The sequence below is a fragment of the Gymnoscopelus braueri genome (genome assembly GCF_963280865.1).
Source record: "Gymnoscopelus braueri genome assembly, chromosome: 9".
NCBI classification, from domain to species: domain Eukaryota; kingdom Metazoa; phylum Chordata; class Actinopteri; order Myctophiformes; family Myctophidae; genus Gymnoscopelus; species Gymnoscopelus braueri.
This window is the reverse complement of record NC_137610.1, coordinates 18,731,423-18,875,601: the sequence shown is the minus strand read 5'-3', so window position 1 is coordinate 18,875,601 and position 144,179 is coordinate 18,731,423. Positions and strand designations below refer to the sequence as shown.

Sequence of the window (144,179 nt, the reverse complement as noted above, 5' to 3'; positions counted from 1 at the left end):
AGAGTGATTACGTTTCAACCTCTATTTGAGTATATACTTTGACACGATCTCTGAAACAACTGGTAGCTGTGAACAGGGATTGTGTGTGGGTGTATTGAGATGTTCAGCGTACTTTTCGCTGTGATGGGTGACCAAACTATGTTATGTTATGTGTTGTTTTGAATTTATATTGTTATAATTTTTTTCTTCACTTATTTTTCTCTGTTTGTTGTTTGGTGTTTGAATAACTTGAGTCATGGTATGCAATGCTCAATTGTCCACTTGTTGGGGTAGGATTCAAAGCCATTCAAACAGTCAGGATTCAAACGTGCCCATAACTCATAAACATCACTTCTCGCAGTCACAAGAGCACTTCCACTTCTCAGTCCTCATCCATCTATCTGCAGCATTTGATACAGTAAACCACCAACTTCTCCTGGACACGCCTTCTGACCTTGGTATCACTGGGACGGCACTCAAGTGGTCCTCCTCCTACCTGACTGGTCAGACCTACCAGGTTTCATGGAAAGGTTTGTAATCGGCACCCTCTTGACCAGAGTCACCTAGGGGTCTGTACATGGCCCCCTTCTTTTTCCCCTTTACATCAGATCCCTTGGCTCTGTCATCTATGCTCACAAACTGTCCATATGCCGATGACACTTAACAGTTTTTCTTCTTCCCTCCCTCTACCACACAAGTTGACGAGCGCAACACTGCATGCCTGGCTGACATCTCACAGTGGATGTCTTCTCACCACCTCAAGCTCAACACAGACGAGACTGATCTTCTCTTGTTCCCCGAAAAGTTGTTCCCCCTAAGGGCAGGTACACACTGTAGGACTTTTGAAGTGGTCGGGGAGTCATCTGATCACACAAGATCACACTACACTCTCTATACTCTCTATCTTGAAATCGGCTGTCATATATCGTTGTGGTTTTCACACTATAATTGATCTCCGACAAGGGATCACACACTGTAGGATAGTTCACTAGGATGCGATCCAGAACCGATACATACATTTGTTTTTATTGAAATTCATTTTAACCAACCGTCTCACGAAAACGTGCAAGGCTCCTGTGATATATGCGAGAGACCGAGACAGGACGCTATTGATTGACATTAAATAATTCACAATTTCTCTGTATGTCTCTCTCTCTCTCTCTCTCAATGAAAAAAACAAGTCAACCAGCTTAAAAGTGCGCAGTGCAACTCAGAAACAGTGTTGCCATGTCCGCTTATAATAATGTATATTATTTTTCTGTAGAGTTGCTTGTAAATATTGATAGTTTTTTTTTGGCTTATTCCTAAAGTGTAGTTGCTTATTTAGCCTTGTTTCCTAATGTTGTTTAGACATTGCAGACCCCCCCCCCCCCCTTCTGAAAATATGTTATGCCATAGACCCCCATACAAGATTTGTGTGGATTTGGAAAATATTCCACAACTTTCCATTTTTTTCAAGATCTTTCTTTGAAAATAGCTGCGCCGCGTTGTGAGCTTGTAGATCGGCTATTTTCAAATATCCAATGTATTTGTATATAGGTTTAAAGTGCTCATGTGGCCTAGTCGCTTTTGTTGGGCCAGGTTTTATAAACCTGGTTGTTTTTTTGCCTTAATATATTTAAGCACAATATATTTAAGCACTTTTTTTTCTTCCATGGAATGCTCCATGTGCAAAAAAACATAGAAAGCCCATATGCTGTATTAGAGCGGTGGTGCACTTCAACCATTAATGTTTTATGGACTGCGAATGCAACCCTGTCCAGCTGAACACGGGAGTTGTCGGTGCACTGAAAGCTGTGGAGAACCCAGAGCACCCGAAAGCTGTGATACTTCATCTTTCACCATCATGCAGGATAAGGAAAAGCACTCTTGGGTTCACTGTGGTATTACTAGGTTCAGCTCTTCTGCACTCTGTTTGAAATATCGTCTAGTTGACATCTCCTGTTGGTCCTTCCCCTGCAGCCAAAAAGGCAGGGCTCGTTAGCTGTAATTAACAACATCACGCCTCCCAGCAAAGTGCTTTGTGCCGGGGCCACACACATGTCACCCATGTGCATGCACATGTGCGTGCACACACGCCACAAAATCCCGATTGCTAATGCTAATTTAATTTAGGTATCTTGCAGTGCAGAATCTGCACACTGTGCAGGCTGTGTGACATGCAGGCCTTACGTAATGCTTGCTGGTTATGAAAGGTCTGTGAATATTATAGCCCCTCTGAGGTTTGGACGACGTTCCTCTGCTGTAGCAGAGGGTCAGAATGGTGGCTTACTGGCTTTAGAGACAGATAGCGCAATAGAAGATCATCTGATTGTCTGTGCATGCACGTGGCTACCCACAATTCCATCTAGGAGTACACTGTAGAATCCTGAGTGTTCATTTAACTCGGAGTGTACAAATGCAACCAAATGGACCCGTACGGGCACATTTTGTAGTACACTCTCAGCATTACATTAACACATTGCATAGTGTGTAATGTTTTTATTGTGTGGCTGTGCATGTGCATGTGCATGTGCATGTGCATGTGCATGTGCATGTGCATGTGCATGTGCATGTGCATGTGCATGTGCATGTGCATGTGCATGTGCATGTGCATGTGCGTGTGTGTGTGTGTGCATGCAGGGTTCAACTTTGCTGTTGAAGTGAAAGAAGCTGAGAAATGTCAGTAATATGATTAGCACTGTATCACAAAAAAAATCTATTCTATAACTGATTCACCAGCATACTGTAGTTACTGTATTTGTACACAATGAAAGAAGATCAATTAAATATTCTTCCTCTGAACATATTATTATGATTTATTATTATTATTATTATGTAAATGACATTACAAGTTCAGCTAAATCCAAACTACTCTGTGGAAAATAATTATATCTTTATCAAAGAATTGATTTGAGTTCTGCAACACTAAATCCATGTTAATTTGTATACAGAGTTATGGGTTTTACACAACGTTTTTATCACCCTACTGTGACATGTGAGAAGGTCCACGATGTGGTGCTTACAAAGTAAAATTCTCAGTGTTCATTTATCCATTTGTAACAGAGTGTAAAAATGGAACCAAAATGAATCTCAGGGCCTTATCTTCCACCCAGTGCAATGATGCTTAGCAAGCTTGTAGATCAGACATTTTTGGTGCAGCTCTAGCAGCAGGCGCACAACCAAGTATAAATTAAGTATAAGAATGTCTCTCCACTCCGTGTGCGATAAATACTCAAATAGCCTACCTCTCATAACGTAAGAATTTCGTGAATCCATTCCATAGCCTCCTTGTGTCATTCTTTATCTGTCTCTGTAGTTCTCCACATCAATATCCATTTGGAGTTACTTACAAGGGTGCACGCCACAGAACGCACTGGCATTGGTATTCTATAATACCCTAACTGAGAATGAGCATGTGAATATTAAGTTGATATGTCAATCACAGATGTCTGTTGGACATGAGACATTAGGCTACAGTGAGTGTATGACCGTAGTAACGGCCATGCACTACGTTTGGAGAACGCTCCTTTCAATTTGATGTTTGGGTAAGCAAAGATCTTTTGTGTCCCCCACATCTCCTGATATCATTATATCACATTATTAATGCTGCTCCCATGACAAATTAGGCGCTAACACATTGTGCCCACATAATGCGCCTTGTAAATAGCTAATTTACCGTGGACACACCCCCAAGGCGCAAGTTAAGACCATGCACCATGGTGCAAAGTTCTGCCGTTAAAATGTGGCCCTCAGAGCTAAATGAACACTGAGGATTTTACTATGTTCTATTGTTGCAGTGGGGTGGGATTGAATAACCTCCAGTAGGATTCGGGCCTGTGCAGCCAGTAACAGACACAAAGGGCCTGATAGCAGGAGGTTAGAGTAAACGGATCATTACAATAAGCATCAACTCACACCCAATAAACTGTTATAATGAGCTGGGATCTGCTTAAACCAGACAGCTACCGTACTGTACACACAAGCAGGGTCAAATAAACACACACACACACACACACACACACACACACACACACACACACACACACACACACACACACACACACACACACACACACACACACACACACACACACACACACACACACACACACACACACACACACACACACACGCACACACACACAACCTAACCGTCGCCAACAAAAACTTCGCCCACACACAAAAACACACAGAGTGGACTGCTACATATCTCTCAAGCAGGCTCAGAAATCTCCTTGGTAGCAGATATGCCATAAAATCCAAAAGCAAAAAATCTCTGGCATCTGATTTTGAAAAGGGCCTTAGGGGAGTCTCCGCTTTCTCCTGGATACATAAACAATGGAGGTTTAAAGCCTAAATGCCTTTAACAGTCCAGCTACCGCCTGGCCAAAACGAGGGCTGTTTTCCTCCCAAAGCTGTGTTCATAAGCCCATTCTATAGCCGACGTGATGCCTGAAGTAAAATACGACTCCTAAAAATTGTGAAAAAACAAAATCCAGGAGCAATTGAATACCAACATGTGGGTTTAACCGACTAAAACCGGGAAAGCATCTGTGTCATTTTATATATATATATATATATATATATAGCAATATACGTTTTTCAGAAAACTCTTAGGATCTAGAACGGTGGTTCAGAACAGTAGTTCTCAAAAAATAGCTGATTATATGAGCTTGTACATCTGCTATTTTAGAAAAATCTTGAAATGTTTAGAATAACTTTTAACACAAATCTTCTCTTCTGGGAGTCCCTGGCACAAAACATTTTCATATGGGGGGGGGTCTGCGACCAAATACATATCATTTCTGGGGGGTCCTTGGCACGAAAAAGTTCGAGAACTACTGATTTAGAAGGCCTTTGTAGAATCGTCCTCAGGTCTTAATGGGTTAAAAAAAATGGGAATTTGGGATTGTGGCTGATTTGAGGAGCACGTATCACTCCAAGAGAGAGACTTGAAATTACAGGGAGGAGGAAAACAAAGGTTACACACATAAAATGATTGTTGACAGGATAAGCTAAATAAAGAATGAGGAGAGAAAATGAAATAGACAATTCGCTGAGGCAAGGGTGAGGGAGGAAGGACAATGTCATGCTCCTCTGACAGTTCCCAGATGGAGAAAAAAAAGACAACACAAACCCTTGTTAAATTTGTTTACATCTTTCAAGTAACTCATTGTATTTAACAAGGCCAAGAAACACTCTGAAATGGAGAGAAAACTGAGCTTTGTTTTATATTGTTTTATGAACGAGCATTTCCCCCAGTGCACACCAGCGAGAGTGCATGTGCACGAGCTGTTTATTGGAAGCGACAGCTCATAGTGTCTGTGTATGTTGTGCATGCACGTGTGGGTGTCTGTATTTGTTTGCGTGCACGTGCGAGCACACAGGTGTACATTTTAAATGCGGGTGTGATTTGTTAATGTATGTGCATGTACAGAATATGTGCATGTGTACGCGTGTGGCCGTGTGCGTGCGCATGTGCGTGTGTGCCTTGCATGCGTGTATGCATTGTGTGTGTTTACACAGCTGGAAGTAGAGTGGAATGGCTTCACCTGGCACTGGTTCCTGGGGAGGTTGCTGTGATCCCACCAAGAGGCAGACAGGCTCTGGCACCCTCTCCAGAAAACAAGAGGACCTCACTTACCCAAATATCCCTGCATTAGAGCTCAAACAGCAGGCCAAATCCCTACAAAACCCCTGCTGAATTTACTTAGAGGGCAAATGGTTCCCCTCTCTAAACTCCTGATAGCTGATTGCTCTGGCAGCATCCAGGTGGATCTGTTGAGTGGCCCCCAGCCCAGTTTCCACTCCATTCAACTTTCCACTCAGACCGAGACTTGCCTCTGCAACGCCCTCGCTATACTCTCTCTCTCTCTCTCTCTCTCTCTCCCTCCTGCAGCCACCCCACCCTCGCACATCCTACTCCGCAGCCAAAGTCAGTCTCATGCCAGATTTAATATAAACCGCATATCAGTAGGTGTTTATCTAAGTATCCCAGTCAGTCAGTCAGCCTGTCTCTCCTTGCTTCTCTCTCCTTCTCTCTTTCTTTTTCCTCTCTCTCCCTCTTCCCTATGTTCTTGCCCTGTGACTACATTCTGCGGTCAACGTGTTTCCCTGCGGCAGCTGCCCCTGAAAACTTCCTGTTGGATGCGGCTCTTTGCGGAAGTGATGTCATGCTGAGCGCACGGTCATGGCAGAGATTTAAAGAACGGACTCGACAGGCCCCTTGGTTGGTTCATCCATCTGTCTAATGGCTCTATCGCTCATGGCCAGAGCTGTGGGATAAAAGGGCCAGCCCCGGCCAGGTCCAGCATTACACCATCAAATCCCCCAGACCTCTTCAGCAGCACCACGGTAAGCCTGCTCTGCATGCATGCCTGTCTCGCTTCCAGGAAAACAGCAAGGCCTTAATGGCCCTACCGTGACACCGAATGCTGGGGATTGACAAGCCTCTGGGGCTCACTCAGCTCTCTAAACCAAGGCCTTTTCACGTGACACACACACGCTTTGGACCTGCACGCATGCACGCAATCAACCCTGTATGCTGTGTATACAAACATCCCCGACACGCATGCATGCACCTACAGGCCGCATACACTCGCTCACGCAAACTCACAAACACAAGTGGCACTCACACACACAACGTAGTTCATTCGGGTTTGAAGCCAAGCGTACTGCTCCTTAACCCATTCGATCCGGGAACGCATCTGTGTCATTTTAGATTTTAGCCATTATTTTATACTTTGGCTATTCAAAAATAGCAGATATACAAGCTTATAGCGCGGCACCGAGTGCTGTGCTATGAGCTTGTAGATCTGCAAAAAAAAAAAGGATCTGGAAAATGTGTGCAAATCTTTGAATATACAGTATATATTTTTTAAGCAAACATTTGTAACTCAAATCTTTGCTTCTGGGGGTCCCTGGAACTAAATATTTTGAGATGGGGGTCGGCGGCCAAATACATATCATTTTGGGGGTCCTTGACATGAAAACGTTTGAAAACCACTGATATTATAGCAACATACGGTTTTCAGAAGACATTTGTAGATGCTTTACCGGATTGAATGGGTTAATCCCCTGGACACTGTCCTCCAATCACAGGATGACTGTAGGGAGATCAGAGCCAATTAGCTTTGTGGGTGAACAGGGAAGGCGGGACGGCTAAGGCCCAACAGGGCCTGTAATCTGGATCAAAGCACATGGAAACGTAGTATGTTCCTGTTTCATTAGCCCGCCTAGCCCTCCTCCACGGGTTAGCAGGCCTAATTGAGCGACTCTGAAAGCAGATCACCGGCTGCTCACTTATCGCCTGTGTGCTGTCCAGACCAATAAAAGTCAGATTCATACATAAACAGGCTGGCGAAGCCTTCGGGGGAAAACCAGTGGCAAAGTTCGTAGAGTGGAGCGCTCTCCCATGTAATTAAAGCAGAGAGACCCCCCCTATATACACACACACACACAAATTAAAATCACTGCATCAGATTCACACTGGTAGCATGCACCATTTTATTTTATTTTCGATTTCAACTTGTTTATATGATATATTATAGTAGTAGTGTATATTTGTTTGTCAAATGTTTCGATGAATTGAGTACAAAGGACCCCAATGGAAACAAGCCATAGTGCTTTCTTGGGTTTAAAATTCTCTTGACAGATCTTGTATTGAACTGTACTTCCATGTACTTGTCTTTGAATCAGAATCAGAATTTATTGTCACAGCTTTATTGTCACATCACAGGTTTACAGAAGTAAAAAAGTGGGTAAAATTCGTTTTCGTGCATAGTTCCCATCGTATCGTTATTTCCATAGAAATAAGAAAGGGAAGAAGAATAGGGGGGGGCAAGAGGAAAAGGAGATCACACAAGAGAACAAAAAAAAAAAAAGATCTACATATTGTCACAAGATATAAAGGTGTGTGAGCATAGGAGCAGATGTATACTACTGTGCATGATATACTTATGAACATTAGTTAAGGTGCTAGAAAAAACACACAATGAAAAAGACAAAAGTCAGTGCGTTGTACATGGGATTAAGGTGGGAAATGTTAGTGCGTGTCGACAGCATAATCCACATAAAGTAGACTGACACTGGTATAATCCGCAAGTAGGTCCATGAGGAAGAGCAAAGAAAAAAGTCAAGTCACTTGTCCCTGGTATAATCCACAGGTTCTGGGTTCCTGGTTCTGTGTGAACCGTCGCAACCCGACGGCTGCCGACCCAGCCCGCTGGGCCCCGTCGGGCTCGGGCTGAAATCTTAAGCTCAAACGTTCGAGGTCTGGTGAGCAGAGACTGTCCAAGACTTTAACATCTTTGCAGACTGTTAACCCATTTAGACCTGAGGCCGATCCTAAAAACGCCTTCTAAATCCTGACCTAAGTATTCTGAAAAACTTCAGATTTGAATTCAAAAGTTTCCAAAAATATATATATATATTGCTCTATATATATATATATATATATATATATATATATATATATATATATATATATATATATAGAAACAGCTAATGTTACAAAAATGGGTTTCCGGATTGAAAGGTATAACAACGAAAAGGGGTTCCCGATCTAAATGGGTTAATAAGTATTCAATCAATCAAACCACGGGAGGTGGGGACTTTAGGATAAACAGTCTGTACTGTAACCATAACCTGACAGAGAAAAAGAGAGAGGGGCCAGAGTTGCTAAGGAAATATAATACTAATAATACTAATAATACTAATAATACTACTAATAATAGTATGATAATAATTTGGTCTCCACCTCCTTTGGGGTATTTCTGTCACTGTATATTTGCACATGTGTGAAATTTGTCCTCTACATTTACCCACCCTAACTATTAGTAGCAGTAGCCACTCTTATTAGGTTGATCTTTAACTCTTGAGAGCGTAAAATGAGACCAAATGGACCCATACTTTTACGCTCTCAAGAGTAAAATTATTGTTAAACATCTGCATTACTTAATTAAAGAACTGTTATTTTGATCAACGTTTGCCTGTCATCTCTCCTATGGTACCAACATCAATACAGCATGGAATTGTGGACAAAATCCTATCCAACAATAACAAAATATTCTAAGTCTTGGGTCTGAGAGGCTAAATCTCTTACTAACTTAATTGTTAGTCAATTAACCACTTACTCTAAGCCCTATTTCATACTTTGTCATACATGCAGTGCAAATAGTTGATCTACAAGCTCACACACTTTGTCAGCTTGTAGATCGGCTATTTTAGATCATTTTGAAAGATTTTGCCTAAAATGACATGGCCAAAATTGGGACGCCAGTTTGAAAGTGGTTGCTGTAAAGGGAAGTGTGGTTCATAACTGTGTGAGAAAATCAAAACATGTCAGCACTTAAGTGCAGCTTGAGTGAGACATTGCCAATAACCAAGACCGTTATGAGGCCATTTACCAGGACGTACAGCATTGTACTGCTCAGTAGCAATAAAATAATATTGACCTCATCCATTAGTGTTGTCAGTGCAAAATAGACATCAAAGTCTGTTTGTGTTTTAAACGGGGCTTTAATACCTTGGATGAGCCCATCGAGATCAAATTCCATTTACAATCACAAATATTTATGCGTATCCCCTGGATGGACTTTATGCAACTCAACGGATGCCTCCCGCTGAGGAGCCTGAACATCACAGTTATCTGGAGAAAAGATAAAGGGATACTGCTTGTAGCGGTCATTGAACACGTGGAGGATTTTTTGCCATCAGAGATGAAAATGATAAACAACGACCTATTTATGAGTGTGGAAACAGTAGTGATTTATAACAAGGCTGCGCGAGTGTGATCATTATTTCCCCCCATTGTCAAATAAACGGTGCTTGCGTTGTTAACATCTCTGGCTCCTGGCCAATCCGCAGACCAGACAGAGCTAAGATGAGACCAGAATCCCAGCCAGCCAGTCCTCATTGGCCGCCATAGGCAGCAGCATCTCTTAGCTTGGCTCTGTGAACGGATCCATCCCTCACTCTTAGGGGATTAAGGTGGGAAATGTTAGTGCGTGTCGACCGCATAATCCACATAAAGTAGACTGACACTGGTATAATCTGCAAGTAGGTCCATGAGGAAGAGCAAAGAAAAAAGTCAAGTCACTTGTCCCTGGTATAATCCACAGGTAGGTTCAAGGAAGAGAAAAGGTCCGAGACCAGCCTGACAGCACCGCATGTCATCAGGCTGCTGAACAAGGCTCATGCCTTGTTCAGCAGTCTGACAGCAGCCAGGTGAAAAGAGTTGTTCAAGAGCCTGGTAGTGCTGCTCTTGATACTGCGGTAGGCCCCCTTGCCCGGCCGTGGTCGTTGTAGGGGTTTGAACAGTTTGGGTGGTGCTTGTCCTTGATGATGCGCTGGGCTGTGACTACACATTGCTTTTTGAACAGTTCCTGGAGCGCGGGGAGATCGCCTCCCATTATGCGCTCTGCCGATCGCACTACTCGCTGTAGGCTTATCCTTTCTCGGGCCGTACAGTTTCCATAACAGGCCGTAACATAGCCTTAAACTGAGCTGTTGTAGTACAATACAGCCTAAGGATGCAGTGTCCTACTCCGAACTTCTTCAGGCGGCTGAGCCAGTACAGTCTCTGCTGAGCCTTTTTCCTCACGTGTGTGGTGTGTGTCTCCCATTTGAGCTCCTCCTCGATGTGTACTCTGAGGAACTTGAACTAGCTGACCCTTTCCACTGCAGCGCCATCGATGAGGATGGGCACATGATCTCTCCGCGGCCTCCTGAAGTCCACGATCAGCTCCGTGGTCTTGTCGACGTTAAGGGCGAGGTAGTTCTCCCGGCACCAGAGTGCCAGTGAGTTGATCTCATCTCTATAGTCAGACTCGTCATTGTTGACGATTTGACCTATCACTGTTGTGTCGTCTGCGTACTTTATGATGGTGTTGGAGTCATGTATGGCTGTGCAGTCATACGTGTACAGGGAGTAGAGGAGAGGGCTCAGAACGCATCCCTGGGGCGCTCCAGTGTTGAGGGTCAGGGGGTCAGATGTGATGTTAAAGCTTTGCGCACGTCGCCCTCTGAGATGGTTAGAGGGGTCTCCTCTGCTGGTGCTGCTGATGGCCCCGCTTGGCTGCCGCGGTTTGAGCTGGTCTCGAACCGGCCGTAGTACATACGTGTTCAGTTCATTGGGGAGGGAGGCAGGCAGGTTCACTTCACTTCTGGTTTTTGCTTTGCCGTCTGTCAAGGCGTGTACCGCCTGCCACGTGCCCCTGATGTCGCCACTGCTGAATTGGTCTTCCATCTTTGCACTGACTAATCTTTCAAAAAACACAGAATATTTATCCCCAGTATGATCGATTCCCTGATGGTTGCTAATCACGGAGGGTTTCACTGTGCTTCCGTCTGTTTGCTTGTTATACCCAGTTGAAAATAGCATGTTTCGCCAAAAATACATAGTAAAACACAGGAGCCGAGATACAGAATATTTCCCAAATACTTTAACCAGAAAGTGAATGGAGCAGTAAATCTTTGGATCGCGTTATCTCCTGGTTCTGTGTGAACCGTCGCAACCCGACGGCTGCCGACCCAGCCCGCTGGGTCCCGTCAGGCTCGGGCTGAAATCTTAAGCTCTAACGGCAGGCTATCATCAAACGTTCGAGGTCTGGTGAGCAGAGACTGTCCGAGACTTTAACATCTTTGCAGACTGTTAACCCATTTAGACCTGAGGCCGATCCTAAAAACGCCTTCTAAATCCTGACCTAAGTATTCGGTCGATTCGATTTGAATTCAAAAGTTTCCAAAAATATATATATATATTGCTATATATATATATATATATATATATATATATATATATATATATATATATATATATATATATATAGAGAAACAGCTAATGTTACAAAAATGGGTTTCCGGATTGAAAGGTATAACAACGAAAAGGGGTTCCCGATCTAAATGGGTTAATAAGTATTCAATCAATCAAACCACGGGTGGTGGGGACTTTAGGATAAACAGTCTGTACTGTAACCATAACCTGACAGAGAAAAAGAGAGAGGGGTCAGAGTTGCTAAGGAAATATAATACTAATAATACTAATAATAATAATAGTATGATAATAATTTGGTCTCCACCTCCTTTGGGGTATTTTTGTCACTGTATATTTGCACATGTGTGAAATTTGTCCTTGTACATTTACCCATCCTAACTATTAGTAGCAGTAGCCACTCTTATTAGGTTGATCTTTAACTCTTGAGAGCGTAAAATGAGACCAAATGGACCCGTACTTTTACGCTCTCAAGAGTAAAATTATTGTTAAACATCTGCATTACTTAATTAAAGAACTGTTATTTTGATCAACGTTTGCCTGTCATCTCTCCTATGGTACCAACATCAATACAGCATGGAATTGTGGACAAAATCTTATCCAACAATAACAAAATATTCTAAGTCTTGGGTCTGAGAGTCTAAATCTCATCAAATGGTGGTCCCTGGCTCAAATGCCGAATAAGTAATGGACCTTGACATGAAAAGGGTTGAAAACCATTTAGGGATGGATAGAGAGAAACAGAAAAGTAAAACAAGCACAGTATGTATGTCGATCCTCAATGATACACTTGCATTGTGTTCACAACTGTAAATGTTAATTGTTAGTCAATTAACCACTTACTCTAAGCCCTATTTCATACTTTGTCATACATGCAGTGCAAATAGTTGATCTACAAGCTCACACACTTTGTCAGCTTGTAGATCGGCTATTTCAGATCATTTTGAAAGATTTTGCCTATAATGACATGGCCAAAATTGGGACGCCAGTTTGAAAGTGGTTGATGTAAAGGGAAGTGTGGTTCATAACTGTGTGAGAAAATCAAAACATGTCAGCACTTAAGTGCAGCTTGAGTGAGACATTGCCAATAACCAAGACCGTTATGAGGCCATTTACCAGGACGTACAGCATTGTACTGCTCAGTAGCAATAAAATAATATTGACCTGATCCATTAGTGGTGTCAGTGCAAAATAGACATCAAAGTCTGTTTGTGTTTTAAACAGGGCTTTAATACCTTGGATGAGCCCATCGAGATCAAATTCCATTTACAATCACAAATATTTATGCGTATCCCCTGGATGGACTTTATGCAACTCAACGGATGCCTCCCCAATAACTAAGACCGTTATGAGGCCATTTACCAGGACGTACAGCATTGTACTGCTCAGTAGCAATAAAATAATATTGACCTCATCCATTAGTGTTGTCAGTGCAAAATAGACATCAAAGTCTGTTTGTGTTTTAAACGGGGCTTTAATACCTTGGATGAGCCCATCGAGATTTCCATTTACAATCACAAATATTTATGCGTATCCCCTGGATGGACTTCACGCAACTCAACGGATGCCTCCCGCTGAGGAGCCTGAACATCACAGTTAGCTGGAGAAAAGATAAAGGGATATTTTGCCTTCAGAGATGAAAATGATAAACAACGACCTATTTATGAGTGTGGAAACAGTAGTGATTAATAACAAGGCTGCGCGAGGGTGATCATTATTTCCCCCATTGTCAAATAAACGGTGCTTGCGTCGTTAACATCTCTGCAGCCAAAGTTCATAATTCCTCCAGTCCGCCACTCTGACAGAACTCAATTTGAGAACTAGAAAAAGTGCTCCTCGGAGCACAGGTCTCCGCCAGGTCAGGTACGTTATTGTGGCCTCCTGGTGGCGCTATAATAGGCCAATGTGAAAAGGGTGCCATTTGTTCAAGGGCTTTTCACTGCAATCGGACACTGCATTCATGATTTGAGGCATTTTGTTCCAAAAATATGTTTGCAGAATTAGACCTGCTGGTGGCGCTATAACAGGCCAATGTGAAAAGGGTGGCATTTCTTCGTCGGCCTAATAGAAATGTGCGTGTGAAATTTCACGGAAATCGCAAGCTGCGTTCATGATTTGAGGCATTTTGTTCAAAACGGAACAATCCTGCAAACTTTGGAAGCCAATCTTAGGCAATCAGGATGGAATATGGGAAATTGGATAAATCCGTGTTGATCACATGACTATAGAGATACTGTGTACCGATTTGTGTGATGTTTGGACAAAATCTGTAGGAGTAGTATCAATAAATGTGTTTTGCACATATCGGCCTCCTGGTGGCGCTATAAACGGCCAATCTGAAAAATTTGGGCCAGAGGTTCTGAGTTGGCATCCAGGGAGTGTGCATGCACAGTTTCGCAGCGGCCGGGCCAACGGTGCCAGAGATTAGCTGCTAACGGACGGACAGGACGGACGGACGGACGGACGGACGGACGGACGGACGGACGGACGGACGGACGGACGGACGGACGGACGGACGGACGGACGGACGGACGGACGGACAGTGGGTAAAACATACTCTCTTGCCATGCCTTTTGGCCTGGCGGAGACAATAAAGTACTCTTTATCATTCTGATAGATTAGTCCTCTCTCTGGTGTATACTTTTCGTTCTTTTTTCTTTTTTTACAGTTCCTGTAAAAAGAAAGAAAAAAGAAAGAAATCCGCCTGTTTGCCATTGAATAAAGCTGAAGAGGTGGATGCAGTCTTTTCCATAATCCAAAGACAAGTGACTCTGAAAATGACTATCCCCAGTTAAGGACATGTACTGGTTACTTCACATGAATCCCAGCCAGCCAGTCCTCATTGGCCGCCATAGGCAGCAGCATCTCTTAGCTTGGCTCTGTGAACGGATCCATCCCTCACTCCCCAGGCTCTGAGCCAACGTACGTAGTGGCCTATATTAAATCGCCTAAGGTTAATACCATTCATTACACATTAGATGAACCCATACATAAACCTCACTTATCACCGTATCCACTCACAGATCAGCTAAGATTAACAGCCATCATCGGCCCACCCTAAGATGGCAGGTCTGCATGGCGCAGATGTTGAAGGATTGTTTGATGTTACATAGAGCCACTGATATGTTACTCTCCCTATACACACCCTCTGTGAAAAAAAGGTTTACTGTATGTCAGCAACTCCAAAATATATAGTCATTAAACTAGACATGCCCAATGTCCAATATTTTGCCCAAGAAACCTCAACCGAGTAGATATTTTTATATTTAGATAGGATTTAGTACAGAATGACATAACTACACCACGGCTGCACAGAATAAACCCTGCAGGCAAAAAAAATAATTAAACTCATTCCAGAAAGTGATGAAACACACAGTTTTTGGTCTACTTCATTGCAATTAAATCAAATCCAAGGAGTCATTTTGAGATAACATGCTACTTGAAAAGCGAGAGTTATTTACCCAAGGCCAATAACCATGTTGCGTGTCAGGCCTTGGCCCTCAGTATGAAAAGTCTGGGCGCTTTAGTTATGATTAGAAATATCAAACCGAATGAAATAACATTTTAAATGAAATTGGCCTCAGTTTGTTGGTAATGGGGGGTGGGGGTGGGGTGGCTGTAAGAGCTCTTCTCAGTTTGAGAACCCCTGTTGTAAAAAAGTGCACAAAACAACACTTGCGATTGCGACGAAGGGCTTTGATAATTGGCAGATCTCAAGGCACGTTGTATATCCACAAACACCTGTACACACACCACATCAACCATACAAGAACCGTGGCAAGTGCCTGCAGCATAGAAGAGGGTAAACAGGAGCGCACGTGCCTGAACGTATACTCTGGGAAACATCCTTCAACTCATCACACACACACACGCACACGCACGCACACGCACACGCACACACACACACACACACACACACACACACACACACACACACACACACACACACACACACGTACTGTATAAAACACAGACCCACACATTTCCAGGCCCTGTGCAGTTCTGTTATGCTAGGCAAAGAATTGAGTGCTGAGGATGAGGATGTGTGTGAAAGTTCGGGCCTGCTCGGAAGCCCCTATGCCTGCAGCCTTGGAACGCACACATGGAACATGTAATTGAATGAGAAACGGCCTCGTGCAGGATCAAGACATTTCTCTGGCACCGCAACAAAAGCACGGGGTCGGCATGGTCCTTAGCGTTTCGCTGCGTTCATTCTGTTTGCCGCGATTGTTTTATTTGGTAAGGCCCTCTGCGCGCTCGCTCGTTCTACATCCTCCGTGCGCCAAGGCATGCGTAATGTCATGAACTTGTATTGTTCAATAGTTCAAAAAAAGAAGGGAAAAAAAGGACAGAAATATTAAATCAGATCTAATAGAGAGGATGGAAAATATTGCTGTGTCCAGGGGAGAGATGGAGAGAGGAATTGAGAAAGACTGGCTGGCTGGTCGGCTATGCTGCTCCCTCTCAAATGCGCTCGGTCTTCTGCCAAGACGGACGAGTGCTGGGCTCCTGGTCTCACACACGACGTCTCCTTAGCTGCTACTTAGCTTCTCACCATGAACCCTACTTAGCTTCTCACCAAGCACCCTCGCCCTAACATTGTCACCCAACACTATCTCTGGCAGTCACACTTATATAAAACAGGCTTGGCTCAGGGAATGATTCCAAGGCATGCATGCACCTCGGTATCAGAGCATGAGAACAGTTAGTTACAGTACACACACACACACACGCACACGCACACTCACACCAAACATGATGACTTGGTAATGTGTGCGCCAGGCAAAGGGTTGACACCCCTCAACAGTGATTTACAAGCCATGGCCACAAAGAAACAAACCATATGTGTCAACAGGCTCTTAGTTTTACTTGCGTTTTAGCAAGCTGCCTGCCACAATCAACCCAACTACATTCTCCCTACTCCCTGGGAACATTTTAATGATCTCTGAAAGGACATGAAAAGGCCGCCAATAGTCTTATTTGGAACTAGCAGAGCATGAGAATCTATTTGTCAAAGATTCATGCCTGTTTTTTTTTTAAATATATTTTTGGGGCTTTTTCTTCCTTTATTGATAGGAAGTAGACTGACAGGAAATGGGGAGAGAGAAGCAGGATGACACACAGCAAAGGTCATCGGGATCGGGAGTCGAACCCGCGACACGCTGTCAGGCCCAGACGGTTACGCCAACCGTCCGGGCCAGATTCATGCCTGTTTAATGAGTTTCACCAAGACGCTCTGAGACACCTTTATCAATAGGTTGAATTCTAGAAGTGGGTAATTTATTATGGCAAATGTCTCAGCCTTTTACAATGAGATGAAAACATATATCTAAATGGAAAGTGAACTCTCTGAAAGAACAAGTACGTAAATCATGATAAGCTGCAACCAGCTCTCGGTAGGCGTTTCAACAGTCCAACTGACAGACTGACTGAGTGGCTTATACTACTGTACTGCAGCTGTGTGGGGGCAGCTAATAGGTACATGAATTTAACAGTTGTCAATAACAACTGAAATATACAGTACAGTATGTACAATAATAGGTTAATGGGTGAAAACTATTCTCATAAGCAACAGTTGAAAAGTACAGTAGGTATTTCAGTTTAAATAATGTTGTCACAGATGTAGATTCACAGGATGTGTACTAAAGAAAAACATGAACAAGAACTGTGGAGTGACATGAAATGAATGGGGCTTTCCATTCATTTCTCTTAAATGTTACTTGGCTCTCAAAGGAACTGCAGATCATTATCATTTAGAATAGATCATGTGTCATATTTCCTCTGATAAAAGTTGCTGATTTTATAGATTTCTAGGCGGAACATCTGTGTACAAGAGACATCACGTTCATTTTCATTTTCAAGTATTCAAAACCGGTGAGAAGCCAACATACTGTAATGTACCTAAACCTTAAAAGCATGTCCTGGCTTAAATAGCTTTTCTGGTTTGGCCATTAAAAACACTTTTCCCTCTATTTCACATCCTACTTTCTCACACACATGCTGTAGCCACACACATGGCAGATCATCAATGTGCTTCCCCAGGTTCGGACCACACTTGAATAAAATGATTATTATTGAGAATGAAGAGTTAGGAAAAGACGGTGAGGTTGAAGAGGATCGTAGGCAAAGGAGTTGGCTGGGTTTGGCTTGGAGTTCTGGGATGTTGGACTCAAGAGTGCTGCATGTGTGGCAATCACCCTTAATCACCCTTAAGACCACTGGTTTTAATCACATACGATATAAGACAAGCCGCGTGATTCATACTGTAGGAGAGGACTGGCAATGAAACTGGCAACCTAGTGCTCATATTCTCTCTCCTTCTGTCTCCCTTTCTCTATCTCGCTGCCATGAGCACATGCTCACACACACATGATGTATGTCATAATAAAACATACACCAGCACAGATGAACAACAGACTGCTGCCTCGGCAACAGGCTTAGGAACCAGCAACATAAAGTAATAGTTGCACCGGTTGGCTCTATCTCAACTATGAGCGAAACCTTTTATACATGGGATTAAGATGTGTGTACACAACCTCGAATGTTCCCCCCCTCCATACACTGCAGCTACAGAGAGGGTTGAGTTTCAGTTTTGTGCCTTATAAATCACTGTCACATGCACAGGCGATGAGTGAACAGGAGCCATGATGGAACTCCAATCCCACTTCAATCAGCCCCAAGGACTTTGCATAGACCGGGCTCAGATGTACTGTATCTGGACGATCCCAGTCCTCTTGTTGCTGAAATCATGTTCCTAATTAGCTCTAAATCCAGCCTTATTCTTATACTGTTACAGTATCTAGCTGAGTGAACAGCCCTTTGTGTACCCTTGTTTTCTGTGACCCCACCTACATCAAGAAAACAACTTCCAAGACCTAACGTACTGACCCATAAGTCTTTAACGCTGCCTCATTGCACCACTGATAAGCAACTATTTCTTTTATGTTAGCAAACTTAATTGCAAACACATTTGAGCATGTAGTTCTGCAAGGCTCAGAGCTGCCAATCGATAAGGTGGGAAACAAACCTGTTCTATCTGCACACAACAGCAGCTTCAGGCTATTCTGATGGCACATGGCAGGGACCAGTTGTTTAAAGATTTGGGACAGATAATTCATGCTGAATGTGATAAGCTCCAACTCTATTCACCCTCACTCAGGTCAAAGACTTACAGTACAGTACAGGCTACTCAGGGGTTTACTTTAATTTGGGTTCATCAGAGCATGCAGGTATAAAATCCCACAGAGAAGGTGATTAATAGAAGTTTTATCATTAAAGCATACAGTGTAGTCCTCATCCATGAAACCATTTAATCCCTCAAAACCTGTACCATGTTCATTCCTGGCTATCACTTTATCTCAAAACCCTCATCTTTTAGCAGATGAGATCAGACCAACGCGTCCACAAACACAACTCTCTCTACCAAGAGTACAAAGTCAGTTCAGATGAGTGCACAAATAAAATATGAATTTTGTGACATGTTTGTTCAGTCCTGTTTCCACACGGTGCCAATGGTGCTCCTTTGTTCGAGCTCCCCTTCAATATTCTGTAAGCCAGCCAAACAAATCTGAGCATACAATGTATCCTCCAGCACCGTTCTTGTCGTGTTTGATCAGTGCACAAATTGGCAAGGTGTCCCGTGTCAAAACAAATATCTAAAATAATCCTCTGTTGATATATTACGCATTCAGCCAAGGAGCAAGCAGCGTCCGCTAACCAGAGGACGCGGACTCATTCATATGGTGTACTGTTCTGTTGTTTGTGTGTACAGTGCATGTGCAGGAATGGAAGCGTCTTTACCGGACCTTAAATCAAGATCATACTCGGATCCAAACCAACGTTTCTCCTTCACCCAGGGGCTGTGACGGCTGTGCGAGAGCCAAATCTCTCCTCTCAAAAAAGGGAACGCGGCAGAAGTCAGTGCAGAAACACACAAACACCAACAACAGCCACACCACAGCACAGCCTATCATATATCCCTCTGCCAGCAGAACCAGAGAGGCCAGGAACTAGCTGTACGCAAAACCCCCAGAAAACCCACAAGTCCCCAGGGAGTGAATGAGTGCAAATCCAGACAGAAATGACACCACACTTTCCCCACCTGATGGGAGCTCAAACATATGTCAAATTAATCATAAATAATAATAACAACTGAGCTACGGCAATAAAACACTGTGTGCTACTTTATAAACCATCGTAAAAACAGGAAAATGCGGCCCAGAGCTGCTGTACTGCTACCTACAGACAAAAGGTTACGCTGTGGACTCACACAGTCCACACTTGCGCTCCAAGTCACTTAATTTTTAGAGAGAGCGGCGCGGTGTGCTTTTACGTTTCCTGCTACACCCAGACAGACACTCTCCTCCAAGTGTGGCCCCTATTCAATGCCCTCTGCTCCCACTGCCCGTCGTCCCCCTTTGGCCATTTGCTGGCCACTGGACACGCTGAATCACCCCACACCAGCCCTAGCACTGCTCGTCATGAGCCGAAATATGAAATGAAAAAGAATGAAATGAAAAGTCTCAGCGGAGCTCCTTTTTCGCTGCAACCCTATCTGCCAAAGGAGTTAGATTTAGGAGCAGGGCTGTCTAGAATAACATATAAAAGCCCCCATGAAGCAAGAATGCCTGATGTTATTTTACCTCCCAGGAGGTGCATTCGTTGGAAAGTGGAGGAGACCAGGGAGTGGTCTTCTCTCGATCACCACTTCTGACCGGCTCACACGGCATCCTGCAGCAGGGACAGCGGCCTCTGAGAATGGATGAGAAGGCGAGTGGAGCAGAATGTGTCTCTAGAGAGACCTAAAGGCCAATGGTTTGGTGGTGGCTGGTGTTGGATTTAGGGCCAGCGTTAACAGTGTGCCTCATGTCTCAAACAATACTCTTGAGTTATGCTGCATTGTTTGAGTTTAGAGCATGTGGTTGATGACAGTTCTAGTGCACACTGTGAGCAAACTCCACCGAGGGGAATCTCCTTGTGTTTGCTTCTTTAAATCTCTGACTAGAGCCTGATCAGCCATTTTACTTTTTGGATGACACCAGTATCTGCAATCATGCAGCAGATGTGTAGTTTACAAAACAATTCTAAAATTGTGTAGGTCACAATTTGAGGTATGAGGTTTTTTACATTCTGAATGGTTTAAATAACGTTTTTAAATTTTAAGATATTTTCACTCATTTTCAAATATTGCTAAAATAGCAGATCCAGGTCCCTATTTTCAGGGCGCAACTTAACACTGTGTCTTAACTTGCACCGTGGGGCTGTGTGCCAGCGCTATTTTGCTATCTTACCACAGTGAAAGACGTTAAAAAAATGTATTGCGCATAGCACTGTTCACAAAGATAGGGCCCAGTACATGCTTGCGTTATGGTAAAATCAGCAATAGTAGCAATAACGGTTATTGGAAAACAAAAGGTATACATATATGCATCAATTACACTTATCTTTGTACATTAATGCAAGAAACATTGTGCAACTACTTGGGATTTTTGCAGATTGAATGCAGGTTTCATTTAATTTAGTTTGGTTGTTTACAGTATGTCCTTGTCCTTTGGTGTGCCTTGGGCACAAATAATTGGAAAACCACTGAACTAACAGAGTTGTAAGATGATGTGATATGATATGATGTTGTTCATTAACTGTCCTGTTTGGTACTGCCTGGAACAGATTTATTGTCTTCTTGCTTTGTTAGCAATGTCCTCGTTTTATTTAGCTCTCTGTAGTTTTACTTCTTCTTCTTACTGTTCTGTGATAAAATAAGTAAATAATTTCCCCAATTTTGTGATCACCAGTACAGTAATAGGAACAATAATAGGACTATTGCCTGCTTTATTAATATAAAACATTTTATTGCACCCCAAGCTCTGCTCAATGTAATAAAACTGTTTGTTTCATTTACACCCCAAAGCGTTTGGAAAACAGTACCAAATGCTCTGAGAGTGGATATTTCAAGTTTCATACTATTTCACATCCTTCATTAAGGTGGTCCGTGAAAACGTATTACAAATAGATGATAACCATGTCTGGTGACTCCATTGATTAAGTTGAATGCAAAACATTTCTCTAAGGTATGATTATAATTAATACACAAGGAATGCGAGCACAACTAACTCGATTCAATATATTAATATTATCTTACTGGGCACAGTCTAGAAGAGTTACTTTACAATAACAGAGAATACCCGCACTCATGGAACTGTCCTTAAGGCACTTTTATTTATGAGTTAGCATAAGTTGGCTTGGTACACTGCAGACCAAACAACGTAGGCGTTTCAGCATCAAGCCTTCGGCTTCACAGCACACAACGCTATTGAAGGCTTCACGATTGGCAATGCCATGCCAATTGGCAATGGCATGGTACACTGCACACCAAACAACGTAGGCATTTCGGCGTGAAACCTTCAATAGCGTTGTGTGCTGTGAAGCCGAAGGCTTGATGCTGAAACGCCTACGTTGTTTGGTCTGCAGTGTACCAAGCCAACTTATGCTAACTCATAAATAAAAGTGCCTTAAGGACAGTTCCATGAGTGCTGGTATTCTCCGTTATGATTATAATTAATCCCATGAACCACCAAATTACACGGAATATTGTTAAAGAACTGGCCATCACTGTCCATGGTTCTCCGAAAGAACTCCTACCTGCTTTTCACAGGGGAGACGAAATATACAAACAAATATACAAAGTTTGAGTTCCTCCTGTTTACCCTGTAGTGCAAACACCAAATAAACCTGTCTGGAACATACAAGTGAGCACTGGAGCATGTAAAGCAAATTATGCACATAATGTAATGACACAAAGTGGCTGAAAACTGCACACACACATGCGCGCGCACACGCACCCGCACCCACACTTGCACCCACACTTGCTTTTTATATGCCTTTACTTTTCTTTGTAAATAGACTAAGGTCTATTTGTTCTTGCTATTTGTTTGGAAAGCACTTTGGGTCAGCTGCTGTTGTTTTTAATAAAATTGACTTGACTTGACTTGACTTGACACACACACACACACACACACACACACACACACACACACACACACACACACACACACACACACACACACACACACACACACACACACACACACACACACACACACACACACACACACACACACACACACACACACACACACACACACACACACACACACAATAAGAGTACAGCCAAACTTAGATCTGAGGGGAGTCTGTTCAGCATTGCTAGTCAGATCCATTACCTATAAAAGCATATCACCAATCAACCGACATCATTGTGATTGCATTATGAGCACCAGGCTACGAGAAGCCAAGGAACATGTTGGAAAGCTACAATAAAAGTACAAGACTGGGGGAACTGCTGTCAGGACATAGCAGCCTTCATTTCACACCCGTCCTATTTGACTTTGACGAGGTTGGTTACGTGCCATTCATGGCATAATTTATATTCTTTCCGTATTGTGCAATAAATTCGGGGACAGTTGAAACAGAAAATCTCCATTTCCAGGATCAACGGCCAATGACAACATGAGCCCAGCCATATGGACCCGGCCTGCCATTGAGGAAAGGGGGGTGAGGGGCTGGGGCTCAGTAATGAAAGAGAGTAGCAAAACAACATTCTCAAGCTATGCTAATTAGCATACTTTCACATGGGCTGGAATGCTATGGTATAGCAACCCCTTCTCCCCCCCTTTTCGGGGAGCGGAGGGCCTTGATCCTGTGGACGTTTACTGGGTCAAGGGGACCTTGATGTGGATGAAAGCAAGGTAGAGAGCCTCCAGTGTGGACACAGAGCGGGGGGATGGAGTGTTTCTGGTGGCTGGAGGGTTGGTATTTGGATACAGTGGGAGATGTCAGTCAGGGACTTGATATTTTGGATGCATAAGGGGGATAGGAGCGAGGGGCAAGGGTCTTTGGCGAATCTTTCTGTCGTTCAGGGGCCTCCGCTGTCAGATAGCTGTCACTCCCCATGCGTGGCGAGGGGGGGGGGCGGTACTGGAGCGGCAGGGGGGCAGCAAGGGGCGAGGTGCGGTACAAAGCAGAGCCCTGTCTCTGCAGGGATGGCCACGGTGGCGTGGGATTGATGGGGTGGTGATGAGAGACTGAGATGTCGGGGAAACAGACACCCATTCAGAGTGGGACCAGTAAGAGAGGCCTACTGGGGAACCCTGGGGCCCATCATCACCTCTCTCCGCCCAGGGCTGGGTTGGGTGGCTGGGAGGATGCAGGAACAGAGTTGGTGGGCGGGGGGCAGTCCAATGGGGCTCCAACACGTCACCCCACTGTGGGTTTATTATCATTTGAACAAACTCGGAGTTACTATACTACGACTCAGTAGTTTCTCTGTGACGGCTATTTGAATAAGAACTTCACTGTCACTGTGAGTGTTTATGTGTACGTGTGTGTTATCTGTGTGTCAGACTAGTAGGTTATGGAAATAATTGAAAGGAAAAATAAACCAAACCTAGTTTGTGGGATTGTGGGCTCCAAAACCTGGCCTCCCAGATAATGCTGGATGCCAGGACAGTGAAATATGACACTGACAAGTTCCAGTCAGCTAAGGTCATTCCAGGTATTCAGATGGGAGACCAGAGATAAAGATTTACATGAGGGCTATGGTAGCATGGTGGAGGCACGTCCCCGTATTACTTCAATAGATGTTTCCAATGTTGTTTATAAATCCTTATCCTACTATTAGCAAAGCACTAATTAAGATTTACCTTTAAGCTTTTACACGTTAATCTGTCCATCAGTGGTCCAGTATTCAACTAACATAGCTCTGTTTGAATGTGTATATACAACTCTGTTTACGTACAAGATATACATGATTATATAAGTGGCTGTGTATGTATGCATGTATGTATGCATGTGTATGTTTCTCTGAAGGTGCCCTCTGATTCAGTGGAGGGGTGAGGTGTTTTTCATCCACAGCGGTCTCCACTGGCCTCTGTACCGCAGACAGACGGAGTGACGGATGAATCGGCCATTGTTTGGGGTGCGTGTGGCAAACGCGTCGAGGGACAGCGTAACCAGAGACAGACCCTCTCCACATCCCCACCAGGGAGCTAAGCCAGAGAAACCTTAGTCACGTTCAAATAAATTCTTTCCTGTCCAAATTGACACCCTTCCGTTGCCATGGTGTGGCTTTGGTTCAGTTTACAGTAATTTGGAGTCTGGGTGGCATGGGGGAATGTGGTGGGGGACAGGGGCTTAAGGTACACTTAAGATGACTTACGGGCTCAAATTATGGGGTGGGTTTTCCACTACTTATCACTTTTCACAGATATAGCAGAGATTTACCTGCTGCTGGCGTGAAGCGAATAATTGTTTTAAATGAGTTGAGCGTAAATTATCATCAAAGCCATATTCGGTCTCTGCTACAATTTAGGTCTCTTCCCCCTTCTTGCTGCCACAAAGGCTTTACTATTCATTGCGTCTTTCAAGATAATTATTGATAAAACGGTATTTTTGGGGGGGATCTTCATCTCACATGTGTTGGTTAAGAGACCTGTGGGCAAGATTGTATTCTTTATGACAAGGCAACCTAGAGGTGAGCGTAGTTGAGCAGTGTGGCTGTGTTTCAGCTCGTTTGTTTTGGCGTGTTCAGCACCTTCTGGTGGACATCTTGCCGTTCAGAGTGACAATACACAGAGACAAACAGACAGCTTTATTACAATGCTTTACAATAGGCCCGACTTAACAACCACAGTATTCCATGCCATCACATACGGTACCTCTTAGTTGGACTAAAGGGGCATAAAATTAACAATTTTAAGCTAGGGTTAACTGGAGGTTCGAACTCACTGTGAGACTTTGTTTCTTATCCAAAAACCGAGCAGGCCCCATCCAGAGCTCCCCTGAAGCAGAGCGAACCCCAATACAAACCAATGCATCTGCTCTTGATAAAAAGACAATAATCAGCCTCGCCGCAGTGAAAAGATCCAGTGTATAATGTTGTATAGCATTGAATCAGGTATAGCCGCAGACCCCCCACAGGTGCCATGAACTCTTACATGCCCGCAAACAATAACGCCAACTGACATGTGGCTGGGTCCATTTCAAGCAATGACATACCCATATGTGGACCACTCTTCATTTTAAACAAGGAAGATCTAATAAACCCCCGTCCACATGAGGAAGACAGACACATGGTGTTGATAAGAGATGCAACACTCTCCATGAAAAGGTAATCAAATCACAGCACAGAGAAATTAAATACACACATTTGGATACTCTCTCTCTCTCTCACACACTCTCTCTCTCTCTCTCTCTCTCTCTCTTTCATTCTCTCTCCCTCCCTTTCTTCCACACTTTTCACCTTTCATGTCACGATCTCAATTGTCAGCGCTGTTTCCGAATTCCTGTCTTAATGTAAAAACCTGCATTGGGCTTGGAGAGAAAGCAAGTCTGGAATACAGCTCTTATTTCAGGCTGCACCCCTCTTTCCTGCTAAGGTCTGATAGGGCAAGCAGGGAGGGCGTCAAAGCCTAGTTCATATTTTTGACATTAGTTTGAAAATCTATTATTTTCACAGAGCGATGAAATATAAATTAGCCTTAAGGAGCCGGCCAAAGCGGTAGGCCTTTTGGACCGAACCCATTCCCGTGTTGGAACACAGACAGTGAGATTCATCCTGTTTAGCAAAGGTGGTTGGCGAGCATCTCTCCAAAATAGCCACTTTTAAAAGAAGTAGTTCAGTAACCAATCGGGGCATGGCCATTTGGCGCAAATGGTCATTTGGAGAGTGTAGCCTTCAGAGAGGGCCGGTTTCTTGGCCCTCGGAAGTGCTGATTGCAGTATTGTCAAGAACTGTGGTATGGCATCTTACAGCATTCTGGAGAACCACTAATACGATCACTTCACTCCCTTGGGTCCTCAGCAGTATACCCGTCAAGTGTAATGTCGATCGGATGAATGATTCTCAAGCATGCAAAGGACAGACATACATACAGACAGAGATTCTGTGAATTTACACATAGGTAAATGAATGAGGCCACATGGTGCGATCCTTTTTCCGTTACACATTAGAGACAGAGAGATTAAAGCAGTCCGATTTGAGATTGACAAATCCCACCACCGCTCTACAGCGAGGGAACAAATAGAGGCCAGCTATGGTTCAGCGTGCCGCTAACCTCAAACTGTTTCCATGGAAAGGTCTGTGTTCTCTGGAAGCTGTTCCCGATGGAACGGCTCACCAAAGAATGGCTTGTTACAGCTGAGAAACCATACTCTGTATGAGCCACACCGTCCGCCATCTCCGACTGCGGACGACTGAACGTGTCTGCGAAGGGGACCGCTGGGGCTAACATCCATTATAATGAGCGGCAAGGCCAAATAGCGGTGTTTATAAAAGAGGCCTATTATCATTATTACCACTGCACATTTCCATATGTAGCCGCCCCGGCCATGACCACTCGCAATGTGATTATTACAATAAATCCTCACTAAAACAGGACGCAGGGCAGTATAGGGCTTCTTTATGGGCCCCCCGTCTGCTTTCCAGGGGCCGATCGGCACGCCGAATAAATGATCAAATTAATGTGCAGTGAAAGGCAAGGCCGGGACAGTTAATCTCAGAATTTGAGAGACGAGGAGAAGAAAATAAAATACATCTCAGGTCAATAAAATGCAAAAGTAATGACGTGTAAAGTTCACTGTATGTCTGTGGAACAATAAGGCTGTGTGGTGTGAGAGAACAAGGCTGGGATGAACTCTAAATACTGGAACATGCCGTTAAGATTGGATGACTCTGACCTATGCAAGGAGCTTGAAATACACAGGACTGGCTGGCTGGCTTGGGAGATGGAGCGCTGAGAGAATAAGGCTGTTGTTTTTGTGACTGCACTCTTGGAGGGGGTTGGTGGGGGTAGGGTATGATCCTAACACGTGTGGAAACTTGTTTTTTTCATCTGAAACTCACACTCGTTCAGCGTCTCTCTTTATATAACTTCACGCGTGAATGTACAGTAAGTTATACACATCGAGATCCAGGTGGAACCACCCAATAGAGAGATTCCATGCCCATTTCCAGGTAACAACGCTAAATCAACTGAGGATGAAATCTATGCATATCCTACTATATAATTGGAGTAACCTCTGTCTGTCTGTCTGTCCTGGTGTCTTGGGTCGACCGGGTATGGGCTAGTAATAATAATCTATACAAATATACACACACCCAAGATGTTTAACCACTTCCTACCTGGCGCCCCTATTTTGGGGATGTCATTATAGGCAAAAATTGTCAAAAGATTAAAAAAATTGTAAATCATTTTCAAGAATTTGTAAGAAAGTCCTAATTTTAAAAAAAAAGTTAAATTAGCCAAATACGTATGTCAAAAGTATGTATGGCTTATGTGTTTAAAAGTTGGCTAAGTGAAAGCTAAATCAACCGAAAGTTCTTCAAGTGAGCAAAACAAGTGATCACATATGGATACTGCAATCTCTCTCACTAGTTTGGGCCAATAACATTTGTTTAAACTTCCTCCATGCTGACATGCAGCAGACATAAATCTCACCCTATCACTCTCTGTCTTATGTGTTTTTAAATTAAACTAATTTCTTTGACTGCTGGAGTAGAGTAGAGGCAACACCTGCTCGGGTGTGGTGAGGTCAGAGGGAAGTTAACCTATATATAGGCCATTTAAGCAGCAGACGTAACCCAAGCAGTTTCAACAGATCAAAAGAATACTTAACACTGCTTTGGAGAAGATTTATATCTCTTGTGGTGTGCTACCCAAACCACTCCACAGGACTCAACCAAAAATGGCACGGAGTGTGTGAGGAGCGAGCTTTGAGCGGATTTACATTTTTGCACACGGTTTCAGTTAATGACAATGTGTGTATCGTTTTGTACCTTGAGCCACTGCCCAAGTCTTTAGTGACGGCTGATGGGAGCCAAGGCCTGGCTCCAGCCACTCCATGTAGGATTTGGCTCTGTTTATCCAGCCCTGATGGAGCCCAGATGGTCTTCCTCTGACTCTTCCTCTCCTCTCCAACTCACTGAGTCTGGACCACTGATCCCAGGGACCAGAATAGGCCAGACTGTGTCAGGCCGATCATCTTTTGACAGGCGAGGAGGAGCATCGATCATCCTTAACTGGACATATCGAGACACTGAGAAGCAGTAGAGAAATGGCTGAAAAGAGGTTTGTGAACCCTAGAGTCCATATTCTAGGGCGAACGCGTTGGAACGCGATGTGAGCTTGTAGATAATTTATTTTTGGTCAAGATATTTGGTGTAGAGTGGAAAAAGGGAGGGGACCTAGTATAGACCCCTGGGGGACTCGGGTCAACAAAGTACATTTTGATTTGATTAATGTGAAGAAAACCGACTGCAAGAAGTGAGTAAGACAGCAAGGCAGCGGAAGAGTTAGAAAGCATGAGGTTGTCTTCATCCTCAAGAATGTGCATCCCACCACAGTCCCAGTAATCATTCAATCATAATTACATAATTACATAATTGTAATGTAATACATAATTACATGACAGTCATTGACCATATCAATCACTGATAGAGAAAATATATAGCACCACAGTGTGTTGTCAATCCCTACACTCAACGGTGTCATTCTTTTTTTTTACGGCTGTGTGCATAACTTCTCTAAGGGCCACATTTCTTACTTTGCTCATAGAGGTGAGCCTCAGAGAGAAGCCAGGCTATCCTCTTCCCCTTAGGGAAGGCAGGGGGGCTTGAGGGAAAAACAAACCCCTGGGCATGCTGCATAGATGGGCTGCAGCCCCCTTTTACTCTATGGAAAACAACCCCTAACCCCTCAGAGTAATAGCTTCCATATGCAGAGCCCCTACACTCCAAACAAGACTGTAATAACAACACAGAAAGGGATCCGTGTTATTGTGTCGCATGTCATAATCTTCAAAGGTCGACACTTCAGCTTATGTGAGAGATGCTCCTGTGATGACCGCTAAGGCCCTAATGTCAGGACTGTTTACGTACATCACTGGAGGGCCCTAATCATCTCTAGTATGACGTTCACATGTGCATGTGTGCGTGCACACACACACACACACACACACACACACACACACACACACACACACACACACACACACACACACACACACACACACACACACACACACACACACACACACACACACACACACACACACACACACACACACACACACACGTACACACACACAGAGCACAGCATGCAATATATTCACATTTGTAAGCCATCACCTCTTACACACACTCACTCACGCATGCACGCACGCACGCACGCTCACACACACAAGCAGGAATTTCCTTTAGGGAAGTGCCATCACTTTCCTATAAACAGGCTGGCAACCCAACAACCTCCCCTCTTCATAGCAACTGTCAACAACCTTTTAACAAATACAAAAAGCGTTTTATTTGACACAGCTTCGACATAATTGAAAAACATCCAAATCAAATGAAAACATGTCCAGTGTGTGATAGTACAAGCCTAGATTTTCCGCTCAACCTATTATTTTGCCACAGGGCATTAGCTGAAGTCAATGTTACCACTTTATTGATACCAGAGATGGAGCACACGTTCACAAATGTGTTCACGCACCATTGATGGATACACACAGTGGAGACTGTGCAAGAGTACGTGCATACAAAGAGAGAGAGTTCACCGGGGACACAAAAAATAGATTAGATTTCAAAATCAAACTATGTCGGCCTTGAAACCTGAGATCGCTGGTCATGGTCTGCGCACTGTCTGGAGGGAAACGTGTGTGCGGGGTTAAACACCTACAAAAATGCACATGCAGATGTGCTCTATTAAATATCACTGATTGCACTCTTATTCTTTCCCAACAAGTGGGCCCTCAGGACACCTAACTGTGTAGTCCCATTAACCCAAAGTCGACATCGCCTGTGAGTCTCAGTTACATTGACCACAGCAGCGAAGATCACGCTGACAGTAATCCAGATTACATTGGCCTGAGCCAGGCTGAAGACATACTGTAAACATTTTCAATGTACATGAGTAGCTTGTCAGCACGGCCATTGTCTAATTTTCAGTTCAGGCCTTGGACAGGGCCATTGAATCCACTTTGTGAGCTGACAGCATCGATGTGCTTGTTTTATTTCTAAAAGGCAAAAGTTGAAGGTTTGGGCGTAACTTGGGCCTTCGTTCACTCGTTGCACAGAGCCGAGGATGAGTCTAGCCTAGTCTGGATCTGTAATAAACACTCGGATCAGAGACTGAGAAACATCATTAATTGCATTCACATGGTTTGCGAGACAGTGCCTATGTGTGTGTGGGTATGCATGTGCCTGTGCGTGTACAGTACGCGTGCATATGTGCATGCAAGTTTGTGTTTATGTGACTCCCAATTGTTTTTAGTTTTTAGTTTTTTAAATGAGCATGTCGTTAAAATGGTGACTGTTTTTTGACATGTTATGTTTCAAAAAGCAAACCAATCCAAGTCTTTGATGAGAACCCTGCTGACTTTGCTTGAATGCTGTCACCCTGCTGGGTCATTGCTGGGTCATTACTTGTCTCCCTTTGCCTCGATGTCGGAGTATTAGGAAAGGCCATCCTTTCGTCAAAGAATGGCATTGTGACCTTGCCAAGGGGTTGTATCAAATACGGCTTATTGTTGTTGTTATGTTTGACTAGATAATAACAATAGATAGTTTGTTGTTGTTTTTTGACACCAAATTATCCATCTCTCATGATGTCACTATGGTAGACTGCAGTCCACTGTTCAGCCAAAACCACATCAGTGACAGTGCAACACAGCTAATGGAGTCGGCCTGGCCCCTCCTTTAACCCCCCCCATATCTTCGCCAGCTGCCTCCCTCACCAGTCACAAAGCCAAAGTGACAGCCTTAAGCACGAGGCTTGTCCAAGACCAGGGGAGGGAGGGAACAAAACCAATAACCTCAAATCAAACGGTATTTCACAGTTTAACGAGACAAGTGGACATTTATGTGATCCAGCCCATAAGCCAGCTGGAGAAAGGAATCGAGTGGTGCCGAGCTAAAGTGACACTTTCCATGAGTCCCCACCGTTACTTAAAGCCCCATGTATCTGCACGTGCCGGAGCCCGTTACCCAGTCATCGGCTGGGCCGCATCAGCGATACATGCCTCTGCCCAGGTCTGGATATGCATGATGCGTATCCAATCCTGAGGTTTGCCCAGTAAGAGGCAAATGAGCCCCTTGCACACACATTCATTCCCCTCACACCTCTCTGTCCTTCATCATGCATTTCTCTTTGCACCGCACCCTTCCTCTCTTTTTTTATTTCGCTCTCCCCTTCAGTCATTTATTTTCTTCATCCATCCCAATTCACTCGCTCCCTGACTCTGCTTCATGTAATGCCATGAATCTGTTCACCTGCTGAGGGAAAAGTGGGCCTGCCCAGAGCTGTTACCACAATGCACTCAACTAAGACTCTGTTATTCCACTCCATCTGAGGAATTCATAAAGACAGCAGAACCCCATTGCTCTCCCTCTCTCTCTATTTTTCTCTACTCATATTCCTCATATCCTTAATTCAGTAATATATCGATGCTAAACTGTACACGTTGGAATAGATTCTGTTTATATTTTGACTGATGTGAATCTACTCTGGCTGATCTGTCTGGGATCCAAAGAGGAAATAAGTCGTCGTAGTGTGCATGGTTGTTTAGTTAGTACCGTGGAGGTCATGAAAGAAGTGACTTGCCTCGCTGTGGAATGAGAGGGCTCGTGTCCAGGTGTGCTCCTCTTTCTCCAAGGGCAACTACAGTACATCATTGTCATTCTCTAAGATAACAATGGAATGATCGGATCTTCCTGAGCCACCAACCTGACTCTGAATTCCATTGGGGGAATAGAGTGGGTATTGTTCACTTCATAAACTCTGAAAAAAATACAGCAGACCAGTGGTTTTCTAACTTTTTCATGTCACAGCCCCCCAAATTTACTCTCATTAGGCCAAGGTCACCCATTTCAAATGATCCTGTCCTGGGGACACGAATATGAAATCTTTCAATTAAAGTCATTGTAGCCTACTGCAGGGGTTCCCAAAGTTGGGGTCGTGGGAGACTGACGGTGGGGTCGCGAAATTATTTTGGGTCATAAAAAAATAAATTAAAAAAAACTTCTTTTTTTTCCTTTTTTTTTACTTTAAATTCAACAGAATGGATGAAATACAATCTAAAAATGATTACAAATGGAACATTTTACCATTATAATACATTACAAATGCGCACCGAACGTGCAAGTTTATGTGTATAAATGACCTCCAGATTTAGGTGGGGTCGCGAGTCAATTTCCGCATTATTTTGGGGTCGCGGGCTGAAAAGTTTGGGAACCCCCCCATGGCCTACTGTACGTGAGAAATAGGTTCAGTGGCAGTTAAGATGTTTCATTATGTTATGTTGTTAGAATAATCACTCATGAATTATTTTATAATAATTCCAAGTGAATTTATATAATTATATAGTGAAATTAAAGTACTACTCCTTTGGCTGGGGACCCCCTGGAACCTACCCAGAGGAGCCCTGGTGTTCCCCGGACCGGACTTTGTAAAGCACTGCAGTAGAATTTCCTACCCTCTGCCCTTCTCCTACATTTTGGCCTCAAAAGGCCATAATAACAAAAAGTCTCTAGCTAATGTTTACTCACTCTCCCCTTGCTTGTTTAAGACCTGCTCTCCCACTGTCCATCTCTCTGTCTTCCACCAATGTCTGCCCCCAGGCTTCTTTCTTTCCTTCTCCTCTGACATAACAACAACTGTGAGTGGTTTAGCACACCCCAGTCAAGTTCAAGCAACACCCCGGCCTCACTGGTGACCCTCACAGCAGCTGCTAATGTGAGTTCTTTAACACACACAGCCAGGGGTCAAAGATGCACTGACCGCCCAACCCAGAACCAACCAACCACATGCATGCGTGCACGCACACATATAATAAAAATAACAATTTCTGAAGAGCAAGAATTTCCTTTAGGGTGCCATCACTTTCCTGTAAACAGGCTGGCAACACAACAACCTCCCCTCTTCATAGCAACTGTCAACAACCTTTTAACAGATACATCATCATCTGTTGGTCCAGGATTGAAGGTTATTTATAGCATTTGATCGCAGACAGGTGATTCTCATGAAATGACAACCATGGCCAAAGAGCTGAGGCATTGCACCACATGGTAGGGCAAAACAGCAGACAGTCATGGACAAATCCCACATCCACCTTCTTTTGAAAATATACACTACTAAAATATACCCTCTGGGTTTCTGACGGGTCGCATGAGGTCTGCCGAGGCCCAGATGTTAATGCGAAAGGGGACTGCTTTTGTACCCAACTGAGATCCCGTTCTAAAAGCAGCTGAGATGGGGACCATGGACGGAAAAACTGAGTGCATAGGGGCGTGGCACCCGTCCAGACCTTCTGATGTGTGTGAATCAGTGGAGCTTGAATCTCAAAATGGAGTTCAACAAGTTCGAACACAAATGAAGACGGATTAGCCTTATTGCGAACATACCATTGCGTCTTTACGGTGATCATGTGCACTCATGAGAGCACGATACACTGCAATACCTCTTTCGTCGACTGTAATGGCACTGACTTCATGGGTATGAAATCAGCAATATCCAGTGGACTGGTGGTAGATTTCCGTGGTATGTTTTCAAAAGGAGGTCACGTCACGTCTCAAATAAATGAATTAGAAGTTTTATGAAACGATGTCAAGAGTTGAAAGAGCAATCTAGGTCTCCTCAGAAACAACAGAGGCCCTCTTAGATTGACGTGTGATGACAAGCTGCGTAGTTATGAATACATTGGAAAGATTGATCGTTTCACTGAAAGACTGATCGTTTCACTGCATTGCTGTAACCCTCTTATTGGGAGTACAGAAACACGTTTTACTCGTCACTGTGGAGTGCAGCTCAATCTGGATTCTGTCTGTCCGTGTCTGGTGCCTCTGGCGCCGTTTCGTGAGGCCGAAGGTTCCACCTTGACCTGCTGAGAGTTGCAGCCCTGGTTTGAACTGAAGCACCGCTGCACAGCCAGTACAATCCAGACACCTGCCAACACAAGCCTCAACATCTGCCAATACAAGCCAACCGATTTCCCTTGAGAGTCTGCTTTGGAAATTGTGACAATGGACTGAATTTTATAGACAATAGGAGAACTGTGGTTGAGTGAACAATGGGATAAGAATGTTATGGGATTGCATTGTGCACAAAGATATAGAGATATCCCACTGCAGCGGTGTGTTAGAGACCTGGATGGAGGCATTGCTTTTGAAAGAAAGAGGACGGACCACAGCCACAGCAGCTCAGGAGCCTCAGCGTGAGCGTATGAAGTGCAGGGTCATCTACAGTAACATTCTGGAAATATCAAGATGTCCGTCCGCAACGGCCCACACACCTAGCACGTGCACACTTGAAAACACACACACACACGTGCACACACACACACGCGCACACACACACGCTCGCGCACACACACACACACACACAAGATATAAGAAATAACATTCGCTTAGTTGACAGATTATTGTCAAAGTACAGGAAAAACGGTGCCCGCTGGCCTACCGGTCCAGGTACATACCACATACGCTGGTAATCTAGCTTAACAGCGTGTCGCGGGTTCGACTCCAGATCTCGACGACCTTTGCTGTGTGTCACCCCCCCCCCCATCTCTCTCCCCATTTCCTGTCAGCCTACTGTCCTGTCAAATAAAGGTATAAAAGCCCCCAAAAAAATCTTTAAAAAAAAGTACAGGAAAAACATTTTCAAGTTTGCATTCCACATACAAACACAAAATTTAAGAGGATTTTCCTTTACCTTGACAATCAGTCAAGGTAAAGGAAAATCCTCTTAAATTTGCGTTCGGCCCAGTCACCGGTCCTAGGCTACAATATAGCCTGACAGCAGGTTCGAGTCCCGATACCGACAGCCTTTGCTGCATGTCACTCCCCATCTCTCTATCCCCATTTCCTGTCCTCCTGTCCTATCAATAATAAAGGCATAAAAAGTCCAAAAATAAATCCCCCCCCATAAAAACAGTTTGCATTCCATATTTTTTTTACATGGGGTCTATTAAAGCATCTGAAGTAGGTTCTTGATCGGGTCCCGAAAAACATGAAACCATAATGACAATATGCATGCAGTGAGATATGGTCAAAGTCAAATAGCGTGTAATAATTTCCATCATCAGCCTGACAAGATGAAGCATACTTGCAATAGTCTACGTGTAGGGTCCATTAAATCGCATTTATTAAGTTCTGCCTAGCGTGTGTGCATGCGTGCATGCGTGCATGCGTGCGTGCGTGCGTGTGTATATATATTTTCTGTCTGGCAACATTGAATATTATAGAGACTTTACACAAAAACTTTCCTTTACCTTTCATTTTCCAATCATAAAGTCTTCACAATACCTCACAGGTTTAGTGACTATTAAACCATTCAAGGTAATAAGGCCAACAAAAGTCTCTCTGAATAGTCAGGCTGTTGACGGTGACAGTCAGGATGATGGTGGAGAATGAAAAGATTCTAAAACATTCTGACAGTGAGAATATAGTGAAACCCGCCGGGCGCCTTGAGGGCTGCAAGAGCTGATAACTCAGCATTAATCGCTGTCATAAAGCCATGGGTAAATTCTTATTCAGGAAAATTGTTACTGATTCCTACAACACTCCTCATCTCATCATGCATGCCATTCATTCTCTGACTCGACCATAACAAATCAAATCAAAACGATCCCCTTAATCACTTTACTCTGACTAAATACCTGTAATCACTGTCTGTCTATCTGTCACCCAAAGGAGCAGAGTTAAGAGCTAAAGACACATTGACAAAAGAGAGCTTGACAATGACGGGCTGATGATTCAGTCCTGCCATCACCTCCAACGTCAAGGGCCCCCGGCCACCCCCTCCAACCCCTACCCCCACCACAGATAGTACTCTGTGGTGCTGGAGAGATTTTCCTGTATTCAGTGCAGTTACAGGTAGCAGAGTGCATTACACTGCACGTGGCTTATGATTAATCTTCTTATTTGCTCTGCAGTGTTCATACAGAAATAAAAAACCTTTAAACGCACCTTGTGGTCATCTTGTAATGATGTCCCGAGTCGCTTTAATGAATTAATCCAAGTCAGGGAAATCCTCCCAAGTAAATCATATACACACCAAGCCAGCACACAATATATGCTGGATGTCTACCCCTTGTGGACAAAGACAGTATTGCTAACTGAGTTTGCCAGGCCAAGACATAAGTATCAATGTATAGAGCTATATTGTAATGAACATACACAGCTCTCAGATTTAAACTAATGCTGAGGATTTCCCTGTGTATAGAATAGTGTCTATATACGACGTGGTGGATCCATATCCCACTTCTATCCCTTTGCTGTTTTTCACTGCAAGGCAAGCCCACGTGTCAAGAGAGATCTCCATTAACTTGGGAGATAAACCTGTGGCTTTACTGCTATGCAATGAAATATGATGGGAGAGCAGCTGAAGCTGCCAATTCCATGCCCTGTGGAGCCTCGTGCATGCAGAGCCGCAATGTGCTGCCTCTGATACGCAATGAACCTGTTAACCTGATGCTATAGAGGGCTCTGTCACCGCAGCGGACAGACTCACGGCTGTCTGCTCCATGTCTGAGCATGACTTTCTCACCTCTGTCTGTCTCTGTCTCTCTCTCTCTCTCTCTCTCTCTCTCTCTCTACCACTCACATGCAGTACATACAGTGCATTAGACGCATGCGTACACACAAATAACCTCCATCGACTTTGTTGTTCTCCCCCTTGCTTTTCCCTATCAGACAACGTAGGGTCACCGTGTGCATGCTCTGCCAAGGGCACAAGCAGGCGGAGGGGACAGGAAGGGAGAATTCTCTGGAACTGATCCTGAACTCCGATAGGTCTCTCCACTGCAACGGTGAAGCGTGCGGTTGCCCAGGAGTACGAATGGAGGAAGAGAAGGATCACATCCTAGGGCTGAATACAGTGTACTGAAATATATATGCTAGAGGTCTGCAGTTGTTAGTAATGGCCTTTGGTCCCGTTGGCTTCGCGGTTGTACCCTGATATTGATCTTGGAGCCAATGCTGGAGCACCAAGGCACTGTGGTAAAATCTTGGCCCTAGGACAGTGAATCACTTAAGCATTGTCTGTTGGCCCTTTCTCCCTCTGACAGGATGTATTTAGGAACCCACAGGTAGACTGACACCGAGATTTACTTTAATTTGAGGTTGTGGTTTAATTTCCTTTTCTTGCTGCACAAGTTAGACAGTTAACAGGTAAACAAAGATCATTCTGTCTGTGGACTGCAATCCCCCCCAAAAAAGACATATAGATGAGACATTCATATTGGGAATGAGGAGAATTGGCCTGTATTGTCATGAGAAAATAATTAAGATAATGTTTGCATGCGTACACACAGGCCTGCGTGCATGTGAGAGTGTGTATGTGATCATCCTCCCTATGACTGAGTAATCATACTTGTCATCCAACGCCAATCGTGTGAAGGGATTTTCTTGGCTTCCCAGGAGAGCTGGCCCCAGTCAAGGCTTTGTTGACAACTAAATGCCAAGTAGAAAAAGACGCACAAGAAACACATCAATAACTGAATAACAATTATCATCGCAATCATCCCCACTTTGCTCTGTAATAGCAAAGCACGTGAGCAGCCTCACACGCCCCGACCACACAAGGCCCTGCAAGAGAAATGGGATCTGGGGATCTCAGCGCAAATCAAAACCTCCCATCTAAATGGGAAGGCCTCAGAGCCCTGTCCTATCTGCCTTCAAAACCAGTATGATTCATTACCTCTGCTGTGGATGTTATTGTTGGCTGTGGGAACGGTTCCTCTCTTAACCAGAACAGTGGAGATAGCTGCCTTTGTTCTGCCTGACATCTATTAGCATCGTTTGTGTTGATCGTCCTGTAAGAGTTTGAGCAGGGGGAGACTTCCTGTTCCCGGTTTGTAGTGAAAGTGGTTTCCCTCAGGCCTATTGGGGCTGAACTGCCCCCACCAGACACCCTCCCATACACACAAACACGCACGCTCAGGTACTGCAGAATGGCCCCTCCTGTCAGTCATTTTAACTGACCCAGCCTCTCATATCACCACAACCACAGTCGTCTGTGATTGTCAGTCAGAAGCTCTATAAAGCCTGGCGTTTATCCCGTCTAGACAGAGCGGGGGGGACTTGACTGGCAGCCGCGGGCATCAGAGTGGTGTATCGCACTCTGGTTAACCGCATGCGAGTGCTCCACTGTCATTTAAGGACAATAAATCAGCCCCTCTCCCATAAACAGCTTATCAAAGTCGGCACATTAAGGAACCCATTTGAAGAGCGGTCCCAAGACACGTTTCAAAGCACGATGAGCTCGCAAAGGGAATTCGCTCGTGATCTAGCTCATTACCTCACTTGATTCTCCGGGGGTAATTTCCAGGGTAATAAATCATCCAAGCCGAAGTTATAGGCATACCATCTGGGGGTTGTTGTTACTATGCATGGCAGAGTGTTGCCTTTCAATACTGTTTTTGATTCCCAGCTTGGTGGATAGGGTTGGACTGTCTGGGAGCTGAAGAAGACAGGGCGATGCACTGTATTAACCCTGCGCTGCTCCGCGCAAAAGCAAATATTACACCAGGTTGAACAGAGCCGATATGTCACTCAGTTATCTGGGCAAATAAGAATGATTTGCGCTGTGGGCACAGGTTTCCTCTGTTCAAAAAAACCAATTGCCCCCTTTGGTAGGCCAGGCTTTGACAGAGACATTCTGTGCTGTGCTATCCCTCTCTCTTCAGTGTTTCCAGATGAAACCTCACTCAGACCCTCAATTTAACATGGCTCACTGTGATGCCTGGAAAAACTGATGCCACCACACATGTTATCATATTAATTACCACAGTGTATTTTCACTCACCAAGAAGAGACAGCGAGAGTGAAATAAGGAATCACAAAAATGAGAACTCACTCTAACCAGAGGAATTTGTTTATGCAGAGGAGGGAAGAGGCAAGAGAAGATGTAGAACAGCCTTGAACTATAAGGGAGTATTTTCAAAACAACAACTGTATAAGCTACATGAGAAAAAGATTTACGCAGCTGTTAAAAGCTGGTTAACACACATGCACACTTTTAGGGTTCAATGTGAGCGAAGCTAAATGTGGATAAAGGCACCACTGCACTGAAAATTCAGAGTGTTCATTTAACACGGAACAGTGTAAATATTGACCAGTAAGGGTCAACTCTCCGAGTTAAATTAACACTCTGAATTTTGCAGAGCAAGGGAGGAAATATTCCCTCTGCACTCACTGCCCCGACACGTCCGTCCAAACAGTGGGGCTGCCGCCGCTGCTGGGTTGTACTGACAGGGTCTGTCCCGTCTAAAGGCCCTCGACTGGAACCACTGCCATATCACTGGGAGGAAGTGGATGTGTTATTGTTATGACCTCAAAGGATTTGGGTGGTCCACACACACACACACACACGCACGCACGCACACACACGCACGCACGCACGCACACACACACAGGCAGGCAAGCGCACACACCAAGAAAGGAGTCAAACACAGTCGACAGACATACAAGCATTATGCAGGATACACACATAAAAATGTGTGTGTATACAAAACACACATCTACTATCTATAAAGTTCAAAGTTATGTGTGTGTGTCCGTCTGTCTATCTGTGGCGGTCGGGCGGATTGTGTCCACATATGGACGCAGCTGCCCGACGTCAGTGCATATCAGCGTTATGGACAAGCCTGGTGCACAGCCCATATATGGTCAATATCCCAATCATCAGCGTAAATCGGCATTGTTAGGCAACTGTTGATGTCAGACCACAGCTTGATCAGCGAGAGAGAGAGAGAAAGAGAGTGAGAGAAAGAGAGAGAGAGAGAGGGAGGGAGGGAGGAAGAGGGGGACAGAAAGGGGCAATGGTTTGTTTGGTTGTTGGGCAACGATTTCCGTTGTGTGTGACATTAGACCAGAGCTTGATCAGCGAGAGAGATGGAGAGAAAGAAAGAGATAGGGAGGGGGGAGAGGGAGGGAGCCTGAGGGGGAGAGCGGAGTCGTGTGTGATGTCAGACCTGAGGTTTATCAGAGGGAGAGACGGAGACGGACACAGAGAGAGAGGGAGAGGGATGTGGGAGAGATGGATAGTGAGCAAGGGGGAGAGGGAACTATTTCACCCACGCTATAACCTGGCCAATGCTACCAAAATCTGAACACGCCGATCCATGCTTCACAATTTAACATTAAACCCGGCAACCTCAGGCAAGCTGCTTGTACTCGTACTGTAAGACAAATAATAACACTCATATGACTCCCCTAAACATCTGCCATTTCTTCCTCACATATGAAAGCACTCAAATCTCTGCATACTGACCTATTTCAGTAATGCATTCACCCAAACTTTCATAAACAAAAGTTAGCCTATGGCATGCACATTTCCAGACAAACAAACAACTTGATTACCATGGAAACACTTTTACAGTACATAGGCAAACATGTCTAGTGGTGGTGACTCACTTTTAGCACAAACACCACCCAAGACTTATACTTTAGTACAGTATGTACAGTATGTATAAACCAGCAAATACTCACACTCACACTCACACACACACACACACACACACACACACACACACACACACACACACACACACACACACAGAGTATACTTTAAACAGCAGTCAGTCAGAGGCTGTTCTGCGCCTGTAGGCTGATGCTGGCAGAGATCCACAACGTGGGCTAGAGTGCAACACAGACCTGTCCAAACGACAGGAATGTCCAACCCCACCCAAGATAAGCAGGTTGGAGCTAATCTCCGCACAAAAGACACAGAGCCCAGAAACACTAGGACAACTAATCTAAGAAAACTGTGAGGGAGCTGGTCTTCACAGATCTGGGTTCAGCCTCAGGTCAGCTCTTTCTTTAAGGCTCAGTCCTGAGACTGGGCCCCGTTTAGGTTGTCTGTGCTGTCCTGAACCATCAGCAGCCTGATCAATATTGTGTGCAGTGAGTGGCATTTCAGTGATGCACTCGGGGTGTTCCCAGAACTTCCCACTGCTTGGTCTAAAATACAATCCGTCGACATCCGCTGGAGAGAAAAAAATGTGGTATCCAGTTACCAACAGGAGTGTAAAACCTGATTTATACTCGGTCGCTTGCTGAAAACAACACTCGAGTAGGCAGGATGTGACCCTACACAGACAGACAGGAAAACACTCTCCTACACTCAAGACAGACTGACTGAGACACGTTCATATTAACTTAAACACACTTCTGCACCAGCCCTGTACTCTCACTGTCATGCGCATGGACACATGCAAGCATGAGTGCATGTATGCGCGCGCACACACACACACACACACACACACACACACACACACACACACACACACACACACACACACACACACACACACACACACACACACACACACACACACACACACACACACACACACACACACACACACACACACACACACACACAGGGGCAATCAGAGGGTGGATGTCAGCCTCCAGACAGGAATTGCTCCTAGCATTGGTAATGCAGCTCGTAAATCACTGGGCACGTTGTGGTAATGATCCATTGAGGAGGAGAGCTGAACCTCTGAAACACAGTGCCCCCTTTCAAAGGCCCACAACACACCGGAGATTCAGCTCTAATGGCTCTACCTCCTGTCCAGCAGCACTATCACTAACACAATTACCACAGCGCTCCGCTGCGACACGCTCACAGCCTCTATATGAGATGTCCCCACTACAGCAACAGGCGTGACCCTGGCCGCGCCACGGTAGGAGACTGCGCTTCTTAACTTTGTTGCAAGTGGCTGTTGAAGAGGCATTTAACCATTAAACCTATGATTTTGGGGAGTTCTGTTGTTTACACTTTGCTCTAAACTGTTACAGGCACACGACACGGCAGCAGAGATCCTGAAGGTGAAGGGAGAACTAACCCGGTGGGCGATCTCGAACCTGGAGTTAATTTTCATCCTATTTCCTCCATGTCAATTTCATCAATTATGTATTTACCTGTTGCATATATGTCGACATATCTCCTTTTCAAAAGATACAAAGGAGAGTTAAGAACACTTCCTACCTGGTTGCAATTTAGGGCCTTAGGGCTAATTACAACTTGAGCATATAAACAGCTCACTGAGACGCAATCATAAAAGCTGATGCAAAGATGACCCCTCAACAAGGGATCATTTACCTACAAGAGCCACAATCAGCCATCCAAATACTCTCACTTTATTGCAAAACAGAGACAACATGAGCACACACATGCCAAGAAGACAACACACAACAGGCCTTTCATAATTTTCAGAATCATTATCATCATCATAATTAATATACAGTATATAATTAATACAATAATCAGCGTAAATAACAAAAAAGACAATGTGGTTGTACTTTATATGAAGTTACAAAATCTGATGATTGAACGGCTATTTAATAAGAAAATAAACCTAGCATTCACAGAATTAATTATCATTAGTAATTGATTATTTTCAGACTGCTTGCAAATCCAGTCTGACATCACCACCACTATAGGACTGCCCCCTAGTGGCTGGGCCCAGCATCACAGACCACCAGTGTTTATACATGACCAGCTGCAGATCTGTCCTGTTCCATCCCACTGGCTCATCAGGCCAGCAGTTGCTGCTGTCTAGGGCTTTCTGTGCCTAGAGAGAGTCAGTAGAGCTCTGTATGGAGTTGCATTGACTGGGTATAAATCCATATCTCACAGTAGCTGTTTCTCAGTTTAACTTGATCCCTCACAGAACAGAACCGACTCACACCAGACTGACATAAACCTGAAGTATGTGTGTGTGTGTGTGTGTGTGTGTGTGTGTGTGTGTGTGTGTGTGTGTGTGTGTGTGTGTGTGTGTGTGTGTGTGTGTGTGTGTGTGTGTGTGTGTGTGTGGGGGGGGGGGGGGGGGGGGGGTCTTACAAGACATCTATGTGTGTGGTTGTAATACCCACTTGTAATACCCACTCATAGTCATAGGTTTAGTAATTCACTCATGCTCATACCTGCACTTAAAAGTCTGAGGCACGAGTCGCTGTCCCCTGTGCTGTTGATCTCAGCTGATTGGAAACACCTTCCTATCAGGGGAAAGAGAACAAAAAACTGTCATCAGTCACACCCCATCAGTGAATGTATTGCACATCACTGGCTTACTAAACTCACTACGGGTCTGAGTTAGATATGTGTTGAAGTGGAGAGTGGTGCAGCTGGAGGCCACACCCAGACATTTGAATGACAGCCAAACACACACAGCTGGAGGGCACCCAGGAAATGCCCTGCAAATTCTTAGAAGAGCCCCATAAAGCAACTCTCCCAAACCCAATGCCGCCTCCCAATCCAAGAAACTGCTATAGTAACAGCAGCGCTTCAGTGAGGTTGCTTTTTAAAAACTGTTTACAATAATGCAATGCAGACAGCACAAAATACCAATCCATTAGACCAGTGATACAAGAGCAACCAAGCCCATCCATTTCACAGAGAAGTGATGCAGGGTTCATTATGTTAGGATCATCATGAAGACAAATGGGAGGATATTGTGCGGCTATGCAAGTACAAACAGTAAGTAATGAATTAGTATGACTTAAGGGTTCACCAACAATATCAGGTACCAGCATGTAAAGATTTGGAATCCCAGAGAAAAGGATGTCAGCTCTAGCAGCATCAAACTATCTAAAGAGCTCCACTGATGAGTTTACGGATGAACCTGTCGGTTTACCCTGACAGTGCCCACTTTTTACCACGGGTGTGGGGAGCAAGGGGCGTGTCTGCATTTTTTATTTATTTTGTTCGTTTATTTTATGACAATAATTTTATCTGGCAGAGTGATAAAAAGCTAAAAGCAATTTAACAGATGCAAGCACTTTGCAGCTCATTAAATAAGTAACATTGCTAACTAAGAGCAGACTCCAATAATAAAAGACAGTAGGATTCAGAGAACTGCAGTGAGTGAAGCTGGCAGCGCAGTGACAGACAGAGACGTTATTTGTGAGAATGCTTGTGGTAATGAGAGCTCACAAGGTTCTTTGAATCAGCCTGAGGTTAAAGTACATAAAAGGCATTCTCTCCTCTTAGCCTCCAGCGTAGAGTGATATATTAATGGAAACACTGACATTGACTCATATTACAGAAAAACTAAGGCCCCAAATCTTAATTCCAGCTGAAGTTATCCCAGTTGGACGGGGGTATTCCAGAATTTATTGGAGTTGAGAAGTCATAAACAAAAATAACCTAAGTACAAATCCTCTTTAATATTTCAAGGATAAAGCCGTATCTCAGCCACTCAGCGTAAGCCTACATGGCTGAAGCTTGTGGAATTGTAATTACAGTAGCGCAGGGTGTTGTACAGGAGGACTTCACAGACACTGCACTCATCATGTCAGAGTGACAAGCAGGTCACACAAGTAGCATTTCTTTGGCCAATTGACTTTGAGTTAAAGTCAAAAAGCTAAAGGTCAAAAGTTGCCAGAGTCAAGTCCATGGCACCAGCAGTTTTTCTTTGATTTACTGTTTGGAATAGGTGTCCAAGCGATTCAGCCATTACAAAGTATATAAATACATATATAAATACAAAGTATACATACAACATTTATAAATACGTAAACAAATACAAGAAACAGTAAATACATAATATGATTCATACAAATGATCAGGCAAGTATGTGTTCTAAAAATTATACTTTGTATGTAAAGACATTGCATATACAAGTAATGATTTATGCTTGATAAAGATTTGTTGTTTCTTACAGTTTTCCATTTTTATAAAGCTGGGCTCACAACTCTTCTTGCATGCTTCGAAAGTTTAGTCAACAAACACGTTCAATGTTTCGATCCTGCTCTGAAGTTCTTCAGGTCCGAGCACGATCGAAATGTGATTGATTGATTGATTGATTGAATACTTTATTGGCATGTTTGTTAACAGTACAGGTAATACAGCCAAATGTTATGCTAAAAGGATATCACAAATGTTTCCATTGTGGTCCATTGTACTCAATTCATCAGTAATGCATATATATATATATATATATATATATATATATATATATATATATATATATATATATATATATATATATATATATATATATATATATATATACATATATACATTTGTGTGTGTGTATGTGTATGTGTATATATATATATATACATACACAAACAAACAATACAAATCAGCATGGCAGCACGTACGTGTGTTTGAGTAGAGTTTAGAGCCCTCCTTTATAAATTGAACTTCGGTATTTAACAGTTTGGCTAGGCACCAAGGAACAGGGTATATGTGCATAAAATCTGTAACAAAATAGAAAGTGAAAGTGGTCAGATGGGTGGGCCGCGAACACTTTCACACAAGATTTTCAAGTGGGCCCTGATCCGGAAAAAGTTGAGAACCACCTGTCTAGACTCTGGATGATTAAAATTCTCCTACTACGGAAGGGAGAAGAACTCGTATGTGTGTATCAACAATGCAGAAATAATTTAGCAAGAAATCAGCATATCAGCATAACATCGATAGCATGCCAAATGTACATGGGGGGAGGGCGGGGTCGGGGGGGGGGGGGGGGAGGGGGGTTAAGGCCTTAGACAACCCAGAGGGTAAGGAAAGCTACAATGGCATAATACAACTGCCACATGTGGAACGCATTGTGGGCAATTACAGTACAGTAGTTGAGTTACTTATACAAGCTATGCAATATGTACACAAGCAAAGCCACACAGCTCTGAGAGAGGGGGAAATGATTCTGGATGCTGGTTAGATAATGAAGAGTGTGTAAGCCTTATGGGCCCATTTAGTTCCATTTGCACACTCTTCTGAGTTAAATTAGCACTGAGGATTTTACTGTGAGGTGAGAGGAGCATCTGTGTGCCGACGGGCGGCCTCATCAACTTGGGTCCCACATGGTTGTGATTACTAACAGGTGGACAGGACAAAGGGGTGACTTTTACAGTGGTTTCAACTGTTCATTAAGAGGCCTGTTATTGAGACCACGGCTAATGGCGGCGAATGAGCACAGTGACGTAGTTCAATGTGTGTGTGTGTGGTAGACACTTTGAAATCTACTGGCATTATTTAGCTCGCTCAAACAGAGGTAAAAGTCTAAACATTTATAATGTAAGAGTGTGTTTTTTAGACCAAATATTCAATAGTAATCCATGAATGGTAGCTTGCAACATGTTAGTGAATTGAAACAGACAGTCAGACAGTTTGTTTAGAGCCTTTGTGGTCTTGCCTTCTCAATATTCAAGGAGGCAAATCGGTCTTCCCACCGCCGACAATCGGATCACTGAAAATGTCCAAATTTATAGTGACACGTCTACTGCACATACCACAATATGAGTGCTATTATCCGCGACCTTTATTTGGGGAGAGATCTAAAGCGTTATCTGGTTTCGTTCAACGGTTGGCGTGGAGGTGGCTTGGCGACTGTTGCGTGTGTAACATTGGAAAGATGAGATGTTCAAGGTCCACAGGGGCTCTCTCTCTCTTTCTCTACAGGGTCAGCGGGCTGCACTCTGACCCCACCGAGAGAGACACTGTATGTGAACACACCACTGAGACTGCCGGTGATGATGCTGTGCGGCCTCTTTAACACGGTACCACAGCAGCTGAGAAATGCAGACCGAAAACCACTGCCAAACAGAAACACTGGGTAACGCAACTCCATCCCAAACACTTGGTTCTTATCAACTCCTTGTTAATATTGTGCTTTGTGCTACGCTAAACTGTGGTTGAACACCCAGAAACGGTCCAGAGAGGGAGACCGGGAATGGAGGCCTCCCACTATGTGGGTCTTTTCACACCCAGAAGAAAAAACCCAAATGCCTTTAGTCTGTCTGTGAGATAGGGTGATGGTGTTCACACGCTCGTCTCTGCTGGCTCTGTAATCGTAGATTGTTGTTATCGGAGAAGAGAGCTGCTCTCTCTTGAAAAAGGCCAGTTGTTTCTTCAGAAGTGCGACCAAAAGTATGTGATATTCCCAAGGTTAAATATGTAACCCGACGAAATAGTCACAGGCAAAACAAAATACAGAGCCAACAAATGTTCTGAACGACTGGAGGAGAACAAAAAAAGCCTACACCAAAGATATTACTGGAAGCAATGAGTGTAGATTTTAGCCTTGGTATAAAATCTTTCCACAAACCCTTATTATGCTAAGAGGAGAAAAAAGACGGGCATTAAAACATGCCAATAATCATATGGATGGATATTAATTCTGTAGATCTATCTCGTTATCCACCGATACTTTTTTGTTTGTTTAAAAGATTGGGCCTACTCAGCTCTCCTGGGCAGAGACTTTTCAATCAAGATGTGGAATTTCATTCAACTGTCTCACTGTCAGGACTATATTTGGACAAATATGTCCAAACAAGATGCCACAAGTCAAAATATGATGATTCAAATCATCTCCCCAGTGGGTCTCTTCCCTTCCCTCTCCTTAAAAGACTGGGCTCTCCTTCACCACTGACGCCTCTGGTTTCCCACCACCAGGATGGCTGGCCTGACGAGAAGTGCTTCCCTGCCTGCCACCACTGTCAAATTTGATCCGTCTGCCGAGCGGTTTGTCTGTCATTTGATCACAACACATGCCGCTCTCAGTGGAAAATGGCGGCAGGAGTGTTTTGCTGTTTCGTGAAAGCCCACAGCTGTTTCCCTCATCTCTCTTATGTTTTCCCCAACACAGATCACTGGATGTAGACTCCACCTGGGGTAGAGCTGACAGCCAAAATCTCGGCTTCGCTTATTACCTACATATCCAACATATCCTGTCTGTAAGAACTTTCACCTGGAGGGCCTAGCTGAATCCACTCAGACGCTGTCATCCCATCAGAGACATTATACTGTATGCATACACTGCTTGACATTTTCACTTGGGGCCACAATAAACAACTGAGGTAAGCAGTGCGCCTGCAAAATGGCAAAAAAAAACACTCGCCTTTCCCAGAAACTACAAAAATGATATACACTTTTAATGGGAAACACATACATACAGTATATTCTATACTTGTGGTCTGTGATTGTGTGTGTGTGTGTGTGTGTGTGTGTGTGTGTGTGTGTGTGTGTGTGTGTGTGTGTGTGTGTGTGTGTGTGTGTGTGTGCGTGCGTGTGTGTGTGTCTGCCTGTCTGTGTGTTTGCCATTATACCATTTGTATGAATTACCGCGAGAGTGGTATATGCTTAAATACACATGTGGTGTTCCAGCTCGGAAGACTGTGTCCAACTCGCATGAGTTTTACATACATTGTATACAGTACGTATATCCCCTGTGCAGCTCTTTCCTTGGTGGATGCCAGATGCACGATGGCAGGGCTGGATACAATATTCCCTCATCAGCATCATGCAAGCCTACAGATGGGTGTGCCCCGATCCCCCTCTTTCCTCCCCTGTCCCACCCTCTGCCCTCCCACTATCCCATTGCCCCTTTAACTGTGTTCACATTATCCCTGCCTAATCAGCAGAATGCTGTCTCCGCTCCATGGGTGCGTCCCAGGAGGTGAGGGTGGGGGGCTGTCTAAGCCCATTACCCCCCCCCCCCCCCCCCCCACACACACACACACACACACACACACACACACACACACACACACACACACACACACACACACACACACACACACACACACACACACACACACACACACCCCCCCCCCAGAGTGAGCCCACGAAACCTGGGCAGCGGACATGTGGAAGCAATCGCAGCAGAAAGGGATGAAATGATTTATAACCACCTAGCTAATATGGAGATGGGAGTAATAATGACGGAGATCTAATGTCTAATCAAAATACATCCACACACAGTACCAGCACTCAGCTCCTAGGCCTGGTAATGTGTCTCAGAGTGGAGAGGTCCATCAGTAATAGCCTGGATCAGATGTCTCATGATCACAACCCATACATGTTAGTGGTTCCATAACAAATATTAGCCAGTACTACTGTTCACACGAAACTGCCGTCACTGCCCAAACGCACTGCTATACCAGTACTATTTATACCACAACAAACCAAAACAGTTTCAACATTGATATCTAGCGTTCTCTAATTAAAGATCTACTGTATATAAATCCTCTGTAATTAAAAGATTTGCGGCTTTAAAACAATGCCAATAACAGATAATAACTAGAAAAAGTGCTCTTCGGAGCACAGGTCTCCGCAAGGTCAGGTAGGTTATTGTGGCCTCCTGGTGGCGCTATAATAGGCCGATGTGAAAAGGGTGCCATTTCTTCTTAGGCCTTTCACGGCAATCGGACGGTGCATTTATGCTTTGAGGCATTTCGTTCCAAAAATGCGTTTTGCTAAAATAGACCTGCAGGTGGCGCTATAACAGGCCAATGTGAAAAGGGTGGCATTTCTTCCTTGACCTAGAGGGAATGTGGCCAAGGTGTGGCCACATGTTTTTTATTGGCCTCTAGGGAGTGTGCGTCCAAAGTTTCACATAGATCGGTGCAGTTATAGGTAAAAACACGAATCGGCCTGTTATAGCGCCATCCATGAGGCTGATTTAAAAAAATCAAGGCCTAGTGGGAAACTCTAAATTTAAGAAGAAAAAAAAGGGGGGGAAATAATGCAGAGAGACAGTGTCGTGCCTCAGGAAGTTAGGATCACAGGTAAACCAAGAACACAACACACCAGTCTAAAAAATATACTATCAAAATAATAATATGTACATTGAAACTATAGGATACCAGGTAATCAATGAACCCAGCATCTCTTTAAATGACATGCTATTACATTCTTAACATTGTGGTAAGCCAGTAATGAACCGTAAGGAATAAGATGACATCTGCCAGATATCTGGCCTTGTGGAGCAGGCACAGGAGCTATTGACCAGAGTGGAGACCGGCGTGTGTCACAGTTGGCTTTGGCTAAATGCCAAGAAAACAGAGGTTATCACCACCAACAACATCCTCCTCTACCGACAACAGGGGGCATTGTACTGAAAGACCTGGGCTCATCAGAATATGACCTTAAACAAGTGTGGAATACATTCTCCTCTTAGTCTGTGAATGCTAAGACCCTGAAGCCTACCCTGCAGAAGTCCTTGGATGGGTGCTACACCAGAATGTCAAGGAGAATGTGCACAGTACCTGCCATAGTATCTGCCATAGACATGGGCATCGATCACAAGGGGAAAAGGCAGGGGTGTAAACTACTGGTGAGCTAGCCAGATGCCTTGGAGAGAGAGACATGAAGTAATGTATTATGGTGCATAATTGCCAACAAATGCCATATGACAGGATGTTATGTCATTAGACTACCCTCAGCACTGACTCTGATATATTATCAAGCATTGAGGCCATGAGAGATTTGTTAAAGATACTTCTAACATAAACACTATTATTGTAATCCATCCGTTCAGTTTGCTTTGTAGCTGAACCCTCATGTAACCTACTCTGCCAAGACATAAATCTCAATAACATTTCTTCATTTTACATACAATTCAAAAACCATATTACAACTAAGGATAATAAACCATAAAACCTCTATGTAAATCAGGGCTCCTTGAGTAAAAAAAATCACAATGTCTGAACACAGATACAGAATATGGGACATCTTTTGGAACAGTCTCAGACGAATGCAAACAGATGCATTTCAATTGTAAGCATGAAGGGAACATCCTAGCGTCACAGCCATATTATTCTCAATCCAGGACAGATGGTATAAAACATAGCTATTCTGGCTATTTATATAGGAACACACTGTATTGTATTCATCATCCAATGACATGCTTGGTTAGGGTTAAAGGTGAACCCATTACCATTCATCCCATTTTGTGTACTGAGATGTCAATGTACGTGGAGGAAAATCTGTTGAATATTTTTGTTTTATACAAAATAAAAATACATTCCACTCACAGGCAGAGCTGTTACTTGTCAGAACACCCATGCTGAGGCCTTGTGCACACAGGTGTCTCTCTCTCTCTCTCTCTCTCTCTCTCTGTCTGTCTCACTCTCACTCACTCACGCACACACAAGACAGAGAGATAACCAAAAACCGTAACAGCAAATGCAATCAAAAATATGGGTGATGCAAACTGGCACAGGTGATTGAACAGAGCGAGCCACGTACAATATGCATCCCATGTCACACACAACACACACACACACATTCTCTGGGTTCCGAACTTCCGATGTAATGTTTTGCTAATATATCTTCACGTAGCACTATGTGCATCGTAAAAAAAACTAGGAATGTCGCTCAGCTGAAGAGATGAAGAGAAAGCCAGCGCTGTATACCTCACGCACCCCCCCATTCATCTCCCAGACACGTTTACCGTCATCTCTTCCACTGCAAATGGTCCGTGAGCAAAAGCAGAATCAGCTCCACAACCCATTATTTATAAGTGCATTCTACAATCACTCCCTGGGCAAACTGTTTACCACCCAAGGACGTTTTTGCAGATATATCATTCATAACTTTAATAGCGGGCTGTTTGTCATTCGGGGGCTTTTCGCTCGCACGTGTGAGGGGCTCCTGGAGGGAGGAACAGAAGAGAATAGCAGCATACGGGGTGAGCGAGTGAGCAGAAACATGCTTCATTTTATGCTCCGTCGTACGACAAAGTATAAATCGGGCTATAGGCCATGGTCTCTGCGGCACAGCAGTGTAGGAGGACGCACATGGGTTAATAAATCGGTCTAATATAAGACATTCGGCTGCGTGGATCTTGTAAAGTCTGATGACGTAAACAACGGTTCCCGTAGCCCAATTTGTACTTTGTCATACAACTGTGTCACTCGCTGAGTGAAAACAACAGACTTTCAAGTGAAAAACACGACAGGGTGCTTCAAGCCATTTTCCAGCATTGTGCTATCACCACATTAAGTGAACTTCAGGGAAATATGTTGTCTTCTGTGACAAGTGTGGGGGGAAATGTTGCACAAAAAGGACATAAACAACAGAAATAAAAATGCCTGGCGCACGCACCCGAACAAAAACAGGAACCATGATTGTGACCTTTCTGTGTGTGTGTGTGTGTGTGTGTGTGTGTGTGTGTGTGTGTGTGTGTGTGTGTGTGTGTGTGTGTGTGTGTGTGTGTGTGTGTGTGTGTGTGTGTGTGTAAACTAAAACAATTGCATCCCCTCCCCTGGTGTGCTCTACCCACTGATCATGTGATCCACCAGAACTGAACCAGATGGGCATGAATGATGAATTGCTCCCAAAACTCTCTCTCAGATGCACTATTTCACTCTCTCTGCCACATGCAGACTTTCTGATAAACACACTCAGTCTCACATGCAAACAAACGCACACCTGTATTTTCCCTGCATACTCAATGATGAATTTCAATACAAATAGTAATGGGGCATTACCATGGAGACTAGGGTGCGATTCCTCCATGGTGCCTCTGGGTTGGCTGGACACAATTGGCCACAATCGGCCATGTTCGCGGTTGGGAGGCCAGCAGGTGAGGGTGTATAATGCATTATAATCGCATTCATAATGCGTTATAAATGTTTATAATCATGTATGACAACCTATAACAAGGTATATAACGTAGTATAAGTCTGGTCAAATTGCATTATAAGCTCAGTGGCACAGCACATTATAACTACCTTGACTTAGCTAGTTATAAAGTGTCTTTGTTATAAGTTGTTAGGCCTATACATAATTATAAACATTTATAACGAGTGTTATGAAGCATTAGAAGTGCATTATAAGCATGTTCCTCCATACACGTTATGTCTTAAAATCTCCTCACTGTCAGCCAGGTTAAATGTAGCGAAGGGCGACTCATTGTATGTTGGGGGAGACGTGGTTGTGTACACCCGCCCAAGACCAACAGTACAAGTTGGCAGTCTAAACATGGGGGGGAATTGGAACGCATAACAATTAAATTGGGGAGAAAATGAAATAATTTGTAAAACAGTCATAGTATAGTATATTAGTAATGGTAATGGCACAGGCACACTCAGTTATTCATTATTTGATAGGCCAAGTCATACTTTGGCTTCAGTACTCGTCTCCTTGCAGTCACAATAGTCAAAAAACAAAAAGCAAAAAACAAAAAACAGATATGGCCGTTAACCAATATTTTGTCTTTGGTAAAGGATCACTCAAAGTGCCTCTTGTACATCTGCTTATCCACATTTTTGACGTACTCTAAAGTCAGTGTTTGCTCTTAAAAAGGTCACACAGTCCCTTCAAGTTTGCTCAACTTTCTAGTTTGCATTTGATTTCTCCCTGGGCCTTTGGAGCTTCGTTGCCAGCCACACACTTTTCATCATATTACTCAGCAGTAACATCACAGCCCAAGGGTGTTTCCTGATACTTTCCTCCACTCTCTAATTCCACGAAAGTATTACAGGGCCAAGAGACAGCTGCATGGGTACAACACCAGTCACTTCATTTTCCTGGGCTGAGCGTGGCTGAGCTGAGTGGTGGAGGCAGGGCTCATCACTGAAAATAAAAAGGCTTTTTGTTCAGCACTGATTGCAAAGATAATTGTCAGAGCTTTAAAACCCATGGAGGCCCCTTCCTCGTCTTCTCTCTTTTCTACAACTCCTCTCTCCTTACTTGCATCACAGCCATGGCAAAACACAGACCTCTGCTCTGTCCATCTCAGATCACCAGACCCTTGATTGGACCTGAGGGTGTGTGCAGATATCTCGGCCAAAAGACGTCGAGGGCCGGAAGGCTCGCAAATGATCTTCCTCCCTGTGTTCTAAAGTTAACATTGTTCATGTGATTAATTTCACTGTGTGAGATTTAATGAGGATCTGCTTCTAGTTTTCTTCTCTCTCTCTCTCTCTCTCTCTCTCTCTCTCTCTCTCTCTCTCTCTCTCTCCCTCTCTGAATTTTGCAGCACATTCTCTGGAGCTCATTAAAGAAGATGAAGACAACAACAGCACGTGATGGGCTGAAGAGGCAGCATGGAGGTGCTGAGAACAGGACAGCATGTACTGGGCACTTCCTCTGAGCCAGTGTTCTAAGTTAGGGACTGAACAGGAGTTTATACCACATGAACCCATCCGTATTCTGGGCATGTCATAACAGGCAAACATTCTCCAAGAACAGGCAAACATACGACGAAAATAGCAGATCTACAATCTCACAAAGGGACACAATGTTTAGGTTTAAGTGGTTACCGTATTTTCCGCACTATAAGGCGCACCGTCAGTGCGCCTTATAGTGCGCCTTATAATCCGATGCGCCTTATATATGTATCAATATTGGTTCCCTTGGTTTCCGCACTATAAGCCGCACCGTCAGTGCGCCTTATAGTGCGGATGCGCCTTATAATGCGGTGCGCCCTATATATGAAAATAATACATTTATTGAAGGTGCGCCTTATACTCAGATGCGCCTTATAGTGCGAAAAATACGGGTAATTGGGTCCATTTCAAATTACTCAATCAATCAATATACCAATTGTCCCACTCTATGAACCAAAGGTGCTACACGGTCATTACGTTTTTGACAATTTGTCAATGGCATTAATCTTTAATGGGGAATTTTCTACCAATGCATGTATATAGACAAATACATTAATCTTCAGCAAAAATGCCTTCAACCGATCATAATCCCCAATATAATGACAAAAAGTTATGTGCATATTCTGTATAATATTTATGACGAAGGAAATATGATGACATGCTTTATAATTAAGTCAATACTTCCCAGCTATTGTTTGGAATCTTAGAACAGCATATTAGCTTACATAAAACAATGGGAAAGTCCTAGCTGTTATCAATTGATGAACTAAGCTAAAGAAGCATATTTTTGGTTTGGTTGTTGGGATTGTTGCACATTTTTACATGGTTCCTTGGCCAGAACGTTATCACTCGCAAGCCCAAGTCACTCGCAGTATCTTTCTTGTCCCTTAAGGCAGGTCAATACTCCGTCTCAGGATAGTCATTAATAATAACTACAAAATGACGTTATTCAGAACTTCGTATGGATCTTTCATAACTTTCTTCGGATAGGCCAGCCGAAAAAGGTTCGGACATTGGCTGGGTAATGTTTAAGTATGTTTGGGGCTTTTAAGTTCATTCATTACCCCGTGGCACGGCCATGTCGGGCACAGGCCTCCTGCAAACGCCTTGCTTTTTTAGGTATCCATGCCAACTTCCAAGTCTTACTATGTTGATGATCCCACTCTCTCTGAACAGAAAACAAACTCACTCACCCCTTGCTATCATTCATCCGCTGTCTAGCCAGGGAGGGAGATGCTTGAAGAGTCATTACATGTCTGACTATCTCCTCAGTCCTCTAAAGTGTGTCTTTCTGGCAGCAGGCTGGCTCGTGTAGACTGGGGGTTAAGTGAGCCAGCAAATGGCTTGGCCTGTTATGGCGTGCACACTGTAAAGGGCACGGCCCTGAAGTCTGTTTGTAATAGTATACAATAGTACTAATACCCCATAGCAGAACAGCTACCAGTGAATTCAAGCTTGATAAACACACTTAATCACACTTAAAAATAAACAGAAAACAAAAACAAGGCAGATACAAACTAATTCCCAGTCTCGCTCTACCTCTCTATGAAAACTCAATGTGCACACCTCCACCTTTGTATCGAACACATATGCCATTGCCTACATACATGCAGACACACACACCCAACCACACAAACACATACGCACACCCCCACATGCTCACTCACACACACACACACACACACACACACACACACACACACACACACACACACACACACACACACACACACACACACACACACACACACACACAGAGTGATGCGTCATGAAAATTCTTGATAGGTTAATGTCTGAATCTAAGCAGAGACGGTGAGATGCAGTGTCAGACACAGGTCTTTAGTCCCTGTTTTCATGGGCTGACCTCCTTGGTACGGTTAGACTGGAGGAAAACATACTCGTAGATATCAACCGATTTTGGCTCCGTGCGAGACCTTGTACTGCATGCCACATCTGGCATAATCATATTTGTAACCATAACAAAGATAGGAGGAGGTAAATCAAACACAGCCTCTCTCTGAGTACTTAGACTTCTGCTCAATGAAAAAGCAAATTGGAGTTTCCTTTCATCACGTGAGAGCTTTTTGGCATTAACAAACAAGCATTCGTTCTCCCATGGAATCAAAGCCGGGCTCCGTCCAAATTGGATGACCTCTCCGAATCCCTCCTCTATGAGAAAACAAAGGACCTTTCTATATAAGGCGCGCTGAAACCCACAAAAGTGTGAACAAACACAGAACAGGATTCGGTCACTCCAGTTTCTGACCTCGAAAGAACAACTGTTCTTTTACACAATGTGAGTGATATCATGATGCAGGCCAGAGGATGAGCCATCATCTGTCAGCTGTCAAAGTGAATTCAATGAGATGATAAGTAGAGAAGAAAGGCAGGGGCTTGAGGTGCACATAAGCAGGTATGCCAGGCATGTGTGCATGCAGGCCAGCATGAAGACTGAAACACAGCCTATTGTTGACCATCAAAAAACCCATGTCAGAGGATTCTGGTGGACTCATTTATATTGATTGCAATGTGGCTGCAAATTAACTGTCAGTTGGTCTCATTGAGCTCCCAGCACTACAGTAAACAGTAGGCTCTCAATAAAAACTGGTAATTAACTTAATAAGATGCTAATGAATCCTCTTGTACTTAGTTGCTCAAACAGACCACAGAGCCCATTCAACAAATGCCTCTGCTTCAGAAGGGTTCATATCTGGGAGTTCATAAACGTCTGTTTACCATGATGTTGCTGAGCAGAACACTGTGGCTCGTAAAACAGGCACGATGGCTTCATATAGCATATAGCCATCCAAGACTTGTGAAACCCCCCGACACAACTACTGATAAGGCATTATAGGGAATCAGGCCAAGCATTCCTTAAAGTTATCTAGATCTTTGGCAGTTGTAAGAGAGAACATTATTCATACAGGATCATAAAAGATTTACACAATAGATACTAACCAGTTTATAATTAGCGCTACGTGCCTCATCATCAATTTCGATGCAATATCATCAGCCAGATGCACACGAAGTGATAGAAAGCGTCAGCCGCCAATAGGTAACCGGAAGCCTCGCCCCAAAACACAGTCGCCCCCATTTTTTTTCGCAGACCGCTCGCCACCAGCAGTTGAAGAAGTACAACAAGAACCGTTCGTGCACTCTCTCTTGTATTTGTTTTACCGAGGTTAAGGTTAGGAATACGTTTAAGGTTAGGCATAGTTTTACTGAGGTTAAGGTTAGGAATAGCTCAGGTTAGTTTTATGCATAGTTTTACCGAGGTTACGTTTAGGAATAAGGTTAGTTTTAGGCTTATAGTTTCACTGAGGTTACGTTTAAGAATACCTGGTGGTGACCGTTCCGAGGTCGCCGGATTTGGCCCGGGGCCGAGCGTGTTTTGGGGCGAGCGTTCTTGTATTCCCGCAAAGATGTATGCACAAGTACTTTCACCAACGTCATCACGTCTCAAGTTCACCTTCAGGACATGCAGGCGTAATCAAAGTGCAGCCAAGAAGACATTTCAATGAAATTGAGCGTAATGGTTCTAATATAAACGATAAAGGCTGAACTTACCACCATCGACACGAAAATGAATGAACCCTCAAACGAAGATCTCTCGTAACTTTGTTTGCAGAAGCGTAGTAGACCGGGAAACAATAGTAGAGTATTACATGTTGTTTGAATCACTGACTCCTCTTCCATCTGTGTGTGCTGCTGCTCCCCCAGCTGTGAGCGCCCTCCCCTTAGCTAAACGTCCAGTGATGGAAGAAGTACTCACATGTTTTACTTAAGTAAAAGTATCAATACTGCAATGTAGATATACACTCTGTTACAAGTAGAAATCCCGTATTCAAAATGTACCTGAGTAAGAGTACAAAAGTATTGGTATCAGAACGTACTTAAAAAGTACCAAAAGTAAAAGTACTCATTGGGCAGAGTGTCCCGTTTCACAGGTTCAAAATGTATTAAAAAATATCTTTGAAAATAGACAATACAAGCTCCCAATGCCTCGCGATGCAGGCGTTGTGAGCTTGCAGATCTGCTATTTTCAAAAGGTCGAAATACGGCTGAAGTGGTTAGTGTGTTTTGTAATAATAATCAGAATCTACAACGTAACTAAATATAAAGTTTTCATATAAATTGTAGTGGAGAAAAAGTATCCTACAATATTTGCTTCTGAGATGTAGTGAAAAATGTAGAGAAAATATTGTACTTTTACTCCACTGTGGAGTATAAGTAAAAGTATTACAAATTGTAAATACTGAAGAAAGTAAAAAAAATACCTAAACATTTTACTTAAGTAGCCTACAGTACTTGAGTACACGTACTTAGTTACTTTACACCACTGCTAACGTCTGCTATTGATTTAGCTATAGTTTAATTTATATATAGATTCAAGTTATTCAGTGCTGCTTCTGATTAAGCTATATCATTAGTGGTTTCTGTCATGTATTTAAAATGTGCACTGTTTTGCTGCAGAATTGTGCTTGTTTTTGTGAGTGTATCAATCACATCAATGGAGAAACTCCCCTACTGCACTTAATAAAACAATTATGCCCTATTAGTGTTAGCCTATAGAACTATTATTTAAACCTGTGTATCTGCGACAAAGCAAAGACTGAACAAGTTCAGTAGGCCTATGATTAACATTAGATCACTTCTAACGCTCTATAGCTTATATTCTGTAATGTAGGCTATCTCATCTCCAGCTCTTTAGTAGGCCTAAACCAAAAACACATTTCAGGCGTGTGACATTCATCCTATCAGGAGAGGGAATGTATCCCATTTACCTTCAATTTTAGTTTATAGTGGTCCAGTTCCAATTTTGTCCATTTTCACTTGTGTGTTTAGGTCTACTAAAGAGCTGGAGAGAAGGGGGGACCCCTGTTAACCTACTTAACAAACACTCAATGGAAATTACTACTATTGGAATTATGATTGATTGATTGATTGAATACTTAGTCAGAAATGTAAACAGCACGTGGTACAGTAGGACATTAAAGCTAAAAGGATAACACAAAAAGGCCTGGGGACTTTCCATTGTGGTCCTATGTATTCAATTCATCAACATAGCATACAAAAATGTACACAATAATACATGTCATCAACAAATAACACACTTATATGTACAAAATAGATGGGAAATTTACAATTATCTCCTGATGTTTTTTCAGGTCAATTTTGTAAGAAACCAGTGATACACATCCTTTAATGGATGGTGTCAGGGCATTCTACATTTTGGGGGCAGAGCAGTAGAATGAGAACTTTGTTTGTTCTAAATTTGGGTCGTACCAGGTCGCTCCCTCTGATCTATTAAAGGACGACTTCACCCATTTTCAACCTATCTTCATATAATTGGTCCTCACTAATGCTCATGGTACCATTTTTGTCTACCCCATGTCCCCATCTGTAGGAGGGCTGTGGACAGTTCAGAAACCCGTCTACCGATGACATCATCGATGGGGATTCCAAGCTAATAGAAACTGCAGGCTTTCTATTCCTTTCTAAAGTTAGCATGCTATAGCTATTGTTCTTACGTTAATAAAATTGAAAATAAAAACCCGCCTGCTTTGCCAATATAAGTGGCTCAATAGAACAAATAGCACGAGATCTGCGCTCATGGACCGTGAAGGAACCCGCAGCAAACCAAAGAAGCTGCGAAGCAAAAGCACGATTCGCATGGACAATAGATACAACAGGCCTACATCAGATAACAGGAGTATTGCACAACAGGTGGGGTGTGTATTCCCGACTTGCATCATTCAGGACTTGTGTGGCCCCTGAGTATAGGCAGTTTCAGCAAATGAATATTATTTACAGCACCTTTAAACACTGAACGTAGTGACTCAGTCGTAATTCCAGGCTACCATTAAATTCATTGTCCTGAAAATGGTTATAGGCGTGTAGTCTTTTTGATATATTTTTTTATCCCACGATTTTTGTAACCCATTTTTTCACCAAGTGCTAATTGCCTAAGCTGTAATCCTGGGCGCTACTCTCCCTCTTCCAGCCTGGGGAGAGCCCCAAACTGAGCTCATGCTTCCTTCGATGCATGAGGAGGGGGGGGAGTTTCCCCCGTGGACGTAGTGCGTGGAAGGAACACGTTATTCCAACCAGTTCCTTTCCCCTCCGTCAGGCGCCCCGGCTGCACAGGGGGAGGCAGTATAGAGACCAGGATTACTGTATGTTTTTTGTGACTGTACCTACTACCTACCCTAGGGGACACTGGGAGAACATGCAAACTCCACACAAAAAGGCCCTTTCGCCTAGGGTATGGGCACTGATGACGCGGAGGAGAGAACACGCAGTCTAGTCAAGATGAAATGCAACCATTCTCCTTGATCATCGGACCACACCATTGAGCAGTATCAATTCATAGATCTACTGTGCTTTCACAACACTAGTTGTCGTTTTTTCATTCACCAGGGTATGATGAGGACATATCTATGGTTGAACAAATTCACAAATAAATCCTGGAAAACAGGTCATGAAGGGGACTTGGGGAGAGAGAGCGAGGGATGACAAGTTAGACACATTGACAGTATAGTGTAGACCCCAGGAAAGTCATTATAAGAGCCTTCCATTTTTTATTGAGCGACCTAAAGAGCACTTAAATACATTTCTAGAGTGTGGTTTTTGGAGCACAAACACCCCAAAAAAACAAGACCCAGCTCAATATAAAGTTGCGTTTAACAACCAAGCCTTGCAGCTCAGCTTGCCATTTTCTGGCTCATGGGTTGTTGTTGTCCCCAGGCAACCCCTACTATACAATATCACATGCAGCCATCATTCTAGTGATGCAAATCACATTATCGCCCTTTAACAGGAAACACTCACAAAGTCTGGAGCTCTATTCTAAGGGGAACCTTGCACACTAGTCCAAGGACCTCCAAAATATTCTTCACGTCGTCAAAGAGATAAAACTAATCCTGCGAAAATGTGCACACATACTGTCAACTGTGACCCCAGTGCTTCAGCCTGCTGGCCAAAGGCAAGCGCATCCTGACTCAAGGGAGCTTTCCTTTCCAAAGATTAGCTATTTGCTGATTTATGATCCTGGAGAGAATTTGTGTTTGGACATTTCTAAAACAATTTTTTTATTACCAAAAATATGCTCACCAGACTTTACACATCCCATGGCAACCCTTTGAGCATTGTAAAAAGTCCTGCAACAAACCATCCAGTGTATGTGAACAACAGACAGAGCAGAGCAGTCGGTTGGTCATCCATGGCCGTGATGGATGCGAGCAGGCCCACCGTTACTACAGGGGAACACAAAGCTGCTGAGAGATTCACTCTCCCCCTCTATCTGGTCTCTGTCCATCACTCCACTCCTCCTCCCCAACATATGCATTCTTCTTCCAAACAATCTCATGCCTCCATCTATCATTATTCATTCTGTTTTCAACAGGCTATGTGAGGCGGTCGGCCAGAGTGCCAGTTGCTATGGCAACCACCCTGGGTCCTGGACGGCGCCCAGGGTAGTAAAAGTGAAGAGACCGAGCCGTTACAACCAGGGGCTGTTTCCTTCACTTTAAGAGGAGATAAGTCGAAGAGTCCAAGATTTAACACAGGGGTCTGTATGGGAGACAGAAGTTGACCATATCAACAATATACATTTAAGCTACAGTGACAAAGGTTTACAGGACAGGGATGTAGAATTTATTGCACTGACCTGCTGGCCAGTGATTCTCTACCAATTCTCAGACCGGACTACTCTGCAAAATCGTACCATTTTAATTAACTGTCAGGATTTTGCAGTGCACTGTAAAATAAATTTGAATGGGGTTAACAGATTAAATGTTTATTTGGAGAGAGTAAATCAATACGCCTTTCTAGTTGCTGAAATCCTTACATCTCTGGTGTGGGAGAGAGAGGGAGGGAGGGAAAGAGAGAGGATAGGAAGAGTGGGCGACGGAGAGGAAAAGAGTTGAGTGAGAGAGATGGGGAGAAGAGGCAGTACAAAGGAGTCTGAGAGAGCAACCGAGACAGAGAGCGAACCAAAGGAAGCAGCAGAGATCTTGTATGTTGTTTTTTCAAGTTCAATTTGTCGACTGGTTCTTGCCACCACTCCAAAATACACTATTACATCATTCTACGCGTGAGAAACTTTCCCGAACTAACAAAGAGCTCCAGAGAGTCTCATTTATCTCTTCCTCACTTGACTCTGAAGATATTCATCATCACTGCAACATCACTCCTTCATTACTTAAAATAGACATTATCAGGCACTCTCCAGTCTTCCAGTTATTGAAAGAAACTTAAAACAAATTTGGTGTTGTGCTTCCTTTGGACGGCGGAAGGTAAAGCAAAGTGCAGTATTGAAATGCTGTCATATTATTATGTATCATAGATTGTTAATACACACAATCTATATTCTTTATTCTTTATTCTTTATTCGGATCCCCATTAGCTTCCGCTGCCGCGGTCGCTAGTCTTCCTGGGGTCCACATAAAACATCACAACATAAAACAACATACAATATACATACAAACAACTACTGACACTCGTCAGTCCAAAACTAAGCTACATTAAAATGCCAATGATATAGACACTACAGGAACATTGGTTAAACATCATGTACAAAAACATATTGATCATTCTAATTGTGTGATCTCTCTCATTAATATCTGTTTAATAGATTTTTTGAATATATATTTGCTCTTAATTTGTTTAATATTTGCGGATAATGAGTTCCATTGTTGGGTGGCTCTATAAATAACTGTTTTTTTAAGTACTTCTGACTTTGGTTTTGGAAGTTCCAAATACCCTGAGCTTACCTGTCTTGTTTGATATCTATGTTTTAGACCTGCATTAAGTAGTTGATCTCTGAAGAAATCTGGCTTCCCCTCAATAATTGCATTTCTGGAAAATGTTATTAGCCTCAACAGTTAACCATGCCAAACTGTGGTGCATCCTTGTAACATTAGTTCTAAAAGAGCAATACAGTGCTAATCTTGCAGCTCTATTTTGTGCTAGCTGGAGTTTTCTTATATCCATTTTAGCAGCAGAGGACCACACAACCATACAGTACTCCAAATGTGAAAGGACTAATGCCTGTGTTACCTCCTTTCTAATTATTGGTGTAATATAGGGAGAACATCTGCGTGTAACTGCAATACCCTGCCCCATTTTCACAACAATACTATCAATATGATCCGACCATGTGAAGCGCTCATCAATTGTGACACCAAGTAACTTTATTTTATTAACTTGCTGTATTGGGGTCCCCGCCATAGATAAACTCAGTTGGGAGTCCCTAGCCAGCATATTTCTAGTGCCCAAGACAATGCACTTTGTCTTGGACACATTCAAGATCAATTTGTTTTCTTTTACCCAATTTGACACCAATTTTAATTCATTTAACAATACTTTATTTAGTGTATTGCTCGTTGTTGCAGCGCTAAACATGGTCGAATCATCCGCATACATCACCATATTTGCTTGATCCAAAACACAAGGCATATCATTAGTAAAAATTGAAAATAAAAGTGGGCCTAAACAACTACCCTGAGGGACTCCACATATGACATCCTTACTCTCAGATAGACTTCCATTAAAAAATACTCTTTGCTTCCTCCCGGACAGATAACTATCCATCCAAGAGAGAGCTGATGATAAAAAACCATATGCCTTCAGTTTTGATCTTAGCAGTTCATGATCAATGACATCAAACGCTGCACTGAAATCTAGCATCACTGTTCCAACCATTTTCTTATTGTCCAATTCATTCAACCATTTGTCAGTCATATGCACAATAGCAGAGTTAGTTGAGTGACCAGCTCTGTATGCATGTTGAAATTTAGTAATTAACTCATTATTTAAAAAATAATGTTGTATTTGATCAAAAACTATCCTCTCCAACATTTTACTGAGCACCGGTAGTAGACTTATAGGCCTACTATTAGCCCCAGAAAATGCAGCTTTTTTATCTTTTGGTAGTGGTATTATTTTCGCTTCTTTCCATAGAGTAGGACACACAGAACTGGCCAAACATCTGTTAAAAATATTACATATAGGAATAGATAATTCTCTAGCTGCCACCTTGAGAAATGTACCATCCATATAGTCAATACCAGGAGATGTATCATCAGAAAGTTGCAACAACATTTTCTCAACCATAGAGACATCAACAAGCCTAAACTCAAAAGTACAGTGTTTCTCCTTCATAATGATGTTTTTAATTAAATTATCTGACATAGAACTAGTTGTTGGAGCCATGTTCTCTCTTAATTTTATTATTTTATTGGTGAAAAAAGTATTAAAATAATTTGCAATGTCAAGAGGTTTTGTGATATAAATACCTTCACATTCTACATAATTGGAGACTAAGTTTGATTTCCTTCCCATAATTTCATTTAATGTTTTCCATATTTTCTTACTGTCATTTTTAGCATTACTTATTTTCTGTTGATAATATTCTCTTTTGGTATTTTTATTCAATTTAGTGACCTTATTTCTTAATTTGCAGTATTGTTCCCTATCTTGTAAACATCCAGACTGATTAAGAGCCTTCTTAGCATTATCACGCTGTATCATTAGAGCCTTCAACTCATCATTTAACCATGGAGCACTGTTATGCTTTACAGAATGTTTCCTCAAGGGAGCATGCTTGTCAACCAGTCTATTTAATTTAAACATGAACCTATTTAGAGCAATTTCTGGATCTTTTTCTAAGCATACATCTGACCACTGCTCATTACCAACATCTATCATAAATAGATCTTGATTAAACCTCTTAAAAGGACCTACGGAATATAACCTTATTTCCAGCTTTTGGTACATTAATTTGCCTTGTTATTGAAACCAAATTGTGATCACTACAACCCATAGGTAAAGATTTTGATTTTGAACAGTGCTCAGGAACATTTGTAAAGATGTGGTCTATGCAGGTTGATGACCTGCCACCAGCTTTACTAATGAACACTCTGGTTGGTAGGTTCACCACTTGTGATAGGTTACACGCATTAGTAACTGAGAGAAGCTTTTTCTTTAAATGGCAGTTTGAAGAGAAGTAATCAATATTCAAATCACCCAGAATAAACAATTCATTATTTGTATCAGACATTTTATCTATCATATTACACATTGCGTCTAAATATTTCATATCAGCACTTGGTGGCCTGTAACAGCAAGCAATTAATATTGGCTTAGAGTATGGCAGATGTATCTGCACACAGAGAGCCTCTATGTCACTCACCAACACATCTTTACATTCTTTAGCTGGTATCTGGTTCTGTACATATATAGCCACACCACCACCGTATTTATTTCTATCCCTCCTAAATATAGTGTAATTATTTATTTTCACCACTTCATCCTCAAATGAAGAATCCAGATGAGTCTCACATAAAGCAAGTACATTAATATTATTTGACTGTACAATTTTATCAACCTCCTGAATTTTGTTTCTAAGGCTGCATATATTCAAAAGGGCTATGGTCAAACCTTTCATGAGTATTCAAAAATCCCGTACCAAAAGTAAAAGCTAAAACACAAAAAATACCAAATAATAAAAAGTACACCAAAATAATTAGGCTACTTCTCCATTGGATCTGTACGCGGTGGATGCACTACCAGCTGGTCGAATCTTAGGTACGCAATGTTACCTTTGTTGCGCTCCTCTCTGAGCTGGGGGAGAAGCTCCTTTCTTCTCTGTCGAACCTTCTCGGAAAAGTCCTCATTGATGTAGATATTTTTACCTTTTAGGTTTTTTGCTCTTTTAAGTATTTCCTCTCTGTCTTTGAACCTGAGGAGCTTGACCACCACGGTTCTGGACCGCCCTTCAGCGTCGAACCTCCCGATCCTATGGCTCCTCTCGAATTCGACGCAGGAGGGTTCCAGCTGCAGATATTGCGATAGATTTTTTTTTACCTTAATCTCTGATTCTTGCCAAGATTCAGATTTGGTGTCAGGAATGCCATCAATCAGAAGGTTATTGCGTCTGAGTTGATTGTCCAAGTATTCCTTTTTGGAGGACAGCTCAGTAAGGGAGGCTTGAATGTTTATCAGTTCATTATTAACGGTTTTACTGGAATCCTGTGCTTTATTTGATCCAATTTTCAAATCTTCAATTTCTGCTTGTGAAAACTCAAGGCTCTGGGTGATCTTACCAAGCTCGCTGCTTAAGCAGTCCATTCGCTTGTTAGTGGAGTCCATAATCATCTGTACGAATGATTTATAGGACTTCTCCTGCTGGTCCAGTAGATCTTTGTAGAAAGCCTTTTGTTGATCAAGCAGTTCATGAAGAACTGAGAGACAAATAAACTCATCATCACCAGGCCCTGTGGCGGCCGAGGCTAGGTTTTTCTTCGGTGGCATGATGGTCCCAGAGAATGGCCTGGTGGCCTAGCTGCTGCCTGGTGGTGGAGGCTGCTCCAGAGTCTGGCCTAGAGGCCTAGCTGCTGCCTGGTTGTGAAGGCTACTCCAGAGGCTGGCCTGGTGGCCTAGCTGCTGCCTGGTGGTGAAGGCTGCTCCAGAGAATGGCCTAGAGGCCTAGCTGCTGCCTGGTGGTGAAGGCTGCTCCAGAGAAAGGCCTAGAGGCCTAGCTGCTGCCTGGTGGTGAAGGCTGCTCCAGAGAATGGCCTGGTGGCCTAGCTGTTGCCTGGTGGTGAAGGCTGCTCCAGAGAATGGCCTGGTGGCCTAGCTGCTGCCTGGTGGTGGAGGCTACTCCAGAGGCTGGCCTAGAGGCCTAGCTGCTGCCTGGTGGTAGTTAGCTGCTGCTCTGCTGCTGCCTCTCTGCTGCTGCCTCACTGCTGCCTCACTGCTGCTGCCTCTCTGCTGCTCTGCTGTATGCTGTATGCTGTATGTATATCTCTATATTCTGATAGTAATCATTGCTATAGAGTGTTCAGTAACAGGGGTCAACCCGTACATTTTCAGGTGGGTCACCAATTTCATCCAATCAGGAGAGAGAACTGATTTATCAGGTTGGTTTTTTTTTGTGTGTGTTCTACTGTAATTATAATTTTGTCAGCTTTAAAAAAAATGTCATAACTTCAAATTTCACTATGAGTTCTCTCTCCTGATGAAATTGGTATCCCAAGTCCCGACCTGAAAATGTATTTTCTGTCAACTAAAATGCCAAGACAACTGTTAAGGTCATTACACACCGGCGATTATGCGAATATACGCAAAATTCGGACTCGTTCCGAATAAATAAAAGACGCTTTTTCGCTTCGCTTTTTCGCTCGTGGAAGCTTGCATTGACTTTATAAGGTTTTTTTTTTAAACATATTATTCGCATGAAAAGATCGCCCCCGGTGTGTAAGGGCCTTTAGACCCGTTACTGAACAAACTCTATATAGCAATGATCACTATGGGAATATATCCCATGTTATTTAAAAAGAAGAAAAAAAGTGTTGCACACTGTGTGCGTTATTGTTCCTGCTATAATAATAGAGCTATTTAACAAAACAATATCACTTACACCCCCTTTGAGCTATTTAAAGCATCTTCTCAAGAGTCTAGTTAGAGCAGATGAAATAAGTTCTTGTCTTGAAGACTTTGAAGCCATTTCGCTGACCACTGTTTATGGCAAAGAGGAGGGAAATACATTAACAGAGCAAAACTAAAAACACACTTTTATAGCAACCACAAAATATTTTTATTCACATGAATGCATCTTTGACAGACACAGCGGGGGGGTAACAACTTAAAGGTTTTCCTTGTATTCTACAAGTAACATGTTCTGTCTACCACTGGCATCATCTCTTCTATTTCACGATCTTCTATCTCCAATGAAAAACATTCCACAACAATTTCTGCAATTTACAATTATGTAAATGAAACAAACAGCAGCTATGTTGCTAAACCAATATGTAAAAAAGCTAATAAAGGCTGGATCCATTGTCTGAGAGCACAGGCCGTGAAACTTGAGAGAGTAATAGGAAACCAGGCCTGGAATATTGTCATTTTAGGGATAAAGCCACTTGGCATTTGGTGTTGTCAATTCATTGAGGGCACAAAGGCTAAATGCTAGGGCAAAATAAAACAATGCTTCTAAGTCCACAGAAGTAATTAACTTAACTCAAGGGTTGCATTTTTATTACATACTGTATGAAATAAAAATATAAATAAAAGTTCAGAGAATAAGCCAAAATGATGGGGCACGTGGCCATGGCCTATATGGCCTCCTTCAGCCAATTCTACTTGCTTTTGCAGTCCAACAACTAGAAACAGTTTTAGGTGGGATTTGTCTTGAACCCTTAGGGGTTTTCGCGAGTTGCTAGCCAAACTAGCTTAATTCCTAATAGCGCTACTCTTTTCCAAAGTTGATGTAAACAGGCATGTGTGCAGCTGATGAGGTGGTGGGCTGATGTACTGCCTAAGCAGTGTCCTCTGTGAGTGGGCTTTAATTCCTCTGTGTATGCTGCCGTGGGCCAGGTCATTCTAGTGATGGAAACAACAGAAGAACCACAGTTGATTCTAGAACATCCTGGTCTTTTCAAGTTCTCTGTGAGCATTTCCGCACTGTCGACAGCTGGTCAGCAATGAATGGAGTTAATTGCTGAGAATAACCAATACAATGAGATGCCACCCCACTGGATTCGATCATCACCCTTCTGTGTTTGTTTACAAGAGAAGTCTCTGTAATTGTTAGTTGCTGACTGGACGTCAAAGTCTGTGATTCATTTGTTGACCTCCGCTGTTTTGTACCGACTTTTCTTTTTTTGTGTGGATGCTGCCAGGGTATAGGTAAGACTGAGCCGAGTTCAGCGGGACCATACCAGACCGGGCTTTCAGGTGGCGACGGAGGTGACAATCTGGACGACCTCTCCATTCTCCCCATGAATGGCTCCTTGAATGGCCTCCTTCACCTCCATGTCCCCCTGCAGGTCTGGGCCCAACTCTGAAGCCTGGGAGACATAAGACAGAGAAAAGCGAGAAGGGGAGGGAGAGAAGAGGAGGGGGGGGTTGAGTGCAAAAGAACAGTGCCATGATTAGCGAGAGAGCCGGGACTAGACGCTCTATCTGTGATTTGTAACTCTATCACAAAGTCTTTCATCTCCCATAAAAAGGGAGGTATAGAGAGGGCAACGCCCCTTTAAGAGATGACTCAGTCCTGGGAGATGACCGTGGAGAGTGACTCATTCCTTCCTGCATGTGCATGCCAAAGGTTCCCTCAAACACACCTGCAGCTTTTAATCCTCCCTGCAGCCCAGCGTGCTGTCACTCCACAACAGCCCAGCTGCACTGACACAAACACACACAATGCAACAATACAAACAAGAAACTAACACAACGTAACCGTTGCTCGAAAAAGGAGCAAATGGCTCATTTAGATGGACTCGCATGTTTTTTGGTCATGAATGTAAAAAGAGTCAAATCAGCTGTGTTGAAAGTAAGGCCTCACAGTATTGGCTTTCGCTCTCTTGTGGGGAGCGCTGACGGACCATTGATCACTTGCCGCGGCTCTGTATTGCGTTTGGCAGAGGCCGTCTTGCAGGCCGTGCTGGCAATGGATGCGAGGCCCGTGCCCAGTAACATGGTATCTCTCCGTGGCACCTGGTGCCCGCCACGGACCTGAACCGAGCCTGAACCATCGCCAAGTCCAAACTCTTTTTCATCAGCTACCGCCCCAACCAGGACAGCATCGCAACTTCCTGTGCGGAAATATTCTTGTCTGTGTTCAGCACGATCTCGTTTGTGTAATGGAAACTATTAAATAAATAATGTAAAAAAGAAAAATTGCGGGGAGATAAATAAATAAAAAGCCTAAGTAATTCTTCAAGAGCCCGTATAAATGCTCCCATATGCTTGGAAGCAGATGAGAGTGATTTTATTGATTCAACACTGTTCAGAAATGGGAAAGATCAGCCCTATCCTTCCTGTAACCTTTGAACTAGAAAGTGCTGATGACAACAGCGAGTGATCAAGCGATTCTAACACAATCTTTCCCAGGTAGACCTCATCAGTCTCATCTGTTCCATCTAAACTCTCCTGTAGGCCTCTTCGACGCGGTGCTTTTATGCTACCTACGGGCGCCATGTTCCTTTGTATCTTGCCAACCTATTTCCTCAGTGTGTAAAACCTTTATAGCATTTGGAACGAAGCCTAATGACGTTGTGCTGTTGAAACCTCAATTAAAAAAGTGTTGTTCGATCAGAAGAGATCAGATTGTTTACAAATGGTTTCATTCCCTCCTCCCGCAGCAGAGGCCATATGCCCTAACTTTACTCTGTCTCCCAGAAACGGCATACTGATGATTGATCAGACCCCGCTGGACTTTGTTGATTTCTTTCGAGATAAATGTGTTCAATCAAACGATATGGGGGGAAAAAAACAGAGACCCGTTCAAACAAAGCAGCAGGGTAAACAAACAGGGTCTGATTGCTTGCTGCAATGAACGAGATGGAACCCAACAGCAAGCCCATCAGGGGTTCTGGCTTTATATATGGCGCCATGGGGATTAATCAATATAGGATGTCTGCTCTCCACCCATGTTCTAAAGAGGAAGGAACCCATTACCTAGACAACACTGCGGAAACAAAGGGACAACAAGAGCTTATCGACAGGCCAGCCTTAAGCAGGAGCTCCCCAGAACACGATGGGTGGCTGGTCAGTAGGGCCATTTGCTTGTCCTACATGGCCGCAGAGACAAGATGTGTGTATGATCAGTCACACTTAGAAACTGTGCAAGGGGATCCACTTCGGTACAGGGCTGCCTTTTTACGAACAGCCACAAATCATTTGAAGAGCCAAGTGGTTTTCACATCTTTTCTGTTTATACTAGCGCAGCAAGAAAAGAATGCCTTTGCTCTCTCTGGGAATAGAGGGTACCCAGCCGCCCAGCATGCGACTTCAGAGGAAGGAAACATTATGGAAGAAATGTGACATGCAACAAAAGGCTGGTCAAAACAAAAGAAGAAAGAACAAAGCAAAAGTTCTCTTCTTCGACTCTCCTGGCAGTAACAAGCTGACCACTTGAAAGTACCCTGCTGTGCACCCTTCCTCTTTTGACACATGGCTCTCATTCAATAAACTGCACCATCAAGGGATTTAGAGCTAATCTAGTTATGATTCGTTTTCGAACCCTTCTACCACTCTGTCCGCATATTGTTAAATGAATGTTTACAGTAAACACCTACCGCAGTGACTGACTGGGATTTGGTTTAAGTGAAAGCATGAAATAATGGCAAGTCCTGTTCCTGCAAGTAGTTTGGCAAAACTGCAGGCCTCAATTTCAACATGATGGTAATTATCAATGAAACATTACAAAGAGCAGTCTGTATCATTATGAGTTTGGATAAACTAACGACACTGCAGGCATGCGTCTGTGCTAATGACCCAAATTCTTTGGCTGCTTGTCCGAGCAAAACGATGGAGATTGTAATCTCCCAGTGATGAAATCCTTCCAAAGTTATTAATAACAGGACCAGGGTGCTTTTAGGGTGATTTAAACCCAGTTGCGTGCTGGAGTCGCGCACCGAAAATAGTCGCTCTGTGACACGTTGTGAGCTTATAGACTGGCTATTTTCATTGCTCAACATGGCGTGCAACCATGTATAAACCAGGCATTAAGTTTAGACTTGATTAGGCAACTGTCCTGCCTCTTCGGTCTTTACAGAATAAATTCACATCAAACAATGCACATACATACTGTACCATACAATACAACCTAAATGTAGTAAGACATAAACAACCTGACTTTAACAGCTTTAGGCAGCGGTTTTATTTATTTACATTTACCTTGTGTAATTAGATACATTTGACATTGAAGCAATTTACACAAAGAAATGTGCTTATAGGACAAACATTAAATTACAGTACACAGTAATTTATCCATATGTAACTATGTGAGGGTACAACTCAGTTAAATTAACACCGGGGATTTTACTGTGTACAAGGGATTAATTTTTGGCACCAGATTCTAATATCTGGGACATGGGTGTTTTTCAGTTACATTAATGAAACAAAGTGACAGCTTATTAGCTGCCATCGTTTGGCCTTTATCATTTGGCTTAAGCGCTTCGTTCCTCAGCAGGACTCTCTGCCCCCTGCCCTGCCTGAGCTTGCACCATATCCGCATAGCCTTTGATTCGCTAGAATGGCATCAATGAGGGAATGATTAGGAATGTGGGTACATAAAGGAAGAGAAGAGAGGGGAAGGCGGGGAGCTCAGCTATTTATTATCGTTAGTTTAAAAAACAAAGCCATTGGTGTGATTGGTGATGATTAGTACTAGGGCCTGTTTCACCTCAACAGAGGGAATGGTTTTATACTCAGGCCCTTGGAATGTTCCTCAATGGCAAACTATCTGCATGTGTTTGTCTGTGCACATGTATATCGGAACCAGAGATAGAGAGAGAGAGAGAGACACAGAGAAAGAGAACGTGTGTGTGTGTGTGTGTGTGCGTGTGTGTGCGTGTGTGTGTGTGTGTGTGTGCGAGCGTGCGTGCGTGCGTGTCTCACCTGTACAGCCGAAGAGTGATCAGTGACCGGGGCTAATTGGACGTATTGCACCTGGATGTCCGAGGGGAGGTTGGTGCCTTCTACTGTTGTGCCTGACCCGTCAGCTGATGCCACGGCTATCAGCTGAGCACCACGCAAAACCTGAGAGAGAGAGAGAGAGGGGGAGAGAGTCTGTTATCACCACATATTCAGTACATTATCAATAATGTTATCATCAAATGATGTTTCAACATCGATGGAGACTGGTCGTCTGATTCCATTCCCCTGTGTTTACTCCACTGGAAATGTTCTTCCATTGCAAAGCCACATTTATGACATACAGTATAGGGCGTATTTACATTGTTTTACTGATCACAGCCTCCACCAAAGTCTACAAGACCAGTTCCTAATGCACACGCGCGCACACACACACTATCTGGTAATAGAAAGAGTTGTGCAGTAGTATCTCTAATGCCTAATTTATATTTCATCATACAAAGGTTAACATGTGCAGAGAATAGCCAATCTACACAACGCATTGTGAGCTTCTAGATCAGCTATTCTAGATCGGCTATTTTCGGCATGCAACACCTTCATCACAGTGAGGTAAAAATTAAGAGTGGGACTTCCCTTGCATCTCTCTCTCTCTCCAGCCCTTACTCTCTCTCTCCAGCCCTTACTCTATCCCGTCCTTCTCTCTCTATGTTTATACATCAAGTTGGAGAGAAACTTTATGGTCCATTCCGCTCAATTATATTTTTACGAGTTTTGTTTTCCTGAATTGCATAACTTGATATGCCAGTTCAGGCTCAGTTTTATTTGGTTTCATTTAATTTAATCTCAGTCCTACTGAGAAAAAGAAAAAAGAATTAGCACAGCATGGCGAGAAAAATAGATGAGGGATCGCCCATCCAACCCCCCCACTGTTGAACGTCAGCCAAGCAACATCATAACACTATGGTTCCAATGCACTAATTACAGTACAGCACAGAACAGCTGTAGTGTTGTGGTACATACTTATATATTGCAGGGCCTGTTGCTATACATGGACTACAACCACACACACACACATGAAGTGTACGAATGAAGATGTAAAATTATGCCTAGTCATGCACACATACACATTCTTGTACTGCTATACTTGTGAGAACTTCAGACTCATTTTCCATTGACTACATCCATTCTTTAACCTTTACCATCACCATTACATGTCAAACCTTAACTCTAATTCTAACACTACGCTGACCCTAAGTCCTAACCCTAAAACAAGCTCATGGAAAGTGATGGCCAAGAAAAATGTTCTCACTTTCCGTAACATTCCTTATCTTTTTATCCTTGTGAGGACATCTGATTCTCTCTCTCACACACACACACACACACACACACACACACACACACACACACACACACACACACACACACACACACACACACACACACACACACACACACACACACACACACACACACACACACACACACACACACACACACACGTCTAATTGGTTCACTAAACATGCGAGACTGTGCCAAAGACATGCCAAGCTAACATACAATCATAACGTCCATACAGACACACAGGAAGACAAATGAAGGGAAACATTCACTCAGCTTTGTGTCTGTGTGCAAGCTTGTTTCACTCACACAGAAGTTACGGTCTATTATGGTGAATGTGGTTCAAGGCTTCCCCAGAAATAAGTTAAGTTTCTCAAAGGGTAAGGCTTTTCTGGTTTGAAATAAAGCCATGCCAACATTTAATGAGTACATGTATTCTCTCCCAGTCTCATGGTCCCTGGCTGTACTGTCTGAAGCAAGTTTTTCCGCATCCTCTCCTATGTCTCGTGCCTAGAGGGCTCCATATGTGGCTCGTCTCTGTGTGTGCCTATATCTATGTGCACGCTCTCAGCCATGTGATGCGGGAGTCTGTCCATCTCCAGCCCTCCTCCTGTAGGCTCCTAAGCCCTTGGACCAGCTGGGGACAGGCTCAACAGACATTCTCAATTTGGGGGAGAATATGCAAGTCTGCAGAAAAGAGAAAAAACCCCAAACCTCACAAACCTCAATTACAGACGCTGTTTGTTGCCCCCTAACCTTTCCAAACTCCCCTCCCCCCTTGGTCCAACCTTAGCTTTGAAGCTCAGACTTAGTGACGTGCCCTGAAAGTTCAGCTAACCCCCCTCTGGTGCCCGCCGGCTCGCCTCGGCATCTAAAAAGACTTTGCCATCCTCACCACAGAGTCTGCCGCCTCATCGCCAAATCGCGGGCCCAGCCAGCCCCGATGGAAGCTATTAGTAAGCGAAGCCTCCCTGACTCAGCCTGATCAGACGACCAACATGCGATCAGGCACAAGCAATGCTTTGGTTGGGTGAGCTAGACCCTCAATGTGCTGGAATGCTGTACGGACAGGGACAAATGAATCATCGCTTTGATGACCTATTTATACTTGCTGATCAATTGGAACATTGATGACTACAGGGTGCGAGACGTCACCAGACAGCTGAGCAAAGCACAAACAAATGGTTCATGCCAACAGTGCGCGGTAGGAGGTCAACTCTGACAAATCCAGACGGATACACAGACAGCTGTCTTAGTGTTTTAGTGTTCCTTCATCATAGGAATCCATCCTCACCTCCCTTCTGGATCACACCGTTTCCTTAACTCTTTCAGTGCCACAATACGTCAAATAAGTTTTTTTTTAAAACATGTTCAGAACCCAAGATATGATGATTTGAAGATTTGCTGCTCCATTCACTTCTTGTTTAACTTTTTACTGAAAAAGGCTGTATCTCGGCTCCTAAGCACTTTTTTTTTTACAATTAATTTTGGTTGTGGCACTCAGAACCAAAATTCCATAAATAAGCATGGCACTGAAAGAGTTAATAAGGCTTATAAACGACTTATGCCAAGTGTTTTTCTGGATCTGTGTGGAATGTGGATGTGTGTTTGTATGGGTGTTTGTAAACTCAGGCATGACGGTGTGCCTTTATGGTCCAAATGGTGTATCTAAATGTGTGTTTAATGGGATTCAATGGATGTCCTAGTCAACACTTGAGACAGTTAACACTTGTCTCATCCAATTAGATTCTCAAACCTCCTTTTGAGAGCAGCTCGCATTCTCAGCTGTGTGGAGCAGCACAGAGGCACACGGAGGCATTTACAAAAGTTGGAATGGTTTGTGAGATCTCTGTAGCGATTACACAGGAACTTCCCCGAACTGCATCCTGTCCCACGGCTTGCTTTTAAGGACAACTCGTCCTCACTAACCGGACCCAATACTGACACACTTTGCCTGCGAGCACAATTCCATCAAAAACAATGAAAGATTGTCTGTAACACACTCAAAGCAGACGTGTACACTGAGCACATAAAATGAAACACACCAGTGTTACAGTCACCAAAGAACACAGCAGTATTGCTTGGAAGATATCATTGCCATTTTATTCTCGTTATGAAATATGTGATTAAGTCCTCTTAACTCATTCACTGCCACAATTATTGCTTGTCGTGTTTGCCCACTGCCAGAGATTTTTCATCGAAAAAAAAAACGTACTCAGGAGCCGAGATACAGACTTTTTAAGTTTTAAGTTAACAAGGAAGTGTATGGGAGTCTAGATCTTCGATAAATCATATCTCCTTGGTCTTTGGGTCAAATTTTTATTTATTTTTTAAAATTAAAATTACGTTTTTTACGTCAGTGGCAGGATTGGTAAACGGGAAAAATTACGTTTTTTACGTCAGTGGCAGTGAATGAGTTAAAATAAACCATTAGTTCATTTTTTTTCCAGTTAGCTCAACGGTGAACAAATAAGACGTTTTGGGCTTATATATCCCCACTGTGAACTGTCCTAGATTGGAGAGTAAACTGGACACACACTCATACATCACACCATGAGCCAAGCACCATGCCGAGGGGTAGATGAGTAATGCTAGGATTGTGATTGTGTGGTCTACACACTCTATGTGCAAGCCAACTGGACACCTCCGCCCCAAACTCCAACAAGCTGTAGTTACCCGTCATTCAAATTATGAGACATCACAACTTTCGAAAAAGTCATGGAAATTGATGTAAACAATGAAGCAGCAAAACAACAGTCAAAATGGAAAGATTTATGATGTATGATCTCATCATAAATAGTATTATAATAGTATTAGCTGCACTTGTAGTTGACAGGGTGTATTACTTATAGGTGACAGGGTGTATTGCTTATAGGCAACAGGGTGTATTGCTTATAGGTGACAGGGTGTATTGCTTATAGGTGACAGGGTGTATTGCTTGGGAAAGGTTTAGTGTCCATAAATTGACCCGTAACATGGCATAATGCCTCCATGTACTGCTAATAAAAATAACATCATGTAGATGAGAGTGAGAAACAACAGAGACAGAGAGGGCTATCTTTGAGCAAACCAGACCAGGCCAAGTTGACAATTTTGCTTGGAATGCTTAACTGCTTTTCAACTTCCAAGTGCTGGGATGACCTATTTCTTTTTAAAACACAGCCTTGTGTATTACATTTGACACAATGAGCTCAATCTGTCAGAATATGGCTAGTGCAGTGGATCGAAAGTGCATTAGGTACCATTGACCTCCAGCTTTTAGGGATTGGGGCCCTAAAATAATGAGCGTTGGCTGACCGGCCACCTCCGTACTAAAAAACCAGAGTAGAGCGGACAGGCAGGATTTAAGGGCTGTGTCAGAAAACACTGCAGCTCACCCTCGACAAAGCTGGGGGGGGGGAACGCTGAACAATCAAGAGCATCTTAAATTCCCTGTAGTTTGCTAGTTGCTATGACCTTCAGAAAAGGAGAGAATAAATCTTTCACTGATGCTGTAATGGGTTCAACAGTATTGGATCCAGGACAGTGCAGAAATATAGCAGCGAGAGAAGGGAGACAGAGAAGCAAACAACAACATCAGCCTAATGCAAAAAACATTTGGGTTGTCCAGATTGAAAGACAATAACCAACTGTACAAACATGGATATTTCTCCATGTCCTCGTCTGAAGCTGTCAGAGCATTTCAAACTGACCGTGTTCTACTTTCACTTCACATGAGATCAGTTAAAGGGTGAATAATGAGAGAACACAATACACGGGTTGTTCAGAAAATGACAAGAGAGCATTTGGATTGCTATCGCATATTGAGTCCCTGTTAGGCATGGGATTCTCAAGAGTGATGTGTGCGACTGCATCAGAATCCCTTTTAAAATCAAAAACATTTCTTGGATCTGAATGCAGGATGGCACCAATTCCCTGCTGTAGATCTCTGGAGCCCAGCTGTGCACCAGACCGTTGCAGAGTGAGCACGTTCGAGCTCTGAAGAGTTCGCTTCACCCCTGTCTTCACCAAAGTCTACTGGGATATCCCATAATACCCCCCACAATCCGATACAAAACAACACCATACACAAGGCTTTTTCTCTTTTTTCTTCAACTTTGTGTTCTTGCTTTACAAAAAGAGCAATACTAATCTGGTTCCTATCATTCCCTGTGGAATACCTCCTCTTCTTTCAGATGTTGACAAAAAAAGAAAATCACATGGGGAAATGAAAAAAAAAAAAAAGCATTTGGAGTTGGACTTGTCTGGAACTTCCTCCCGGCTTCACAGCCGTCAACAACATCTGCAGCCTTCCTGAGCCGGGACAGATGTCCAGGACGAACCACTAGCACTGAGAGAGAGGGAGAGAATGAGGAGGCGGCACAGAAAGTTCTGGCCGCAACTGGACTGTAAAGATGCCCATAGACACAGTGGTGTCCTTGAGTCCTTGCTTAACCTTCAATGGAGTGGGAAAATTAACACACTGGGCGTAGGGCATAGATCAATGTCTTGTTGCGGTCATCCCTTTCCCCAGCTGTCTTCTGTTTCGCCACTGGGTGTGAGGTCTATTAAAGGTCTCGCAACATGATTTAAGATACCACACGGGATAAGGAGGACCGCGTGTTATTAGTTTGGCATGGAACTGGGATATTGATTTCCACCAACTTCTCCCTACCCGATAGCAAATGCCTCCTGGTTATAAATCTGCATAAATCGTACAGGAACCCTTACCTAAATGATCCTGCTGCTTCCCATCTCCACCCACACCATCACACTATTTCTACACCACAACCTGCACCTGGTCTCAATCAAGCCTTCCCTTGCATCTTCTCAGCACTCCCACCAGCAGACTGGGACACAGATTGGACAGGCTTTATGACAAAACCAGCTTGGCTACACTTGGATCCAGGACCAGCAAATCAAAAGGGGATGATGACAAAAATAACAGCTGTAATTAAAGGGGTACTTCACTTTCGGGCCGGGGACACATTTAAAAAAAATATTAAAAATAAATGAAAAAAGTTATGGAAAATTCATGGCCCCCTCACACATTAGTAGGACACTGCGTGTCGTGAGGGGGCCATGAATTTTCCATAACTTTTTTCATTTATTTTTAATATTTTTTTTAAATGTGTCCCCCGGCGGAAAGTGAAGTATCCCTTTAAGCGTTAGGCCCCTGAAAAAAAGGAAGAGAGTTCCTGTAAACACTTGTCAGTTGCCTTTAGCCTGAATCCAAGCTTGGCCTGCTGATCAACATAGGGATTTTTACAATGTCAGTAAAATTTACTATTAAATTCAGATGATGACTTTATCATGCTTCTAATTATGCCGTGTGAGTAGACGGAGTCAGCAGAGATGATATACAGTACAAAGGTTGTAAATTCCACTTGCAATATATGACCCTGGGCTGTGAAAGCACCCCCAGAGAAGAACACAAACAGAACCCAGCCACACCTTCACCCAGCACTTTCACACAATGTGACCCAGGTCTCTAATCTGCCATGAAAGACATCTGTCATCTGAGATCATCAAGTAACCCATTAGCTTCTCTAAATCACTGAGACAACACATCTGTCATATTCAACTCACTTTACTGCCTCTTTTTCAAGTGCCAGACCCATTAAATAAGGAAACACGACACTGCTCCGAGAACTGTCCTCATCATATTATAGTTGTTTGTTTGTGTCTTTTCTCATCTCCCGTTCTCTCAGGAACTGTCTGCGGACAACTATGGGAATGGACAGCCAGGCTGGTGTTGAAACTGTCAAACAAAAGGGTTCATGGGCCTGGGCAGGGCGAGATTGGGCCTGGGACCAAGGAAGCAGGGGCTTGGCCTGATGAAGCTTGGCCTGGACATGTTCAAGAAGAATGGCATAGGTCTGGTGAGAAAGGACCTGGACCTGCTGAGGTAGGGCCTGGGATTGTTGAGGTATGGCCTTTGCATGTTGAGGTATGGCCTGAGCATGTTGAGGTATGGTCCAGGCATGTTGAACTATGGCCTATTCATGTTGAGGTATGGCTAATGCATGATGAGGAATGGCCTGGGCATACTGAGGTATGGCCTGGGCATGTTGAGGTAGGAGCTGGGCCTGATGAAGTGTGGCTTGAGCATGTCGAGGTAGGGCCTGGGCCCTGTGAGGCAGGGTGTGGGCCCAAAGAGGAAGGGCCTATTCTAGGCTGTATTATTGGTGAGTCACAGTCAAACACATCTGTCATCTGTTTTACCCACACAGTAACAGACTCAGGGTCCTTCCGGGAGAGAATACACCACTGGTGCTAGCACCCTCTGCGCTGCTTTGAAATTCTGACTCTGATACACACACAACCAAAGCAGAAAGACACAACTAGAAAAGTGCACTTGGCGGTTCTTCCTTGGCCTACTGGGAGTGTGCGTGCAAAGTTTTATGCCAATTGGACTCTGTGTTCATGATTTGTGGCATTGGTGTAAAACTGGCCCCTCCCGCAAACTTTGAAAGCCAATCAGTCCCCAATGTATTCACTGTCTCCCAATGTAATGTTTCCCAATGTAATGTTATGTATTCCTGCAAATGTATCCCTCTGTTTGTATGTCTGTTTCTTTGTGAGGACTGCGGATGAAAACTAGCATCTTTGCTAAATCCGGTGTATTTACGTCTTCACGTTCATTAATATGCATTGTCCTGTCCAAATAAACAAATGAATGAATGAATGAATCAGAGCCAATCGTAATCTGAAAAATCACACCCAGTGTGAAGTGAGCGGTGCCTTTGATCATGAGTTAATATCATTAAGCTATATATGAACTAGAGGAACAATGTTAAATCCCTGTCCATTCATTTAAAGGCTGCTCAACGGCGCCACTTGATGGTAGGTCACCCACTACTGTATTTGATGGGTGGGCACTGGTATTCAGGCAGTACTACTGTATTTGATGTGTGGGTGCTGGTATTCAGGCGGTACTAGTCTATTTGCGCTAATTAGAGCAATGGTCACCGAGTTATGACCATTTGAAACTGAGTTAGAAACTGCTGTAACACTGCTGTAGCGCCCTCTTACAGTATGTGTGCAATTTAGGTTTATTTAGTTAATTTTAAGTATTTTTAAGGATTTTTTATTAACTTTTAAGTAGTTATACTTAAATGAGCCGCTTTTTACTTACTTTTACTTAAAATAGTAACTTTTTCTTACTTTTATTAATTAGTGTGACTAGTAATAGTTTTTAAGTATTTTTACTCAACGTATTTGCTTTTAAGTATTTTTACTCAATGTATTTACTTTTAAGTATTTTAACTCATTTTATTTACTTATAGTATTCTTTCCTCATTTTAACAACTTTTAAATATTTTTACTCATTTTAACGATTTAAAAGTATTTTTACTCATTTTAACGATTTAAAAGTATTTTTACTCATTTAAACATCTTTTAACATCTTTCAGGTATTTTTACTCAATTTATTTACTTTTTACCCACTGTAATTACTTTTTATTAGTCACTTTAATTACTTTGAAGTACTTAAGTACTTTTACTCAAATTGTAGATCGGTCATTTCATTGTGTGTGTGCGTGTGGGTGTGAGTGTGCGTGTGTGTGTGTGCATGTCTTTTTTTTATTGGAACAAAAGATTTTCAAAAAGACAGACATACATACATGAAAACAAGACAGAACATAAACAAGTGGGGGGGATAAAAAACAGAAACAAAAACAACAGAATGAAAAACAAAAAAGATAGTACAAAAAAGACAAGAACGAAAACAACAATAACAATAAAACGATTAGGCTGCAGTCTACAATTTTTTGTTATTTTTCTATTACATATTCGTTATACATTGTCCATGGGCTGAAAAAGAGATGACCACTTTTCCCAGTATTTGTGTGATTTGTCCTCTTGTAGTCTGAGTATGAAAGTCAGTTTTTCCATATTGTATATTTCCCTTATTATGTCCATCCAATTGTCTTTGGTTGGGGAATCCTGTTGATACCAGCGACGTGTGATCGCTTTCTTGCTTGCTGCTAGAAAGATTTTGATTAAATATTTGTCAGGTGTCAAGAAATCTTCAGGAATATTTCCCAACAACAACAAGGTACAAGTCTGGGGTATCTCGAAACCAAGAACAGTCTCTATGGTGGCGTGGATATCTTGCCAATATTTTTGAATTTTGGGACATTTCCAGAATATGTGAGCGTGGCCCGCTTCCATGTGGCCACACTGTCTCCAGCATGGCTGATCTGTTTTCAGTTGTTTTGATTTAATTTTAGGTGTTATAAAAAAACGGGTTACATTTTTCCAGCAGAACTCCCTCCACATTCTTGAGTTAGTGGTCGTATATTGTGTTTTACACATATTTTCCCATTCATCTGTAGTAATATTGATCTCCAACTCTTTTTCCCATTTTGTTTTTATATACTCTGTGGAGTTAGTTCTGGCTGATACCAGGCCCTTATATAATTTTTACACCGTTCTTTTTGACTCTTTTTTATAGGCCTGGATAAATACCTGAATAAGATCCCCATTTAAAGCCCCAGGCTCCAGTGGTCTCACCTCTCCTAAATAGTATTGTCGTATTTGTAGATATAAAAAAAAATCTTGATTGGTTAGATCATATGTGTTTTTCATTTTTTCAAAACTCATGAGCTCTTTGCCTTCCATGATAGTATACATAGAGGTGAGACCATCTCGAGCCCACCGCCCGAAAGTTCGATCGTATAGTCCAGGTTTAAAATCTGGGTCGAAAGCGGGCCATCTCAACACTCTGATTGTCCTCTCCATTCTATTTTGTTTAACAATTTTGAACCATATCTTTAAAGTAAATACTGTGAATGGGTCTAAAGTGGCATGGTAGGATTCAGCCTGTTCTTTGCTTCCAATTAATGTTTGAATAGGGATGTCAATTGAGTTAGTTTCCAAATCTTTCCATTTTGACTCAAAATCTTTATCACACCAACATATTAAAGGTCTTATTTGTGCTGCATAATAGTACTCCCTCAGATTTGGCAGGGACAAGCCCCCCCTTTCTTTAGGGAGTTGCAATGTTTGGTATCTGATTCTTGGCTTTTTTCCATTCCAAATAAATCTGGATACCATTTTATCCCATTCATTAAACTGTTTGACAGGTACCTCCACCGGTAGAGATTGGAAAAGATATAATATTCTAGGAACAACATTCATTTTGACTGCTTCTATTCTAGAACTTAAGTCCAAGGGTGACAGTGACCATCTTTCTATATCTCTTTTAATTTGGGTGATTATGGGTTGATAGTTTGCTTCATATAATTTGGACAGGTCTTTAGTCAACCATACTCCCAAATATTTAATTGATTTCGAATTCCAGTTGCAAGGAAAACACTCCTTTGTTTCTTTTGAAGGCATGTAGTTATAGGAGAGTAACTGCGTTTTTTCCACATTGAGTTTGTAGCCTGAAAGTCGACCATACATTTCTAAAGAGCTCATTAATTTGGGGAGGCATATGTCAGGATTTTTTATATATATTAATAAATCATCCGCGTACAAGGCCACCTTATGCTCTGATTCCTTTATGGTTATTCCCTGTATTTGCGGATCTTCCCTAATTGCCTGAGCTAAAGGCTCTATGAAAATCGCGAACAGTCCAGGACTACAGTTGCAGCCCTGGCGCACCCCACGTGTCAGAGCGAACTGGTTTGTTAGATGACCATTTATTTTTACTCTTGCTGTGGGTTTTGTGTATAATGTCTTGAAACATCTTATTGATTCCTCCGTAAAACCTAATCTTTTGAGTATTAGGAATAGAAAGCTCCAGGATACTGTGTCGTATGCCTTAAAGGAGTCTAGGCTTACTAAGACTGATTTTAACTTATGTTGTTTTATGTGGTCCATGACATGTAACGACCGCCTTATATTGTCCTGGGTTTGACGACCACGGATGAAACCTGTCTGGTCATTATCTATTAAATCAGGCAGAAAAGTCTCCAAACGTCTCGCCATAATTGACGCATATATTTTATAGTCAACATTCAGAATAGATATTGGCCTATATGAGCCACAGAGTTCCTTATCTTTGCCCTCCTTGGGAAGAACTGTTATGATTGCTTCACTCCATGAAGGAGGAATAATCCCCTCCTTTAGAGTCCAATTGAAAGACGATAAGAGTAATGGCATGATTTCTTTTCGAAAAGTCTTAAACCATTCTCCCGGAAGGCCGTCACTGCCAGGTGATTTATTTGCTTTGAGATTAGATATTGTCTTATCTATCTCCTCTATTGTTATTTTCGCAGTCATGATCTTATTTTGCATTTCTCCAATAGAAGGCAAATCTAAGGAATCAAGGAATGACATTGCAGCTTCATTATTAGTCTGATAAGGTTGTGTGTAGAGATTCTTATAAAATGACTCAAAGGCTCTCTCGATATCATCCAGTTTGCTGGATACTTTTCCTGTTTGAGGGTCTTTGATTTTATGGATTGCGTTCTGGCCCTGTTGCTTGCGTAGCCGTCTGGCCAATATTTTAGTAGCCTTTGGGCCAGATTCATAATATGTTTGTCTTATGAATCTATATTTTTTCTCAAGGTCATTTTTATAAACATCATCAATTTCCTTCCTTACATCTCTAATCTGTTGTAGTAATTGTTTATCTAGCGTGTCTTTATGCTGTTGTTCCAACAGTTTTAATTTCGTGGTTAAATTTTGATATTTTAAGTCCTTTGCCTTCTTAAAAGTTGATGTGATAGCAATCATTTTCCCTCTAAGTACACATTTTGCTGCGTCCATTAGTATTGCTGGATTCACTTCACCATTATCATTGTCTTGTATATATGTTTTAATTTCGGATCTGATGCTGTCAGTGAATAGTTTGTTATTTAACATGCCTGTATTAAGTCTCCATAGTGTATTTCTTGGTCTACTGTCTAGGTGTAGGGTCAGATAAACAGCAGCATGGTCCGATACGTCAGTAGTGCCCAATGTGCAATCTCTTATTCTATGTCTGTCACCCTTAAACATGAATATATAGTCAATTCTTCTATGTACAGAATGAGGAGCTGAAAAATGTGTATAGTCTCTCTCAGACGGATGAAACTCTCGCCATACATCAAACATTTCTGCCTCCCTCAGTAGGGTATTTATAATTTTTGTTTGTGTAGATTTATCTATCTTGCTATTTGTTGTATCCAATTTGCTAAGAATATTATTTGTATCTGAAGCACAAATCAATATTCCTTCTGATTCCGTTGTTATCAAATTGAATATATTTTTGAAGAACACTTTGTTACTTCCTGGTGGGGCATATACATTCAGCAATGAGACAACACTGCCCTCTAGCTTACATTTTACCATGATATATCTCCCCTCTTTATCAATATATTCCTTTATAAGTTCCACATCCAGGGAATTTGGAATTAAGATCGATACCCCTCGCTTATTTCCTGATTTACAAGAGCTATAGAAAGTGTTTCTAAAACCAAATTTTTTAAGTTTTTCATGTTCCGTCTGAGAGAGATGCGTTTCCTGCAAAAATATTATTTGTGCCTTTTCACGTTTTAGTTTACTAATGACCTTGCTCCGTTTAACTGGATTATTCAGCCCATTTACATTGAGAGATATCACCTTAAAATTTCTGTCAGACATTGCAATTTTTCTTCATAGTAATATTGATGCATACAGCCCAAATAAAAACAACAACATCTAGTTAAACAAATGCACACAAAAAAGAAAAGGTTGTTCAACAAAACACATACATCATCATGTGGCTTCCAAAAAAAAGTGCACTCTTGCCACTTCATAACTAAACCCTGTTGGTAGGGTTGGGGGGGGAACAACACTCTAAGTGGAGGCCCCCCGCTGCTTGTGGACTTTGTTCAGCAAAATCCACTCGAGCTGTGTCCAACTTACTTGTATGACCTGCCTGAGTATTTCCCCTTCGGTCTAGTTATTGTCAAAAAAGAGTCAATTGAATCATGTAATTTTAGAAAAAAAGTTGAGAGAGAAAAAAATAATCACAGGAAAAAAAACAAAACATTTTCCAGTAAAAAATGATCACTATCACGCCAACTCGATCATTTTTAAAAGAGATACTGTGCTTAGAAAAGAAAAGAAAACCTTAAACCTGTATAGGGACCCCTTAGCCATTATTCACACTTCTTAAACCATTAATAATCTCACATTTCACGTATGGAGTGAGTATATTCAAAGAATTTCTGAGCCTAGAGACATTTTTTTGAAAAAATAAAAAGAGAGAATTATGTTCAGTGTATACCTCTAGCCTCCTAAAAAAATATATATATATTATCTTTCCACAAGAAAAAGAACCATAGATTAAGGTACGTGTGAACAGTCGCGCCTATTTCGCGTATTTTAAGTAATTTAAGGGGTAAAAAGAAAAGCGGTTTTATATACAACTTAAATAAAAGAAAGTACAAACAATAAGACACGTTTTTATGTCGGTGATAGTCAGGCATGCAAACAGCCCCGAGGTGAAAAAGGTGACAACATGTTGTTTTCTTTCGGGTCAGGTGTCACACAATTGCCCTATTTGGGTTCAAAAAGGTGACTGTAGCTGAAAAGTGACACTTTTGCATGTCTGGATAGTTATTCAAAAGATCGACAGAGCCTCTTTCAAAACAACGCAGGTCTGGGAACCCGCGGCAACAATAAAAGCTAAAACTTATTTATCGGCTCATCTGTCGTATAGGAGCTAAACTAACAACCTAACAGTCCACCTAACATTAATCCTGGATTCATTTGGCACACTTTTTTTTTTCCTTTTCTACCTTTTATGTACCGTTACTCCACTGGAAAGCTTTGAGTTTTTCCTTTGCGCGATGTGCTGCTCCTCTGCTTCTCAGATTTCCTCCGACACGCTGCCATGGTTGTCTCCGCTGTAGCTGCTGAGCCTCCGTCTCCGACGTGGTCGAAGCGACTGGGGCCGGTTCCTCCACGGCGATCCCTCTGTTGGAAAGCTCCCTCGCAGCTTCCCTGGCGTCGTCGTAGGTGCGTGTGCCGTTGGTCCACTTAATCTTGATCTTGGCACCAGGTGTCTGGAACTTAATTCCTTTCTTTGTTAATGCCGATTTAATTCCGCGATATTCTCTTCTCTTCTGTACCACTGCAGTTGGGTAGTCATGGTTGAAATTTAGGCGTTTGCCCCCAATTTCAATTTTCGTTTGCCATGCTTTTTTGAGGACCATCTCCTTGATATTGAACTGCAGAAAGTTTAACACAATGGATCGTGCTGGAAACTCTGGACCTCGCTTTTGGGCTAGAGATCTGTGAGCTCTTTGTATTTGTAGGTTGGTTTCTGGTGGTAAGGAAAGTTCTGTCATCAGTAGTTTCTCGATGAATTCCTGGACTGTGCCGTCCTTCTCCGTGTCTTCTGGGACATTGTAGACCCTCATGTTGTTTCTCCTGGAAAAACCCTCGAGCTCTGTTAAGGCTTCTTGTAACACTCGCTGTTGCTCCAGAGACACGAGCAGCGCGTCCTTTACGGTACCGTTCCACCCTTCTGTCTCTGCTATACGGGTTTCTGCCTCGTCGATTCTCGTGTCTTGCTTCTGGATGTCTTTTGTGGCGTCGTCGAGTTTTTTATCTATTTCTTGTCTGAAATCTTTGAGGTCTGCCATCAGTTCTTTTTTAAGTTCTTCTTTGAAAGTGCTTAACTCACTCTTCAGGTCCCTTTTAAGATCCCTTATTTCTTGAGTTATGCTTTCCATTCCCTTCTTGATTAGGTCAGCTGTTGTCTCTTCGTTGTCGCTTTGTCCGTCTTGAACCGCGTCTCTTCCTTCCTCCATTTCGGTGTTTTCCGTGATGTCTTCTCGAATATTTTTAACTGTTTGACTCCTTGTTTGTATCCTCTTACTCATTACAACAACATTTACTGTAATTGAAACTTTTTATCTCGAGTTTGAAGAGGTTTATTTCGTTGACCGGGGAGAGCTGAAATCTCAAGCAGCCATCTGCTTAGCCACGCCTCCGGAAGCTTCTGTGTGCATGTCTTTAAGTGGCGCATGTGTTGGACTCCTGTTTGAGTTTAATTAGTGTAACTGGTTGCATCTTTGCGTTGCAATCAGTTGCATCTGTTGTTGCTGTGCTCATACAGACATGCGGACGAACACACTCGGCTGGCACCGCTCAAAAATTTGATACATCTTAATCACATGAACAGAGATAAGGTTTACCAATTAGTGTGAGTTTTGGACAAAATCTGTAGGAGTACTGGAGTAGTAGCAAAAAGTGTTTTCTGTCAAAAAATGCTAAATGGTGGAAAATCAGTAGTAATGTGCATGGCCTTTATCGGTAGTGGTGTCATGATCCAAGGAATCCAGGGGAATGATTTCATTGTGCGACCTATGGTTCAAGAGTTATAGGCCAAAATGTAAACCGGCCTACTACATACTGTATATCGCCACCATGAAGCCGATTAGAAAAATTCTAGTGGGAATGCGCGTGCAAGTTTCATGGCAATTGGACACTGCATTCATGATTTGTTGCATATTGTGCAAAACGGGCCACTCCCACAAACCTTTGAAAGATCCGACAGATGTTTCTTGATCACATGACTACATAGATAACGTGTGCCAATATGCGTGAGGTTTGAACAAAATCCATTTGAGTAGTGGCCTGGTGGGGATAAATATACAGGTACACTCACAAAGCTCATAAGCACAAGGAGATTCTCTCACGCACGCACAGATACAGAGCTGCACAGATTATGCAGAGGATTTCCTGATCTTGACCTCTTATCTCCCCACCATGATGCCACAAGGACACAAAGCAGACCACTGTTCTTTTGAAACAGGATCTACCACTAATAGAGCTCTTATAAGCATCGCACAGACAATAAACGTACACTATACAGGGTCGTAAAACCTCCTCGTTTGTAGCTCTCTTTCATTCTCTCTCTCTCTCTCCCCCCCCCCCCCAAATTCTTAGCCCACCAAAAAGCCTCACCTCAGTCTAACTTCTTACCCTGGATTACAGGACTTTCAACAGATCCATGCACACTATCAGCAACATTCCTGGGCAGAGAGAGAAATAGAGCAATTAAATAGCCTGTGCTACAGGCCAAGGGTTTGCTCAAGAACTAATAACAACAAACTACTCCTCTAAATGAGTCTTACAAACTGCTCAAGCATCTTGCTTTGTATTGTAGAACATGACAAATCATGAGATTTGACGGCTGACCAAAGCTGCCACACCTTTGCTGAAGCAAACTTGCTGCACCCATTATGAGGCGACGTGTTTGGCGGCGGTCCGTCACTTACACACACACGCACACGTACCTATTACTATACTTGTGAGGACATCAACATTTTAGGAGGGCAATTTCATGAATGCCATTTTTTTTTTTAAATGCATTTTTAACCCTAAACCTAAAGCCGAAAATAACCGATTAAGAACGTGTCACGCTGGGATGTTTTGTGAGCCTGTAGATCTGCTATTTCCGGTGCGTGTCGGCTCAGTAGAAATCAAATTCGGACTCGGCCCGAATGAATAAAAGACGCTTTTTCACTCCGCGAAACTGATGTGGAAGCTTGCATCGACTTTATAAGGTTTAAAAAAAAACATATTATTCGCATGAAAAAATCGCCCCTGGTGTGTAAGGACCTTAACTCCTAAATGTCAAACCCTAATCCTGAATCTTTTCCTAATTGTCTATTTCTCACGTTCTATTAGACTTGTGGGGATAGTTGACCCTCACAAGTACACACACACACACACACACACACACACACACACACACACACACACACACACACACACACACACACACACACACACACACACACACACACACACACACACACACACACACACACACACACACACACACACACACACACACACACATGAGCTCAGAGAAAATTGGATCCAAACAGGCAAAAGAGCCAAATATCAAGACTGCCTTTTCCCTTAACTAGTCCACTACTTCTCCATCACTCGCTCTCTCTCTTTATTCTCCTTCTCTTCCTTTGGCCTCTTCTAAACCTTCACGCCCACCACCCTCGCTCTCCTGGTTCTGGCCTGGCCAAGTTCGGTTCTGTGTTCGTAGGTCCTGGCAGTGGTGCTGGTGGTGCTGAGCTGGACTCTGTGTACTGTGACCCAGTTCCCACACTGACCCAGAACAAGGCAGCTAGGGAGGCTCTGACAGATGCAACGCAACATATGCTTGGCAGGAAGAGAAAGCTGAGGGGTTCGCTGGATGGATGAGGGTAGCGTGTGTGTGCTTGTGAGGAGTACAGTATGTGTTTGTTTGAACGTGTGTGAGGGGCTTCTGAGCCAAAAGAGAAGTGAATAAGAACTCAACATCCACCCCCAACAAAGCCAGGTCAGAATTAGTCAGTGATGCAGGCCTTTTTCGATGGCAGGGTCTGCAAATGTGGTAGAGAAGTTTATGGCTCTCCCCCCGAGGGGAAGATGTGTTGGACTTCAGTGTGAGACAGTCAGAATACCATGAACTTGGTGAGAACTAAGAGGCTTGCTGAAAAGACACGCTTTGCTGCCCTTCTTTCATTTCAATACATGGGAGAGCTCCCACACTGGCACTGAATACCACAAATTTGTTTATGTAGTGCAGGGTTGTGGGTGGATGTGTGTGTGTGTCGTGTGTGTGTGTGTGTGTGTGTGTGTGTGTGTGTGTGTGTGTGTGTGTGTGTGTGTGTGTGTGTGTGTGTGTGTGTGTGTGTGTGTGTGTGTGAGTGAGTGAGGGAGGAAGAGAGAGACAAAAAGTGATATTCCTATCCAGTTCACAGCTACTCTCGCCTCTCAGCTTTCACTCAAGGACAACAGAGAACATCTCTTCCAGACGGTCTCTCCTTTTGCCTCCTCCCCTCCTCGTAATCAGTCGCTCCTTTCATCTTGCAAACCTCCATTTGGTCTGCATCAGCACCGGGTTAGATCACAGCAGAGAGAGAAGGGCACTAGATAACAGGTTGAAGCAAACAGTGGAGTGCAGTAAAACAGTTAATTTACAGTTGCCCAGGACAGCTCTCTCTCTCGCTTCCTCTCCATCTCTCTCACCCTCTTTTTCTCTCATCAGCATGAAAGGTTTTGCTTATTTAATGGGACAACATAAAGCCTGCGATCCAGCTTTGTCCAAAATTTCAGCAGCCACTGTGGCGCATGGTTTGAGGGCTAACACAGGGTTGAAATACGCATTAAACACTTGTGCGACAAAGCTACACACATTCAATCCGCACACGCAGACATGCAGAAACACTCTCAAAGTGAGTAATCCACTACACTGCTCCCTCGTAGCAGGCTATAAATCTGCTGTCACGATACAGAGCAGGACCGGGTGGGGGGAGAGAGAGGTCAGCCTAAAGCCTTTGCAAGGTTTTTACAATGCCTGTTTCTTCAGCTACAGAGAAACTGATATCTCTGTGAACTCCTGTCCATTAACTAGCACCCAAATCCTACATCTGGGAGTCAAATTCCTCCATGGGTGCACAATTAATTGTGTATATTTTATTACAAGTCTGCAATTAGCATTCAGAGCAAGACTGAAGCTTTAAGTTGTGTAAAAGCCCTACTACAGCCAAGAAGGCTATACATGGGGGTTCGAATCCACCGTGGTGCATCGGGCTTTGTCGAGCGTCTATACGAACACAATTGGCCCGTGTTCGGGGGAGGGAAGCCGGGCAGGGAGGCTCTACATCCTCCCGGTGGGGACTCCTCACTGGCAGGTGAGCCAGTAGGAAACAATGGGTAATTTTGCTCCCCAAATCAGAGTTAAAAAAAGTAATAGTAGTAAATAGTAATTAATAAAGAGTTAAAAACCCCTACAACATCGAGGATAGCATACTTAGCGCCAGCATTCCCACTGGCCGGCTAAGATAAAGTTGCACAAGGAACAGACAGGCACACGCACGCACGCACGCATGCACACACACACACACACACGCCTGCCCCGGCATCATAACCCCACACCACCAGGGGGCCACCCGACAGCTGTGTTGCGGAGGAGGGCAGAGGAAGTGAGGTGCGCTGAGGGAAGCACCCAGCTGCTCGCCGGAGAGGAGCGTCTATCTATAGCACGGGGAGATGAAAAGCATGGGGGGGTGGGGGGGGGGTCGGGGGGGCGTAAAAGGGAAACGACCTCCAGAGGGGGAGAGAAAGTGAGAGAGAGAGAGATCTGTGGCAGGGTTCCAGTGTGATATATAGTGTGGGCTAGGCTCTACTGAGTACTGACACAGACTCAGCGCTATCCCGCTGGATTAGAACAACAATGACATCATGCTTAGGCCCATCGGATGTAGCCCTTCTATAAACAGACAAGTTAGACATGGAAGAAAATACGCATCAGGATTAAGGCTGATCACTAATGTATTTTTTCTGATGTTTTTCTAACAAATTTGAGGCCTGCGTTATGTGACAGCAATCAACGCAAGAAAACAACCTAATGTCTCTCATTCATATCTACACCCACTATAATTAATATCATACTCGGTCGGGTCTCGCCGCATTTAAGTGTCTCTATGTCCTTTTCTGGGTTCTATCAGTTTTAAAAGCCGTCTGAATCACTGACATAAAAACACACCAGGCTCAAGTTCAAGGAGCTATTCCTGCCTCTTTCCATGGGAATATGCAGGCAAAGGGATGCAGCCATCGAGGTGTGTGTGTGTGTGTGTGTGTGTGTGTGTGTGTGTGTGTGTGTGTGTGTGTGTGTGTGTGTGTGTGTACACGTGCGTGTACACGAGTGCTCCAGTGCGTGCATTGTGTGTGAAAAGCTAGACCTGGAAAACGAGGTTAGAAGTCACTCGTTTGTTTTGGCACTGGACTCGGATCATTTTACAGACACTATCTAACTCAAGCTAAAAAGAAAGAGAAAATAGAGAAGCTTTATTGGAAGAGGCAACAAGGCATCGCGAGGGGAATAACCGCCCTTGTCCCGTTCCTAGGTTCTATACGACACTGTGTCTTTTCAATGACACACTAAAAGCCTTATCATACTTTGCTGCGCTATGGCGTGCTGTGAGCTTGTATATCTGCTATAGTTGGTGCGCAATACTGGCACGCAACTAAGTATAAAACCGGCTTAAAGCCTAGACACATTCTACATGTCATTCAAAAAGAAAGTTTTTTTTTTCATACGGCCGTCTGTGGATGGTGATGCATGCAGTTCTTGCCAAGGCACAATTACCATATAGACAGGATACCTTCATAGAAACCATGGCACATTCACACACAAATCAAAAACCTGGCCGATGATGAACTTTGTGAACCTAGTTGCACAACGGCTGAATACTTTTGTGTTGTGGCACAAAATCCGAACCAGAATTTGTCCAAAACCCTGTGCCAAGATCCTAGAGAGACACAGACAGGAATGCTGCCATGAGGCTCAGTGAGCAGGTTATTTTAGGACACAAGTAGGAGAGTGTGAGAGAGAGACGGACGCGAGGATGTGGGCCGATTACCTCGTAATCGATTGAAAACACATATCCAACCCCAAAGACAATAAAACAATACAAACAACGCAATGGCTCATGTAAAACAGATGCATGCAGCGCACACACCACAATAAACACGTGTGCAGACACACACGCACACAGCCGTGACACATCAGGATGACTAAAACATATGAATAAATTGGATGACATAGATCCTAATCATGATTATAATAGAACAATAGAGCGGCCAACAGCACATGGGAGCCACCGTGCATGCAGTTCCAGAGTTTGATTTGAGTTGACAGTGGGCTGGCTTCCAAGTCTTTCTTCACCCCAGAATCTGAAGCATTAAGCTAAATGGATGCCGACCGCCTAGCTTATCAAGAGTAGCTCTCATTGGCTGTCCAGCAGTCAACATTCCCACCACTGGTGCTTATTGAAAAGCACCTGTCTTGAATTTTGTTTTTGTTTTTGTTTTTCCCCCTCCCTTGTTTTCTAAGAACTTTCTAAGAAAGTGAAGGAGGGGGGTGGGGAGGGGAGGCGGGGAAGGAGAGGGAAAGGAAAAGCTGTCTATATTTATGTTTTTGTTTTTTTCTTTTTGATTGTAGCACTGTCTCAGTAACCGGGAAGAGTGGGTGGGCGGGAGGGTGAGTGGGTGGATGGGAGGGAAATGAGGGGTACCTATGTACAATATACATGCTCGCATTTTGAGTCTACGAATGTTGTCCTCATATGGGAGGAAAAATAACCTGTAAAAAAAACCAATAAACAGATATATTAAAAAAAATCTGTCCCCAGAAAGAGCAAATACAAACCATGGCAACCTTTAGACAGGGGGGAGCGTGAGAAAGAGCTTCCTCCCCTAAAGCCGTGCTTCTATTTTCTAGACCCACATGATGAGGTCATGAATATGAAATAATGTGCTCATCTGCGGCGCCCATCTGTGATCTGTGATGGTCACACACAGGCCTGCACCGCTTTGATCGAGAGACTCGCTTTGATCCCGGAGGCAAGAACAGAGAAACAGGAAGCGCCCTCAGTCCAAAACATTTTTAAAAAAAGCGAGCAGCGAGCACGGGAGAGGAGAGCAGAAAAAAACACTCAAAACACAAGCAAATGGGAAAGCACAGCATAGGTAAGTGCGTATGTGTGTGCATCTGTGTGTCTGTGCATAATATATTATAGCCTAAACCAGATGGAACCAAATGTCCATTTCAGAGTTAAATTAACACAACATTGTATCGAATGGGGGTGTGTGGCCTAATGCATATCAAACTAGCATATCTAAAATAAAAAAAGTTGAGAATCACTAAGCCATCTGTATGTCTGTGTGAGAGAGCAATGGCTTGAGATGGAGATTTTTATCTTGGTCCAGGGAGCCTGGGGATGATGGAGCGCTGCCCGGCCATATCCATCCATGTCTGATGCATCAGCAGAACAAATAGCCAGCTCACACAGGCCAGAGGCTACAGGACGCTGTGCCATCAAGCACATGATGAGTCAGCTATGGAAGATCTGACGAGGGCCCATGTATCAATCTGACAAAAGGCCTGCCGACTAGCTGTTCTGATACCACAAAGCCACACATGCTTAACCCTAATGTTATTTAGTCTCAACTAGTTGCAGTGGTAGTTGTGGTGTATACACAAAATGCATGAAAATTGCTGAGGAGACGGGAACATGGTTCAACATCTGGAGAGAGGCTTATTAGTGGAACTCAAATGAGTCAGGCTTATAAGTGGAATAGTTTTGCGTGCGTGTCTACACACATGATGGTGGGGGGGTTGTGTCTTTGTGTGTTCTTACCTGTCCATCCTGACCAACATGCACCTGGTGAATTTGGAGATTCCCCTGAGAAAGAGAACGGAGACTGCGGTAAATTAAAACAGTCAGATGTCATAATATCACACGCACAGGGACATTTGAATGCTCATTTTTGAATTTGAGTTTTACAGCACATTATCTATGTCCTCACCATAACGGGAAGCACAGGCATATCAAATATAATATCATTTGCTGGATTGTAAACAGATGGTGCTCACAACCAAACCTTTAGAGAACACAAACGGAAACTGCACTGTGCAGTCTTTTGGATGGCATTTCCTCTGCGCAGACTTGGCCACCTGAGAGCCCCACATCATTGACTGTGCATGGTGCTAAACATGAAGACCAGTAGCTGCCACTTGCAACCTTCAGCCCGCTTCGAACATGAACCCGTGCCTGAACCCATCAACAATAACACATGGTTTGTTAGTGGCAAACATGTGAGTATTGTTGTTACGGATTTGGACCATGCATGGTTTCACAGAGGACTGTTTACACTACATTACAAGGGAATGGAAAGGATGCCTGCATGCAATGCCTGAGTATGTGAAGTCAACACTACTGTCACTTCTGGCTATTATCAAGACTCCCGTAAACAAGAGCGCGTGTGCCCGCACCCGCATACCGACACACACTTCCTAATGACATGCAGAGATTAACGACCTCTCCGCTGCCTCACACTGAAATTAAAATGTCCACAGGAGAAAGGGCATCATTATAAGCTAATCATAATTCATCCTACTGTTGTCTATTTTCAGCCATTCTTTTGTCCCTAATTGTATTACATGTACCCATACAGCGCCTGTCTGAGCTGCCATATGGAGGAGAGGCACAGTGATCTCTCAAATAACTAATTTCCTTTCTGAGCGTGCTCAAACCAACAGCTTTGATGCGAGAGGCCCGTTCCTAATGAAAACACACTCTGTGACTGGCAGTTGGGAGAAGTGGGATTTTGTTGCTAAGCTTTGAACTCCAAAAAAACAAACAATATCATTGAGTAGGAAGCAGGGAAGAGGGAGGGGGAGCGTCGCTGGCCTCAGCCACAAAGAGCAGGAAAGGCTTTAGTCTTCTCTGCCTCCAATTCTTGCTGTCTCTCTCACTCAATCGTGCATTTCTTCTCGCGGTGTGCGTTCAGTACATGGGGTAGGAAGATGAGAAAAATGCGCAGTCAAGGTGACAACTGATTTTGCCCTGAAAAGCCCCTGTCTTGCGATGTGCAGCACGCGCATGCATTTATGTGCATGTGCATCTGTGTGTGTGTATGTTGTGCACACACTGGCGCCTCAGAATAAATCTCTCTCTCCCCCACATCCTTTTAAAATCATTAACAATGATGCTGAGGCAGCACTTGGTGCGGTTTTGGAGTCGGATTCTCTCGGGTTTCAGCTGGCTGGCCGGGTCGATGTGTGCGCATGCAAGGCTGTCTGGTGGGGGGGACACGAGCCATCTGGGCATTATGTGGAAACAAATGTAATAACCTCTGCACAAGTACGCAGATATATAAACAGTTGGGCACTCTTAATATAGAACATCTGCTCATGCGCAAGCTCCCTAATGACTTCAGAACTGTCAGCTATATCGCCGGCGTGCCCCATTCCTCACTGGGATGACAGGGGCTGACAAGTAACCACGACGACTGACAAGACAGAAGCATGAAGGCAGATTAATGTTTCCATTTCTTCCTGGTTGGAAGAGAACACAGTTTGAGTCGAGTTGAACAGTTAATGATGTTGTTAGGGTTTCTTTGTTTTCTCAATCAATGAAATCCCTGGAAATGGGTTGAAAAGTTTGGACAATAAAGGCAATCAGTTCTGAAGGGCTCGCATAGACGTGAAGTGACCCATCACTGAACACACAATGGGCATTGCAATTGCCAAGAGGAAGGCAAATAAGCCGCAAAATAAGTCTGGTTGCAGCATGGCGCAAAATGACACACTGGTCTGTCAACACAAAAGTAGTTTATACAGCCATACCCCCCCACCCACAGCCTTCACTTTTGGAGACAACATTTCCTTAGTGATGTGATCTGTGATAAGTGAAATTAAGAAAATAATAAAAAGATGACTCAAGGTGTGTTTTTATCAACACACACACACACACACACACACACACACACACACACACACACACACACACACACACACACACACACACACACACACACACACACACACACACACACACACACACACACACACACACACACACACACACACACACACACACACACACACACACACCTCGCTGTCCTGTGTGATCTGCACCTCCTCTCCTTGTGGTACCTGGGCAATGTGCAGCTGACCCTGTGGAATCTGAGAGAGAAACACAGAGATGAAGAAGACAAAGATGAAATGACCTTAATCCCCATGCATCTGGGGAGGCAGTGTCTTGTGTAATGTAAGAATACGTCAGCATATTGTGTGCATATTTTGACATTGTGCATTATCTGAATCTGGGTGTGTGCTTTGTGCAGTTTCGCTTAGTGATCTCCGACTGCTCCATCATCCGAGGCCCAGCCCAGCCCTGCGGAGTTCTTCCAGAGCATGCGCATCATTTCCTCTACCGCATTAGCACCACTCATAAATGTCAGGCTCAGCTGCACCCTTTAACACTGTGGAATATCAAGAGGGTAATGACAGCGCGATGAGCTTTCTTCCATCTAGGTCTCATCTCTTTCCTCTGCCTCTGCTCTGCTCTGTCTCAGATCTTTTTCTTTGCCTGTGCCCTCCTTTCTCACATCAAGTCACCCATCATCAATCAAATGGGCCTCAAAAGCCATGCATCATCTATCTTCTGTGGAGGCAGATTACTTAACCACTTAAGGCCTACTTTATACTTTGGCTATTCAAACATAGACAATCTACAAGCTCACAAGGTGTTGCATCGAGTCACGTTGTGAGCTTGTATATCTACTTTTTTTCAACAAAACAAAATGCCCAAAATAGGGACGCCAGGGTTAATGTGGTTAAGACAGTGCTGTATGATGTGGCAAGCTAATAACAGTTAACATTATTTAACAGTAGTCATGGACGTGGCAGCTCTGCAGCACTGTCAGCACTCCTGTGCAGAGAGGGGTCCTGGAGCTACCAATCAGTGTGCATATGGCCTGCCTGCAGAACCAGAACTTCATACAATAAACACAATTACTTTAACAATTCATAACTTTGATTACACAAAACCTGTAATTATAACACTATGACAAGATAATCTACGGGGATTTCTCCATGATGTGCTCTCTGCCCCACCAGCTGTGTATCCCCTCATTTATTGTTTGAATCTACAGTAAATAAGTGAGAGAAAATCAAGCTGCTTTTACTACGTTAGCAATAACATGCTGTGTGGTGAACTATGAACCGATATCTGACAATTTAAATGCTGATTTTATGATCTCACACAGACACCGCGCCAACTTCTAAACGCTGATGTATTAGATTTCCAACCCACAATAAAGATGGAATCCTTCGACAGTCTTTACATATTAGCATCAGACTAAATCTCTAAGAATTGGATCCAAAACAAACTGCCCAGGATTTAGGGTTGTCTATTGTGTGGCTGAATGTTTCAGATATCACAATAGGACCAGTGACTTCCTGGTCGCCAGCCCACCCATAATGCTGTGGGCCTGACTCTGACCTCTGACCCTTGCAGCTGTACAAGGTCGTCCAATCCCCAAGCATGAGCCACTCCTACAGTACATTGACATAAGTTGCACTATCTTCCTGTTAAGTTCTGTACGTGTCTCCGCAGTGGGTGGTGAGATCTGCCCCCATGCATTACAAGCCCTGCTCTCTATGACCTTACCATGGCAACGGCTTAAAAACAAGAAGATCGTTAATAGCAAAAGAACAAAAAACATAACAAAAAAGTCATAGAAAGAAAGAAAACATTTATTTCTTGTGTCTGAGAAAGTTAAAGACTTATGCCCTATATACTTCGTCTTACGACGAATAGCTAAACTAGCTGATCTATAAGCTCACAAGATGACGTGATGCGACACCTTTTGAGCTTGTAGATCAGCTTGTAATCCGTAGTTATTTTCGCTATTTATGACAATGTTTGACAATTTTCACCTATAATGACATGCCAAAAATAGGGAAAGTTGCAGAGAGAAGGAACGGAAAGCAACATCACAGCTAAAACGCAGGCCATCCATTTGTATTTCAAATCCAAACTCTCTCATAGTCACATGAACATAAAGAAAAGTGGCTGGCACTCACCACCTGGACCTGCCCGTCCTCTCCAATCCGATGGATCTGGACTTGCTGATTGGCCAGGGCGTAGTGTAGGGTTTGCTGGGTAGCGGCCTCCATGTGGGTCGTTTCGGCCGCAATGCCTCCTTCTGCTTATGGAGACAAACAATACAGCATGATGATGAGCATTATTCACGTGTAGGAATTCACTGTAAACAATTTCAGTACAGAAACTATGAAAAGTTAAGATAACCCTCTGTGGTGAGATACAGACAGACAGTCACATGCCTCCACACACCCACACCCACAAATGATTATTCTAAAAGCCCTCGGGGGGGGGGGGGGGGGACTTGGCTAATTCCCAGGCCATCTGCTGGATGATGGCGTGTTTATACTTCATCAAACACGTCTAAATACACAACAAGGCCTCTCCAGCTAGACGTCCAAACACACTCGTGGCCTAGCAGCCAAACACAACCTCCTGGCCTCAGTCTAAACACCCACAGTCACCCTGGCAGTCTGAAACCTTTGCACCCATCGCCCTGCCACAAGCCCCGCCTACCTGGCCCGGCAACTGTCAAGGTGGATACGAGCACTAGGTGACAGGAGAGCATGCACCGCACCCCGCAAGATAAACACACTCACGCCTTATATGTCAAAATGGAAGGCAATAAAAAATACCATTTGGGAGAGGTGTGGACTGAACTGAAGATGATTCAGTGAATGAGTTCTTGAGGAGAACTTCACAGTAAAATCCTCAGCGTTAATTTATCCATTTGTAACTCCGAAAGTGTACAAATGGAACCACATACAAGGTTCCTACGACCCCAGAGAGGAAGGCTGTCTGTCGACCATTTGTAAGACAACACACAATATAAAAACATGAGGCATGAACGGGATGACCAAAATTGACATGTCGGTATCTCAAAAGCCTCACATGCATTACTCTTGGGGTGAGCCGTTGTTTTCCCCCCTCATCCTTCAGCATTGAATTAAGTAAATAATCCCCAGTGCAATCGTTTGCCAGAGAGAAAGAAGCTACAGCCAGGTGGCTCGTGGAGACTACAGCTGTCGGTGTGAGCGCTCTTCACCAGTCCACTGATAAATGATGCCGTTTTTTTTAAAGGCATATGATTCCCCCTCTTTCCGGTCCATTAGCGTGTCCTCTGATTAAGCGGAGTGTGGGGTTGAGTGGGTGCTTGAGAAAATGCATGAGCTTAGTGTATGTCGTCTGAACTAGTGTTTGCATTGTCCACTTCTGGGCGTGTGTGGCCGGGCCGGGGGCCTAACAGTTCACCCCTGATGTGTGCTCACAGGATATTTGGGTTTCCCCTGCAGTCTCACTCTCCCTGGTCAGAGGTGAAGGGTGATGGATCACTGAGAGGGGAGGACAGCAGGCGCTGTTGTGTGCAGATTACAACCATCTGCAACAATACAAACTGCATCTGCGCTTGGGTTTGACACTGTCTTCTAAAAGCTGTACGAGTGCTAAAAGAATGACCTGCATAAGTATTGCGTGTGAATGTGTATGTAGCTGACGGTGGCCCCTGGCAGGCATTTGCAATGCAATCTACACGTCACCACAGTATAGGCACAAACCACTAACCCTCTGTACACCTGTATCACACTGGAGTTGAATGCGGTAGCAAAACTCAGGTGTTCATGTGGTGCAACCCCGTACTTTGAATACAGACTAAATAAATAATAAATATTGTATGTGGGAGTGTGCTTATGTTTGCTATTTGTGTACAGGCATGATACCTGTGCCTGTTGCACGAGGCGTACGTTTGGAGAAGCTCTTGACGGCCAGACTTTGACCACGCTGCTTGCGTCTCCAGGCAGTGCGGCACTTGGAGTCGATGCTCTGCTTGATGCGGTACCAGTCGGACTCGCTGATGCCAAACTTGTAGAACAAGTGACCTGTGGGGACACAGAGGGGTCAAAGGTCAACATGTGGGTTCAGATCTTCTTTGACGTGCACGGGAACATGCCCCCCTTCCGCTCCTGAGACATACGCACGTGCGGCTTGAGAGGCTGTCTATGAAAGTGTTAATAGCTGTCGGGAGGTTGCAACCAACCTGACAGCTCATTCCTACATCAGCTCAAGGGGCGGCTAGAGCCTGAAGGTACAAAACAAGACAGAAAGGCGGGGAGTGGTACAGACAGGCGGCGGTTAGTGTCACCCTCCCCTACACACTTGACGGAACCTGTGTGGGCAGGCAGGACAGGTGCGTATTCACTCCTCTCCCCTTCAGGAACGAGGCACGAGTCACATGGAAGTCACCCAGCCCTAATCCAGTCTTTACATACCTCATAGTCAAGCCGTATCTGCCTCTAACAACACGAGCACATACATCCACATAGCTGAGGGGAAACGCGGGTAGCCTAGCAATTGTACATAACCTGGCACATTACAATAGACGAGTATGTGAAACCGCCTTATAAGAAAATGCTCGACAGAACATCTTTTCCAGCAGAGGGTCTAAGCTCAACTCCGCTTAAAAGCAATAGATCTCGTCCTTTTGCTATATACTGTACATACTGTATAGCCGCAGACAGCACTCTCGTAAATATACCTCTGCCTCCTGCCACGTCCCCCGATTTGGATAAATACGCATCAAAGAGCTTGGTGAATTAAGAATGGCCCTGTTAGGAAAACAGTGACCAACATATGCTTGTCATTTAGAGTTTGGTATGTTATAAAATGTGTTACGCATTAATGCATGTATGCAATGATGAATGTGTGTTGTTGTAACCTGCCCTGCAGATTGCAGCCCATATTTGTGCACATTTCTGTGGAGCTATGCAGCACGGGTCAGTGTCTCTGATAGGCGGTAATACACTGATTCGTAATGGGGATAAGGGTTGAAATGTGGGACGGGTGAAGTTTGGGCTTCATACCAGAGGGTTCAGGAAATGCTGTGGGGAGAAGAGGAGGGGTCTATATCCTGGCTCACTAAACTCTATTAAGAACATTTAGATGATCAAGATGGCCTGATTAATGCTGGTTATTAAACACTTCCCCAGCAATTATCAGTTGGTTTTCTTTGCTGAGAAGTTGGCAAGCTGGTCAAATGGCTCAGAGATACTTGAGAGATGAGATCTGTTAGAGGACCGTCTGCATAATAAAAGCTTTAGTATAGGGAAGATAAAAATGCTTTTCTGGGGATTAGTTCCTGAGCAAGAGCATAAGAGATACAAAGAAGGCCACGTTTACACGGTAACGATCAGAAAACAGAACGAAACAGAAAGCGAGAAAGTGCCGTTGCGTTTTTACGTTTTATTCTGCGTTTACACGGAGACGCCGAAGTGATTGAAAACGCTGTAGTGTGCATGCCAGGGTGGCTAGGTGGCTAGGTGGCGGTGAGACACTCTGCTAGATAGACCAGTCACGCATGCGTAGAATCACTTCCATTCTACTTCCTATCACAGCTGTTTGTTTACATCGATGTAATAGCATACGCGGCGTGAACCATGACATTACACGTTTTGCCGTTTCCCCCGTATTGTTTACACGGAGACGCGACGCGAGACGGAGCGTTTTCAAAGATTTTCACTCTGGAAAGGGTTTCACTTTGTTGCGGTTTCAACCCCCGAAAATGCTGTTGTCGTCTAAACGGAAGGCATATCTGATATTTTATTTTGCCGTTTTCTCTAGAGACTGTTGTCGTCTAAACGGAAGGCACATCTGATATTTTATTTTGCCGTTTTCTCTAGAGACTGTTGTCGTCTAAACGGAAGGCACATCTGAAAAGGTATTTTGCCGTTTTCTCTAGAGACTGTTGTCGTCTAAACGGAAGGCACATCTGAAATTTTATTTTGCTGTTTTCTCTAGAGACTGTTGTCGTCTAAACGGGGCCTTAATGTAGACTGGCTTATGGTTGCGTTTAGCACACCTTAGCATCTAAAGTCTATCTCAAGAACATTGATAAGGCAGTAATGCTGTGTGTCCACCAAAGTGGGTTTTTTCCTCAGCTGAAAACGCAAGACGCTCATCCAAACACCCAGTTGAAAATATTTCAACTCTCAGCGACCAGATAAAAGTACCAGATGTGCACGCGCAGCGCAGAATACAAGCTCAGTGCCTTGTCATGCTGTTGGCGTATCTAGCACAGCGTAATTGAAAGCCCCCAATTCAAAACAATTCAAAACATATGTTGGACACAGGAAAAAGAAACTCGGTGACATAGACCCTGTGTTTCTTTTTTTTACAAAATGGGCATAGTCAAGTGACCAGTAGTCTTAAAATGAACATCCTGTATGTATTAAGTCAGTGGCAGCAGGTCAGGCCTAAAGCCGGATTCATAGTTTGTCATACGACGGAGGATAAATCAAACATAAGTTGGTGGCATGGCGACACTCACAGCGAATGCCATAGATCATCAGTGGGTCCAGCTGCTTCTTCCCGTGTTTGCCCTGTCCGGAGAGGTTGGACATGGCTTGGACCTCCCGGTGAAACAGGTAGTCCAGCAGCGTCAGTGCCATCTTCTCTGCCGTACGGCAGTTGGTGGTGATGTGGAGCATGTCAGCCGGCGACACGGGACACCGCACACGCGTCTCTGGGTTGTTTTCGTCTCCCAGCCAGGTGCCTGTTGGGTAGTCGTCTACAGAGGAGGACAAAAAGGAGGAGGAATTGCATGTTAAAACACAGCTATGCTGTTGAAACGCATTACCTTGCTAATGCTAATAGCATGAAAATAAAGCTTGTGGTAGGACTTCAATATATAGTATATGCATCACAAACGTGGTCCATCCACATTCTGCAGATAAGAGCAGAATGGGTCATAAAATAATACCCAACAGCACTCAATGTATTCTGTGACCTCATATAATGCCACAGCACACCCATGTGGTAGTAAAGGAGATAGACAACTTGTGTAATTCTGAAGATATGTGGAGGCACGTCCGAGGCTGTATATGTTACATTTGTTACACGAACATGTAGGGTTCTGATGTGGTGAGCTAAGGCTGACTGGATTTTGGTGACTGGTAACTCAGACCTCCAAAGAAAAAGAAACAGAGCAAAGACCGTTCAAAACAATTCACAAAAAGTCAGACACAAAACAATAACAAAACGTACAGGCTTAGTCAGGCTATGCTCAATTAGGCATGAGTTATTTTCCCCAGGCCTGGCATCAGCCACTGAACAAGCTACCACATTCACTGATACATTCAAGTGCATGTGAAAGCGCGGTTACTCAGTAGAGTCTGCTTTTTTGATTCAATATTCAGACCTTATGAAATAGTCACGCCAGGTCTACACAAGACAGGGAGAAAACATGTTTTACAGAGAGAATAACGTGTGTGTGTGTGTGTGTGTGTGTGTGTGTGTGTGTGTGTGTGTGTGTGTGTGTGTGTGTGTGTGTGTGTCAATAATAGCAAAGTGAAGCCACACCTTCTGAGTTGAGAGTGATGAGAGTGACATTCTGGCTGCTTTGTGCACTTTGGCCACCATTGGAAACAGTGTCGCTTGTCTCAGAGCCACTCTCTTGGTCATCTTGATTCTCGTCAGGCACCCGGACTTTCACTAGGATGGTGTTTTGCCGCCGCCCGCTTGCTGTACTGAAAACACACACAAACACACGCTGACTGGGACCAGCAAGATTTTGGGCTGTAAGCCACCGATATGAGTTCAGCTATTATGTCAGCAGGGCTCCAAGTTGCGTGGGAGCGTTTTTGCGTGTGCAAATGTTTCTGGTTTGTTATTTATCTTTATTTTTTTCAGTCTAATGTCCCTTCCTCTCTACATTCACTAGTTAGTACACTGAACATGTGCCTTGTGAGCTAACCGTAGGCGCTCTGTTTGTAGCAAATAGGTGCTATGTAGTGTGGGAATAGTTTACTCATTGGCACACAATACATACATGATTGGCACAAAGTCGCAGAGATGTCGCCAAATGCTGCTGCGCTGACATTCCAGTGTTTTCTGTGCAATCTTAATCAGCGACAGCCCAACGTTAATTCTCCCTCCCTTCTCATAAAGTTTCTACCGTGTTGATTTCCTTGCTGTCTTTCCTTGTTAATTTGCCTCAGATGCAATGTATTTCCAAACAGCATTTGTGCTGTTTTCTGGCCGTGCCTAACAAAAGGCAAGCCAAATCGCACTAGGGAGAGATTGAAAGAGCGCAATATTAATTAACTTTTGGCCCGTCTCATATTTGTCAATCAAAACTATTCTGAGGCCCTGCGCACTAGTGCTACAAAGTAAAAAGAAATAATGATTCAAACACAAATTTTGTGTATTAAATTGTTTCTATTGTCTGTAAGGTGTAATTATGTATATTGATTATTGATATTCTATGCACAACAGAAAGCGTAAATGAGAATCACTGACTTGCTGAGAAGGTTCTCCAGTGGTGTGTCCTCGTGGACCGGCCCCTTTGGACGGTCACTGCTCACTATCACATTTGTCTGTGGAACAACACTGCAGGAAGACAGAAACAATATGAATATGTGGAGTACATTGATGGGTAATGCTTTCTTTTCAGTTTCTGTTATTGCAGCTTTGCAAAATCAACCGATAAAAGATGTGCAATTACTCCGTCAAGAAATTATCCTTTTGCTAATCTCCATTTTGTCATTTGGTGGCATTCTCAGTTCGATCCCTCGGTTAAGGAAAACAGAGGTGCAACATTTCCTGGCATGCAGTTAACACCATGGAGCTCACCAGCGCACTTTGTTCCAGGTCTGAGTTGCTCCCAGGGGAGATCCTGCCACCATGGGGACTTGGATGGGACTCTGGCTTTTAGTGTTGGACACCATGCTGTCCAACTTGCGTCCCAGGGCCTTACAGGTGGCCTCGACTGCCTGCAGCTTAGCCTCAATGCTCTCCAGCCGCTGACAGATGGTTGAGTTGATGGAGAACAACAGGTTCTAGAGTAACAAAAAGTATGATGACTCATTTATCACCACTCATCTGTATAGAAGCCTATTGGGCAATTTCAGCAGTCTGTGAACAAACATGCATCCTGCACAGCAGAAATAAAAAAGGCCTGATTTGCATAGCACTTTTCAACCACATTATCCCTGCCGTCAACAACAAAGAAAACACACAATATGACATTGCGTCACAATGTGACCCTTGTAAATCTGATATTTTTTAAGTATAAAATACGGCTTAAGTGATTAAATAGTATGATTTATAATTTATAATTTAAATTAAACAAAAAAAGAAAGAACAGAACAGTGAAATTGCAAGAATTAGAATAGAAAAGTAAGCCATTTAAAACATGCTAATGATTTGCCAGAGCTTAGTAGCTCCAAAAGCTGGGAACTTTGGAAAATCTTAATTTGAAACTACTTTTTGGGGAAGACCCTTAACAGAAAATCTCAGACATTCTAAACAATGAATGGTTCATACATGTTCTAAAGGTCAGTGATATAGCTTGAAGTCAAGTGATATAGCTTGGGATGGGGCGGATGGGGTCTTTTTTATTTTATTTTGGGTCAAATAAAATAATTTCTTTGCTGATAATGACATGCCCAAAATAGAAACACCAGGGAAGGTGGTTAAAAGTGATCAGTAAAATCAGTGACATACCTTAATAGAAGACATATCCTGGCCGTTGCTGTTCTCCTGGTTCTTGTTCGCTTGGTTGATGCTCAACTTTCTTCGTTTCTTCTGTGGTTTATCTTCCTCATCGTCATGATTGTCCATCATGTCTGACAGAAATCCAGTTCAAATACAAAACAAAACACCACCTCAGTCACACAGGATAGCCTTCTGGTAACACAGAACGTTTTGTCACTGCTAGTAAATCATGACCCATACAGCCCTGCAAACAAACAAATATCTAATCTTTTCTTTATAAAATGAGTATTTAGTGTGTTTAAGAGAGGTCTTACCTGACTGCTCAGCCTGGCCAAAGTCCTCCACTGTTATTTGCACAATTTCATCCAGATCTTGTTCAGACATCATTCACACCTGAAATAACAATACAAGGCATACATTTAAAAAAACAGAAAAATAAAGTTTTTACTACAGCATATATCCCTCTAAAAGCTCACATTTGGTTAACAAACACTGCCATTTGTAGCATGCGTGGTGCCCTCTATGGGTGGAAGTGAAATAGCTTTTGGCTCTGCATTTTTTAGAGGCCCCTCAGTGTGTGATTGAAATGTGGGCCAGATTGAAGGATTTGTAGCATTTGCTTTTTTATTTTCCCTGATTAATCATTTTTATTGCTTTTCAGTTCACAAATACAGACTTAAAAAATACAGGCATTAAAAAAAACTCTTGGACAGAACGTACTAACACAAGCAATATAGCCTAGGCTGGCTCAGGGTGGAAGACAGGGTTAAACAACAAAAAATGGGACTGGTCTTCAAAATTGTAAATGCAGATTTGCCCGAAATGCCCCCTATACGTCCGCTTATCTGTCAAAATACCTCAAAAAAGTTAGTGACACCCACAATCACGAAACTAGAGGGAGCGTAAACAACAATCTGGTACCACCCACCCATAAAACAAACATGGGCAAATTCTCCTTCTACACCACGGCCACCGAGGTATGGAATAGCCTAACCCCATCCCTCAAAAAATGCAGTTCGTTGGGCTCATTCAAAACAGCCCTAAAAACTCATCTTTCTGGAGGCCATAAGAGGAGGTAGTACCAGTTTCCCTGTAGACAGATGACCCCCCTCCCCCTTTTTTTTGTATATACTTTTATTTTATTTTTCATGATGCTTTTTTTTGTACATAGTGGTATTTTTTTCTCTGTTTCTTATGTTGATTTGAACTGTTTGGTTGCTACTATATGAAATTAATTCAAGGACCCCAACGGAAACAAGTCCGCAAGGACTTTTTTGGTCGGACCTTTTAGACAATAGTATTATAAATGTAACTGTGCTGTTTTACATTATTTTGCCTAATAAAAAATTTCAATCAATCAAATCATACAAACAAGAAAAACTAAGACACATAAACACAGAAGGATTTGTGGCATTTACTACTTTGTCTTATCAGATTAAATTGTGGCAGATTAAATGGTGAATATAGTGACACTGGCCACCTTCATTCATGTCTATGCAAGGCAGGATCATTGAAAAAGAGGAAGGCGAGCACTCATCACATGAAAAGTTCACAGTTCACGTGTATCTGGTGCACGGTTCTGGCAGAAACAGTATCTTTGAAAAGATCACCAGCACTCGCTTGTGAGTGAGTGCTGGTGATCTTTTCAATTACACTACGCAAGGGAGGGCCTACATAAATAAGTGTCTTTTAGACTCCCCTTGTGAATTGAGCTCGAGTGACTGGGCTACAGGTTCAATCTGGGCTACAGTTGAACTTCCTATTTTTCCACAGTAACATAAAAATTCGAAACTATTAACACGTCAAAGACTTTAAGTTGACAACTCTTTAGTGATTCTGTGCACTTTACAGTGCTTACTTGTAGTATTTTGTTTTTATTGTGCATAATCTATGCACTAATACATTGCTTTGGCAATGTAAACTATGTTTTCTCATGCCAATAAAGCTCCTTTGATTTGAATTGAATCCCATAATCTATGGCTGTATGCTATAAGTTGAGTTCTGCTAATTCTGTAACTGCTTCTACATTACATTGGACTAAGGATCCAGTATAAACCAGACCAACATCATTAAACAAACAGTAAGTACTACTACCTCCATGTGAGTGAATGCAACACATTGCACTCACATCCTAAGGTTCAGGACAAGTTCACACAGTTCAGTCACTGGTTAGAAGGAAATGTATCATGAAAATGATTCATTGTGGCCCACAAGATTGTTCTACAATGTTCTACAAAAGACATATCTGGCTCACAGAAAAGTACATTTGTCAAACTTTTATTCTATCGCAACAGATGTTCAGTCGTCTTGTAGTTGGATTAAACTATTAGTCTTTGGGAGGGGAAAACCATGACCATGTGGTATTTATCAGGAAATTGAATGCAATTCAAAATAAATTGTTTTATTTGTCATGTCATTGCAATCACTGGGGAAAAATCCTTTCTAAAAAAATAAAGATTGACCTGTGCCCGCTCTATACCACTGCACATCAGTGGTCTCACTTTCACGGCAATGCAAATGTGGATGATTACCGTGGGGGACTTCTGCAATTTGGAAACAGTCTACATTATTTTTAGTAGATTTTTACAGTCAAGTCAAAAATATATTTAGATCTATATCTATTATCTACTGTATATATATTATATTTCAAATAGTTATACCCTGCTGGAAATTCACGTTTTTTTTGTTATGTACAAAGGAGATTTTCATATTCATTTCACATCTTTTTTTTATTTCAAGTTTTCTGGCAACACATCATAAGCAAGGAATGATGGAGTCACACAATAAAATGTCTAAACTCTATTTCACACCATAGACCAGAGTAACACCCGGGCGTTATGCACATATCTCTTGTTTTTGAGAATCTACACAATGGGGACGACCATAGCTGAGTGGGTAAAGACGCCTGGGTGGGTAAAGACGCCTGGGAAACAGAAGGTCCCTGACCCTGGTTCGCATCCCTGAGCAAGACACCGTCCTAAACAGAAGGTCCCTGACCCTGGTTCGCGTCCCTGAGCAAGAAGACACTGTCCTAAACAGAAGGTCCCTGACCCTGGTTCGCGTCCCTGAGCAACACACCTAACTCATAACTGCTCCAGAGTGCTGAACTAATAGCGCTCACTGCTCATATAGTTTTAGCATGGGTAAATGCAGAGGGAAAATGTCACGTATGTGCAATGAATGTCACTTATGTGCAAATATAAAGCGACAAGAATAACCCAAAAGAGTGGGGACCAAATTATAATATTATAATAAAACCCTCAGAGTTACTAATGGATAAATGAACAGAGGATTTTACTGTGTACATGCATATAAAATTAACTGTAGTGGAGGGTATCAACCACAAGGGGGCACCGCTAATTCAATGGCTGGTTATGGTTGTATAAAAATACATGCACAGCTAAATACTGTACAGTCTCTTGAGAAATATAATATAACCACGAAAACAACAGTAAACAAAGCCGGTAACTTACTTACTGTATTGGCATTTAAACAATACTGTAAATAAGTTAGGGCTAGGTACATTTCTTAATCCTCCTGTCAAAGAGAAGTTTCATAATCAGTTGGTTTGTGGGGCTATCAGCAGTGGTGGAAAAGTACTCAAATTGTTTACTTAGGTAAAAGTATCAATAGTGCAATGTAGAAATACTCTGTTACAAGTAAAAGTAAAAAAGTATTGGTATCAAAATGTACTTTAAGTACCAAAAGTACAAGGTACTCATTATGCAGAATGTCCCATTTCACAAGTTTTCAAATGTATAAAAATATTTTGGAAAATAGCAGATCTACAAGCTCACAATTCTTTGCATGGCGATGCATTGTGAGCTTGTAGATTGGCCAAAATGTATATAGGGCTGAAGTGGTTAATGTATGTTTTGTAATAATAATCAAAATCTACAAAGTAACTAGTAACTTAAGTTTTCAATAATAATTGCAGTGGAGTAAAAGTACAATATTTGCCTCCGAGATGTAGTGGAGTAGAAGTAAAAGTACTGAAATTTGTAAATACCCATGTAAAAAATCTCATAATTGTACTTAAGTACAGTACTTGAGTAAATGTACTTAGTTACTTTACACCAGTGGTTCTCAACCTTTTCAGGCCGTGCCCCCCCCCCCCCCCCCCCCCAATAATCATATTTTAACTGGGAACCCCCCACCCTGATAAGCACTTGGAATGTAGGAGTTGAGGCAATCAACTGTGTTTGACTCAGTTTGGCAAATGTTTTACCATTTTTTAATAGTAGTTTGTTGTTTACTTTGATGCAGTAATGGTCTCTTATCTTTTCTCTTTCTTCTTTTTTTGAGGTATTAAAAAGGTCTCAAAAGTCCTTAAATTGTCACTTCACTGTCAAAATCATGTGGGGGGTCCCGACCCACAGGTTGAGAACCACTGCTTTACCACTGGTTGTCACTGTCAGTGACTTTAGAGTTGCCAGGGCGGCCTAATCTGCGTCATCTGGCTAAATGACATCATTACATGAAGAGAAACTATTTCCAATGCTTACAATGTTAAAAACGAGGCCACATTCTGAGCCTAGCTAAATGTTGCTAGTGGGGATAGCAAGCCAACTAAGCTCATATCAGGGCATTATGGTTAACACCACCATACGAATGATGCATTTAGCATAAAGAATAAATAGTGGTTAATTTATGGAGCGTTATGCTTCTGTATCCAGAGACAAACACCCCCTCCCATTAAAACAACACATATCAAGCATCCTATCCCAGGCTAACGGTTAACGTCATGGAAGTCAAGCTGCTGTCTCGGCTGCTAATGTTCTGAGCTAAAACAAGGCAAAGTCATCATGGTGCCCGTTAGCCTGGTTGGTTAGCTTTGCTTAGGCCTCGTGGCGACGGAATGCACTTATGTAAAGAGACATAAGTTTTTTTTAAATAAACTGTGGTTTCGGTGCACCGTGTATCTCCACTCCTGGCACGAGACATGTTACCGTGTTAGATTGGCTTATATTACCGTGTGAAAGATGAATTCTCGTGTTGTTTGTAGGGATTTCGATAACGGCGTCGTTCCTCGCGAGAGAAGAGTCTCTTCGGGTTTCTCCTTCGCCCACAGAATGTCATGACATCGAGCAGCCAGAAGGGGCGCCAGACATAGTGTTGAAGAAAGGCATTATACTGTATCCAGATCTGATCCACATGCAAGGCTGGCTGTATGCAGTGGTGGAAGAAGTACTCAGCTATTCTACTTAAGTAAATTTATCAAGTGCTGAAGTGGTTGGTGTGTGTTGTAATAATAATCAAAATCTACAAAGTAGCTAGTAACTAAAGTGTTCATATAATTGTAGTGGAGTAAAAGTACAATATTTGCCTCTGAGATGTAGTGGAGTTGAAGAAAAGTATTGAAAATTGGAAATACTCAAGTAAATACCTCAAAACTGTACCTAACTGTACAGTACTTGAGTACATGTACTTTACACCACTGCTTGGCTGTGTGTAGAATTGACCAATAGCACCAATAGCAGTAAATCTATGCAAGAAACAAACTGTTTCTGCCTACAACTTCAGAAATGTCATTACTTTACTTAAAGCACCAATTGACACTTATGGTGACTTACAATCACTCAATAATGTTAGCACGTATGCAAACTATATGATCCTTGCCAATCTTTGCCATCCTTGTGTATTTATGAGTTTGAATAAGTATAATTGATTATAATGCATTATAAGTATGTTAATAATGCATTTTAGACATGAGAGGAAGAGCTACCTATATGTAGTGGAAAGTACCCTTAATTAAACATTACATTGCAATGCTTTATATCTGAAAATCTACCAATGGTAGCTTAAATACCCATGAGTATTAGACTAATTACTTCAAACATGACATAGTAATAAGCTCTTATGTAACAAGTATCTATGGGTGGCGGACGGTAGACATACCCCATGCTGAGGATATAATAAAAGAAAAAATATGATTTCCAGGGAAGGCACTGGACAGCAATTACTTTAAGAGGTGATAAACACTAGGATACCATTCAGCAAGGGCTTTCATATCAAATATAATATAGGGATGTATAGGAATACGACTAGAATTTGCCCAACCAGATTGTACTGAAATGTTAAATTTGGGGTCTTGGCCCAAGTGGTTAAACTGATTGTGATGCTATAGATTAACACATTTGGCTGGGAACCCCACTATGAGAACCACTGTGTTACAGTGTTACACTGTCGACAGTAGCAATGAAGAAAAACATTCCCCTGCAAGACCAGAAGTGGATGGATATCATCCACACTGTTGCTGCTACATCACCTGCTGTGCGTCAGACAGTTCACACAGAGACAGAGCTCTACTTCCGGGGCCTCCAGCTGCTGTCTGTCCTCATTCTCCTTGAACCCTTATCTATGAGCCTCAGCCACATCCACCACAGACCCTCACTTCTCCCTCAAGCCCTCTTAACGGTCTTCTTCCCTTGTTCCTAGTCTGCTCTGCACCCCTCCCCGTTATTGTGTCATTTGCTGTCACCCAGATCTCAGCTGCTCTACCAGTACTACCTGTCCCATAGCAACCAGATTGAACAAGTGGAAAGTGGAGGTAAACGTGTACAGTGGTAATGTGGGCAGTACAGAACAACTGAGGCAACAGGGCACAGTCAATATAAGTGCACAATGTAGCCTACTGCCCAAATAGAAATCATGTCAAGGGAAGAGTAGTCAGCAAAGATGAAGAAAAAAAGCCAGCCTCTGACATCGGTCATCTTGTCTATGAATTATTTTGGGGGGTCCCCAGATGATTAGCTTAATGTGCAACATTTTCTCACTCAGCAGTAAACAAACGAACATACAGTATACGTGTATACAGGCTATCTGCACAAGATCTTTTTAATACCAAATTGTCAAACATTACGTAAGAAAGAGGCAAACATTGTGAAAATAGCCGATCTACAAGCTGAGCTTGTAGTTCGGCTAGTTTCACAATATTTATCTGTGGAACAGAGTCAAACCACAATTCCAAGTGCTTATCAGGGTTGGGGGTCCCCAGTTCAAATATTCAAATATGATGTATGACTCCAAATTTGGGCAAGGTTTCAACCAGATCAGAGCCCCATTGACTTCCATTATAACATTCAAGTTCAATATTTTAAAAAGTATATAACACATAGCTCTGCCAATAGGCTAAAACATGCACATAGTTAAAACTAGTTCAAATTAAACTTGCAAGCATAGAGGGCTGGGGAGTAGGATACAAAAAACAAATACACATGACATTACTTTCTTATTAATCAACAGATTTTATTTACAGAAAACAAAAGTATGCAGGTGGATTGTTTCCATAGCATTCTGAGAGCAGGAAAACATTTCCTCCCCAGATTAATAGAAAGAATGAATTTACAAACAGTGAATTGAATACAGACTTTCCAACCAAAGACCAGTTGTGACAGTTGAGACAAAGCCTTCATTGAGTTCTTGGAGTTTGACCCCCCCTCCAATACAACACGTTTCCCTTAACCCCAGCCCCACCCAACCCTCCACTTACTCTGTCAAATGACTGACAACTCAAATGCAACCCTTATTTCCTGAAATAAATGCCATGGGGAGGAAGTAAACCGTTGAGTGTTGTAGCATTACAATTTGATGACAAACAGGAAGAAGCAGAGTAATTAGTAGGGCAAATAGCAGGAAAGATCCAAATACAATCAAAGACCAGATATAATAACAAAACATATATGCCCTAAAGCAGAAGAGAGTTCCTGTTCATTCCACCACCCCCTAACCCCCACGCCAGTCACACGCCTACATTAGGGTCTACACTGACAACAGTTTTAAAAGTTAATGTGATAGTGGCAGGCTCAGTTTCATATTTTGTGTTTCATGTTCAAGTCAGATGTGATTCTTATTTTTTAAATTAAAAGCAGGGCAATGATTGTTGATGTGCTCGTCTGGGCATTCTACACAGAATGATTCCTTAGTCTGTGTCCAGGGATACAGTATGTCTACACCGGACTATTAGTTAGCTGCTTTTAATAAACAAACAGCAACACAAGAAAACAAAGTTAAAAGAAAAGTAAAAAGTATACCATACTGACAAGAATGAGCCACTCTTCCCTGTCCATCCCACTTGTAACCCCCCCACCCCACCCAACCTCACAAAAGAAGATGTGGGAAATACACGACACCCAGTTTTTTTTTAAGTTTCTTTTTAAATGCGCTCACTGAACCAGGTTGGCAATAGCCTCCCAAAATCAATGGACAAAGAAAGCCAGGTGAGTAGATCTAAAACCTCTGCCCATGCATTTAAACAGTAGTGAATTAGGACAAAGACAAGTCTTTTTTTTCTTGTGTGCATTTAAATCACCAATTGTCAGCAGTTGTCTTTTTTTCCTTTACAATATATTCCTTAATGTTTGTTTTATAATATATATATTTTAAGACGGTGTCCTTTAAATGCAAATGAAGTAGGAAGAGGTCTTGGCAGAACATGAGAAGCTGTTTTCACACTTGACTTCGACTCGTTTCCCCCACTTGTTGCGCCAATCTACACTTCGATGTTGTTTCCAGCATAAAGCCTGGTCCATGTCCTCGCTGTAAAACACAAAATGGTTAACACGATGTAGAAACATGTTTCACTTCATTTGTAAACGGCTAGAAAAACAGTCGGAAAATTGTAGAATTAACTTAAAAGGCCGATTTATGCTTGAAGTAACAAGTGTCGAACGATGCGTCGCATGACTAGAGTGACAACTACAAAAGGTGTGTCGCAGAGGACATCTGGAAACATTTTACGTCTCAGACACTTCATAAAATGTCAAACTTTGATTGGTTGGAAGACGAGGTAAGCTCCACTACCACGGACATTTGTGAGACCTTCACTTCATTGTTTACATTTTCTGGCGAGGCAGTTGCAGACAGTATGAATGCTCAAAGCAAAAAAATGTGTGAGACATGCAGTGTAACGCGTCGTTCGACACTTGTTGCTGACACTTGTTGCTGACAACATGTCGCGACAACAACAAGCTCTCTCCCTCTCCCTCGTTGACCGAGTTCTGATCTGACATCACACACAACAGAAACCATTTCTTAACAACGCTGATTTGCACTGCCACTGACATAGACCATCTCCATGCTAGAAATATATGGGCTTGGGCTACGTGTCAGGCATGTCCAAAAAAGGGCAATAAATAGTGAGCATAGAGTACAAACTGACAAGCAAAGCTACGAAGTAAGAATTATTAACGTCTGACTGTAGGGTGACACATGTAAAAAAAAATATCTGGCCAGATCACAGCTCTCACCTGTCTCTATGGCTTGAGCTTCATTGGACTTCCACTGCTCTGCAACATCATTTGCTAGGGGATCGTCAGGGTTGGGTGCGCTTAGTAACGCCTGGATTGATAGCAGCACTGTACGAATCTGCAAGGCTGGAGACCACTTATCTGAAAAAAGATAAAAATAAACAGTTTGGATACAGTTTGGATACAGAAGATGAACAAAAAAACAGAGGTAGTTAGAAAAAGAGAAAGAGAAGAATGATAATAAGAAAATACAAGAATGATGGATCTTATTTTCAGACGTCAGGGGCAATGAAGAGACAGTGGTGGTATAACACCAGTGGGACGTTGCTCTAGTGAGAGGTCAAAAGTGTAATCTGAGAGGCCCGTGAGCTTTCAAGCGAGATTAAATAGGTAAATCCCTCATTTCATTCACAGTATAAACATTAAGAGAAAACAATACACATGCTCCCTGCTACAGTTAACATGCCTGACCTGTCAGACTAAAGACCAAGAGCAGGTGTAATGTGGCAATAAAGCCTGCCTGGGCTGGGAAAAAAACAGTCTCTCGACTCTTACCAGTTAACAGCTAGCCATAAAGCTTTTAAAGCAGCGGTTCTCAACCTTATTGGCCCCAGGGATTGGTATGCCATTTTAATTATTGTCATGGACCGGGTGGTGCAAGAAGTTAACAAAAGGTTCTCAAATACAGCTCTTAACAATAATGTAACTTTATAGCTGTTGTGAGGCAAGCTGTGAGGATACAGAGTTCTTGCCATGCTGTTCCTTCAAAATAAATTTCAGATTCAGGTTCGGTTTCAACCGATTTCTTGAACAATCTTTTACATTGTAAACTACGCAGCGGAATACTGGATCTCAACTTCCTTATGAAAATGATCAGGTCCGCAAGGAAATTTCATTTCAATTACATCTATGATCGACAATAAATTTGAAGTAGTCCATGATGAGCTGTAGGAGCTTAACTGACAATTAAGTCATGCTACTTGATAATGGAAGATTCAGAGCATGCAGCAGTGAATGCCATGGAGGGAAGTATTTGGATAAATACAAGGCACACACAAAAACACACTGTCTGTGAACAAACATCGACACTTGAGTCTGCTGCAGTGATGATGCCAAAGCTCCTGTCAGCAGTGCCAAGGTGACTGTTGATGGTAACAGCGCGGTGCTGACGGTGTCCACAATCATCAAGTCGTTTCATAGTTATTGCGTTCAGAGAAGCTTACACAGGGATTCCGCCAGATCAGTTCAGTCTAGGGCGGCACACCACCAAGACTGGTCAGCACAGAGACAAAATGTCAGACTAAACGTTTAAAAAAAAGAGTGTCATTGACCGTTACTAATATGCTGTCTTTTGAAGAATGTTTAGTTTTCACTGTTGCTAATCGCTTAAATATAAAATAAGTGTGAACCCATAGTCATATTGTATATTGTATCGATATTGAGATATTTGACATAAATATTGAGGTATGAAATTATGTCCATATTGTGCAGCATCAGCGTGCGCAGGCATGTGCACCCCCCTCCAGTTAAGTAGCACCTAGACCAGTGGTAACCAACCTTTTCACGCCCATGATGAGCACTTTTTATTCCAATGTGTAAGCCGAGATCTACCACTACAATATGTTCCACAAAACCACCATGAGTAAGACATCATATTGATTTTTGCAAGGGCTCAATCTATTTGCATACATCCACACAAAGGCTAGTAGTCTAAATACGAGTAGTCTAAGTCTGTCGCCACCTCTCCCAATACAGAAAACTGTGATCGACTGTGATGGCTTTGAACATCGACATGTTGGTTGGTTACCACTAACCTAGACTATGTTTTTTTCATACAGGGAAACCAACCCTGTTACAGGAAGCAACAGAGTGCACATCCTGATCACAATCTTGACGTCCGCAATAAGCGTATAAACCAGGATTTCAAAACTGCGACCCGATATAGCCTATATTTTCTGCCGGGTTGCAGAATGGCAGTTGAGAGCTCAGCTAGTGCTTTCAAGTCGGATTTGTAGACCTATAATCATAGGAAAATAGTAAAGGGATCCTTTGTGCAACAATAAAATCAATACATAGTACTACCCACACTTAAGCCACAGAAAAGCGTACAGTTTTCTTTATATTAAAGGAAAACATAGGCAGTACTTGCTTACCTTTCAAAATGTCTAGACATATTCTTCCCAGCTTGTCTACGTTGGGATGATATATTTTGGTCATGAAGCGTACTTTAGGAGCAGCCATGGGGTATTCTTCTGGGAGAAAGAGTTCAAGTTTAAATGTGCCCCCCTCGAAAGGTGAGTCCTGAGGTCCAGCAATGACCACATGGAAGTAGCGGGCGTTCCCTTCATCAGGCTCTGCTTTGATACCTGGGACAGGCTCTGCAAGCAAACGCTGAGTCTCCTGGTAAACATGAAACAAGCAGAAACAGAAAAAGGGCTTAAGATCCTGATATTGTTCATACAGGAAGGAACTGCACTTAAAGCATTAAGACCTGAGGCCAATTCTCCAAATGCCTTCTAAAACAGTAGTTCTCAACAAAAAAAAATGCCAAGGACCCCCAAAATGATATGTATTTGGCCGTAGACCCCCCAATCTGAAGATGTTTTGTGCCAGGGACCCCCAGAAGAGCAGATCAAAATTATTGCATTTTTTAAAAACAGTTAAGACTTTTCAAAAATGTTCAAAAATAGCAGATGTACAAGCTCGCAGTGTGGCACGAAGTGACGCGAAATAGCCAACACTAAAATGACAGATGCTTCCCGGGTTTTAATGGATTAAAGTGTAGTGAACATTCTGAGTGCTTTGCTTGAGTCTAGTCTGTGACCATTTAGCACTTTGATTTGAGATATTCCCATTTTTTACTTTGGTTGTTTTGTTTTATACATCACATTGTTTTCTGGTTTTATTCTGTAAAACATTTTGTAAACATCGTTTAAGAAAGGTGCTATATAAATAAAGTTTAAATATTATTTATTATAAATGGCAAACCAAAATGTGGTATAAGGCAAAGCAAGAGCAACAATACAGCCAGGCTATTTAATTACCCAGTAGCACGTTCTCTCACCACATGGAAACACACACTGCTGAATGCCTAGCAATCACCTGACTAAAATATATAGATGCCATGCTTTGGCAGTATCAAGGTATTATGGTATACCAGCGTATTTAGAAATCCGAAGGTATGACTTTCAATAATGTTAAAAATACAAACACTCCTAGATATTGAATCATGAAAAAATTATCTAGTTGAGAATACTTCTGACAAGTTAGTAAAGCAATATCGTCAGTTATAAAGTTCCTGTTTTTGAAACCTGGCTAAGGACTGCAGAGGTAAATTGGCATTCTTGCTACAGTAACTCTGGCATCAAATAAACAAATCTCTGTTAAGCCCACTGATGTACAGGCATCCACATAGCAACAAGTGTCATCAGGTCCTCCAGTAAGGTATGCTTAATCTATGGGAGGGCAATTATTTCCCACCTACTAATTATTTTATGGGCCTAAGAAGTATTTTAAGTAACCCAGCAAGACAGTCTGAGTCTCAGTAGGATAACTGCATATTAGAGATACAGCCTTATAGGCTAGACGCTAGAGTAGACAATGCCATACATTGCTACGGTGACTTAAATCACCAGCAGCTGAGCTTTTACATTTGTTTGTCTTTTAATACCATACACTGGTGAAATGTCAGGAACGTATGAAAAATCTATTTGATGTCAGTGACACCAGTAGAAAATGCTATTTTCTTATTCATGATGTGGCACTGCACTTCTCTGCTCATTCCCTGTTTTCTGAAATACATGCTGCCATCTCAAACAGCTTTACTCCCCAGAAAAACTGTTGCATGTTCCTGAATTAGGATACAATAATCGAAGGGTGAAACAGATCAATTAACAAATCATAGAATAGATGTTAAATGTTCAAATATTTGCTACTTGGAACCAAAATATGAGTGTTTCAATCATAAAAGGTTCAGATAACTTGTGATGAGAACTGCCATTTACCACCAAATAGTCAGTTTGCCGTCTAAGTAAATGGCATACTGTAGTTAAATCCAATAACGGGGGGGGGGGGGGGGGGGGGATTAATTTAATATGAAAATAATTTGTCAGTAGCAAAAAAACATTTTGATATACAATTTGATGTGTCTTGATGGGGTTTTGATATATTGATCAGATCCACATGTTCCAGAATTTCCCTGTTAAAAATCAAATTCTGTCTTTGAAGGGACGAATGTTTTGGGCAGTGAAAGGTTTTGAGTCATTATTAAGCTAAAAATAGAATGGTTGCCAAGAGCTGTATTGTAGTCTGCTTGTTTTTTTTTATTGTTGTTGCTAGTGTCCTGGGCTGGGCTATAATTGTGAGGCATAGCAGAATTCATATCTGAAAACTTGCTTGCTCTTGCTGCAGTATACAGTACTGGCTTCTAGAGGTGACACTGAGCCAGCCACCACACCACAGGAGACTCAATTACTTGCATTCCCATCAACTACTGCAGCAGGACTACCGCCAGCTCATGGTGATAGCCAGGTGACCTGCAGAAACACACACCTTCAGTGTGACAGAGGAGTAGACTACCTGATATGGCCTGTGGTATGCATGAGGCAGACTGGCTGAGAGTGAGACACCTGAAAGGCACGTTCATCAAGTTAACTACAGTCAGGCATGCATGCCACGTATGTCTTCATACAGAGGAACTCTCTTTTCTGAACAGTCAGTGGTGGCCTGTCCTTCCCTGTAACTTTGAGACTTGAGACACAGTAGGTCATTACTTGTTGCATTAAACTATTTAACATAATTTCTTATGTGAACATTATATACAGCTGGACCTTTATTGATCCAGGGGAATTCAGTTGTTATGGCATACAGCAGCTATGAAACATAGGACTGATACAGAAAAAGAGCTAGTAGTAACAAAATACTAATATCCAGTAGCAATAGGCATTTGTAGCCTTTATTGTACCCACTACGATGAGACACAGCCATTCACTGATAAGACACCCATGTCAACTCTGTATATAAGAAAGGCTTCGATAAAAGAGTTGGCCCAGGGCCACCTCTCCTGCTTTTTTTAAATTTCCGTGAATGCAACTAGGGGCGAGATTCCTGAAATGTTTCAGATAACCCACAGACAAAACCATGCAGTGAAAACACAGACAAGAGAGGGGCTCCCAGTCCCAGTCACACGCTCAAAAAGGGCTCAGGGGCTAGGGCCACCGAGAGCTGTTCCCAGGCCTCCCACCTTTTCTCACCAACTCACATTTATTGTTCGGCGTGTATGGTCTACTTTGACATCCTTCACTTTCAACACCTGAACAACCCTCATCTTGCAACTATTCATCTAGATACAATACATTGATGTATCATTTAGCAGATGCCCAATTCCTTTCAAAATTGATAAATGATGTGGCCTTCTCTATGACTATATTTAATTTAATGTGCACAAGAATGCTAAGCACATCTAAGTCCTTATAGTGGTGCTGGCCCACGGCAGAATGATCTAAATAGTAGTCTTCAAGAGACAAGAAGGTGGCCGCACACACTGGCAGCCAAAGTGTCAATACTTTATTTTTGGACGCAGAGTAATAAGGAACCAACGTTTTGGCAGGTAACTGCCTTCTTCAGGGTATGATATTTATAATATGATACATTTAATTTAAAACACGTCCATAGGTATTAATAGTCCATACATGTATGTATGTGTATGTATTCCATATAGTCAGCCATAGAACACTGTTTTCATGGAGGGATCCATCTCGGCACGAGTCCGCAGCATCCATTTATAGCACTCCACTGTGTACACACCCAAAAATTAATTGCTGCGACTTGGGGATCAGCTCTCGTCATCTAGTATCTTATCTATATCTTTAGTAAAATATCTCCACCTTTCCACAAGATTCACATGGACAACAGTCTGTGTAGGCAACAGAACAACATGCACAGCAGCACTGAACTGTGTGTAAACTTCCTTCAATGAGCACATAGGGGCACACAAATTGGCAGGTGTTGCGCTTGGTGCGGGATCAATTGTAATCACATCTGTCAATTTGTGTGCTCCATACGTATACACGTTCATTAAAGGAAGTTTACATGTGTTCAGTAGTGCTACTGTGCGAATGCCATCCTGTCGAATACATAAAATGTTGTAAGGAAAAGTGGAGATATTAGGAGATATTTGTTGAAACGCACGTTTTCTGCCAGAGCTTACAAATGGATATGATAATAGATGACAAGTGCGGACCCTAGGTTGCAGCAATTAATCATTAGGAGAGTGCATCACTACAAATTCTCGTTAGAATGCTGCTGAGACAGATCCCTCCATGAAAATGCATCCAGCGCTTTATCGCTGTGTATGTGAATTACAAGCAATACGGAATATCTGACATTTTAGGGCTAGTTATCATGGGAAAACTAAGTTATAAGGCTTTTACCACTTGAAAAAGGGATAAAATAACTAAAACTCATAACTTCTTAACACTGTAAAAACAGTCCAGTTAGTACTTTCCTAAAGTGATTTATTTAATAAATGCCCTGCACTTATTCAAGTTGTTCTTTCAGCCTTGCAATATCTTCAGGACTGGAAGATGTCTGACAGTTGCTGATCACTGTGAAATAATCAGATGCATACTAGTATCCTAAATGTAATGTTCAAACATACCGCTTTTTCTCACATTGTTCTGTCATGCAAGTCGCACCTTATCAGATGTATATCCTTCTTGATTTCTAGATTAGACAAGCTAATTTCTAAGGTTTCAAGGCAATAATGCCGTTATGTTATTTGTTTGCCTTTTAATACCATACACTGGTGAAATGGCAAAATCTATTTGATGCCAGTGACACCAGTAGAAAATGCTATTTTCTTATTCATGATGTGGCACTGCACTTCTCTGCTCATTCCGTTTTCTGAAATACATGCTGCCATCTCAAACAGCTGTACTCCCAAGAAACACTGTTGTGCCTGAATTAGGATACAATAATCTAAGGGTGAAACAAATCAATTAACAAATTACATTTTAATAAGCAATTTAGATTTGTAGAATATATGTTAAATGTTTAAATATTTGCTACTTGAAATCTAAATATGTTATTGATTATGAGTATATTAAAGGGTAGTGTGGTTGTATTGACATTGGAATGATATTTCTGAGGAAAGGAAAGGTGACTCAATGCTTGGGAGGCATATAAATTCACACCAATGAATGAATTCAACAACTTCACCCCTCAGCTGTGCTACTGTTAGCCTACTAAGCTAACATACCTACTACCTAGGCTAACTACTACCAGCCATAGCCAGCTAACTGGCTAACTGTGTTGCCATGTCGACTTATTATAAGCGACTTTGGGCTTCTTTTTCTGTAAAGTTGTTTGGTTGCGTTTTTTTGGCCTCGTTGCTATCATGTACTTGCTTCCAAATGTTTAATTATTATTTAAACCAGTGGCTCTTTATTATTAACATGAAAATGTTTTGTGCCAGTATAGGCAGCATTTATGTTGTTAGAATGTTTCCAAAATTATTCGAGAGTTTTTGAAAATAGCCTATCTACAAGCTCACAACTCGTTGCATCGTGACGCGTTGTGAACTTGTAGATCGGCTATTATCAAATAGCCGATGCATATGGGTTTAAAAAGTGCTCATTATGTGGCCCAATCGCTTTTTGGGGGCTTGTTTTCCTAGACCTGGTTGCTTATTTCTCACAAAATATGGCAACACTGCTGGCTAACGTTGCTCGCAAACGGCTGGCCCACAAAGCCAAGGCCTTGCGGCAAAGTCTGCACTGACACCACATTATCGTTAAGTACCTGACGTTTATCACTTATGCGTTATTAGATGGAAGCCAAATTAAAAAACATGGCTAAATGTGTCAGTTGAAGTCTGACCGATGCAATATATAGTTACAGTAGGAAAACACATGAAAGTTAAGTGAGATACAAAGGGAGCTAGCGTTAGCTGGTGGCTAATGCTAACCTGCTAGCTGCTGTGTGTTCCTGGTTTTTCATCACTCACTACAACCACAGAACTATAGCTGTCAAGCTAGCATGCCTAGCATAGCCAGCTAGCCTGTCAACTAGCCCCCCAATTTGTCCCAAATCTGATCATTTAGCAGCAAGATGCTAGTAATCTTGTGTTTTAGTTCATAGTTTGTAAAAGATCATCCCGGCCCAACGAAGCCAAAATTTTCCGCCATCTTTCTGATGGTGTATTTTTAACCCAGCAGCCTTTTTGGGTTTAGCTTAACAGGACGAAACGGAAGTAACTTTAGCTTTTAGCTACCACTGGCTACTGGAAACCCTCAATAAGACTGCATGCTTTCCACCTCGCCATGTGGACTGTTGTATGTGGTTGATCACAGAACATCTGCTGTTAAAATGACAAGTGTGACACTGTTGTTAAATGTACCTTAATGATCCTGCGGGGCAGTCCTGCCATCTTGTCTTTAATGCGGGGCTTTAGCAGTAACAACTCTCTCAATGCTTCTCCTCTCTCGTTGGCATTGACAGCAGCACACGCGTTTTCCGGTCTGTATGCGTCATGAAACCATGGTCTGGATTGTACATTTGCAAATATAACAATGTCGAAGAGGCTTTAAAAACAACAATATTTGGACGTTGGTTAGGAAATTTGGTACAATGAATAATGCAATTTTGGAATTAATTAAGAGAAGGTTGATAATATAATTTTTTTCTACGCTTATTTTATGAAATATTCAATCTAATAGAAGAGTACATTTTTTAGATTATGAAATTATTATGGTCATACTTAGAAACCTTAAAACATTGTACAAACACTAAAGGTCCTTGCACACTGGTGCGTCTTTTCGTTGCGTTTTTTTTACAACAATGAAAAAAATTGAAAAAACAATGAAAAAAAAAAAAACGCAACGAAAAGACGCACCAGTGTGCAAGGACCTTAATGCTATGAAAACCAGAAGAATCTGTGATGAATGCCTAAAGTCTATAACATCTTTTTTTAAATTGTATTGTAACTGCATTAGTTATTTGTATTTGGAATGTTGATATTTTGTCAATAAAAAATATAAAAATTAGCAAATGTAAAAACTAGCAGATCAACAACGTGACTGTAAAAGTATATGACTATGTTAGCTACTATACTATTAAGAAATAAATGTAATTTCCATGGTGGTCTGGCTCTGTGATATTAAATACACGTCATATGAATGTGAAATGTATTTAATATCACTAAATACTACAGTAATATAGTGCCTATACTCTCTTAACTCTTTAAACTCTTTATTCCTGACAAAATAAGCGATATCATTAATCTGTGTGTGTGTGTGTGTGTGTGTGTGTGTGTGTGTGTGTGTGTGTGTGTGTGTGTGTGTGTGTGTGTGTGTGTGTGTGTGTGTGTGTGTGTGTGTGTGTGTGTGTGTGTGTGAATTTACTTTCTACACATCATTGCAGCATTTGATTGGCAGGACAGTAAGGTCTTGCAGTGAAAATGGACATGTTATCATGATAAGGTTGGTTCACTTTTTAACAACTGATCCAGACCAGAGAGAACAGGTTATATACTGACTACTACAGAAAAAACAACACAAATTTGAGTTAACATCTCCACAAGCCATCATGGTTGAATGGTCCATGCAGCTATAGAGCAGGGGTCTTCAACGTTTTTCAGGCCAAGGACCCCTTAGCTGAGAGAGACATGAAGCAGGAACCCCCATTACATATTGGATTCATGTTAAATGTGTATTGTCAGACATAACCACTTAAACTGTCAATACTTGGTAAACTTGACCTTTCACTCTGTACTTGGTCTGCTCTTTTTTCCCCTCTACACCAAACCTCTTTGAGCTTGTAGATCTGCTATTTTTGGTCAAAGTTCTTCTCCTCAGAATAGGGATGCTAGGGTTCAAGTGGTTAATGTGAAAAAAAGAAAATAAATCCTATCACACAGATTTGGTGGACCCCCTGTAGTGTCTCTGGGGACCCCCTAGGGGTCCCGGACCACCTGTTGAAGACCCCTGCTATAGAGGAAGAAAGATTATTAGAGCCCCTCCTACTGATGTAGGCTATTCCTATGGACAAAACCCATTTCCAACTGGGGTCCAGGGTAGACGGTAGAGGGCTGGCCTGGCCATCAACAGAACAGTTACAGGAGCTTTATGAAAGAATGGACAAGAGAGGTGTCCATCTGACTACAGTCATGCAATCTCTGCATCGCCACAGCCGAACAGGTAAGTTGAAATCTGGGTCATAATTGTGAATGTGAATGCTGTGGGCAATATTTGAAACAGAACTGCCTGTATAATATGTAATTTACTTTGTACATAAATCTGGGTATTTCGCAAGGTCACAAAATAGCAGATGAGAGATTGCTATGAAACCTGTGTGGTATTAACCTGTCACTATCTGATATATCTAATTAGTAATTAGATATATTTAAGTTGACTTAATACACAGTATAAAGTTAAACTAAAATATAATTGGTAATTACATTTGTGTTTGATTTTATACTGTGTTAGTCACACGGTAAAAAAATCTGGATCAATGAAGAGATATTTTCACAACTTACCAAATACAAAAAAAACATATTATTATATAAGTATTGTTTTAAAAAGATATGTTATAAATGCCGTGTATTTTGTCTCTTCTTTTGCCACCTCATTCTTCCACTTACTTGTCACAGACAAATGGGAAAACTCTGTTGTTAAGCAGTGAGCACTAAATATCTGTTATTAGATGTTTGTGAAACATGTATATCAAAGACAACAAATGGTAGACTTGCACAAACTACTAGGTGTAAATTCCAACTAAGCCTATAATTATTGGTCATGTATAGCTGTGAGGTTTCCACTTGTTTACTAATGATCAAGGACGCTATACAAAGCAACCATTTGTTCTAATCTAATGTAAACACTTTGTCTAAAGATTAGGTAAACACTTATGAGCAATAAATAAAAGCGTTAAATAAAAAATATATGGGTGCTCCTATATTATCCTGAACAGAATGGTAAAGGTAAGTAAAAAACAAACAAAAAAACATTAGAAACATTAAATGAATTATACCACCAGCAATTGATAAAATCTTCTTCCTAATAAAGCTAGAACTGAGTATTGATTCAAATGATTTACACTCTACGAGTTAAATCAACAGTCAGGATTTTACTGTGTATTGTCATAATAATGATAACTGTAAGTGACCACAAAGTCCATCCATCCTCCCCAAATGACCACTAACATTGTGGGATATGTAATAACAAGGCTTTTATAAATGCACTTTCTATTAGGTGTGTTTTAGCATTCTGTACTTGCATAAATAGCTCCCAATCACTTACCCAAGTTACCCCACCTCACCAACCCTCCAAAATTTTCCATTGTGAACACACACAGGAACAGATGAACCAGTGCCTAATCGAGCCCTTTCTCTCAGTGCACAGAGTGAACAGACAATACCAGCTGAATTAGAGGGGCTCTTGCTTCCACTGAGTGTTTGATTTGAGTGGCAGGATCCGTCCTGACAGGGCTCAGACAGCCAGACTTCCTCACCCACTCATATATCAGCTGACCCAGTGGCATTATAATATATTGTATTTCATATTCATCCATCTTTGATAGTTTCAAATGCATTGCTTTGCAAAGAATGTAAAGAAACGACACAAATGTCCAGTTCTAGTAACATTCTTGCTTTCATTCAGTTATGTCACATGAGAGTGATTTGTTTTCTCTTTTATATCTTCCAGGTGACGTTGCCCAGGGGAGCAATCACTGGTATATAGCTTGCTTATTTGGTATGATCACCTGCTTGGGATCAGTTATGTCCCTCAGTGTTCCTCCAGTAACAACGGGACTCCGCTCTGCATTCTCGGCCACGCGGACCAACAGTGTACAGGGAGGCAGCCAGAAGGCGGTCACCTTCAATAGGCTCCTGGTCAATGCAGGCGGGGATTTCAACCCAGATACAGGCCACTTCCGGTGCCGAATCCCCGGGGCCTACTACTTCTCCTACTCCATGGGGAAATTTCCAAAGAAAATGCTGTCTGTCATACTCGTAAAGAATGGCGAGGAGGTGCAGGCTATAGCATTTGACGATTACCGCAAGAAAGGGAGGAAAGTTCAAAGCCAAAGCTTAATGATCAGTCTCAAAGCTATGGACACAGTGTGGCTGCTTTTACAGCCGAGTCCTGAGTATGCTCTGTACAGCAACGCCGGCCCTTATATCACCTTCTCTGGTTACCTCGTCTATCCTGACATTTCCGCAACCAGCTATGTTAACAACCACTTGTCTCCACCTGGGCAGTCCTATCCCGACTGTCCCCCTCTGGGGGATCGCTGGAACAGCTGGACCAAGGGCCAAACACTTGAGCAACCAAGGTCTGCCTTCTCAGTGGCGCGAACATCCACAGTCATGGGACAGAGCGGCGGGCAGCAGGACAAGCAGCCACTAACCTTTGACGTGGAGTATGTTAACATTGGGGGCCACTTCAACAAAACCTCTGGTCTGTTTACCTGCCATTTTCCCGGGGCCTACTACTTTGCCTTCACCGTCGGGAAGCACCCTCGCAGGGCTGTTTCTGTGAAGCTGATGACGGGGCGTGGCGTGGTGCAGGCCATGGTGTTTGATGAGGATACGTCAAAGCGCAGGGAGATGCAGAGCCAGAGCTTGCTCCTGTCTCTAAAGCAGGGTGAGAATGTGTGGTTGTATAGTCAGCAGGATGAACGCTACGCTGTGTACAGCAACCAGGGAAGATACACCACCTTTTCTGGCTTCCTGGTGTATCCTGAAGCTGAGCCGCCCACGATTACCACCTCCCAGGACAGAACTCACATCTAAACACTGACCCCTCCATGGTGTTTAACAAAAGAAGAAAATAAATCTAAACCTTTATTATAATTGTCCCACATTTTCCTCGTTAGGTTGTGTATCTATATACAGATTCATTCTGTTGATAAAAAAAGAGGAATAAACGTCCTTTAATTTGTGCATTTTGAGGACAATAATACTGCAATTGTATTCACTCATTTACATATTTGATACTCCAACAGGAGCTGGATGTATAATGTTGTCAAATTATTCCACTAGATGGAGCTATGCGCCTATTTATTCCTAGTTTTCATAGAAAGCATAGTTGTCTTTATGCACACAATTAGTCTTTTCTTGATAGTGCAGTTATTTGTGACATTATAAATATAGTGGAAAACTATTGTTTATATCATAAATTTGAAGATTAATTAGTGTAATTTGGTTTAGCTTAATCTTAAAAAATCCTTGACACAGAACCTTGGTGGAAGACCTGACATCCTGTATTTTTTGGTCATCACATGGAAACAATTTGTACATAATGTATAGTTTACTGATACTGTTAGTTGTGAGAACATGATTTATACATACATGATCACTTTTATTATGTTATGTTATATGAATGAATATTTTGTATATTGTAGTTTTAATGTTGAGTGGGGTGATGCAAATTAAGTCTCTTTATTCTGCATTATGTGATGCTCATTACATACCTCCTGCTCTACAGGTTTGCCATTACAATAACACAATCAGAAATTGTCATGTACCAACCTGATACAATTGATGCAGTATGTGTATTATGCTACTTCTATTGTTAGAAAATAGAAAACCAGGATGCTTGAAAATACAGCAAAATGTCTGCATTTAAAATAGAATAAGGTATTACTTTTTTTTCTTTGTCTTTTTTGAGTATTCTAGAAGAACAACATGAAATGTGGGAAAATACCCGGAGGAGTAATTCTGTATTTCAATATAAAGACACTAATGTTAATTTCAACATTAAGTTGATGCATATACCGGTAGTTTACCACAGTTTTAATGTGATAATTATGTTCCATCAAAATGGATGAGGAACAAGAAGTATTTTGAAACTGTTTTTGTATTTAATGTCCAGGTGTAATTTAGGCATAGTGATTTGAACAATGATCTTTCAAAAACAAAATAAACCAGAAAATATTACGTTTGCATTTTCAATAAGTAAACACATTTCGTTGGAAGCTGAGTTTGTGGAACAAACCATACTTACTTTGGTGTGCAATGAAAATATTTCTTTGTGATTTGTACCTCTATCGAGTTTCCTCGTGTGGGGCACTGGCCTGTTTCAGATGTCCACATAATGAGGACAGTTTCCCACAGACTCACATTAGATTGTAATGCGAGTCAAGAAAAAAACAAATACCATCAGTAGAATAAACAGAAACATTATTAGTTAAATACTTCATTGGCCTTGGAGTCAATATATCAATAACGTTATACTGTTAATGTAATATATTTTTTTAGTCTGGTAAACCTCAGGCAAAAAGTCCCAGGTCACAAAGTCATTACATGTTGAATACTCATCTTTCTAAAGCCTAATGTAATCCAGATATATACACCGAGGAGGAGCATGACATTGTTGCTCAACTTGAAATGTTCATTTAAAATTTTATGTCCATCCACTCGCAAAGCCCCACTTCCCACTCCACCTATCCCAGCTGCTTTTCTCCTCATACGTCACTGTACGTCCCAGATTTCACAGAGGAGCGGGGTGAACTTGTGGTCACTCATCCTCCAGGATGCGAGCATCTCTGCGTGGTGGTGGTTGAGTGTTCTCAGCTCAGTTAGCCGGCCCAGCAGACGGGCAAAATGCTGTGGCTCCTGTGGATGCTGCAGGGCACAAAACCTCCTCAGCACTTCCAACATGGGCTCCTGTAGTCTCTCCACCGCCAGCTGATCCTTCACGTATGGCCGATCTGCAGGAGAACGCAGATGGAACAGCATTCAGTCTAAATTAGTAGTAGTTATGATTGCAGTTTATATGATCAATTAGCCTGTTCTGTTATTGTAAATAAAGGGTTTAGGTTATCGTGAATTGACTTGATTGACTGTTGAAGAATATATCAATAACAGAATTGTCTGTACAATTAAGGACATTTGATACTGACCTGGTGTCAGAATGGTTATGGCTGTGAGTAGAGCATGCTCTTCTGGCATCATCTGGAGGTCACCAATGCTTTTGTAGAAGTTGAACATGGGTGTGATGAATTCCTCCGATATACCTGCGGAAAGATATACACGTGTTTATGCCATGATATTACAAATGAGTAGCAATTACAGTTCATAGCGTCAGAAGTGTTCCTTTGATCAAGTGTGCTCCCCCCCACGGTAACCTGTCATATATCAGTGTACAGTGTACACAACAATAAGTTATAAGTTACCATAAACAGATCAAGTTTCTTATCAACATCAAATAATAACAACATGCAAGCATAAAAAAAAACTATGCATTGCGACAGACTACTTATGTGCATAGAAAATAGCTGTACTTGATTGTGTAATATCCCAACATAATATCTCATAAGATAAAAGCCTTTTTTTTGTCTGTGACCCTTAACCACTTAAGTCCGATTTTATACTTGCCGAACAACAATATCATGCAAATGTATCTCTACAGTTAGATCTACACACTCATCCTATATTAAAATTGGCTTTGGGCATGCCCATATATGGGCATGTAATCTCGGCATCATTGTAAATGAGGGTCTCCCTCAATGATCTCTCCGAGAATATTAAATAAAGGTTGAATGAATGAATGAATGGGCATATACAGATATATACAGATATCTCCATATATGGGCATAAAAGGACTGACAGATACAGAGATCTTATATGGGCATATCAGTCAGATCGGCGGTGCGACGTAGGTGTGAGGGCCGCGTAATGGCCCGAACAGACAGACAGACAGACAGACAGACAGACAGACAGACAGACAGACAGACAGACAGATATACTGTTGTCTATCAATATACACGGTTGATAATAGATATCTATCAACAGTGAATATAATTTTGTCTATCAACAATGAGACATTAATGGCAGTTATCCTTAATACTGTACGTAACAGTAGAAGCATTAGGGAAAGATCTGTTTCAGTCAAGAGAAAATCTGCAGTAAATATAGATATGTGAAATATTCTAAAGGAAGAGGTGAGATCACAAGAAGATGTAAATATTCATGCTTCTCTACTCATTGGATTAAAAAAATGTATAACTTCAAAGCCTTCTCAAACTATTTCATTTAGAGCGTGTGCAACAGTTCCAACTTCGGTCTACATACAGACAAACACATCATAGAACCCATTAAACCTTCAGAAATGCCAGTGGGGATCAGACAGAGAGAGGTGGACAATAGCACCCTTCGAATGAGATTTCCTCAGGCAGCTTTGCTCCCTGTTTCCCTGTACTGGCCTTTGGCGTGAATATTTCTTAGCGCCACCATTTAGACCAGACCTGCGCTGCGTCTCCAGCCATCTCTGCAACTGTCAATTCAGCTGTCCACTCTGTCACTGAGACACCTCAAACGTGACAGCAGTGCAGTACAGTATGAATATGAAGGCACCAGATAGTAACGCTCTTTTAAAGACTTTGGAAGGGCTAGATTAATTCATAAAGCAGTAGCAATGAATGTGAATGCATAGACTCAACACCGGGGTAAAGCCATCACACAAAGTAAACATTGTGGACGTCTTATTTATGATGATTATGATACATGTCATACGTGTCAGCATATTGAACACACGCAGACCCAACAACACTGGAATGTTATAGGTACACGGTATTTCTGATAGGCTAGCTGTAGTACATTCTCAGACATCTCCTCTACGGACCTAAGACAGTGCCCAGACTCGCAACAGAATGAAACTGTACCCAACGAGGGTCGACTTGCAAGTGTAATCCACACCCAGGCTGGAATCAACAGGTCAGAACTCAGCTCCCAGCTGCATCATCAGAAGCAAGCTAATCCATTATTCATGATAAACCTGCCTAGACGTAGCTGTTTCGGCTTGCACATTGACCCCTCAGTATGTCACGGTGACGGTGCTGAGTGTGCAGTCTGCTGCATGAGATGGAAAAGAGGGCTGAAGGTCTCTGAAGGTCACACATCAAAATAGGAGTATTTTCTTCTTGAGACGTAGCAGTAGTATATACACATATTCCTTACTCAAGTAAAAGTGAAAAAATAATCTAGAAAAAAATACTTGTAAAAGCTGAAATATCAATAAAAAAGTTGAAGTAAGTGACTATTAAACTTTGACAATTCAAACTATGTATATCACGTAACAAAGTAGCTTCTACAGAGCCTCTGATAGCTGGGTTCACTAATCACTCAGCTATTTTCTTTCTCTCTCAAGTTTTGTCCCTTTTCCTCATTTGATTTTTAAGTCAATGCAATTTCATGAAGGTGTATAAGCAGCCAAAGGTAGTAAAGTACAAATAAAAATACATCCACTACTCCGCTCCATCACGTGAGTTGGGATTAGATTAGTTAGGAATGTTTGATCGTCCGCCCGGCCTGAGATCTTAAAGGCCATTTGTGCTCACTGCATCAAAATAATGACTGAACTCTTATATATTCCAGTCCAACCCAAGCAGATCATTAAATGTTTCTAGGTGGTCTCACCACTCTTGCGTATCCTGTCCTCCAGCACTTCTGTGTGTCCATGAGGCATTTTTCGGGTGAAGACCTGAGCCGAGCGCAGAAACATGGCCTCCACAGCTGAGCCTTTTAGCAGTGCAATCTGATCTTCATGGTCCAGAGCCAAGAAACCTGCCAGAGGGACCATACAGTTCCATTCTTTACACCTTACCACACACCTTATGGCCTTTGCTACCACTGATATCACTGTATCACTCCACTCCCATACTGTATACTGTATGCATGGAACATATAACTCCATATACCGTACAGTTTTACGCTTTCAGATTTAAATTAACCACTTTACTGTAAACCCTATATAGTGTAAGTGTACATCGTTGTGAGCTTGTAGATCAGTTATTTTCAGCAAAGAGGTTTGGTGTTGACCGTGTTGAGGGAAAAAATAGCATACTAAGTACAGAGTGAAAGGTCAAGTTTACTATTGAGGGTTTAATGGTCTGTACTTGGTCTCCTCCTTCACGGCGGCATGCCGATGACGGTTTTGGAGCTTGCTGTCCCTCAAATCTCTATGCCAAAAATAACAAATCTACGAGCATGTGACGTTGCAACGCAACAGGTTGTTGTGAGCTTGTAGATCTGGTAATTTCCCCAAATGGTCGTCTATTTTCTCCAAAAGTTCACCTATTATGAGTTATGACATGTCGACAATAGGGATGCTATATGTGGTTAAGACTATGGATTTTGGTGGGTGCAACAGCGATATCAAGGACCATAATCTTAGGATATAGGCATACGACTGATGTATAGTCAAATATCATTCCCTCCAAAACAACATTAGATGAGATATTATACCTGGAATGTTTTTAGTAAACTCCACAAGGACTTGTACATGACTCGTTGCCATCTCCGTCAGTAGGAGGACGTTTTCTTCTGCATTGAACTCTTCTTGGAGCTGGGTAGACAATACGAACACACGTCAGTGGAACAGAGAGACATGCTGATAAGACAAGTTGCATAAGCTCCACCAGCAGAAGGCTGTGCTACCAGAACAGTGGCGTTTTGTGCTTGTTAATCTCATAAGGATATTAACTTTATGATACCCCCCTGTATACATAAAACCAGCACATAGGTCCAGATGTGTGCTGTGAGATCTCATTGCTGGAACCATGAACAAAAGAAAGCACTGTGAAAAACTGACATGTTGTCAAAAGTAACGTACCAGTTTTTTGGCCATATCCTGAGGAATTCTATGTTTGTTGTATGCATCTACTATGAAATTCAATAGCGTTTGCTGCTCTTGAGTGAGTTCAACCTTTTCCTGGATGAAAAAGAACAACAACAGAAGTTTTAGTTTTTGTCACTGTCTGTAAAGTTAAGTAATAGTGTTATATGATCTATCAGTTAGCTCAGCAGGCATTTAGAACTGATATAATATGTATGAAGTGCAAGGCTAAGAGATTAAGAATAATCCCAAACACAGTGAGTGAGGGCTTAGTATGTCATCATTCACAGCAATCACATTTGATCATTATTTCCAGTGACTGTGGCCATTATTTGCAATTATTGATAAATTTCTCTGATAATCAACCCATTGGTAGCTGTGTGTGTCCCAACTGGAGAAAGCAACAGGTTGTGATTACCTTTGACAGCCTGGTCGTGGAGGTGACCTGTTTGTTGTCTCCAATGTCTGTACCTTCTGTGTCGTCACCAGTGGATTCTCCCGGGGAGGCCTTGGTATTCTTCCTTAGCCTTTTCGATTTACACTGGATCTCTGTCAACAAGCCTGCCAAAAGTGACAAAAACCTTACACTATGTGTTAAATACCTCAAAACAGTTTTTTTCCCCCAGCAGTGATTCTAATCTACACAGCAAAATCTAACAATTAAAGTGAACAAATTGACCCTTACACGTACATTTTTATACTTTCAGAGTAAACACTCTGTAAACAGCTGTCAAAATTTGCACGTCTCAGATTAACTTCAAGAACAACAAGAACTCCAGGACCCTAACCGGCAGGTTAGGGTCACACCCGCCAAACCACCTTGCAATATTCATCACAACTTCCCTACACTATTTATGAGCAACAGGAGCTCACTCTGTCCTACTCTCTACCAATGGCAACTCCAAATACACACAGTAAAATCCAGAGTGTTAATTTAACTCGGACAGCGTGCGGTTTCTTTTACTTGTTTAAAGTTAAATTAACACTACCGATTTCACGCCAGTTTCAGGATAATATAGATCATTAGATTATTACAGCTAATATTATAATAAGCAATACCTACAAACAGCTGCACTGCAAAATCCACTTTTACACTCAGAGTTAAATGAGCACACAGAAGTTTCCACGGTGAGTCATTTACGTATTATTGTCTACGCCAGCCCTAACTTTTGCACGCACATTCCACTAGGCCGAGGAAGAAATGCCACTTGAAAATGTTCAAATCAGCCTCATGGTGGCGCTATAACAGGCCGATTCACGTTTTTACCACCGATCTGCATGGTGACACTTTGCACGCACACTCCCTAGAGGCCAAGGAAAAACCTTTGCCCTGAATTTTTCACATCTGCCTTTTAGAGCGCCACCAGGAGGCTGACTTTTATAAAGAAAGAAAAAAAGATATTACTCCATCAGATTCTGTCCAAAAATCACGCGAATCAGTACACAGTATCTCTATAGTCATGTGATCAAGACGGATGTGTCCGATATTTTATATTCCATCCAAATTGACTAACATTGGCTTCTAAAGTTTGCAGGATAAGTTGTTTTGAACAAAATGCCTCAAATCACGTGCAATTTCGTGACATTTTGCTCGCACATTCCCACTAGGCTTTTTGATTGATTGATTGATTGAATATTTTATTAGGCAAAAAATGTAAAACAGCACAGTTACATTTAAAATACTTTGTCTAACAGGTCCGTTCATAAAAGTCCTTGCGGACTTGTTTCCAATGAGGGCCTTGGTATTCAATTCATATCCATATACATATATATACATATACAGGCTGAGGAAGAAATGCCACCCTTTTCACGTTCCAGCAGGTCTAATTTAGCAAAACACAACAAAATGCCTCAAATCATGAATGCAGTGTCCGATTGCCGTGAAAGGCCTAAGAAGAAATGGCAACCTTTTCACATTGGCCTATTATAGCGCCACCAGGAAGCCACAATAACCTCCCTGACCTGGCGGAGACCTGTGCTCCGAGGAGCACTTTTTCTAGTTAGTATTTTGTTTTATCATTAAGGTGCTGTAAGATTTTTTGGTTTTTTGTTCAAATGATTGTCAAATAGCTCTATATTCCCATAATTTTCATTGCTATGAGAATATCATTTGACCCTTTTTTAAACATAAATGGATGTAAATGTCATCCAATCAGGAGAGATACCTCATACAGCAGGATACAGTATAAACAAGGGAATTGGAAGTGATGGAACCAAACAATTAGCAGATGAAATTGGAACTGGAACACAATACAATTGGAGCTGATGAATGGGTTCTATCTCCTGATTGAACGTAATTGGTGTCCCATTTAAAAGAGCTCGAGAGACAGGGAGACCAATTATTACTGAACAAACACTCTATAGGCCTATAGCAATGATTACAATCATAATAGAGTTTTGACTTTTTAATAAAAAACTTTACATTTTAAACAAAACATATCACTTACACCACATTTTATATACTATATCTGTGAGAAATGAAACAATGGTTTTCAAATGTTTTGTCAAAATCTCACACTTGTGTTCATGTAATGTTGTGAGCTTTTAGATCTGCAATTTTTGCTTTTGTTTACTTTTGTGGGGCCTAATAATAAAATGTATCACCTACTGTATGATAACATGCCCAAAATAGAGACGCCAGGTTAAAAGATTTTATAGTCTTTTTAATTGCAATAATAATGTGTGGTTGTCACAAAATTGCAATGCACACCTGGACTTGTCTCATCATGATCATGGGATACCAGTGTGCCCCGGCACACCGTGTGTGTGGTATGTGGACTACAGTTCAGTTCTTAATTCAGTTGGGAATGTCAGAATATTGAATGAGGGCTTGCTTAAATGATCTTTGGGCTGGAACCAGCGAAAGACCAAACAGTCCTGAAATTAAGATCGTTTGCTTGATTTCCTTGTTCATAATGACATTATTCAACTGTCATCTTATGTGCCAACAGCTCTTGACAAGCAACAGTAGCCTACTCACATTCTGCCAGCATGCCCATCTCTTTGCATTTTCTCAGTCGACACTCCTGGCATTTCCTGCGCATGTACATGTCCATTTCACAGTTTCCTCCACTCTTGCATTTGTACACAGCATTCTTTGTTACACTTCGTCGGAAGAAGCCTGAACATGGTTGGAAAAAAGATTCAGTATCATGAGTCTGATTTATGCCTAATTTATGCTCTGTCACGTGACAGAGTATAAATTGAGCACTACGCTTACAGAAAGGACTTTTGGAACTTAAAAATATATACAAAAGAACAGAAAGAGATAGTATAAATGTTATCAATTCTGGTCATGTAATATACAGTATTATCCTTTTTGGACATTAATGTAGACTGCATATACAGTAAAGAGGATAACAGTGTACATTTGAATGGCCAGTGTGTTACTGTGTTCCAAGAATTTTATCGAGAGGATCCCCCCAGCCCACCTGGCAATGTTCCAGAGTGTATCAGTGCATGACCCACATGCACTCATTTGGGAACAGTTATTAGACATTCTGACATAGAACATTAAGCACAATGAAATACATTAGCGTTTTGCACAGCTCAGGTTTCCCCCCACATTGTACAGCAGAAAGCTGAGAGGGAACCCAATCTGGCCTTTGTACCAGGTACAGGGCAGCAAAACCTAAAGCGATTCTCGGGCAAATGGCAGGACACACCGGTGGCTGCACTCCTGGCATTGTCCCACCTGACAGTGTGGAATTACACTCATATCCATTCCCCTTGTGGTTTGGCAGGAACCAGAGTAAAACCACAGCGTCATAAAAACAAATGTCGGGAAGAGCCGCTGGAGGCCACAACTTGGGTGCCACTACTGGAAGTGGATTGTTTTTTACATGAAGACGGGTTGTAAAGTTATTCTTGCTTTTGACTAGTTTCAAAGTTCAAGGACGCCTCCTTTGTTCTTTATGGGTCAAGTGGTTCATCTGTTCGACTGTGTCTATGCAGTAATCTTTCTTTTGGCATCTAATCAAACAGAGAACAAATTGTAGAGTACAACAAAATGCAGAAAATAAAACGGCTGAAGCATTGTGGAACATTATTGTCCCTTTAATCAGCCAGCCTCCTGCCTAATGAGTATGGAAATTACTTATTGATGTTGTATGATGTATTGATGCTGACAAGATGTTACGCCACAAATTAACATATAGTATGACACTTCACCAACAGCTGATGGAATTGGGTTTTAATGCATTTCACAAATATAATCTACACACTAATAGGTCTGCAGTATATAACTAAATACCCTGCAAAACACTTGTAATGAAAATGGCCTGCTCAACACTTTTTAAGATTATTATTATTGGGCCTATATTCTGCTATATTGTTCCTTTAAAATGTTGTCTCTGAAAAATTCTGACTGTAAGTGAGCCAGGTTAAGTAATATATCACATATATATTACATAGAATGTCTAAGTTTGACCCCTGCTAGCCCCCTACCAAACTAAAACTAAAAGCATCAGAGTTGAGGTGCTCATTGGGACCTATAGAAGTGGTGACATTTTTAACAGGAAAGTATTACTTCGTGTTGAAAAGCTCAGCATACTGTAGGTCAACAATAAACTGATTTAACCACTTAAGCCCTATATTCGACTTATTATTATTTATTTTTTTAAAGATCCCATGATTTTTGTAACCCATTTTTTCACCCAGTGCCAATTGCCTAAACTGTAATCCTGGGCGCTTCTCTCCCTCTGCCAGTCTGGGTAGAGCCCCAAACTGAGCTCAAGCTTCCTTGTCATGTCAATACATGAGGAGTGAGCAGACCACTTCTTGTCATCTGACAGGGGGGGGGTTTCCCCGGTAGGATCTAGCGCGTGACACGTTATTCCAACCAGTTCCTTTCTCCTCCATCAGGCACCCTAGCTGACCAGGGGGAGGCAGTATAGAGACCTGGATTACTGCATGTTTTTTGTAAGGGTAATTGCCCTAGGGGAAAGGCGGTTTCACCAACCCCACCTAGGGTATGGGCACTGATGATGGGGAGGAGTGAACACGCCCCCAGCACCCACAGGGTCCCCGGCGGGAATCGAACCAAGGACCTTCCAGCTGTGAGGCGAAAGCAGTACCGACTGCGCCACCGTATCCCCTGTATACTTCGACTTATGATGAACGAAAATAGCAGAGGTTGTATATTTTCACTATTTTAAAAATTATTATTATCATAATTATTGTTATTTTTATTTAGGAAGAGTTGCCCATAATAGGTGTGCCAGGGTAAATGTGGTTAACTCTTTGAATAATGGGACAACCTTACCTTTGCATCCCTCACACGTAAGAGCATTATAGTGGTAACCGGATGCCTTGTCCCCACACACGACACACAGTTCCTCCCCTTTGACCCTTCCAGCTTGAGATGTTTGCCTGGTTCTCTTGCATCCAGCAGGCAGTGCAGCAGGTACCTCCTCCATCTCAGCATCATAGGTTACCTCCTGCTGCCCCTTCCTCAGTTCGTACATCCCTGTGTGTGAGTACCAATCCTCTCCGCTGTACTGGGGGTAGTAATTGTGAGTGGAATAGTATGGCGGCGAGCACATGGCCGGCTCTATAGATGAGTACTGCATGCTGGGATATCCGGTGAAGGGCAAAACATTCGGATCCTGGAGCAGCGGACTCCCTTGGTCTGCCAGAATGTCTGAGAAAGAGAAATAAGATGGATGCTATATTACCACCACCAGTATTGACCACTTAAGCCAAGCACACTTTGTTGTATGACCAATAGGGAAAATAACAGATCTAGAAGTTCAATGTTTTGGAAATGTTCGCTTATGATGACATATCCAAAATAGGAACCCCTGGGTTAATGTAGTTAGCAACAGCTGCAAAGCAAAATAATGAGCATTGATTCAACTCTCAGAGTTAAAGTCAATGCTCAAGATTTGTTGACTGAATTTCATTAAGGGATTTGGAGGTTTACACCATCAGTCTGTTTTATGACAGGATCAGTATGGAATACTGTAACTACTGTATACTGTATGGAGACATCTCACAAGGAAGTATTCCATCTTTTTCAAAATGTAGTGAGGGATTTTGATTTCATTCAATGATATTACATGTGTCCCAGCAGAAGCTGCAAGCCTTGGATAATGATACAGCAGTGTATAGTAATAAACGCATAAATGATTAACAACTCACTCTCACGGAGCACAATGTTACTGTAAAATGACAAAGGGCTGTTGGACGTTCACACAGATATTTCGATGATGAAAAGTAGAGCTATATTATTTAACACATCATTTGACACACTCAAAACCATTCATAACGTAACATAACCATTTATTCATACATAACAAATGTATTTCTAATCAGGAGAGGGGTAATGAAAAAAAAAGAAAATACAAATACATACAGTAGCCTTTACAACATCTATGCAAAACACATGTCTTGTCATCTGTAAGGTAGAATCCCATATACTCTGTAGCATTCAATTCTGTTCAGAATCAAAGCAAATTAATACACGATGATAACTGTACACTGACCTCCTGAGGACTTTTTCTGGACCATGGCCATCTCAGTGTCACCAAGAACCCATATGGGTGTTCTGTGCTCTGATCACAGTATTCCGACTGTAGTCCGAAGCTCTACCTTTGCTCGTACCTTTGGTTTACCTATCGTTAAACATGTTTCCTCTGCTCCCTTTGATGAGAAGCCTTTCTATAAACACTGTGGAACAGTAGTTCTGTAATGGAACAGCTCGACACTTGCTTGAGGAGTGCCAAGGGGAGCAAAGGTTGTCATAGCTACTCATTAACCTGACCTCACATTTCCTTGCATCACTGTAATGTGTGAAGTTTTCACATCTGGACAATGTAACTAACAAGCTCACTGGCCTCTAGGGGCTACTGAATGGCATATTTCGAATTCCTAATTTATTCTTTGTCATGCAACCGTATGACTCACGGAAGAAAAAAACACATTCAACTAAAAACGTGACACCTTTTGCAGATTATAATCGGTATAATCAGTATAAATTAGACATTAGGATATCAGCTCTTACCTCAGAGAACACGACAGAGGTTGTCTGGTAGACAACCTGTGGTCACATGGACTTACCAAAAAAGTGTGAGCTCTCTGACAAAGGGAAACCATCGTTGGGTGGGATTTGTAATGGTCCCACCACATTGACATCGTGGCCCACCCACTCATTCATCCAGGAGGGTGGCAGGGGCCCAACTCAGAATGGACAAGACGTGATTGGACGCAAAGCAGCAGCAAGCCTTCGTCCACTTGAAGAATTAAAAAAAAAAAGCCTTCGTCCACTTCTGCAACAGAAACATTGAACAATGAGTGAGAGGTGTGAGTGATGGCATTTCTCTCTCCTTCATATGAATTCTCATTTGTCTAGCTATGTGAAGCTGCAGTAGAAGCATAATGTACTGTATGTCTGGATTCCCTCCACTGGAAAGTAATTAAACATCAGGTAGTACTTAGTTTCTACGTTAACAGACGCCTCTTCTCTCCCACATGGAGATGTTAACACGCTGCGCTTCCATGTGGGGGGGATGAATGTTGGGTGCAAAAGACCTCCCTGGCTGACACCGTGTTACTGAGACAATGTTCTCTGTAACAGGTGTTAAAATATGTCTTTTGCTATTACACACTCACATAGGCTACAGCTACAGATTGCTTTGTCATACCATGCAGCATTTTGGATTTTCTTCTTAACGCCATTTTCTTCTCACCCTGCTTTATATCAAACAAAATAAAATATTAAATATTTGAAACGTAGTTTCCTTGAAGCCTTCCCTATGGCCTCTGTGGTGAGACAAGAAAGTCACAAGGCCACAATGAACATGGGAGGTTAATCAAGCCACGTGAAAACAGTGCCACATATGAACCATTATACAGTTATAAATCTCATATGCCGTTTTTCTTTTTTAATTAACATCGATTAATTTCCCCCGGGATGGAGCCGTAGCCCATGAGGAGTTCTAAACCCCAGCCTACACAACCGTTCTAGTAAGCACTCTCCACAGTGGCACATAGGACAAATTCTTATAGGACTCTCGCTACGGCACATGCTATATTTTGCACTCAGTCATATACTTACTCCTGTTAGATGATGTCTCCTGTGTGTCCTAATCGTCTCCAGCCTGTCTCTGATGTCCACGCGTTGAGCTACAGCACCATCAATATTTGCTAATGATCATTTAGGCTACTATAGCTGCTTCTGTCTGGCCTCCAGTGAGAGTATGTGAGACCAGTTGGGGTCAGGGAGAAAGGGATGGTGGTTATTAATTAAACTGTCCATTCCTGTCCATAGACATCCCCTCCCCTTTCTGCTGTCGTTCCCCTAAAATCCCTCTTTATCTAGGATGAAGCCTCAGACCCGAGATCCCTCCCACATACAATAACATCACACACACTCACACACATCACACCAAGTCATTAGCACAAGCAGATAGCATGACCAGTACATGCCAACTGAACAAGAGCATTGCTATCAGTCTTCTGGTTTATATTTTATATCACTGGATGGAAACATTCTGCCTCACTGTTGTACATATGGAATCTTATCACAGCAACAGCTGCACTGTACTGGTTGACCTTTTAATTTCAAAATGCGCTAGAGGATTTTGAAGTTATAAAGAAGAAAAATAAAAAGAAGACTGAGTGATATTTAACAGCCTATAATGAAGGTCCTTGATCTGATCTGACCCCCCCCCCCCCATTGTATCCAGTTAGCTGTGAGTCTATATCCTACATCCTCAGATTAATGATGCTGAGCGTTCACATACAGTATAGGCAACTGTACATTAGTGGGGAACTATTCATGAGAAATGTATTAACAATTTAATGGTTCCTGTGTGTCTATAAATCTTAATGTATCCAAAAACAAGAGCTTAATCATTGATGGGTTGTTGCTCCATCCAAAGAGGCCCTTCTGAGTCAACAGACAGTGCCTCTGAAATAAACAGAACCTTTGCCATTGGTTGCCAGCTGTTTGTGAACTATCTGGTCTGTGTTTGAGAGACATGGGGGGAATGGGTTGGTTGTGATGGCCTCAGCAAAAGCAAAGACAGATCTCCATCCGGCAGCAACAGTTAGAAATGTGATGTACTCCTCTTACGTCCTACTTTTTTGCCATGGCATGTTAGC

At 42.5% G+C, this 144,179-nt stretch overlaps 4 protein-coding genes across 7 annotated transcripts; 1 reads left to right on the top strand and 3 right to left on the bottom strand.

Moving 5' to 3' along the window:
* Nucleotides 1-68,218: 68,218 nt before the first annotated feature.
* banp (BTG3 associated nuclear protein) lies at nucleotides 68,219-112,280 on the bottom strand. 4 transcript variants are annotated; one of them, XM_080438569.1, is made up of 13 exons: nucleotides 112,182-112,280; nucleotides 107,524-107,602; nucleotides 107,219-107,340; nucleotides 106,346-106,551; nucleotides 106,013-106,102; nucleotides 105,074-105,240; nucleotides 104,043-104,282; nucleotides 101,440-101,598; nucleotides 99,706-99,830; nucleotides 97,729-97,800; nucleotides 95,471-95,515; nucleotides 73,038-73,178; nucleotides 68,219-69,481 (listed from the first exon to the last, which is right to left on the bottom strand). In XM_080438569.1, the coding sequence occupies exons 2-13, from the start codon at nucleotides 107,594-107,596 to the stop codon at nucleotides 69,365-69,367; spliced, it is 1,557 nt and encodes a 518-aa protein (XP_080294695.1). In that variant the 5' UTR covers nucleotides 107,597-107,602; nucleotides 112,182-112,280; the 3' UTR covers nucleotides 68,219-69,364. The 4 variants fall into 4 exon arrangements, with proteins under 4 accessions (XP_080294695.1, XP_080294696.1, XP_080294697.1 ...); XM_080438570.1 differs by having other exon boundaries at nucleotides 99,706-99,827; XM_080438571.1 differs by having other exon boundaries at nucleotides 101,464-101,598.
* Nucleotides 112,281-114,432: 2,152 nt separating this feature from the next.
* ube2na (ubiquitin-conjugating enzyme E2Na) lies at nucleotides 114,433-124,964 on the bottom strand. The gene is made up of 4 exons (XM_080438721.1): nucleotides 124,856-124,964; nucleotides 118,611-118,857; nucleotides 116,458-116,598; nucleotides 114,433-115,747 (listed from the first exon to the last, which is right to left on the bottom strand). The coding sequence occupies exons 1-4, from the start codon at nucleotides 124,883-124,885 to the stop codon at nucleotides 115,701-115,703; spliced, it is 465 nt and encodes a 154-aa protein (XP_080294847.1). The 5' UTR covers nucleotides 124,886-124,964; the 3' UTR covers nucleotides 114,433-115,700.
* Nucleotides 124,965-126,589: 1,625 nt separating this feature from the next.
* c1qtnf13 (C1q and TNF related 13) lies at nucleotides 126,590-129,250 on the top strand (the record flags this gene model as incomplete). Its single annotated transcript, XM_080438060.1, has 2 exons — nucleotides 126,590-126,653; nucleotides 128,160-129,250. The coding sequence occupies 2 exons, from the start codon at nucleotides 126,590-126,592 to the stop codon at nucleotides 129,248-129,250; spliced, it is 1,155 nt and encodes a 384-aa protein (XP_080294186.1).
* Nucleotides 129,251-130,930: 1,680 nt separating this feature from the next.
* On the bottom strand, nucleotides 130,931-142,230 carry nr1h4 (nuclear receptor subfamily 1, group H, member 4; the record flags this gene model as incomplete). Its single annotated transcript, XM_080437472.1, has 9 exons — nucleotides 130,931-131,169; nucleotides 131,362-131,475; nucleotides 133,877-134,023; nucleotides 134,705-134,804; nucleotides 135,072-135,170; nucleotides 135,493-135,635; nucleotides 138,055-138,195; nucleotides 140,338-140,715; nucleotides 142,134-142,230. 9 exons carry the CDS (start codon nucleotides 142,228-142,230, stop codon nucleotides 130,931-130,933), a joined length of 1,458 nt encoding a protein of 485 aa, XP_080293598.1.
* Between the last annotated feature and the right edge of the window lie 1,949 nt (nucleotides 142,231-144,179).

Coding starts and splice junctions, on each gene's coding strand:
- ube2na (XM_080438721.1), bottom strand. CDS start 124,885: ATGGCAGGACTGCCCCGCAGGATCATTAAG. Junction 118,858..124,855: donor TGCCCCGCAGGATCATTAAG/GTACATTTAACA, acceptor CATGTTTACCAG/GAGACTCAGCGTTTGCTTGC. Junction 116,599..118,610: donor ATGTCTAGACATTTTGAAAG/GTAAGCAAGTAC, acceptor ATCTTTTTTCAG/ATAAGTGGTCTCCAGCCTTG.
- banp (XM_080438569.1), bottom strand. CDS start 107,596: ATGATGTCTGAACAAGATCTGGATGAAATTGTGCAAATAACAGTGGAG. Junction 107,341..107,523: donor TGGCCAGGCTGAGCAGTCAG/GTAAGACCTCTC, acceptor GATTTCTGTCAG/ACATGATGGACAATCATGAC. Junction 69,482..73,037: donor ATCACTCTTCGGCTGTACAG/GTGAGACACGCA, acceptor TATGTCTCCCAG/GCTTCAGAGTTGGGCCCAGA.